At 32.1% G+C, this 139910-nt stretch overlaps 20 protein-coding genes and 1 pseudogene across 33 annotated transcripts in view; 9 read left to right on the plus strand and 12 right to left on the minus strand.

Annotated features, from left to right (window-relative positions):
* Window positions 1-6443: 6443 nt before the first annotated feature.
* On the minus strand, window positions 6444-7540 carry LOC114407416. Its single transcript, XM_028370499.1, has one exon. It carries the CDS (start codon window positions 7378-7380, stop codon window positions 6781-6783), a length of 600 nt encoding a protein of 199 aa, XP_028226300.1. The 5' UTR covers window positions 7381-7540; the 3' UTR covers window positions 6444-6780.
* Window positions 7541-9253: 1713 nt separating this feature from the next.
* Window positions 9254-10293, minus strand: LOC114407417. Its single transcript, XM_028370500.1, has one exon. It carries the CDS (start codon window positions 10010-10012, stop codon window positions 9497-9499), a length of 516 nt encoding a protein of 171 aa, XP_028226301.1. The 5' UTR covers window positions 10013-10293; the 3' UTR covers window positions 9254-9496.
* Window positions 10294-19637: 9344 nt separating this feature from the next.
* LOC114407420 lies at window positions 19638-21935 on the plus strand. The gene is made up of 6 exons (XM_028370503.1): window positions 19638-19890; window positions 20018-20089; window positions 20656-20726; window positions 20898-21027; window positions 21494-21574; window positions 21671-21935. Exons 1-6 carry the CDS (start codon window positions 19756-19758, stop codon window positions 21821-21823), a joined length of 642 nt encoding a protein of 213 aa, XP_028226304.1. The 5' UTR covers window positions 19638-19755; the 3' UTR covers window positions 21824-21935.
* A 160-nt stretch (window positions 21936-22095) lies between these two features.
* LOC114405319 lies at window positions 22096-29019 on the plus strand (annotated as a pseudogene).
* LOC114407418 (histidine kinase CKI1) lies at window positions 28293-36021 on the plus strand. Its single transcript, XM_028370501.1, has 7 exons — window positions 28293-29024; window positions 30817-31053; window positions 31310-31987; window positions 32111-32486; window positions 33072-33643; window positions 34072-35220; window positions 35614-36021. Exons 2-7 carry the CDS (start codon window positions 30868-30870, stop codon window positions 35821-35823), a joined length of 3171 nt encoding a protein of 1056 aa, XP_028226302.1. The 5' UTR covers window positions 28293-29024; window positions 30817-30867; the 3' UTR covers window positions 35824-36021.
* A 731-nt stretch (window positions 36022-36752) lies between these two features.
* Window positions 36753-42010, minus strand: LOC114407419 (DNA replication licensing factor MCM7). The gene is made up of 15 exons (XM_028370502.1): window positions 41871-42010; window positions 41651-41718; window positions 41511-41570; window positions 41207-41430; window positions 40841-41018; window positions 40404-40526; window positions 40186-40275; window positions 39923-40065; window positions 39577-39754; window positions 39115-39306; window positions 38684-38856; window positions 38382-38585; window positions 38027-38192; window positions 37519-37740; window positions 36753-37089 (listed from the first exon to the last, which is right to left on the minus strand). The coding sequence occupies exons 1-15, from the start codon at window positions 41905-41907 to the stop codon at window positions 36985-36987; spliced, it is 2163 nt and encodes a 720-aa protein (XP_028226303.1). The 5' UTR covers window positions 41908-42010; the 3' UTR covers window positions 36753-36984.
* Window positions 42011-46134: 4124 nt separating this feature from the next.
* Window positions 46135-47286, plus strand: LOC114407422 (bZIP transcription factor 53-like). Its single transcript, XM_028370504.1, has one exon. It carries the CDS (start codon window positions 46571-46573, stop codon window positions 47021-47023), a length of 453 nt encoding a protein of 150 aa, XP_028226305.1. The 5' UTR covers window positions 46135-46570; the 3' UTR covers window positions 47024-47286.
* Window positions 47287-52863: 5577 nt separating this feature from the next.
* LOC114407423 (calvin cycle protein CP12-2, chloroplastic-like) lies at window positions 52864-53810 on the minus strand. Its single transcript, XM_028370505.1, has one exon. The coding sequence runs from the start codon at window positions 53679-53681 to the stop codon at window positions 53283-53285; it is 399 nt and encodes a 132-aa protein (XP_028226306.1). The 5' UTR covers window positions 53682-53810; the 3' UTR covers window positions 52864-53282.
* Window positions 53811-57769: 3959 nt separating this feature from the next.
* LOC114407424 (probable glutamyl endopeptidase, chloroplastic) lies at window positions 57770-64013 on the plus strand. The gene is made up of 11 exons (XM_028370506.1): window positions 57770-58102; window positions 58716-59703; window positions 60534-60662; window positions 61002-61301; window positions 61397-61858; window positions 61993-62058; window positions 62303-62363; window positions 62457-62606; window positions 62777-62914; window positions 63055-63374; window positions 63676-64013. Coding segments are annotated over exons 1-11 (2865 nt in total). The 5' UTR covers window positions 57770-57852; the 3' UTR covers window positions 63677-64013.
* A 1013-nt stretch (window positions 64014-65026) lies between these two features.
* On the minus strand, window positions 65027-66589 carry LOC114407425 (cytochrome c oxidase subunit 5C-like). Of its 6 annotated transcripts, none has more exons than XM_028370510.1 (3): window positions 66316-66429; window positions 65576-65658; window positions 65027-65441 (listed from the first exon to the last, which is right to left on the minus strand). In XM_028370510.1, the coding sequence occupies exons 2-3, from the start codon at window positions 65577-65579 to the stop codon at window positions 65239-65241; spliced, it is 207 nt and encodes a 68-aa protein (XP_028226311.1). In that variant the 5' UTR covers window positions 65580-65658; window positions 66316-66429; the 3' UTR covers window positions 65027-65238. The 6 variants fall into 6 exon arrangements, with proteins under 6 accessions (XP_028226311.1, XP_028226312.1, XP_028226313.1 ...); XM_028370511.1 differs by having other exon boundaries at window positions 65027-65465; XM_028370512.1 differs by having other exon boundaries at window positions 65027-65482.
* A 1846-nt stretch (window positions 66590-68435) lies between these two features.
* Window positions 68436-71397, plus strand: LOC114407427 (protein trichome birefringence-like 6). The gene is made up of 5 exons (XM_028370514.1): window positions 68436-69343; window positions 69459-69651; window positions 69746-69936; window positions 70690-70848; window positions 70949-71397. Exons 1-5 carry the CDS (start codon window positions 68676-68678, stop codon window positions 71244-71246), a joined length of 1509 nt encoding a protein of 502 aa, XP_028226315.1. The 5' UTR covers window positions 68436-68675; the 3' UTR covers window positions 71247-71397.
* Window positions 71398-71994: 597 nt separating this feature from the next.
* LOC114407428 (histone-lysine N-methyltransferase EZA1-like) lies at window positions 71995-79662 on the minus strand. Of its 2 annotated transcripts, XM_028370515.1 has the most exons (17): window positions 79584-79662; window positions 79300-79404; window positions 78450-78718; window positions 78086-78247; window positions 77666-77750; window positions 77380-77541; window positions 77218-77265; window positions 77061-77132; window positions 76599-76852; window positions 75956-76103; window positions 75245-75462; window positions 74920-75051; window positions 74441-74528; window positions 74041-74088; window positions 72863-73964; window positions 72528-72748; window positions 71995-72247 (listed from the first exon to the last, which is right to left on the minus strand). In XM_028370515.1, exons 1-15 carry the CDS (start codon window positions 79620-79622, stop codon window positions 73803-73805), a joined length of 1992 nt encoding a protein of 663 aa, XP_028226316.1. In that variant the 5' UTR covers window positions 79623-79662; the 3' UTR covers window positions 71995-72247; window positions 72528-72748; window positions 72863-73802. The 2 variants fall into 2 exon arrangements, with proteins under 2 accessions (XP_028226316.1, XP_028226317.1); XM_028370516.1 differs by lacking the exon at window positions 71995-72247 and having other exon boundaries at window positions 72425-72748.
* Window positions 79663-85976: 6314 nt separating this feature from the next.
* Window positions 85977-90295, minus strand: LOC114407430 (DELLA protein RGL1-like). 2 transcript variants are annotated; one of them, XM_028370518.1, is made up of 3 exons: window positions 90187-90295; window positions 87774-88251; window positions 85977-87378 (listed from the first exon to the last, which is right to left on the minus strand). In XM_028370518.1, the coding sequence occupies exons 2-3, from the start codon at window positions 88169-88171 to the stop codon at window positions 86154-86156; spliced, it is 1623 nt and encodes a 540-aa protein (XP_028226319.1). In that variant the 5' UTR covers window positions 88172-88251; window positions 90187-90295; the 3' UTR covers window positions 85977-86153. The 2 variants fall into 2 exon arrangements, with proteins under 2 accessions (XP_028226319.1, XP_028226318.1); XM_028370517.1 differs by lacking the exon at window positions 90187-90295 and having other exon boundaries at window positions 87774-88395.
* LOC114407431 lies at window positions 90065-91218 on the minus strand. The gene has a single exon (XM_028370519.1). It carries the CDS (start codon window positions 91045-91047, stop codon window positions 90181-90183), a length of 867 nt encoding a protein of 288 aa, XP_028226320.1. The 5' UTR covers window positions 91048-91218; the 3' UTR covers window positions 90065-90180.
* A 3972-nt stretch (window positions 91219-95190) lies between these two features.
* LOC114407432 (probable WRKY transcription factor 35) lies at window positions 95191-97075 on the plus strand. Its single transcript, XM_028370521.1, has 3 exons — window positions 95191-95499; window positions 95610-95747; window positions 96275-97075. The coding sequence occupies exons 1-3, from the start codon at window positions 95405-95407 to the stop codon at window positions 96801-96803; spliced, it is 762 nt and encodes a 253-aa protein (XP_028226322.1). The 5' UTR covers window positions 95191-95404; the 3' UTR covers window positions 96804-97075.
* A 1710-nt stretch (window positions 97076-98785) lies between these two features.
* Window positions 98786-103628, minus strand: LOC114407434 (ATP-dependent Clp protease proteolytic subunit 5, chloroplastic-like). 5 transcript variants are annotated; one of them, XM_028370524.1, is made up of 9 exons: window positions 103499-103628; window positions 102671-103354; window positions 102520-102605; window positions 102279-102324; window positions 102080-102152; window positions 101080-101174; window positions 100858-100943; window positions 99792-99987; window positions 98786-99190 (listed from the first exon to the last, which is right to left on the minus strand). In XM_028370524.1, the coding sequence occupies exons 4-9, from the start codon at window positions 102313-102315 to the stop codon at window positions 99132-99134; spliced, it is 546 nt and encodes a 181-aa protein (XP_028226325.1). In that variant the 5' UTR covers window positions 102316-102324; window positions 102520-102605; window positions 102671-103354; window positions 103499-103628; the 3' UTR covers window positions 98786-99131. The 5 variants fall into 5 exon arrangements, with proteins under 5 accessions (XP_028226325.1, XP_028226327.1, XP_028226324.1 ...); XM_028370526.1 differs by having other exon boundaries at window positions 101140-101174; window positions 102520-103354; XM_028370523.1 differs by having other exon boundaries at window positions 102520-103354.
* Window positions 103629-105139: 1511 nt separating this feature from the next.
* Window positions 105140-109425, minus strand: LOC114407433 (calponin homology domain-containing protein DDB_G0272472-like). The gene is made up of 7 exons (XM_028370522.1): window positions 109058-109425; window positions 107896-108647; window positions 106622-107261; window positions 106446-106546; window positions 106261-106350; window positions 106062-106189; window positions 105140-105655 (listed from the first exon to the last, which is right to left on the minus strand). Exons 2-7 carry the CDS (start codon window positions 108553-108555, stop codon window positions 105511-105513), a joined length of 1764 nt encoding a protein of 587 aa, XP_028226323.1. The 5' UTR covers window positions 108556-108647; window positions 109058-109425; the 3' UTR covers window positions 105140-105510.
* Window positions 109426-111932: 2507 nt separating this feature from the next.
* LOC114407436 lies at window positions 111933-113218 on the minus strand. The gene has a single exon (XM_028370532.1). It carries the CDS (start codon window positions 112894-112896, stop codon window positions 112225-112227), a length of 672 nt encoding a protein of 223 aa, XP_028226333.1. The 5' UTR covers window positions 112897-113218; the 3' UTR covers window positions 111933-112224.
* Window positions 113219-113341: 123 nt separating this feature from the next.
* Window positions 113342-121087, minus strand: LOC114407435 (proline-rich receptor-like protein kinase PERK3). 3 transcript variants are annotated; one of them, XM_028370529.1, is made up of 9 exons: window positions 120763-121087; window positions 120397-120561; window positions 119221-119646; window positions 118564-118935; window positions 117594-117806; window positions 114878-115249; window positions 114483-114726; window positions 114250-114397; window positions 113342-114087 (listed from the first exon to the last, which is right to left on the minus strand). In XM_028370529.1, the coding sequence occupies exons 3-9, from the start codon at window positions 119579-119581 to the stop codon at window positions 113710-113712; spliced, it is 2088 nt and encodes a 695-aa protein (XP_028226330.1). In that variant the 5' UTR covers window positions 119582-119646; window positions 120397-120561; window positions 120763-121087; the 3' UTR covers window positions 113342-113709. The 3 variants fall into 3 exon arrangements, with proteins under 3 accessions (XP_028226330.1, XP_028226332.1, XP_028226329.1); XM_028370531.1 differs by having other exon boundaries at window positions 120323-120561; XM_028370528.1 differs by lacking the exon at window positions 120397-120561 and having other exon boundaries at window positions 120620-121087.
* Window positions 121088-123283: 2196 nt separating this feature from the next.
* On the plus strand, window positions 123284-128150 carry LOC114407437 (DEAD-box ATP-dependent RNA helicase 24-like). Its single transcript, XM_028370533.1, has 5 exons — window positions 123284-124158; window positions 124576-125804; window positions 127240-127279; window positions 127452-127857; window positions 127944-128150. Exons 1-5 carry the CDS (start codon window positions 123531-123533, stop codon window positions 127987-127989), a joined length of 2349 nt encoding a protein of 782 aa, XP_028226334.1. The 5' UTR covers window positions 123284-123530; the 3' UTR covers window positions 127990-128150.
* A 1598-nt stretch (window positions 128151-129748) lies between these two features.
* Window positions 129749-139910, plus strand: part of LOC114407438 (nodal modulator 1-like) — a 14083-nt gene continuing 3921 nt past the window's right edge. The window contains exons 1-19 of the mRNA XM_028370534.1: window positions 129749-130000; window positions 130340-130405; window positions 131605-131691; window positions 131827-131883; window positions 132012-132076; window positions 132329-132498; window positions 133303-133364; window positions 133504-133587; window positions 133946-134105; window positions 134614-134729; window positions 134939-135067; window positions 135444-135515; window positions 135695-135790; window positions 135871-135948; window positions 136631-136759; window positions 138348-138524; window positions 138709-138912; window positions 138998-139111; window positions 139217-139458. Of these exons, the coding sequence (XP_028226335.1) occupies window positions 129899-130000; window positions 130340-130405; window positions 131605-131691; window positions 131827-131883; window positions 132012-132076; window positions 132329-132498; window positions 133303-133364; window positions 133504-133587; window positions 133946-134105; window positions 134614-134729; window positions 134939-135067; window positions 135444-135515; window positions 135695-135790; window positions 135871-135948; window positions 136631-136759; window positions 138348-138524; window positions 138709-138912; window positions 138998-139111; window positions 139217-139458 (2210 nt within the window). The 5' untranslated portion in view covers window positions 129749-129898. The remainder of the gene's footprint in view (window positions 130001-130339; window positions 130406-131604; window positions 131692-131826; window positions 131884-132011; window positions 132077-132328; window positions 132499-133302; window positions 133365-133503; window positions 133588-133945; window positions 134106-134613; window positions 134730-134938; window positions 135068-135443; window positions 135516-135694; window positions 135791-135870; window positions 135949-136630; window positions 136760-138347; window positions 138525-138708; window positions 138913-138997; window positions 139112-139216; window positions 139459-139910) is intronic.

The following is a 139910-nucleotide window of genomic DNA, read 5'->3' on the forward strand; positions in this document are numbered from 1 at the left end:
TAAATGAACTAATTTTGTTTTCCTCGGTTAATATGCTTTATGACTAATGTTAGTACAAAGTCTAGTTGGTCTGGTACAAAAAAACAAAAAGAGGAAGCTGCATTGATCACTTTAATTACCAATGTTTATGGAAAGCGTTATCAACTTGTTCATTTTATTTTCTCTGCCAAATATCCCATATCCAGAAAGAATAATTGACACCCTTGGTGCAATCCATATTCAAATGAATCAAAAGAGTGTGAGTCACGTCATTGTTAAACTTTTTTTACCAAGATTCAGTGGCTTGGTAGTTATCACCCTTTAAGTTAAGCTGTTAACTTAGTGCAAGCATTCTGTAAAATGGGTTGAGGGTAGCACGCGAATGAAAAATTCAGGCACCGAAAAAGTGGAGCTAGTCATAGGTCAAGACTCGAGAGTCAAGGAAATTATAGATCAAGAAAGCATAGCGGTTGAATCACAATTAGAAGTTAATAATAGAGATCAAGAAGTTAACTGCCCCTATCCTCTGACAATGTTAGATATCTGCATAAGTGCTAGTTGGTTGAGAGTAGCTTCACTTAGAAGTTAGGCTTGGCATAGAGCTAGCTAGCTTTTCTGGCTCCTCAGAGATATTCAAACATAGAGTGAGCCATAGTGGATTATCTCATATTAGGACGGTGAAAACTTAACATAAAATTATATAATGGCATTAGTGAAAGATAGAAAAAGATAAACATTACTTCGTACGAAAACAAAAAGATAGGCGTTAGCTCTAAGGAACTCTATTTTATTCTTTAATTTATTGAACTGATAAGTTAGGAGCATAAGAACGTCGAAAAGGAAAGTGGACATATAACTAATATAGTAATATCACCTTTAGTAGTGATGAACAAGAATTTCCCTTGGATAGATGAAGGCTAATTTCTATGAAAATATAAGATGTCTACTAGTTGCTCCTAGCCTCCTAGGCCGAATTCATTACTACATATATTTGGTGAACACGGAAATTTTGCTTTGATAGTTCATAAATTGCTTATCAAGAGTGTTTAGGAAATTCAATCAAGTATCCTATTCGGTCGATATCGCATTCTTATATATAATTTACCAGACATATATAGGAGGAGGCATCTTTATTCATTGTTTTCTAATTGTCCAATTGGGTATCAAAGTTGAAGATATGTGTAACAGTATAATTGTCGGCACGTGTTGTGATCGCTTGGCAGAGAATGGGGAGATAGTATTAAGAAAAGGAAAATGGCCACTTGTGTGTGGATGATCAGTTGCTGGCAAAAGAACATTAATGAAAAGCTTTGTTAGGTTTTCTTGGGAAGGCTAGCTTCCATAATGTATTACAAAAGTTTTGTCTGCCTTCTTCCGTGACTGGACCCATTTACATCCTTCTAATCTTTGCTCCCAAATCCCAATTAATCTCTTTATTGTTAATGTAATGTTCAATACTACTACACATGTAATGTTCAATACTACTACCAAAATAAAATATGATCGAATCCTGTTTTGGTGTATTAAACCCAAGTTACCTAACACAACAACAGAAAGAAATAATTAATATCGAAGCCTTTTCCATTTTCTGAAGGAAAGATCTCTCAATGTATTTATAAGGAATATTTTGTTTCGATTCAAGTGGTCCACGACTACAGTACATTTTTATATTGGTTACATTAATTTGGGTTGTCTCTGCAACAGTTTACTGCATCTGTTTTAAGAGTGACACACCTATATTTATCTCAGTGGATTACAAAAGCTTTTGGCTAACCGATTGAATCACTCGAGCACTGCAGATACCTGGATCTCTTCAAAACACAAACAAACACCAATTAGAAAAATACAAAAAGAGAATCACGGGAAATTGACCACCACTGCACTATCATATTATCATAGTTCAGGGTAAGGGTTAATTCCTGGCCTGGTGGACCCACCCCTTGATATAGCAACCTAGACTCAATTGGCACACAGTTTTATTAACTTGATAAATGGTTTTGAATTGTGTTCTAAATATAGTTACATTAATTGTTCAGAAAAAGAATTTTATAGCTGATGATAGTTTTGCATCTTGGACTGAATTGCCTCTTCATGCACGAAGTCAAAATCTAGTAGCTAAATCTTTTTCTTTTTTATTTTATAATTTTAAAAAATTAAGAAATCAAATTGAGAGTTAAGATTTTAGCTTCTTTCTTTCTTTCTTTCTAGTGTTGGGTCTGTTTGTTGTCACTAGTGATTTGCAACTTGCAAGTATACCAGACAAATGATGATCCAAATGGAACATAAAAACTTACCAAGAGTTTCATCATGAAGGTATAACTAAAATGCAAATGATTTTAAACAAACTTCATAATGGTAAATGATTCGTAAATATACTTGAGAGCTACGTTAGACCGTATACTCGAACTGATGATGTATCCGTTGTGCTTGCACTTCCATTCCAGGACTGTTATTCTTGTTATTATATATCATGCATGTAATCTGGTAGCATGACGGGTGCCTTATGGTGCTAATTGGAGCTTTCATCTTTCTTCCTTTTTTTTTTTGGGCGATTCAAGACCTAACTTGTAGACGTAATCAATCAGCATTACTAAGAAACCCTAAGATAAAGAGCGCAGTGCACAATAATTGGCAGTATTTATGTAAGGAATTAATGCTGGAAAAAAAAAGTTTATGTAAACAATATTGGTAGAGACTCGATAAGTTAATTAATGTGAAAAAAAAAAGTTAATTCAAATTGTTATTGAAGATAAATTATGTTGAAAAAGACATCAATAATCCAAGATTAACATATACGATCTTTATTTGATAATAAATGAATCTCGTTAATTATTTACATAAATAGATAATATTCACATGGATGTGATCATTAACTTATCTTAATTAAAAAAATAATAATAGTTAATATTATTTTAATATGTTCAAAATATTTTTTTATAAATATAGTAATTTTCTTTAACATAAGATTATTGTAATAATTAATAAGCCATTTATTATATTTAAATCCAGATACCTAATATCTTAGACACTTGTTAACATTAAATATGTTAAGAATTAAAAATAATATATTAAAAAATAATCCATCAACTTTCAATAATAAGGATGAGCTGTATGGTAAAATTAAAATCATGGTAAGAATAGTTGAATAAATGAAAGAAAAAATTTCTTAAATCAGATTGATTGTAACATGTTAATTTATCAGAGTTTCTGTACTTTTGTCTTCTTTCTCTCCCCTGAAACCACCATGAATTCTAAGTTCTAACAATAGGCAGTTGACTTGGAGAACTAGCATCGAATTATATCATGATGGATGTGGACCTTCACTCTTTCGTAAAAATGAAGCAAACAAAGCTAATAGGACCCCTTCCCTATTATTTTTTAGATGAGAAGAATGATAATTTATAGGCATTTATATCTTGTATTTTTACTATTACATCATACACCTTTTATTTATTATATTCTAAAAGTTTATTCTGAAATATAAATTTATATTCTAAAATAAATTTTCCAGAATGAAAAGTAGAAGATGTAATAATGGAATTTAGGATACAATACCCCAATTTATACTTGCAGAGAAAAGCCCACAAAACATATTCATCTTTCGAAGTACCAGCAGTTTTATTGTTTTATTTTTTATGTTCCCGTTTCTTATAGTAAGATATAATACTTGTGCAAAGATCCAGTTCACCTCCCATGAGGCCCACTCTTTTTGGGTGTAATTATCTCGAAGCTCAACAGATTCCCGTGGATGATTCACTTTATAGGCCGTTAAGTTTGTTCTGTAAGTGGGTCATTCCTTGTTATGTGTAGCCATATCTATGTTTTTTATTTTATTTGTTTTACTTATCTGTTTTTATTTTCTAAGACTTATCAATGCATTTTCTATATCTCTATATAATATCGAACTTATTTTAGGTGAAAATGAAATTAATAGCCTTCATTAATAATTTTAAATTATTTATAACTTAATTCCTTAGAATGATGAAAGTTCTTGCTAGAATCTTAAAGTTTAATTCGTTGATAATTGGAAAATAACAAGAGCATTAGAAACAGGACCCAATCTAATCCAGTCGACAATTGTTCTTATCCCTAAGAAACATTTTTGAATAAATTCATTCTACACATCATATCATATAGCTTTTTTTTCTCGATATAATATCATATAGCTTCATTTTTCCAAACATGAGATATGAACAGTATATTCAACTCCGGCCATATATATAAATGAAAATAAGAAAGAAAACTCACTTAAAGTGAAAAACAATCATCCAATTCAAAATTCTGGCATTTCGTTCTAGTGATTCTACAATCTACCAACAACAAAAAACTAGGAAAACGTAATTAAAAAAAAAACAGCAGAGGAAGTTTATGACAATTTTTCTAAAACTAAAGCTTACCTCTCACAAAAATCAACTGAGTGTGACAGTGAGTGTGAATGATGGCTTGTTTATTTTACTCAATAACTACTTTTCTAGCAACCGAAATAACGTCCCCAAAGCAATGATGAAACGATGTTGTGTGTGTGTTTATAATTTTCAGAAATGAATCCAAATATTTTTATTTTATTTTAAATGAACTTAAAAAAAGAATAAAATAATAAAATTAAATTCAAGAGGGCTCTAAATATATTTTGTATTAAATATATATATTTAAAGCTTATTTTGGCAATGTTTTAGGAGGGTATATATAGAAATAGAAATACTTTCTACATAAACCATCACAACCCTCCTCAATTTACTTTTGGTTTAATTGTATTTTTTTACTCCTAACTTTATTTTCAAAAAAATAAATTGGTGTATTATATCCCCAATTTTTTTAAAAAATTGCAAAATTCATCTCTGGTTATTTATCCATTAACAACCACAAAATTTAGAGGTAAAATTTGTCAAAAATAAAAAGTTGAGTGCAAAATTTACTAAAAAAATTGAAAAAAATGCAATAATGTAATAAGTAAAAAGAAAGAAGACAAGTTTCTTAAAAATTATAATAAAATTCACAAAAAATTAAAAAGTAGAATTAAGTCTTTCCTTTTTACAAGTGAAATGCTGAAATGTTAGAGTTTTGCTTACTCTATATTTAGTTTGACTTGATATAAAATGACATCTCTAGGTGGATAGAGCTAAGGGTACATCCAAGCTAACGGTATAAATTAAAGGATGACATTAATTTGATTATTTCATCAAAATTTAGAGTCAACGTACACATTCACAATTTCAGATGCAAAACTCAACTGCAAAACCAAGCCTTAGAATTCTGCTTATTTTATGGCCATTATGGGGATATGTGTTGATTACACACACACAAAAAGTAATACAAGTGATTGCAAAAGATATGAATTATGAAATATCATATGACGTGATTGATGTCGTGCTGCTTTGCTAGAAATCGTGACCTGACCATGTCTCCTTTCGAGTACCTTGGTCTGCATCATGATCAAACAGGACAAACCTATTTTAGGAATTTACCTAATTCCTTATTCTCTTATTTAAGGACATTAGTTGTGCGATTTTACTTTAAAAATAATTTGAATTAAATAAAAAAAATTAAGTTTGATGTGTTTATTTTATATTATTTATAAAATTTTAATCAAATCAAATTAATGTTTTAGTTTGATTGGTTTAATTTTTCCCGTTTGAAAATTTGTTAGTGAATATTAAAAAATGTTTAAAATTTTTGTTATAATTAAATAAAACTTGAATAATAACTAGTTCAATAATTAACTATATAAATATTCAATTTAAACTTTTCACTTGAATAATAATCATTCAATTTAAATAATAAATCATTAAATTTAAAAGTAAAAATAATATGTAACCCTTATTTTTAAGTTTTAACGATTAAACTTACAAAAATAATTGTTGCTCGAGTTGTCATCGTAACATAAAGAAGACCCTGGAGAGAATAATTTTAAGCTTTTAATTTAGGATTTCACAAGAAAGGACATCATGACTCATGGGAGATTGAGTATTAGGTATTTTAATTTAAATTTAGACTGAGGCTAAATGTTTTCATTTCACATAAATTTAAATTTATATTGTCGTATACATATATAACTAATATGAATCTTATATTAAACTAATGAGTGTGATTTAGTTTAATTCTGATTTTGCGTGTCAAATCAAAAATCCAATCCAACTCAATGACACATTTAAAAAAAACAAATCAAATCAATCTTGATCGTTACAATTTTCAATTTTTGGGTTGATTTTCAATTTAATGCTTGATTTGGTTGAATTTTAAACACAACTACCCTTATATATACACTCATGAATAAGGGTGTTTTTGTTTCATATCAAAACCATTTTTTCCTAATTTGACACCTATTTTAATTAATCTAAAATTTATCTCCGAAATTAATTTATTCGAGTATACATTTTACTTACATTGTCCACAATTAATTTTAAAATAAACACTACTCCAATCTATTTTGATTAGTTAGTATGCATTCTAACTAACAACAATGATAAATTATATATGAAGTCTCATAATTTATATGAACAATGAACACATATTGTGTGCATAAAAAAGGTACAGGAGCTCACATTTTTCAAATATAATAGCATAGAACTACGTTCTAATCTCCCACATAAAGCATCATATCACTGTCACAAAATTTAGATGCAGTTTCTTAAATATTTTTAATATTATTTTCTAATCAGAAACAGAATTTAATCTGGAATAATCAGTATGATAACAATTTGCACTAAATATCTACCCAGATTATCGAGATTAAATTCCAATTCTAATCAGACAATAGCACAAAAACACTTAAACAACGTGCATATAAATTTTGTTCTATATTTAAATCTTTGCAGCAGAAAAACCTCTGAGGAACAATAACCAGGGAGACAGTTTTGTCTTAACTTTCTTCTCCTTAATAGTGTCCAAGCTAGGCTTCCACCCTTTCCCCGATAACTGTCTACTCATATACTCTGGCATCGACCCTTCTAACATTTCTGGCAAAAACTCAGAAAAACCATACCTCTCTTCCGTGTTCTCCTTCTCCACCTCTTCCTTCCTCTGCAACACTGCAACAACCTCTCCCTTAGCGTGGAACAACCGTGCAAGCCAAGGAAGAAACCCCGAAGAAGAAACGAAATGATTGGAATGCAGAGAGGAGTTAACGGTGAAGAGAATGCGGCGACTATCTTCGCTGCTCAACAACACAGGCTTCCCTCTCTTCACCGGAACCATCACATAGGTTTTCTTCATCTCTAGCTTTTCGTCTGCTGGCAGTGGCGTTGGCCTTTTCTCCTTCACAGCGGAATGGAAATCAAGCACTACTTGCTGCGGGTGCTCCAGCATGAGCTCTGCCACCGTTAGTGGCTCGTCGAATTCTTGAACCGAACCATTCCAGTAAACGATTTTCCCAGTTGCATCTCTTGCTATTTGGTTTCCCATCAGAGAGTTTATGTGTGGTTTCTGTTTTCTATTCAAGGTTAATTTTATATTGTATTTGGTTTTGCAATTGTAAAGTTTCCCACGACAGAGAATGTGAATTGACTTATATTGAGGGGCAGTGTACGATGTTTGTTAAACCGCTCCATCTTGTGAAGGTTATAATGGTGGACTTGGTAGTTTTGATATGGCTGAGTCGTTGGCTTTGTGATAGAGTTACAAGTACATTATTACTTCACAATTTTTGACTTGGAATTGGCCTGTCTCCAACCTTTGTTAAATTATCTCATTAAAATAAAAAAAACAATAAGATCGATGCTCTAAATTTTAATTGCCTAGTCTATTTACCTAACTGGGAAATGAATTCAAGGAACCGTTCAACTGCAATTTCGTTAAATTATTTAATTGGGTTATTGAAGGTTGTATTGTACGTGACGCAGTATAATTTTATTGGGCTCTCTAATTTACCTGTGTTTTTCCCTGTATATTCCCTTTCTCTACTGCTAATGACGGTCCAATTTAATTACAGCATATCTGGGTTGCTTGTCGGTGGTATAATATAAACCTCATGACCTTTTCTTTTGAATGTTACATAATATCACATAATATTGTACAACAATTCTAATAAGACATGGAAAGAGAAAAGAAAAAAAATATATAAATGTCCACCCCATGTTGGAGGGGATAGGGAGCAAAGGAAAGAGAAAGGAAATAATTGATATGATATGTGAAATAAATAAATCATATGATAAGAAATGTAAATAGAGGTAAAAAAAAATGAGATATAACTGAACTATAAAAAAAGAAAAATGTATGTTTATAATGACTTGAAAAATAAAATATGATGTTAATTAAGGAGAAAGATAAAAAGTGAAAAAAAAAAATAAAGTAAAGATATGTTATAAATAAAGTATTATAAAAAAAATTGGAGAAAAGAAATGGAGGGAGGACAAAACGTACGTACATGCATTCAAGCTAGTATACCCTAAGTTGCTGGTTATCATTATTAACTCGACGAAATAATATGAAAGATGTGAAATACGACGAATTAATTTGATCATATTGACTTCATGAAGGTAGCACGCGATTTGTGTGCAAAATTCATTTGAATTTTTCTGTTAAGATTTAGGAAGTAATAATGGACAATAGTAAGATGAAACAGGGCGTAATGATAGCTTCATATTCTGGTTTGATTGCTCAAAGAAAAACAAAAAGAACTTTTTTTGAAAAAAAATATTTTTTATCGCCAAAATTACTTGCTTTAATTTTCATACATTAAAAATTATTGTTAAAAGATACGATACATTAAGCTATTTTTCTTCTTTCTTTTAGGCATGTTTTTCTTTTGTTAAGTGGTTAAGTCCTAAGATGTGGCTTTTGTTTAGTGGTTAAGTTTTGCTTGTTGACTTTAATAGTTTTAATTTCTGCCTTATATGGTGGTTAATCATTGGACTTCTGGTTTCAGCTTTTGTATAGAGTGATTTATTGTTGATGGTTAAACTTTGATAACTTATACATTTATTAGGTGGTTAAGCTTTGAAGTTCTAGTCATTATTTACGTTTCAACTTTGTTCCATATATTTTTAGCCAATGTATTTTCGGCATTTTCTATTTTATTCTCTTTAGTCTCATATACACTTGTATGTTCATAAGTTGAAAATGTGGTGAACACCTTTCAACTTGTGGGAGACTATTTGAGAATTGAGATATAAAATTAGTTGTACTCATTGTAAACTCAACTTTTACCGTTTTAATCTACTTTTACTTTGAGTATCATATTTTTCTCCCTATTCCTTCACGAGGAACCATCTTTTCTAACAAATTGAGCATGACAAAAAAAAAAAAAGTAGTGTGCAAACTACAAGGTTCTGGGAAGTGAGAAGAAACAAACTATAGTTGCCAAGAACAAAATCGACATAAATGAATGAATCGGGAGTTTAACAAATATTGGTGGACATCTAACTTCTAAAAGAATTTGATCCATGTTAGTGTAAAGTTAAAATTAAAAATGAGCACACAATAGTGTCGGGTGTCAAGTGTGTGAGGAAGACAAATTAATTTAAATTTAAGATCAAAATTGTAGGCCAGATTCGTTCGGAGGTGAGGGGGATTGATTATATTATTCTACGATAGGATCCAAAACGGGATTCCATCGTACTTGGTTCCCAAACCTCGGACACACAGGGAAAACACTAACCGTAACTTGGTTTTCTTCGTCCCTTTCATTTGACCTCGAAATCAGTGACGGCGAAACCTTGGCCATATTATTTCCCCTCTTACTCTTTGTGTGGCCACTCTGTTTTTCCGCAATAGCCATCTCAAACTCTGAAGCCTTCGAATTGATCCTATTCACTGGCAATAGCAGGTAAACCTTACCGGCCACAAGCTCCTCGTCGGCCAATAAAGCCGAAACCCGTCCCGTTCTACGAATTTCGTCGACCGGAGTGACGACGTGGCCGAATTCTTCGATCATGAGCTCCCCTGATTTTATGGGTAGCTTGATCTCCCGAGTGTTTCCATCACTGTCCAACAGCATCGCTGTTTTCTTAGCTTTTCTTCTCTTCTTCAAAATATTCCCAATACTAATAACACCATTAGAGATACAAATACAAGAACAAGAAGTAGTGTTCCCCATAGACTAGCGTATTTACTATACTTATTATTAATAAAGAGGCGATGAATTATTGAAGATGCTTGGTTTTGTGTGGTGGAAGATGGGAGTGAAGAGTGATGTATTGAATGTGCTTATATATAGGTTTTTAGGGGAGTGGAAATCTATGAATGAGATTTGACTGTAAAGGTGGTGTGGTTGTGGAGTAATGTGGAGAACTAGTGTCAAGAACGCGGATCTTTCTTCTTCTTCTTCTTGCTGACTCCTTTTTTTCTTTTTCTTTTTGAAATCTTTCCAGTTCAATAACAGAGGTATAACTATCGTGCTTTTATAACTCTGAAAAAAGATACTAGTATTATATACTCTGGTCAAGTATAAACTTACTGAGAGATGGAACAAAAGAAATGAGATTAATGACAGATGTAATCAACTATATAATATGGCACAAGCAAGAAAAATAAATAAAATAAAAATATTATAAAAATGAATGAATATTATAATTAATTATTTATAAGTTATTGAGTTTGTCAGTTAGTGTGAGGTGCTAGCGTGGGACCTTTAGTGCTTTCAACTGCACAATGTGAGTCAGATTCCAATTTTCAACCAAAATACCGAATTCAGAATGACGCCAAATTCACCAAGCTTTTGATTTGGTCAGTGTGCATTACAGTAACACTGGATTGGCGTTTGCTGTATCTGCCTGCCAGTTGGACTTGGAGGAATCAATTTTTTATTTCTCATTTCTTTAAAATTTCATGAGAAAATAGAAAATTACACCCTATTTTGTGGTGCATGAACGAAAAAAATAACCATAAAAAATATAGTAAATGAGACTATATAAAAGAAATGGGCAATAAAATAATATAAGAAAAGTTAAGTATATGTTGTTTAACCCTCGACATAGAAGTGGTAAAATGGGTCTTCAAATTCAATCTCAAAAAAATTAAGCCTATTTGATCCAATTCGGTATATGCTAGGATTAAAGTTTATGAACTTAAAGTTTAAACTAAAAGGCGATTCAAAACTTACGTTTATTTAAAAAAATGGGTTTACACGACTTAGATATTTTTTTCTTCAAAAGTACGTTGGATTAAATGAAACTTGTTTGGAATATTGTACAATTTACAAGACATATATAATTTAAGTCAACGGGTTAGTTTGGTCTATCACCGATTAGCCTGATTCGAACTAATAAAACTCCAAGTTGGGCAAAGCTAAAATAAGTTCGGGTCTAAATTTTAAAGCTTAAATCAACTCATGCATTAGACTAATCGAGTTAGTCCATGAAACTTGACTCATTGTGACACTCTAGCGCTACACTAGCTAAAAATAAAATATGCAATATTTTTAAATAAGTGACAATATATTTATTTTATTGTAACTTTTTGTAGACGGCTTTTATGTCTAGCGAGGAGTAACAAACGTAATGCATGTTAAGTTGCAATGCTATTTTAGTGAGGAGTTCAATATATAGTTCAATTTCTTGAGTTTTTGTTAGCTTTGTTCCCCTGTAATGTGATGCTCACTTGAATAAAATTCTTCTTCTTTTGACTCGCGCGCCTGATTACATGAAGATATAAGGCTTCTTGACTTTATACGGAACTGGTTTTTAAGCGCTTAATTTGCTAATTTTATGATTAAGGAAAACTTCCTTTTCTTAACTTTCTCATATTTGTCGACAATGTCTTTACTTGATCATTTCAATCTTCTACATCCTCTTTGTCTTTCTAGCTAACGGACATTTTCCTTTGACCTTATCTTCTCCGTTAACAAATGAATGGTAATTTTTTTATTGAACATCTAATGTATTTTTCCATTATATATATATATAAAGGTTACGCTGGCGGTAAAGGTTATGTTTTCTATCATTCTGATCCTAGCGGTTTCCAAACTGTTTATGACTCTTTTTTTAGTTTTAGACACCCAAAATATATAGCAGTTTGAATCTTGTACACACATACATTAAGGGAAGCCTAATTTCGTGTGAAGCTGTACCCACGAGGCATTTGAGGACCCCATATAAAAAGTCGTATAAAACTGATAGCATTGTCTCTTTAGGCAGCCATAAAGCAATCTTATAATTAAACTACTGAAATATTTATTGTCTAATATGATAAAGCATGCTGAAAGATACATGGCATTTGATAGTGTATCTCTCTTCACGATATAGTGCTTGGCTAGCTACTTGCAAGTTGCGTGAGTGATGTGAAGTTATTATTAACGCAATAAATATACTGGTCATGTAGGCCTCTTCTCTTGGTGGCTTTCTCTCTCGTCTCTATACTAAGTTCATACGATTTTGCACTTGTCATTTTACTTATGTGATGTCTTACAAGCTAGCATTAAGCTGTGGATCTAGTATAGTGGTTTCTATTTTGCAGTGTAGTTTGTGATTGGTGTAAAGCAAAGATTTCCAATGGTCGTTAATTGAAGGGTTAATTTAAATCAGGAGGTTTGCAATTATTCTTTTAGGACATCATGAAATGGCCTATTTAATCTGGTGAACAAAGTCAATTATAGATGGATAGGAATTAGGAAATTAATGATTCTAACTGCATCGACAGCATTTGCAATTCTTGAAAGCATTTTGATGGTGCAGGAGAGATTGTGAAAACAGATTTAATGATTCAATTCTCTTTAACTATTGCTGCAAGTGATTTAGTCTACAAAGTTTGACTTAATTAAGTTATTCTTTTTATTTTTAAATTTAAGTAAATTTAGTTTTGTTGGTTATTTTCTTTTACTTATAATCTTTAAAATGTTATTTTCGGTTCCGTTCAACTCTCTTGCACATGTGATTTCCTCTTGAAACATCGATATGTCAACTTTTAAATGTAAATCGAATGCATATCGCATCCTTGGCATCTCCGCACCCAACTACTCTCTCCATTTTCATCTGCACAAACTCATTGTCAACTGGTATATATATAGGAAGCAAATATAAAAGAAACGTAGAGATTAGTTAGATCACATGATATTAAACTATGTAATAAAAGAATAAAAATTAAAAATACATTTGCGGTAGTTTTGAAGTCCTTGCAAATGGCTTCAGCTCTTTCCATTACTGAATTAGCCAAATCCTTACCGTGTTCTTCCATAGCTAAGATAGCATGACTGGAATACCCTGTAACACATGACATGGAATCACCAATTAATATTAATTACTGGAATTAGTGAAACACATGGAAAGAAAAGAAGCCTTAAATATATAGCAATAAATATAGACATGATTAACAAATATGGGGAGCGGGAAAAAAGAAAGCAAAACATGCATGCAACATTGAAGGACTAGTATAACGTTGGGGGTGTCGGCAATAAGGTTGGTGATACACCAAGAAAAGTCCAAACATGCTCTCCTCGCTCTCATCCACACCCACCATTATCTTTCGCTCTTTTCTCTCCATTCCCAAATTAAGGAACCTGCTATTGTCTGCTTACTAACTTCTATAGGAACAAAGGCTCGGGCTTCGGGCTTTAAAATATTCTAGAGAACGGGAGTACTTGAGATTTTGATTTAGCCGTGGATTTGTAGCGGTTTTTCAGACAAAGTTTTCTCACATTTTCCTAAAAAATAAAAAAATGAATAAAACACCATTCGGGTATTAGTTTTTCTCCTTTTTGGTATAATGACGTTAATATGCATATAACGTCGGCATCTATGATTCCACCTAGCTGAAGTGGCCGCTCAAATGATAGGAACTACTAACTACTTCAAATGCGAAACCATGAATAGACGCTCTTGTTCTTCTATTAAAACTTGAAATTTTTACACAAACACATAACAAAAAACTAATATATACACCCAAACTTTATACCTTATTATTATTTATATAAACATGCTTACACTCTGATTTTTAATTTTTTTTTGCAAAATCAAGTTGAGAACTCGGATTCCCCATCCCAAATTTTCAAATCTGTTTTTTTTTAAAAAAAATATTTTTTAAAAGATAATAAAATAATAGATAAAAAAAATTAAAGAATATAAATAAGAAAAAATTAATTCTAAGTAGTATTTTGACATGTGTATTTGCACATAATAATAAAAAAAATGTTTTTTTTTTCTTTTATGCCAGTTTTTTAAGATTTTTATTAAAATGTCTAATATAAAAAAATTATAAATTAATATTTATATTTGTTTAAGATATCATACAATTTTTTTATTGTCACAGTGGTACTTAAATAATTTGTAAAATTAACAGCAATTGAAATTTTATTTAAGGGGTTAAAATCAATTTTTTTTATTTTTCTACTACTATTATGAAGATGTTGTGAATTTTTTGAAGCTTCGATTTTTGCTTGGTTGGATTCCTTCACATAAAAATAATCAGATTAAATTATGATATAATTTTATAACTACCTTGTAGGTACTTAAATAAATTACAAACCTAAGGCATCTGAATATGTTGTAAATATTAGTTAAAATTAATTTGTCTTTATTTATATTCTCTAATTTTATTATTTTGAATTAATTTTTTTATTTATATTATTTTATTATCTTTAAAAAAATATTTTTTAAAAAAAGAAAAAATAATACAGCTCAGAATTTAGGTTGGGGGATCCGAATTCTCAACTTGAGGGATATGTATGTTTGTGTAAATATTAGTTTTTTGTAAAACTTTGTTTTATAAAATTATCTGAAAATTTTGTAACTAGTATTTTTTACTGAATAGTTGTAAAATTTGATAACAGCTTACTTATTAAAGCAAATTTTAATAAAGTTTCGTTTACTTAATATCTGTAAATAAATAAAATATTTCACATGATTCATGTGAGAAAAAATATTTTAAAATCATCAATCATTTGTGCTCTTTTTTTCTTCTGAAGTCCGTTTGTATAACTAAATATTTCTTTATAACACATTATTAGAATTAATCGCTTTCCATGAAATCATTACATTTTTACACACAAAATATATTAATAAAAGTTTGCTTATGGGTTTTTATATTCGTATTAAGGAGTTTTAAAATATATTTTTTTATTGATAAATATTAATTTGTTATAATATTAATTTTCTCAGCATTAAAGATCAAAGTAATCACGACTTTTTATTTTTCATTCTCTCTTGATCATTTAACTCACTTTGTATCTCCAAGATTTAAAATAATTTTATCAAAACCTTTTACATTATTATTCTCTCCCTAGCTCCTTGCGTTTTTTAAGTTTTATTTTTTAATACTACGAGCAATTACAACGATTTAGACTTATAATTTCATTAAAATGACTTTCTTCTTTTTTAAGGACTATTTGAAAATATGTGTATGTTTTGATTATCTTGCCATAAGAGTTAAACATTTTTTTAATAAGTTATTGAGAGAAATTTTTTTTATAAAAAAACGAAACTATAAAGAGAAATGTCTTTTTTTTTAGATTGTAGAAAATTGAAAGGTAAGAGAGCAAACCTACCTAGCAATAAATATTTGCACAAAGACGGGACCAAGAACACCAACTAAAACAAAGACGTGGCCAAGAATATGTGAACAAAAAAGGAAGGGGAGAGCAAAGCATAAGGTATGAAGGCAAAAGCCACATAAAGATAATAGCTTGCATTGCAAAGAGCAAATGAGATTATCATTAACTCATTACCGTCACTTCATGTTCATCATTATTATGATTGTTGTTGTCTTCATTATTGTGACCATAAATTATTATATTATTTTTCTTTAAGATTATTATTAAATTTATTTTTATCATTATTTTGATTATCGTTATCACCATTATCATAATTACATTCATCATCATCACTTACTATTGTCAAATTCATACAATTTAACTAATAGTTTACTAATTTGATCATTAATCTAGAGATTTAGTAGCATAATTGAGTGATGACATGTTGGAGTTTAACAACAATCATAACAATGGAATTTTCACTAGTTTTATAGTAAAATGCTATAAATTTATTCCAAATCAGACCTGTTCTCCAACTATAGGGCCTCTTTTTTTTTTGGTCTCCAATACAATAATTAAGATAAGAGCCAAACAGGCCCAAGAGGCACACAAGACTCCCGCACGAGTAGTTCAACAGTACACTAGAAGTCTAACATAAATCTCAATAAACAGAACAAAAAAGCAAAGCAAATTAAGACTGGCTACAACGAATCCAATAATTGGATCACAGGGGATGAGCCCACACGGGAACAAAGCAAGGAAAACACAGTACTTTAACGCTTGATGGTTGATGCAGGGTTGTTGTTTCTGCACTTCCCAAGTTGCTACCTGCACTCTTTCCAAAATGTTTTTATGATCTTTTGAATTGGTCATTCCGAAAGAAAGAAAAAATGCATTCTGGAAGGTAAAAAGAGAGTGCAGGAAATAATATCCTTTTGATGCGGCCCCACAAAATCTGCATAGTAAATAAGAAGATCAAAATCAAATTTTGAAATAAATAAGGAGACTAAATTTATAATTTTGTCTTCTTAGAACATGGTTTAGTTAGCTTATAGAAAAAAATGTGATAAGGTGAGTGGGCGAGACTGAAAAATTGATCAATGGTTGAGATGAAATAAGATTTGAGATTGAACATTGGGGTAGGAATTTGACTGCGGGGATATTACCTGATCACCAATTTTCAATTATTTAGCCCATAACATTGTTCACTATTGGGAGAGGATCAACTACCAAAGTGCCTATGAAAGTGGAATAGAGGAAATATCGTGAGGCTAATGCAATAGGCAATGAACCCAATGAAGGTCCTTTTTTTTTTCTGGTGATTGGCTGATGGGTGATACAAGGTGTACCCAACATTATTGCTGGTACACCCAGTATTTTAAGTGAATGGGTGAAAATACTTTTCACTCAAGTTGATCCGTATGACTTATATGAATTAAGTTAATTCGTATGTCTTATATGGATCATGTTGATCTGTATGAATCATACAGATTTCATACGGATCAAGTTGATCTGTATGTTTAAATTATACTTACGGATCAAGTTCATCCGTACAAACCATACGGATCAACTATAGGATAATTTTGGAATTAAAAAAAATGCTGAGTACAAGCAATAAAGCTGGTCCACCTAGCATCACCCATGGCTGATTAGGGAGAGAAAGTACCCAACAAAAGCCCAGATAACTGGGCCAACAAAACTTTGACATTGGCCCATACACTCCTTTCTTATGGGAAATAGATTATTAAGTTGTGACAAAATAAAAAAAGCTCTATATTATTTATAGCCAATCTTATCTAAAATGTTATATATTTCCCTTATTTATCGACCTCGGTGTGAATGATATTATCCATACAAATGCATGAACTTTGAAGCTAAGACATCGGCATTCAACAACTAAGGATACCTTTCTAGTTTGCACTCCTTATCAAAAGAGTTAAATTTAAAAACCTTGGGAGAGTGATTGCTTTGCTCCCCCTTTATTATGTTTATTAGAGGACATTTTTTAGTTACATTACAAAAGACTTAGCTTAAACCGAACTCAACAGTGACAGCATTAGCTTGATCTAACGGTACGGAACAAACTTCGTTTTCAAACCACCACCAAATATCTTCCAACTTCCATAGATTAATTGCAGTGATTTTTTAGGCAAGGTAAATTACATACAGTATTGGTTTTCTTAATTTTTATAAAGTATAATTATTAATTATAAAATCAACAATTAGCATGGAAGTTAATTAATTTCGCTGACCCCATTTATTTTTATTAATGGTATCGGGTTACTTATACGTGGAAGTTGCTATTTAGCTAGTGGCTGGCTAATAACATGATCGTTAGGTGCCAAATTATAATTTTAAGTTGGATAAGGTCCACTTATCTCAGTATAAGGTTATTGTCCCCACAGGCGCAACTTAGCGCCGACCACTTGCTTACAGAAAGGTTCCCATAAGAAAGTGCAAATTCAATCCCTATTACCTGTGATTTGTGTGTTGTGAATCTTCTAAATGATAAGGATTGCTCATAATTGTTGGATAAATCCAGAAATTTCTTTAGTAGGGAAACGATAAGAACCAACGAGAAAGGATAAGCACGTGCGTCAGCTTCATCACACATATGATACGAAATGAATTAAATAGCGTTGCTTTTTCTTTTCTTCACACGGCAGACAAGTTTCAAATCAATTTGAGTAAGGCAATTGCATGCATATGAAAAATAATAAGATGTCATTTGTCACATACGACGTATATAGCTCTTACTTACGTAGTTTGCATAGGTTTTCTTTTCTTTTGTACAAAATACAAAAATTGAATTATTGAAATAATTTGTTCGTCCATGTACTATTCATTACCTAATATATCTAAAGATTCTAAGAAAGTAAACAGCTTGTTGGCGTGTAAAGGAGGAGCACCGAACATGCTTAATGATGCATTAGGGGTGTTAGCGTTTCTGATTAATCTAACTAAAAAGTGGGACCTATATTTTCAAATTTCAGTTTGTTTTGAACGTTTGTTACCGTTGGTCAAGGATCATTGGTCCCAGATTTAAACCTGGAAAGAGCAATTTTCGAACTGTACGCGGAGGGTCACTAAGGAAAAAGTATCTCAGTGTCATAAATTTTCGTTTGATACATGCAATAATTTGCAATCGTGCCCCCTTCCCTCCCAACCAGAAATAAACAAATAAAAAGGTACACAGGATGTTTCATCCTCTTTGTTTCTGTTTTTCTTATTAATCCTTCATTCATTAAATTGAAACCAATCTCATATTTTTCTTTTCTTTTTCTTGTTTTTAGGCATAGATGGGGTGTGAATTCGTCAATATATTTGGTATATATTTAGCTCCCTATTGACATAGGACATGAAACCTAACGTAAAAAAATGTTTACATCTTTTCATGTAAAACGTGCAACCACTTTTCAACGGATATTCAAATCCGTTGATGGGTAAGAAATTTACACAATTACTCAATGTCATGAATCATTTTTAATATTTCAACCTTCTTCAAGATACTTTGCTTATTACCAATTCTTATAAAATCAAATTTGGCAATAGCAACCACTAAAATGTAGAACAGTTTCTCATTTAGAACTTTCTACTTTATTTTTTGCAACTGGGAAATAAGGGGGGGAAAGTTGATAAAAGGAAAATAACATTTTTGAACAGGCAATAGCTAGTTGGTGCACTTTGGGATTTAAGATTTATTGTCAACGGATGCATATCCGACCAAACAACTGGAAAATTGAAAAGAGCATCTAATAAATGAAACATACTCTAGAATGTCAAAGAACGTATAAATAATGGATAGGTTAAAAATTAAAATCTAAATAATTGCCATTGGTGAAAACAAAAAGGGGTATCTTGCGATATGATAGGCTCTATTTCACTACTAGGTATGCTTATGCTTTCCTTACAAAAGAGTAGAAAAAATATACATTTCTTTCCCCTTTCCTTTTTTTTTCTCTTTCCCAGTTTATCGTAGATTAAGACTTATTTATTTATTTATTTATTATAAGCAAGGAATCTGAATAAAATTAACTCGGTTGTTCAACAATCTTTACTTCTCCAAACCTAAAGGAAATTAGAGAATCTTTTTGTGTGTTGCAAGCAAGTCCCTTTTGCCATGTTTATAAAGTCAAAGCTAGCCTTCGTGGTTAGGTTCTTTTGAAATTAGATCATATTAATATTTATTTTTTTTTAAAGATAAAACAGGGGCAAAATTGGAAATTCAATTTGTTTTTTCTTTCATATATAAACTCCAGATTCCCGAGAAGACTGAGATAGATAGAGCATAGAAAGGAAACGAAAAAACAGAGTACCCGACAGAATTTGAAAACAAAGGCTGAAATTTGAAGAAACTGAGATCATTGGGTGTGAAATATATGGCAGAGGTTGTCTTGCTAGTCGATGATTTGAAACTACTTTCTGCGATTCCTCGCTGTAGAATTTGTCATGAAGAAGAGTTTGAAAGCGTAGAAACCTTGGAAGCACCTTGTGCTTGTTCTGGAACCGTTAAGGTAAGTAATCACATAATACATAATTTCTTAATCTTAAGCACTTGTTTTTCTGTTATTAACTTATTTTTCTTCCTGGAATTTTTTTTTCATTTTAATTCTCGTCAATAACTGCGTTTTTGTTTTGCAGTTTGCTCATAGAGATTGCATACAGAGATGGTGCAACGAAAAAGGAAATACAACCTGTGAAATATGTCTCCAGGTATGAACTTTGGTCATTCAATTTCATTTTTTTTTTTGGTTTTGCACTCTGTGCTAACGTTCAGTTCATTCTGTTTTATTAAGTTATAATCAAATTTGATTTCTTGATGCCAATCAATTTCTTTTTCTTTTTTTAAAAAAAGTTATCCGTGTGTACCTAATTTTTGGTGTCGTTGTTATGGTGATTGGGTGTGCTACTGCTTCCCTATCTGATATTGACATAGAAACGATAACAAGTTCCTTTCTTCCTTTCCCCTTTTGTTTATTTTCGAACTGCAGTTACTTTTGTATTTGTATTTTGCTTAACTTTGCTCAATATTGAAGTCTCTTCTGATTAGTTTACTATTTCAATATCAACACGTATTGGTTTCTCAGAAAGACGAACTTTCTCTAATTTGTATTTTAATTTGGTACTGTAGGAAAAAGGGGACTGGAATTTTTTATTATCATATATTCAATGAACCGCCCCCATTGCATATTTATCTATTTATCTTGGAAAGGCATAAGATACAAATTTATGTGTATTTGATGATCGTAAATTGATAAAAAAAAATAAAAAAATTGCAGCAATACGAACCCGGATATACAGCTCCTCCGCCAAAGAAGTCTAAGATAAATGATGAAGCAATGTCTATTAGGTACTTTTCTATAATATATATATATCCCGCGTTCAATTTAATCAAAGTGAACTTATAACTAATTATTTAATCAATCATTTCATAATGTGAATTCATGACTTTGCTAAGTTGAGAGGGAGCAACTAATAAAATATGTTCTTTAGTAAAGCTGAGATTATTAAATTTTTAAAGGGAGGAGGAAGAAGCGTCAAACGCAAGAATAGAGATTATGGTTGAAGGAGTGGCAATGGAAAGCGATTACTCCGAATGCAGCTCTGCCGCTGACAGAAGCGGGTCTTGCTGTCGATCACTTGCAATAGCTGTAAGCATTATGTTATTAGCTTTTTAATTTTCACGCGTCGTGATTTTTAATCAAATTGATATTTATATTCTTTTCAATACTACATTTGCTAAGGCTAACTGGCAGTGGCAATGCGCAACATAGTAGATACATACATGCCTTTTGTTGTGCAATAATTAATCAATTATTAATAAAACCAAGTTGCCGCCAGAAGTTGGGAAAAAGTAACGAGTCAAAGTCGACTCAGACTCCTTATTGCTATTGCCAACTGCAGCATTGCCAGTTGCGTTCAGCTGGCATGGCTCCAGGAGTTGAAATTCACATTTTCTCTTTCAAACAAACATGTTTTCTTGATGTGACTGTTTCTCATTAAGAGGGTACTTCTTGTTGACTCGCGGCAGACATTGAACTTGAACAAATTTTGAATTCCATTTACTTGTTAACGTGTAGACATACTGAAAAATAACTAGCCATATTATCTCTGCAGTTTACACTAGTCTTACTTGTAAGACATCTTTTCCCAGTGCTTACAAATGGAACGGAAGATTACCCATTTACACTACTTACTGTAAGTACTTGTTTCACCGTTTTTAATAAATACATCTACAATCTTTGCCCACGGACAGCTAAATTAATGAAACTTCTCATACTATTTTTATGCCAGGTAATTATACTAAAGGCTAGCGGAATTATTATACCAATGTACATAATTATTAAGATTCTCGGAGCTATTCAGAGTTGTATTCAGCACTATAAGGATGCTGACGAAGATGACGAAGATGAGATACATCATAATGTAAATCCAAGACATTTATAGATTATTTGCTTACTAGTGTATCAGAGCATTATGATGATGCTCGTCAAATAACATTTTGTGGCATAATTTATGATAATGGAATTCAGATCGAAATGCACCTTCCCTTGCCGTATGCAATATTCACTCTCTCGTCATCCACCCCGAACAAGACTAAGAATGAAGCACTAGGGACTTGGGACTTATGACCCCGTTAGTTATTATATCATCATAAAAAAAGTATTAACTACTAAGGAACAACCGAGTTGGCATCTGTATTAGATAACCTGCTAAACATGTACAATGGGTCAGCCTACAATATCACCATTTTACGTGCAACTATTTACAAGCACAAGCCCAACAAAACTGATATGTTGGACAACCAACATACAATCAAGATTCGGCCATATCTTATCAGTATTGATATCAAAGTAGAATATGGCCATAAATTCAAAAGAATGAATAACCACTATTAAGTGGATTCCTAATAATAATCTGTCTTGAAACAATTTAACATCGTTGCATTAATTCTCTCAGTGTTGGAGCCTACGAGTAATTCAGAGAGTAAGCGATGGAGTTAATAAATGGAGATTTCAAGCAGAGAAACTGTTTATGATCTTTCTGAGATTAATTTTGGCGTTCAGATATTGAACCTGATGTTTGTCAAATGAGTAAATGGCCAAAAACATTTGATGATGCTCCTTATTCTATTGGATGATGGCGCTAGCCAACTGAAGTGCTGAGGTCAATATATTTTGTTATTAATAATTTAAGCCGTCTTTATACTTTGCAGTTAAAGAGACATCTAACGGCACTGGCAATGTTGCAATTACTGAGATCTCTGAAAGATTTGCATTGCGTGAAGCTCAGAAATTTCCCTTCCTGAAGGGGCAAGTGCTGATTACAGTGCAGTGTTTTGAGTTTTTCCATGCCCAAATTACCTTTATGTCTCTTAAAAGAGATTTTGATGCCATACGGTATTATGTGGTTGCGGTTATCAATTATCAACTGTTAGTGTCACTTTTTCAGTGTAATAATATTTTGGTTTATATTATCATTTTTATGAAGCTATCTGTTTTATATGGTATTGATACAGAGATTGCAGGGATGCCAAGCGAAGGCGACCAGGGGATGAAAATTATGATTCAAGAACTCTCTACTTGCCTCCTGATTTCTTAAGGAGTTTGTCATATGCTCAGGTAATTACTGCTAAAGCAGTTGGGTGAAATTCTCAAATTTTCAATGGTGTAGCAATTAATATGGTCATTTGATGAAATGCAGAAACAATGGTGGGAGTTCAAGTCTAAACATATGGACAAAGTTTTGTTTTTCAAGGTTTGAGTTGGCTAAGTTTTGTTGGTGCCATTAGTCCATTTCCTTACAAGTTATGACCAAATGAAATATTTTTCCTCCCTATTGTTGGTGCAGATGGGTAAATTTTATGAGCTTTTTGAGATGGATGCACATGTAGGTGAGAAAGAGCTTGACTTGCAGTATATGAAGGTGTGCGTTAGTGTCTAGAGTTGTGGATTTTCTTTAGAATTTCAAGGTCCCCTATTTGCTTCTGTAAACAATGCATGCTTATTGGTTTACATGTGACTCTTTTAGGGAGACCAACCTCATTGTGGATTTCCAGAGAAAAATTTCTCAATGAACTTGGAGAAACTAGCTAGGAAGGATGACTCCCTCCACCCCCCCCCCCCCCGCTTTCATCTCTGATACAGAACTAATTAACTTGTCTAACAAGCCAACTTGCAACTAGAGAGGAACTTACTATGTTTCCTTGGCTGAGCAGGGTTATTGCATTCTTGTTGTAGAACAGACTGAAACACCTGAACAGAAGAAGGGCTCTAAAGATAAGGTCTGATTACATCTCACCACAACCAGAGAAGTCATTGTTTTTATTCTCTGTTTTTTTGTATTGTGCCTTATACTCTGAGCTGAATGAATCTTGTTTTATATCTTTATTTTGTAAGTTATTTTCCTTGCTAACCCTAGTGTTGATAGAGGAACATTGGCCTCAAACTTTTATTTTTCTTTTCCTTCTAGGTTGTAAGGCGTGAAATATGTTCAGTGGTTACAAAAGGTACATTAACAGATGGGGAGTTGCTGTCAGCAAACCCTGAAGCTGCATATTTGATGGCCCTGACAGAGCATCACGAAAATCACCCAACTGAAGTTTCAGAGCATATCTATGGTGTTTGTAGAGTTGATGTTGCCACAAGTAGAGTCATTTTTGGACAGGTATGACTCTGTACATTCATTCTAATTCTGAGGCTAAATTTTATTAATGCATAAACTTATTCCAAATTTTGGATGAGATCTACAAACGCCATCTAGCTGTGAAGTATCTAATTCTTCTTCTATTGGGAATGGAAAGAGATTGAGGTGGGATTGGGGGTTGATATGTCAAGGATTTGTGCTGGTAGCTGTATAATGTGTTTGCTCAAAATTTAATTATTCATTTGGATGCTTCGTTCCTTCCTCCATTTGCTTTAGAGATTAGTTGTAATTTTAAAATTTCATGAACTCATTTGGAAAGTGAGCATAATATGCACGCTACCAAACATAGACCCAATTGATTTGCTAATTGCTTATATTATTACTTATGTAAAAATAGAGTTGGCTTCTCTGTTTGGCAGTTTAAGGATGACTTGGAGTGCAGTGCCTTGTGCTGTATCTTATCTGAGATCAGGCCTGTTGAAATTGTGAAACCTGCAAAACTACTCAGTGCTGAAACGGAGAGAGTACTGCTGAAGCATACCAGAAACCCTTTATTGAATGAATTAGTTCCAATTGTGGAATTCTGGGATGCTGACAAAACTGTGGATAAATTAAAGAGAATTTATGGGAAAACTAATGATGTTAGTGTTAATGATAATGAGTTAGATTGCCTGCCGGATGTTTTACTGGAGCTGGTGAAAACAGGTGACGACAGTAGAAGTGCACTTTCAGCACTAGGTGGTGCTCTCTATTATCTGAGACAGGCTTTTCCAGATGAGAGATTGCTTAGATTTGCACAGTTTAAGTTACTTCCTTGTTCTGGTTTTGGTGATCTTGCTTCAAAACCCTACTTGGTTCTTGACGCGGCTGCCCTGGAGAATCTTGAGATTTTTGAGAATAGCAGGAATGGAGATTCTTCAGGGTATGTTTGTCATATGGTTATCTGCACCGTTTCAATTTTAGATAAGATGGGTAATTTATTTGTATATTTTACTGAAATAATGATGCTTCTTGTAGCACGCTCTATGCCCAACTAAACCAATGTGTTACTGCTTTTGGAAAGAGATTGCTAAAGACTTGGCTTGCAAGACCATTATGTCATGTGGAGTCAATTAAGGAACACCAGGATGCTGTTGCAGGTTTGAAGGTAGGTTCATTGATCATGTATTTTGCTTCTGATTCTGGCGATCCTTCAAGATAGAATGAACTTTACAGAGGCCCTGTTGCTATATGATACACTAGTTAAGTCCAGCAGGGCTCTAAAACTGTTTATTTTAGGTAGCTATACTTGTTTATTTTTGTTTGCATGTTTTTTAGCATTACCTTTCATTTTGGCTCACTTTTGAATGTTCAATCTTTTAACTTGTAGTATCTCTTTTTGGACTACTGCCAGTCTAGTGCTAGTCATGGGATATTGTGGTCATTTCAAATAAATCTGAAAACACATCTACTTATCATATAGTTTGTGTTCATGGCATAAGTAGTTACTAACCTCTCTTGTTCCATGTAGACCTCAGATCTAGCAGTTTACTTGATTTGCTGTGTTCAATTATATATATTATTGGTATATGTAATGTGTTCAATGATATATAATATGGGTATTTTTTTAAGCTTGTGTTGAAAATGTGCTTTTCTATTTATGTTGCTTCTGAACTGTTAAAGATAGAAGGTTGGCTGTTATGTACGGTGTTGACATATACTAGATGATATATCTGACTAGATTGAGCTGACGATAATCATCAGAGAGATAACCAATTTGTAATATTGAGTGTTTTTGAAATATGATTTGCTATTTAGGGAGTTAATCTACCTTCTGCACTAGAATTTCTAAAAGCATTATCCAAGTTACCTGACATGGAGCGGTTGCTTGCCTGCATCTTTTCCTCTAGGTAAAACTTATTGTGCAACAACTCTGTGATACCTATACGGACCATACTGATTGTCACCATCTTCTAAAGTATTTAACTTTATATGCTCCTTGATTTTCATGAATGCAGTGAAGCTAGTGGAAGGAATGCTAATAGAGTGGTTCTGTACGAGGATGCATCTAAGAAGCCACTGCAAGAGTTTATTTAGCTCTGCGAGGTTGTGAACAGATGGCTCAAGCATGCTCTTCACTTGGTGTCATTTTGAGTCATGTCAAATCTAGACAACTTCATCATCTGTTAACACCGGGTACGGTAGTCTCATTAAATTTCATAAAATTATTCTGGAGCTGCTGTTTGATGTATTGCATGCTGTCAATTGCAGGTAAAGTTCTTCCTGATGTTTGTATGGATCTTAATCATTTCAAGGATGCCTTTGATTGGGCGGAAGCCAATAACTCTGGGCGTATAATACCCCGTGAAGGAGTTGACACAGTATGACTCAGCCTGTAAGGCGGTTAAAGAGATTGAGTCCAGTTTATTGAAGCATCTTAAGGAACAAAAGAAACTACTTGGAGGCACATCAGTAAGATCCCTATTGAAACAATTGGAGTTTAATCTTTTTGTATGATAAAATCAAATTTTGAATGTTCTGATTTATCTATTGCAGATTACTTATGTCAATGTTGGAAAGGATACATAACTATTGGAAGTTCCAGAAAATTTGTCAAAGAATATTCCTCAAGATTATGAACTGCGCTCATCCAGAAAAGTAAGAAGACAAACAATGCTCTGAAAATTTTATCTCAATTAAATGCAAAACTGTAGCTGATAAAAAAAATGCAAAACTATATAGAATTATCTATTTGATTTCTGTAAATTGAGTCTACAATAATATTTCATTGTTTGTCGGTTTTACTTGCAAATAATTGTAGTCACCCCTAGCTTGCCTTAGTTGTGCCCTCTTTTGGGGGCTGCTTTAATTGCGGTTTCAAGGGTGGTCGTTAGTGCCACATTGACTAGAGATATGGCTTAAATAGAGCTTATAAAGCTTGGGCAATCCTCACCTCACAAGCTAGTTTTGTGGGATTGAATTAGGCCTTAAGTCCAAATTCTAAGATGATATTAGAGCCTATCCTAAATCTATTGTTGGGGCACCTACATTTGCCACACTCCGGACCAGTAGCCTTGGGCATGAGGGAGTGTTGGACAATCCTCTCCTCACAAAGTTGGTTTTGTAGGCATCACCTATGATTACAAAATTAAACCTATGAAATTGCCGGTTACTCCTTGCTTGATACATTATCGTCTGTAGATACAATTGTCAACATAAGTGAATTCTCTCATTTTCCCTATCTGGTTCATGCAGGGCTTCTTTAGATACTGGTCTCCAGATATTAAAGTTTTTTTAACAGAGCTCTCCCATGCTGAATCTGAAAAGGAGTCCTTGTTGAAAAGTACATTTCAGAGATTAATTGGGCGTTTTTGTGAACATCACACTAAGTGGAAGCAGTTGGTGTCTACAACTGCAGGTACATATTGTGGTCCTTCTGAATCATTTTGTCATGGATGTGCAATTACCCAGTTACTAGCTCACACCCACTATAAAGTTCACAAGCCGTATCTAAGATTGTTTATTTGTTGTACGGCAATCAGAAGTATAAATTAAATTTTAGTAGAGTTGAGTCATTTTATTATAATGACTTTCCAGCTGCCCATGGAGGGAATTTAGTTTATCTTAAACCATGTTTCTTCTGCTCAATAATAAGGTGACTACTAGATTAAAAGAAAAAATGCATGATTGGGGGAAGATGCATTTCTGTAGTACATGCTCCCTTGTTACCCTTTGTGTAATGTCTGTCGTTTACTAACTATATTTTTTTCAGCTAAAACCAATTTCTATTTTTTCAGCCTTTTTATTTGATTCAATACGTGCCCTACGTGCCTTGGGAGTTTTCAAAAAGATGGATTTTTCAAGCTGCATTTAAATAGAAAAGTAAACATTTTCTTTTACATGGTTTATACTGGATATTACATTACATGTTGCAGAACTGGATGTCTTGATCAGTTTAGCAATTGCCGGTGACTACTATGAAGGACCAACATGCAGACCTACTTTTGTAGGCACATTATGTACAAAAGAAGCTCCTTACCTGCATGCTAAAAGTTTGGGACACCCAGTCCGTAGGAGTGATACCTTAGGCAAGGGTGACTTTGTACCCAATGACATAACCATTGGTGGTTCAGATCATGCTAGCTTTATTCTTCTAACAGGTCCTAAGATGGGTGGGAAGTCAACTCTTCTTCGTCAAGTTTGCTTGACTGTGATTTTGGCCCAGGTGAAGCTTTTAAATGTTGTTACATATTTCATTATCTATTCTTTGCTTTTTTGTTGGGGGGGGGGGGGGGGATTGTGTAGAAAGATTGGCCTTGCACTTTTAGTCTTGTCTTAAATAAGCGAGTTTTTTTTTTATCTGTGGAGTTACGATTTCTTATGCAGGTAGGAGCTACTGCATCAATGCTGGTAAGATGCCCCTTTGAATATCAATTTGTATCACTTGTAATTTGGGTTCTCGTAAGTCACTAGATCACAACTGTAAAATAGTTACTAGTATTCCTTTTTGCTATGGTCTTTTTTTCTTTAGAGATTAATTAGTTGTGTGCATTTGGTGAAGCTTTATTGGCCCTCTTATTTGGCTTTTTGAGTTGTTATGCATTACAGATGCATGTGAATCTAATCTTGTTAAACCGTTGTTTCTTTCTAAATATATACTTTTGATGGTGAGTAGAGTCATCAGCTACTTGTAATTCATTGGTGTCTCTGGGTGAGCTTGGGCGAGGGACACTGCAACTTCTGATGGGCAAGCCATTGCGCAAGTGTCTATTGGGAGATTAGTTGGATATGTTTTTGTTCCTTATGGTTTCAGTATTCGTGATTAATTTTATAGCTTCTGGTGAGACCATCTCCTGATTTGTCTTTCGTATTTCAAATATTTGACAGGGATTCAGTATTAGAACATCTTGTGCGGATGGTGCAGTGTCGCGGATTGTTTTCTACCCACTATCATCGATTAGCTGTTGATTATCTCAAAGATCCAAAAGTATTACCAGTTTTTTATCCGGTGTAATCATCAGTGGTAAATTTTCAGTCTAAGTACCTTAAATATGACTTAGTAATTATATTATTCCAAGTATTAATTTTTTTAAATTATATGACAATTTAAATTAGATGCTAATTAGATAATTCGTAAATCAACGTAAAAAAGGGTAATTATTATTTTTGGTAGCTGATAGTTGTTAACAAGATTGAGTTTCCAAAATAAAAATATATATTGTCAAAAGTTTATCAAATCTACTTGAGAAATTTTCTGATGATTTAAGGGGTAGCAATTTCCAAATCTTAATTGTTGGATTTTATGTTTAAATCACAATATTGTGTTTACTTTTTTAGCTAACCATACAATTTATATAAATAAGTTTCCTTTTGATATATTGGTAGTATAAAAAATTGTATTATTAATTAATTAAAGGTTACCTTAAATATGACTTAGTAATTATATTATTCTAAGTACTAATTTTTTAAATTATATGACAATTTAAATTGGATACTAATTAGATAATTCGTAAATCAACGTAAAAAGGGTAATTATTATTTTTGGTAGCTGGTAGTTGTTAACAAGATTGAGTTTCCAAAATAAAAAATATATTGTCAAAAGTTTACCGAATCTACTTAATTTTCTGATGATTTAACGGGTAGCAATTTCCAAATCTTAATTGTTGGATTTTATGTTTAAATTACAATATTGTGTTTACTTTTTTAGCTAACCATACAATTTATATAAATAAGTTTCCTTTTGATATTTTACCAATGCAAAAGAATATCTAATTTGTGCATGCTGATAAAAAATGAGTTTCTACTCATCAATATTGGTCTTACGTCCCTCATTTTTTGTCATCCTACTGGTATGTATCAATTCGAGACCTTTTTATCCGCACTTCTTTTTTTTCTTATTAAACCATGGTGCTAACATCAACTAGGGGGAGAAATAAATTATGCAACACATAAATTGTTAGTTTATTTAATCATTTTTATGTTTTTTTTCTCTCACCAAGAATATGTTTTGACCAACCAATAATTAGAGACTAATTTTTTGTATTCACATTGTCAGGGATCAAACTCCTACTAATACGCTTAAAAAATTGCTATTTATCTACTGTGTTTTTTGAGAGGATTTATCAACTCTATTAAACCTTATTGGGTTGTGATTTTTATGCTAATGTAGTAAAAATAACCTCAGATTAAGAATATGTTTTAAAAGAATTCATTTTAATAATTAATTTATAAATTTGCACCAATACTCGGATTCTAATTTGTTCACATCCAATTTTTGTCATTTTTTCTGCATATGGTTGTCTCAATTTTTGGTGTTCTGCTTGTAATATGAAGAAGAACCAGATTTTTTAACATTTTGGTTATCCTTTTTCGGGAATAAGTTTCAATTCTAAGGTCTCTTTTTGAAAGCTATCTTAACTAAGGTTCTACTCGGTGTATATAGAGAACCAATTACTTACTAATTCATAAGAGCAACAAACACACTCTTTACCACTAGAGCTGGCAATTAGCAAAATTCACTTGGAATATGGATATTTCTAAGACGGTGAAGAATATTTTATATTGAATTTTCATTTTTTTTGGTACATGGAAATGAGAATATTTATTTTAATTTTTTTATTTATAGTATTCACAAATTTTAGCAAGATTTCTTACTTTTTTTTAAGAGAGTAAAATTTTTACTTATACAATAGAAAGATATACAAAAGAAAACCATTCAGTTAGACTTCTGAATCAAGTACAGGTAGCATCAGTTATTTATGTTTATTTTTCTTAACATACACTTATTATTTATCAGTCTTAAACATGTGTTACAGGCATATTCTGCGTTGTTAGTTCTTCTCTCATTGACATCATGCTGGTATGCCATGGTGATGCACATAGAGCACCACGTGATTTTGAATTCAGAATATGTTCTCTCTCAATTCCAATCCGAAATTGAGCATTCGGCCGGACTGATACACCCTATAAATTCGTCCTCAACCAATTTTGCAAAACTTTTGAGTTCAACTCTCCAAGATACTAACCTTTCATTCTCTGATATCAAGACCAAGGTTATTAAATACATTACTTGTTCTTCTCACGTAGAAGAATTATTAGATGGGTCAGAATTAGAATTATGTGGTTTCAGTCTATCTCTATGTGATACATAAATTATTTTATTTTAATTTATGAAAGAGTTAATAATTTATTACACGAGGATTGATTGAGACTAAATCATTCCAACCATGTAATAAATTTTTACATGAGAAATATTACATTTGAGTTTTGTATGTAACTTTTTATTTGTTCTTGTTTTGGACTTTGCAGGTGGCTCCGTTATTATTTAAAGCATTTGAGACGGTTCCTAACTTAGCCCAAATTTCATACATAGAAAAGAAAGGTTTATTTTTCTCATACTACACTGATTATGGTCAAGTTTTGGCAATGTACTCAAACTCATCATCACTTTCCACTTCTTTTGGGGGTGCCTCAAATTTAAGCATATATTATATCCAGCCCGTAAATCGTGACACTGGAGAGTTATATGGGAAAGCCATAATATCTGAAGTACCATCTAATATTATCAATACAAGTTGGTTTGTGAAAGCAGTTAATAGTTCACTTAGTTATGCCTCATTGGGAACCAAGTGGAACAATGATCATGATCTTCTATTCGTTAGTTCATCTAGAATAAAGGGGACACAAGTGATCTCTCTAGGCATTCCAGTAACAACTATCACTGATTTCTTCACTCCGGTTGGGGCGAATTTGTCTTTGGTTACCAAAGATGGAAAAATGCTTGTAGAAGGGATTCAAAATACTCGTTTGGGCTTCTCTAATGACATGGTTTATTTCCAATCAGTGAATGCAAATGGTGATCAAACAAGTTATGACGGCGTTGTTTCATGCAAAGATGGAGATGCAGAAGCTGCCTCTATTTTGAATATTCAGGGTGTTGAGTATTTAATTCGCTGCTCCACCATTGATATAATGGAAATAAAATCGGTAGGTGTATATATGATCATTGAATTTTTCAGTAAATCCCACTAGTCTATATTTACATATTAAATATTTCCTGATGTGGATATAAAAATGTTAGCTTTTAGCTCTAATATGATTCTGTTTCAGGTGTATGTTTTGGCTGTCCCACGAAAAGGATTGGACCACTTTGTTCTGGACATTAAGAAAAAAGGATTGGCACTATTGACAACAATGATTGTCATGATACTCATTGCCATGGTCAGTTTTCTATACATAAATGTTAGATCATTAAGGCGAGAAATGCATTTGTGTTGGTCACTCATCAAACAAAATGAAGCCACACAACAAGCTGAGCGAAAATGTATGAACAAGAGCCTTGCTTTTGCTAGTGCCAGCCATGATGTTCGCGCTTCGCTGGCGGGCCTTACTGGTTTGATAGAAATGTCCTTTCATGAAGTTTCTCCTGATTCTGAATTAGGAACCAACTTAAGACAAATGGATTCTTGTACCAAAGATTTACTAGGTAATAACATATATTTAATGATATTAGTTAAAATATGATTGTCATCTTTAATAAATATCTGAATTTTGTATTAATAAATTATTTTTTTTATTTTTTATTTTTGATAAAAATAAAATTTTTTATTTTGGTCCTTAATATTTTTATTAGTCCCTAAAAATTAATGATTTTGTGTTTAGTCTCTGATATTTTTTTCATTTGTTATTAGTTCCTTTAAATAAGACTAATAACAAATGAAAAAATTTATTTAAGAATAGATACAAAATTTATTAATTTATCAGAGACTAAAAAAATGTTAACGATTAAAATTAAAATTATTGTTTTATTAGGAACTCTAATGCAAAGAAATTTTTTATATAAAATAAACATAAAATTTGAGTATTTATTAAGGATTGAAAACATAATTTAGGCGTGATATTATTATTAAATGTTTCTCTGAATGCAATTTTCTATATGATGTAAATATTGATATGGTGTATATATCTTAGTATCTATCTATCTCTCAACTCTTGTCCATGCATGTGGTCACAGGTCATTACATTTTGAACATTTACTTCAAGTGGTGTTACTAATTTATTTTCTTTCTAGGACTATTGAATTCTATACTTGATGCAAGTAAAGTTGAAGCTGGCAAAATGCTGCTTGAGGAAGAGGAATTTGATGTATTTCAACTCCTTGAAGATGTGGTTGATTTATACCATTCTGTGGCTATGAAGAAAGGAGTAGATATTGTGTTGGACCCTTGCAATGGTTCTGTACTCAGATATTCGCGCACGAAAGGCGACAGAGGAAAACTCAAACAAGTTTTGTGCAATTTACTGAGCAATGCTGTTAAATTTACCGAGGAGGGGCACATAGCTGTTCGAGCATGGGCTCAGAAGCCAAGCTTGCAGAGCTCAATGATTGCTACTCACCAATACGGGTCCAGTAGACTTTTGTCGCGCTTGTGTTGCCGCCAAAATGAAGCACGTGATGACGTGGAAGACTTGAACATCCAACAAGATCCAAATTGTATGGATTTTACTATTGAAGTGGATGACACTGGCAAAGGAATTCCTAAAGAGAAGCACAAGTCTGTTTTTGAAAATTATGTCCAAGTCAAAGAAACTACTCTTGGCCAAGAAGGAACTGGCTTGGGACTTGGTATTGTTCAGTCACTGGTAAGTGTACTCAAATTATATATTTATATGTATATAATTAGAGTAAATAGTCTATATGTTGATAGTGTAAATAATTTTTATAGTGTAATTTAATTACAATTCGTATATATAATAAATATGTTGAGTTTTATATTAACTATCTAAAAAGTCATATAGAAATACTCTTTTATATAATAATCATACATACAAATTAAATTCAAATATATGAGAATCAGAAAATTAAATTTGGACCATATAACCATAAATGAAGAGTTAAGATTTAATGTTAAAAAATCACATGACATTAAATCTTTATCATTCATATTTAGTTATAGGATCCAGATTTAATTTCTCACTCTCATAAAATAGTTTTCTCTCATATTATATATATATATATACTTATTATGTGGATTAGAAAAGAAAGGTAAAACTCCAAATTTTATCTCTAGGTACGTTTGATGCATGGAGATATTGAAATCATGGACAAGGATATTGGTGAAAAGGGAACCTGCTTTAGGTTCAATGTTCTCCTCACTGCCCATGAGACACAGATGAATGATGACACAGGAGATGACCAAGCTGGATCAGGTAACAAAAATCAATCTCATGGACTAACCATGAGTCCCAAGTTATCTATTTGGACCCGTAGTCCTAGATCCGAGGCTTCTCGAGTTGTTTTATTGATTCAAAATGAGGAGCGTCGAGGGACTACGCAGAGGTTCATGGAGAGGTTAGGGATCAAAGTTAAGGTTGTGAAGGAGTGGAGACAACTTCATTACACTCTGAAGAAGATCATCAAACAAAAGGGTCTCCATCCAAATAGCTCAAGCTCGCCAGAGTCTTCAGATTCTCCCTCTGCATCAAGCTGCACAAACGGAGTCCCTTTGAGTGCACAAGATGGAACTAATTACATAAGTTCAATCTTCAAGAGAACAGATATTGAAGCTTCCTCGGGTTTTGTCCTGATTGTGATTGATGCTAATGCAGGACCTTTTTCAGAGCTTTGCAAAGTGGTAGCTGAGTTCAAAAGAGGCCTTTGTTATCCTTGTAGGGTGGTTTGGTTGGAGAATCCACTTATACCTTCTGTGGACAACAAAATCCTTAACAAGGATGTTTCTAATTCTAATGACATTGTCTTGTCTAAGCCACTTCATGGTCATCGTTTATTCCAAGTCATAAGGATTCTCCCCGAGTATGGAGGTGTTTGGCCATGCAGTTCTAGTGAAACAAAGAAAGAAAAGGGTCAAGTTTCCTTAACTGATGAAGGTGCAATTCGACGTGTTGAACTACAAGAGTGTGGCAGCTCAAGCGTTACACAGCAATCTTATGATAGATCTAGAGCAAGAAAATCTCATATCCACCAAGGAGAAATACAAGAATGTGAAGAGTTAAGCAATGAAAAACCCTTGTGGGGTATGAAATGTTTGGTTGTTGAGGACGTTGTTTTGTTACGTAGGATAACTAAGTCTACTCTTGATCGGCTTGGTGCTTCTGTCATGGAATGTGAGAATGGTGAACAAGCTGTTCAGACAGTTGAAGAGGGTCTAACTAGGAATTCTTCCAATCGTCCATGTGATTTCATCTTAATGGACTGCCAGGTAGTAATGGCTATATATTATGATTTCTACTTTTATTTGGTTATCTCATTTTGGTTTTGCTCATCAATCTTATTGCAAATAGCAAATGATATTTCTTAATTGTTACACTTAGTCCATTCTTTCTTTCGAATTTGTTAGTTGTCATTTTTTTCTTGTTGCTATCACCTTTTGCTATTGCTTATTTGGTTTGTTGTTTTCCACTAATAAGAATATATGAATTGAATTGGCATCGCTTTAAGCAACTATTCCTATTTTAAATATTGTGCAATTGATTATAAAACCATATGTTTTATTGGAAGTATAAGTCTGCATGCTTGAAGTATGTAACCTTTAAGATGACTAATCATTCGTGCTATGAACTTGACTAGTATTTTTGGTGATTGAATTGAGCAGATGCCGGTAATGGATGGATATGAGGCAACGAGACGGATAAGGGAGATTGAGAAGTCTCATGGTGTTCACATTCCTATCTTTGCATTAACAGCTAATACAGGGAAAGAGGCAATATTGTCCATTGAAGCTGGAATGGACGATCACTTAATCAAACCCATCAACAAAGAGGCTTTACTTAAAGCCATCAAAAGAATATATACTAAAGAGTGAACAGTAAATCTTATCTTTTTTAATTGCTTTATATGATTGTTATCAAGTTTTTAAATTAAACAATGACAGGAGATATCTTTTTACACCACTAACTAGCCTATATATAAAACAGAAATAGTAAATAAATAAAACATTCATGTGTCATTGTTTAATTTGACAATTTGATGGTAATGACATTAAAAAAAATATTTTTAAGTATTGCCCTTTTCTTTAATTGTTTATAGATTTTTTTTGTTTTTTTAATAGGGATTTTTTTTTTTTGAACAGTTGTTTATAGATATAATATGCACAAAAGCATAATCATGGACTATGTGCCTTTAAGTAGGATTCAAGAGAATTGCAAATATATAATGGAAATAACTCAAATTGCTAATTTTATTGTTGTACATGTGTTAACAGCGTATTTTGAAGAAATTGAAACTTATCTCTGAAATTTAGGAATGCCCTGTAAGTTTATACATGATCCTATAATTGAAGATGAACCTTTCAACTCTTCTACGACGGAAAAATACAGTTCCTAAAACAATTCTTTCATATAAACACTAACGGATTTTTTCTCTGATGAGAGAATTGCTTTAGGAACCGTATTTTCCCGTCTACGCCAAGAAAAGCTTAAAGCAGATTAGAAGTTCTTAAAACTTATTTGTAGAGTTGAAGACAATTTTTATCGTGCATTAAAAAATACCATGTTACTGTAAATTTTATTGATTTCCTCGACTATCCACTTTTATTTATAAAGTGGATTCCACCCTTGATAATACTCGAGCTTTATTTTATCCAACTGTAATTAATATTTATACAACTGCAATATTATGTTTTCGTTTTGCTTTTATACTAATCCTCTGCGCCTCTGCCGTCTTATGATGAAAACTCATTTTAGGCGAGTCAATGACATTTCTAACTACAGATGCATTTGACTAAACACGATGTATGCGAAGCTTGAACCTAATGCGTGCTTCATGTAGTACTAACTTTAAGTATACAAATTTAAATTAGCAATTATTGTACTCAATAAAAAATGCAAATCTAACTGTAACAATACAAACAACCTAAATCAAAACTAATAAAAACCAAAGTGCAAAATATGATTCCCTCCCTAAGTCCACCAAGCACTCTTGTCCTCGCCCCTTGAAACAATGTTAATGGGGGAAAAGAAGGGCATCAAGCGTCTATAAATCTAATGTCAAAGGTGTGAGGATGTATCTGCCATACATTAAGTGCTGCATACTCCTCCAAGCACTCTTTCAACTGGGCTTCGCTGTACCCCTGTTTGAAAGCCAAAAGTCCCAAGGTCAGAATATTATTGTCTAGGGGGAAACAAAACAGCTAACTTATTTGACAGTCAGGGCCATGCTCTGTCTTTCACACAACAAAAGCAAAATACTAAGTGCTAGCACATTTAGTTAACAGCCAAGTACGTCAGTAAATTAATTACAGAGAGGATCAAAAAATAATAAGTGCAATTTTGTAAAAACAAGGAATAGTGTTTACTCAAACTTGCCTTACCATCTCTTAGTTCATTTGATAATATATTCAGTTTATGGCTCTTTATTCAATGAAATAAAGTAATCCTTTAAATGTTCCATGATCTTTTGATTGTTGAGTTCCTCGTGTTCAACAGTCAAACTTGAATCTAAACTGTTCACAATACTGCACAATGGATCGTATTCAACTTTGGGCAGTATATGTACTTACCTTCCTAGATATCCAGTTCAGTGCATGGGCATAGCTGACGTCCATTCGGTTACCTCTAGCTGCTTCATCCCGCAGTATGGAATAGATATCAGATATGGCATCCAGACCAGATTTTTGACGATCTTCAGAATACAAAGAGAATTTTGACATCTGCATTAACCTCAGTGCCTCGTCCACGTCACTCTGAGCAACAGTCTCAGAAAAACGGAGTCTTGCTAGTGCCTGTTTAGAAATTAAAAATGGAATAGTATTTGCTTAGACAATATACAATTAAGAATAATCAGATGCTTATTATTACTTCACATCATGGACTTAAAAGGCATAGCCAACCTAAGTAATAACAGATATTTAAAGCCAAAAATTAACCAACACCTAAATCAGTTTTAATTTTAAAAACTGAACCTGCAATGACGTATGTACATAAATCATTAACCCAAAAAGAAAAGTAAATATAACCTAAATGTCTAATTTCACTGCTCTCTTTTGTGGGGAAAAGATGAAGACTTACAGCTGATATGCGGAGAATACTGAGCAATGTCCTTACAGTAGTGTAGGAATGCGGAGCATTGGACCTTGCTTCTTCTTGACGAATGCTGGAGTATGCAGTAGCAATATACTCTTCCAGTTCCCTGGGGACACTAGGAGACAATCTTCTTGCAGCTGATATGTATGCACTAGATTAAAGCAAAACATTTCAATTTGTATTAGTTTTCTTTTACTAGCAAACAGGGCATTGGCACAATCTCCCATGTGTAACTATATGAGCACTCAGAAATCAGAATAAATATACAATCAAATGGGCAACATATATGCACCATATACTCCAGTGTATAATCTTATTAAAAAGATTAAACCATACTTACCGTAGAACAGATGGTTCAAGAGGAGTGAATCCAAGAGCAGGAGACTCCTTATTTTGGTGAACATATAGGACATGCCTAGCCATTTCAAGATCATTATCCATATCAGCTCGATCAAGGATTAACCACAGAAGATCAAATCTTGATAGCAGGGCATGAGGAAGATTAATATTTTCAGCTGGAGTTCTTCTTAGATCATATCTTCCCCTTTCACAATAAAATATGGGTAAATTAGATTTTGAAAGCATGGGTTTGCATATCTCTTAGATCATGTCTGCAACTGATAAGGTGAAAAGAAATAATACCATGCTGGATTAGCAGCAGCAAGGACGGCAGTCCTTGCATTCAGCGATGTAGTGATCCCAGCCTTGGCAATGCTAACAGTCTGTTGTTCCATAACTTCATGTATAGCCGTACGATCGGATTCGTCCATCTTGTCAAATTCATCAATGGCACATATGCCCATATCTGCTAACACCTGAAATTTAGAATGTTCTTTTATAATATCCACCTATAACCGGAAACAACTAGTTAAAAGAACACAAACTGTATTAATATAGGGGCTAAAGAAGTAATGTGATGCATGACTTATTTCCCATCTTACTTTTGCAAGTATTGTCAACATTTCATGTGTATTTTACCAGATTTTTCTAGTTTTCTCAACCTAACATATATAAGCACAATAAGGATGGAAGGAATTGTTGTTGTTGTACTTAAGAAAGGAGGATTCCATTACCAATGCTCCACCTTCAAGAACCATCTCATTTGTCACTGGATCTTTCTGAACAGCAGCAGTTAGACCAACTCCACTACTTCCTCTGCCAGTAGTGTACACCCCTCTGGGTGCTACATTGATTATGTGTTTAAGGAGCTGACTCTTGGCAACACCAGGATCACCCATCAAACATATATGTAAATCTCCTCTAATCTACAATTAAATAAAGTTTATATTTAGTAGTTTAATCGTGCACATGTATATCATACACACAATAAATAAAACAAAATGCAAAAAGGGCTTAACCACAGAAAGTATGGCTAATAGCATTTGAGTGAGGGAGAGGAAAATTACTAATTCCATACTTGAATTTTAATCACTAATGTCATTGTAATTTTGCAAATGACACCATGCCTTAATCCATACTAATTCAATAAGTTGCAGTAAGCTCATGTGGCTTTATTTATATACATAGTTCATTACCTTCATTCCATCTTTCAACGTACGATGGGGAGCACCAACAAGGAGAAGAAGCAGTGCTTTTTTAATGTCGTCATGTCCAAATATTTCAGGAGCAAGTGATCGTGCCAATTTATTGTAGATGTCACCATCCTCTGCTAATCGTGCAATCTGCTCTTCCTCATCTCCTCTAAACTCATATCTATGACAGAATAAATCAGTTAAGCGGTTGTTGTTTCCCCCAAACTACTTTAATTAGTTTAACTAGTAGATATGTATTATGTTCAAGCAAGCAAAAATAATCAGTACTTAGTGTGGGTAAAGAAAATGGTGCTAATTATTATCAATCAAGGTCTGAAAACTAACTTACTCTTCATATTTTTTCTTGAAATGCATTACAGACATGGCCTCTAAGTAAGTGTCAGCAACTAAGCCCGCACGCATTGCTCGAAAACCAGTGTAAGGTATAGGAAGAAAAATCCCAGAAAATTCAACCACATCCCCGGGAGCCACCTGACAATTTACAACAAGCATGAGTTTATAAACTGAAGTTAATTAGCCATTAAATTTCAGCTACTTGATAACATATGCAGCAACTAGTAGTTTGATGCCAATTGGCAGGAGATAACCAACCTTTCTTGTGAGTTCTCCTCTTAGATGCACAGTCATTGTTCTTGGAATATGGCCTTTGGGGACATGTTCAGCTAATTCTTGAATTTTGGCCTGCATTTTAACCATATCACAAATATCTTACCATCTTACGCTAAAGTAAATAAGCAGTTGTATAGACTATATAGAACAACATGAAAAAGTGAATAAATATATTTTGATGACTGAACCGGAGAGCAAACCTCTTGAAATCTCAAAAATTTTGATGCTCTTAGTTGAAGGATAACATTCCCCTTTCTTCTGTTTGTATCACAGCGCTTTGATGGGCATTCAAACAAGGGCATGAAGACCCGAGCAGTTACTTCCTGTTCAGGAAAGGGAGAAAATAACAATGTCAAGGACCTACTGGCATGCAAATTCCACAATGGTCTAGCCATATCCCAGCAAAAATAAATTAATCCACAACAAGAACTAACAAGGTTTGATAGATAGTCATAATCCTTTAAATATTGTAGTTTAACATCCTGGCAATCAAATCATGTTGGCAGAGAGAAAATTCAAAAACTGTAATGGACCTTTTTTTTAAATCACACCAAGCAAATATCATGCAGTAGTTCTTTTATTGGCATAAAATCCAGTGTCAAAATTGTGCAGTTCACGCAGTCATTTCATCAATCACCTGGTAAATTTCAAATCCACAATCCTCGCATGTGTATACAGCCACTTTCATCAATGGTTTAACATCTGAACAACGTATCACAATACCAGAAATTCTTACAAGCTGACCAATGTTCGAAGCTTTAACCTCCCTAATTGTAGAGGGTCGTCCTTTTGAAGATGCTTTAATATAAAGTTCACTGCAATAGACTCACGAGGTCAGATTAGGACTGCCACATAAAAGCTAAGGCATAAACACCATACCGTGTCAGATATTTTTTACTATTGGATTTCCAATCAAAACATACTGAATGAAACAACTTTCTGCAATTACAGTTACACAATCCCTAAAAATTGAATGAAAAGGAAGGAGGTGGGCGAATCTCACTAGTAACGCTTGATTTCAGGAGGCATCTTCTGACGTGGATCGGAACCGTCGGTGCCTTCTACTCCTTCATCAGATCTCTGAGTCATCAATATGTCATGATCATCATCTGTGAAGTCCTCCGTGGGCTCCGGCATGAGTTCATCAATTGCATTGGAAAAAATCCCAATATACCTCCGAGTGTTATCAGTAACACGGCTCAGAAATTCCTCGTCCAGATCTTTGTACTGAAATCTCCAAAGAAAAAAATTTAACAGAGTCCACGATTTTGATTAGAATCGTGTAACACAGAAGTAGCAAATCTTACATTAAATAAATCCTCAAGGTCGATCTGGACTGCTCGAGTTTTGTGGTTTGCAACATCTTGCTGGAAACATTTGAGAGATTAAAGGAATCAGGTTAAAGGTCAACAAGAGAAGCATGAGAAAAAAAGAAGAAAAAACTCACCAGGATGTTCATGTATTTGGCTTCGCCATTGGCATCTGCAAAGTTGGAAAGGAAATCCTTCGCCAGAGCTGAAGAAAGAGCATTAGGCTTAATTTAACAAAATCAAAACCCTAATTGTGAAGAAATTTGACCGAGGAGAAGGAAGAAGAAAGGTAAAGTTTACCGTAATAACCCTAATCGGAAGAAGAAGAAAATAGATCGGGGAAAAACCGTTGTTTACCTGTGTCTGCGTCGAAATTGAGGTTCTTGGCGCTCATGGTGACGAAAACGGCTACAGAACGAGAGAGAGACAGAGAGAAAGAGAAGCGGGAAAACGTGCTAAGGTATGACTGAAAGAAATGGGCGCGAAACTATATAAACAAGTAGGCAACTTGGCGGGAAAAAAGAACAGTTTCTAGGTCTACGATACGCTGCGATCGGGTACACGGTAAGAACACTAGAACCGTCTATCTGGTGGTGGAGTATAAGTGTAATAATGTTCAACTAGATAAAGTATTCGTGGCTGGCGAGACTCGAATCCGGACTCAAAAACATAACATGAATTTCAAACCTCGAAATTCTCAATAGAATGCTAATTTTTTTTAAGACTTAAATGAATTTTCCAACATTCCTCTATTTTAAAACAGAGGCATTAATCTTCACACTTTTTAAGGTCTCCAATTTTAATTTTGTATTTTAAAATAAAAATATTAAATCTTTTAATTTTGAAAATTTTATAATTTTAATTCCTCTATGAACTTTGAATACTAGTTATTAAGAGATTATTAATTAATGTTGACTTTGACTAAGATTACATAAATGATCTCGTGTCAGACACTAAATACGAATTACATTAAGTTAATTTTTTATCGATCAATGTTTTGAAAAAACCAAAATTATAAATTTTATAAAAATGAAGCACTAAAAATTTTTATTTTGAAATATAAGGATTAAAATTATATATTTTAAAAAATATGAGGACTAAATATCTATATTTTAAAATAGAGAGATTAAAATTATAAATTTTAGAAAATAGAGAGGTCAAAATTATATTTAAGCCTTATTTTTAGTACTATTGTTTTAAATTAATATATAATATTATATATATATATATATATCACATTTATTAATTGTATATTTAAATACATTGTTTTATAAACTTTGGAGAAACATAATTAATACAAATAATGTGTTGTTGTAAAAGAAAATCAAGTGAGTAGCATAATATTTTTTATTTATTAGATTTAAGAACATAATTAATGGGACTTTTTCCTAAAAGATTATGGTTGATGTAGAAACCAAATTTTATTTTAATTCATTTTTTTATCTGTGAATGGATGATTGACATATTTGTAATCATGTTTTTTCAATATCTAATTTGTTTTATGTGTAAATATATTTTTATATTCATTTTTTATAGATTATTAATATCATTGATGTTTTAAATATATAATTATGAATGTGTTAAAATTTGAGTTTAATTTATAGGCATTTTAAGTATAAAAACATTTTACATTATTGATCAATTGAAAATATAAAAACATTTTACATTATTGATCAATTGAAAATAATAGTTGACATTCTTTTTAACATGACTATTATAAATGTTCACAAACTTATTATATTATGCTGAAATGATAATTTAATTTTTTTTTACACAATCAACATATACATTGTTTTCTCATAAAATTAAATGTGTACATATTTGTTGAATGAATTTAATTTAATTTATTGTCTATAATAGTGATGTTGCCTTATATTTAGGGCCAACTACAGGGTTACATATTAAGAGAATGTATAGGGATTAGTTTACTGTATAAAACATAAGATCCTATATCTTTTCTTTGTGAAAAATAGAAAAATCTCTCAAACACATGTTGTAGGTCATATCGATCAAATCAGGTAAATTATGTATTTCCTCTTTCTCTATTTTTTTACGTCATAACAAAATTTCTTGTAATTTCAAACTTACTTGTAGGTACATAGCAGTTAAATGGAATATCCATAACCCATATAGGGATATGTAACAAGAGATTTGTTTGTGAAAGCTACTAGAGTCATCAATTGTTAAAAAGATGCTACAAGCAAATGCATCCAAACACATTCTTTTTCATAATCCTTTTCTTATATTTTACTGCTATATTACGAAGTAGAATACTCAACTCACACTCCATTTTCTCAATTAAACATTCTCACTATTTTCTCTCTTCTATCCTTTAAAGATGCATTGGTTTAATTACATTTTTTGTCCATCTATTTATTTACATAATTCAATTTAGTCTCTTTATTTTTAAAATATTTAATTTGATCCTTTATTTTTTTTTAAAAAAAATGTTCAATGTTTACCAAATTCATCAATATAAAAGCATAGGGACTTTAATTACATTTGACCAAATATATAAAGACTAAATTAAAACACATTTTTTCTAATAATCTAATATGGCCATTTAAGTTATCCATAAATTCAAAATATAATTTATACATTCATATATATTTATCTACGAATTTGAATTATATAAAATAATTAAACAGATTTTTTGTAAAATACTAAAGCTAAAACACTAATTTTAAATATTAAATTTATTAAAAAAGATACTAGGAAGCGGAAGCACCAGGAGGCTTCGACCAGTGAAGGCAAGATGTTGCAAAGAGCAAAGAAGAAGTTGGAAGAGGGAATCAAGGCTAATTAAGAAGCATGCGCCGTAACCGAATTTGAAAACAATATCTTGAGAGCTCGAGCTGAGGAATTGGCTGATCGATTGTGTTGTGGTGTTTTTTGAACTATATCAACAACGATGTTAGTGAAGAAGACGCCCAAGGTTTTTTCTTATAAGTAAATAGCCTTCACAAACAAGTTAATATTAATGCACTGATCCTTCTCCTCTCTTGCCCTTGCTGAATAATAATAATTTAAGTAAATGGTATAACATTAAGACAGTGGTTTTTTAGTGATAAGTTTTTATTATACATATTTAGGACTGTGTATACTGTAAGGTCAGTTAGGACACAGCCTTAGCCCCTCCAATAGTTATTATGTAATGTTATCTATATAACTTAGGAATTGGGATTGTAGATTACTCAAGCAAAAAAAAAAAAAAAAAAAAGAAGTGCAATTGACTATTATATACTATTAATTTTAAATAGTACATTAATATCAATAATAATGAGTGTTGGTTGCTTTATTTCAGATTTTGAATGTCATCAGATACATGCACTATTATCTAAATTAAGAAAATCAAAAGACAAATTTACTTAATTTAATTGCCTATAAAATAGCTACGAAAATAATAAAATTAATTGAAATTGCATTTGTTAAAAAATTATATATATAGAATTACTAATTTAATTTTTTAGTTGGATCCTTTATTTTATCTCTTTTTCTCCCCATCTTTGCATTTTTTAAGAACTTTAAGGGTTTCTCGGACTTATTAACATAATAGGACACAAATAAATCCGAGATGATAAAATAAGTAAAAAAACTAAATATTAAAAATATGATGATAAAATATACAAAATAAATGTAGTGATAAAATTCAAAAAAATATGATAGATGACTAATAAAATGTAGAATAAATGTAAGTTTTGATTATTATATTTTAGTATTTTTTTAATTTGGATACCTTAAGTTTTAAAAAAATTATTTTAATCTTTTTTCAAAATTTTTACTTTAATACATAAATCTTAAAAAAAAAAATTTCTTTATATTTTTTAGAAAAGTTTAATTTTATTTTTTATTTTGTTTTTAACAAAAACATTAGTTTTTTTATAAAGTAATGTTTTTTTTAGAACATTAATTTCTAATTTTTATATTTATTAGATTTAAAAAAAAATTCTATATAAGATGAAATTTTATTATTTTTATCTTTTATAAGTGTATTTGAAAAAATATTCTAGTTAATTTTTAATTTTTTTTCTATCTGAAAAAATTGTTAAATATTAAATATTTGCTAAACGATTTTTTTATAATAGTTTTTATCCTGACACGTTACAAATTTTTAAAATATTAATTTTTATATTTTTATATTTACTCTCTAATTATCTTTGAATATTTATTAAAAAAATTTACCATTTTTTTATTTAAGATAAAATTTAATCATTTTTAATTTTTTATATAAATTTATATTTTTCAACTATTTTAACAAATAATCAAACATTTATAATTCAATAAAATAGTTTACAACTGCAAATCAACTTTTAAAATTTTAATTAATTTTTCAGTTATTTTTATTAAATAGAGTCTTTTTTCTATTTTTCATCATTCCGTATGTAAATCATAGTACTTGCTTTGAATCTTTTACTAACAAAGAAGTAAAAAGTGCACATGTTGTGGTGGAACAAAGCTGTCGTCATTGCATACGCCAGCCAGCAGTGACGCGGTCGTTTCAGTCCTTCCAAATTGGCTTTGATTGAAATTTTCCCTTTTAATAATTAATACTAATAAATAAATAATCAATTCCCTGCCAACCCTTCTTCATTCTTTTTCTATATAAGCTAACCTTAGCCTCAGTTATCTCCTTCTTCTTCTTTACCATAGAGCCCTTTCTTCTCTTCCCCCATTTTTTCCTCTTTCTTCCTCGCCTAGCTAGCTCCAGAAAATTAGGATCTGCTTCAGATCTAGTGTTTCCCTGTCCCAAATCACGAGTCCATTGAGTTTGATTTTGTGGATGAAAAGCATAGATAGGGCTTTTGCAAAACTCTCCAATGTTTCTTGAAATTATATGACCATGCGTCGAATTCGTATGCTGCACTCCTTCTCCGTCGTGTTCCTCTACTGGTTCTACGTTTTCTCATGAACTCCCTCTTAAATCCGTGATTAATTAGATCTATCTCCTTAGTTAATCCTTGTCTTTTCCAATAATTAATTAGATCTGCGTCTCCTTTTTGGATTAGTTTCTTTTTTGGTTCTGTTATCAAATCAAATAAAAAATCTCCTTCTCGGAAATGGCATCACCGATCCAACAACAACAACGCTCGACTACTACAAGTTCTGGATCTGAAGGAGGAGATCCGCAAATCATCGATGAGAGGAAGCGGAAGAGGATGCTGTCGAACCGCGAGTCGGCGCGGCGATCGCGGATGAGGAAGCAGAAACAGCTGGAGGATCTGACCGATGAAGTTAGCAGATTGCAAAGCGCGAACAAGAAGCTTGCGGAGAACATAGAGGCCAAGGAAGAAGCGTGCGTCGAGACCGAAGCGGCGAACAGCATTCTGAGAGCACAGACAATGGAACTGGCCGATCGATTGCGCTTCTTGAACTCCATCCTTGAGATCGCTGAAGAGGTCGAAGGGTTATCCGTTGAGATTCCCGAGATTCCAGATCCTCTCCTCAAGCCCTGGCAGATTCCTCATCCGATACAACCGATTATGGCCACCGCAAACATGTTTCTGCGTTGATCATTCTTGAGGATTTTAGTTTAATTAGGGTTATTCAGTGCGGTAGTAACTTTCTCTGTTATGTGTATTATATTACTATTACTGTTATCTGTCTGCATCAAAAGTATCGTGTGGTCATCAATGCATTGGGTTCCTGAGAGAGATGAATGTGAGGTACAGAGTGTTGATGGCTGGTAGTGGCAGTGTGTGTCCCTTTGCGCGACTTGTAATCATTTTTTATGGTGGCTGTTTTATTTTAATTAAAAGTAATCTCATCTTCTATGTTTGTTGTTTTATTTTTATAATTAAATCTAATCATCGTTATCCTAAGCATTACTGTTGCATGTTTTTGTTACTAATTTTTTGAAGTTATTATTTTTTTTGAAAAAATAATAGTAGTAAAAAAAAGATAATAATGTTTATTGAAATTAAAATAAATATTGATTTTTTGCAAAATGAAATTACGAGGGAGATAAATATAAGAACTTAATTTAAATAGGTTGACTGTATTTATCTTGTATTATCATCTAATAAAAATATTATTTTTCGATACAAAAAAAATTATCTGCGATAAGATTGTTCTCTTAAAAAAAATATTTAACTTTTGTAATAATTATTTTGAAAATTGTAAGATAATTTTATATTCACAAAGTGTGATGTATTTTCATCTATTAGTTTGATGACCATGAGATAAATTATTATAATAGTTTATATGAATTTATAATTATATATGAATTATATAATATAAATAAATTTTTTAAAAAATAAATATAAAAGAAAATTGTCAATCTGGAAAATGTTATTATAATTTTGTTGTGCTAAATATCATCAAAATGAAAACAAACATAAATATAAACATAATAAACATTTCAAAATTATTGTTCCACATTATATATTTTAATATAAATGAATTGGGCAACATATTATTCATATATAGAAGAGAGTACAATTTTCTATACTAATTTATAGGCTTTAAATTTTTTTATCGTTAAATTTTACGAGAATAAACATTATCCAATGAACTTATTGATGAATTAATTGATTTGTTCCCACATTTTTGTGGAGATTAATGCAGCCATTTTGAATAAACGTGTGGCTCAGTTTCGTGATATTGTTAGTTATGACTAACGATAGATCTAGGTAGGGTATACAACTAGTTATAAATTTGTTGGGAGGGGTAGAGGGTCCAATTTGACCTTTTTGATCTAACTAGTATTTAGGACGATATACTTTGAGATTATATGAACAAATCAATTTATGCGCAACTTGATAACTTAGTTCTTTAATTACCCCCATGTCAACTTGTTCTTTTTATTATTAGATTTGCAATTATTTTGTGGAAGAAGTTGAAGGCAAGGCAAGCAATTGTAAAAAAGACTTAAAGTATTTATATTTTTTTTTTCTTGTGTGTGGGTTTTCTAATTTTGTCTTTTTCAATACCAATACACAAAACAATAACTTTTTAATATGGGATATTAATTTTTTTGACAAATGCTAACTTGAACTCTAACGTGTGTTTGGATATGATAATTATTTCATATAAAGTGAAATTTTAAATATATCACCATAAAATATATCTTTTGGATACATCTTTTAGGGGACGATTAAAATTTTAGCAATGAGAGTATGAGACATTTTAACTCATTGAATTAGGATAATTTGACATTATCAGGAAAAATAGAGAAATTGAACATTTGGCTATGAAGTAGTTTTAGCTATTGGAAAACATTCATTAGATTCTTTTATATTTTTATATGATAAATAGTTTATCTATTTTTTCTTTTAATTAATATTAGTTTTTTTTATCACGCCATCTCTCCTTATCCCTTCTTCTTCCACTTGTAGACCAACCTTATATATTTTTATAACAAGTAGTATTAGTAAATGTTTGTAGATAGTTAAAGAAAGTAATAAATACTTCTTGAATTTTTAATGCATGAAATTTAATGCTCGTAAATGAATTTTAAGAAATTAAGATGTGTTAGGGGATGTTACCCTGCTCCCAAATCCTCCTTCCATTTAAGCATCCATTGATTATGTTTATAACACTGTTTTACTTGGAATATAATAAATCCTTAAAACCCAGCTATAATTATCATATGGCTTAGATGTAACTCATAACCGTTTAAGTATTTCCTACCCTTCCCTGTTGCATATCTGATATCCCTATGGAGAAATATTTATATTTTAAGTTTTAAAAATAAAAAATAGTTGTTTTGTTTATGTTGTAAAAAAAATATTTTTAAAAAATTAATTAAAATAAGCAATATTTTTATTTAAAATATGTTAAGTGTGAAATGAATATAAAATTATAAATAAATTTTATAAAGTTTAACATCATTCTACTTATGGAAATGACAAGTGGTATAAAAATTCGTTATGAATTGATATATCAATGATAACAGCGGATGAATTAGTTCATTTTCTGCACATCCAAATGAATCTGGATTGAAAGATGGTTTTAATCAGTAATTTTCAAATTCATGATAATTTGTGTTAAGGAATTCGTATTAGATTGAGCTGCTTACTTATTTTTATACAATTTGTGTGTATTTTTATTACAAACAATTACATAAGAGCATTTATTATATGACGAAGCTTATAGCATAACACTCCATGTTACTAAATTTAGGGAAAATTTATCCATGTTACTAAATAGCTATTGTTAAATTACTCACTACAAATTATTAAAGACATATGTATACCTGTTTTTCAATCATAAATAATTTTCTTTTAATTATATTTTTTCCTTTTTAACTAAAAAATAAGCTACTTACAATTTAGTGAAGGTTAATTAATGCTGCTCATTTGGATAAATGTACGCCACAATTTTATGTCATCGCAACTTCCTACATTATGAATTATTAATCAACTTATCCAAAACTCGATGGGATTACGATTACGATGGATCATATTTGACTTGGGGTTAATCTTATAATTAGTGTACTTACTAAACTTATGGGCTTTGGATTTTTATGTACCCATTATTTCTTTTATGAAGTTGAGGGGAAAACAACTAAAAAAGATTTTCGATATTTTTTTTAATTTTGAAATTTATAACTCCTTGTTCCCCAACAAAGGAATTATAATTTTTATGCAAATAATTTTTTTTATCAATATTTATCTTTTTGAACAATAATAACAATAGCTTCATTTATAAGTATTGTAAAAAAAATATGCGAAGAGTATTTAATATATTCTATTAAATGGTTTTAACAACTGAAAAATAAGTATTAGATATTTTTTATATTTTTATTATGGTAAATATTTCATTAATATAGTATAGCCTTGCCTCTTTAATCAGTACAAATAAACTTTTCATGTTTGTAATTGTTTAATATTTACAATGTTGTACCTTTAATTAAATATTTAATGTTTATATTCTTTTTTTTTACTGGAATTTTATGTCTATATTCAATAACAGTATATATGTTTATATGGAGTTATCTTAATTTAATTAATGATCTCGAATTAGAATTTGAATATGTTAATTGCGTTATATTTTAGAGGAAGACCGTCAGAAAATACAAATGCTTTATTTTATCATCTTTTAGTTGTTATTATATTTTTTTACTAACTTAAATACAAGAGCATTTCCAATATTTACACTAGTTATTACATTTAATGATTTATATTTTCTTCTCACTTCTTCAAAATGATATAAAGTTTATTTTTCATGTATTATTGGTATAAAAAATTCTTTTATTATTTAATTAGAAGTTATCATATAAATATGATTTATAAATAATTGTTGTAAAACTTAATAATTTTATCGGACGTCATAATTCATGGTTAAACAATAGAATTGAAGCATATTTAAATTAAATTCTAATAACGTATCATATTAATTATTCATATTTGTTGTGAAGATAGTCTAGTTTAATTAGTTAAGCATAATGCATATAATATTGTAAATCTATCGATATTTGTTTGTTTCATAAATCGTCTCTTATTAATATTGTGGTTCTTATTGTTATCACCATGACATATATATATATATATAAATACATTATAAGAAGTAACCTTATAATTTAACAATTTTAGTAATTCCTTCCAAGGTTCCAGCATAATCATTAAGGGACTAGTTCGAAGATGCCGTGGAGGGAAGGTGTTACTTGTACGAAGTGTTGCTTATACCTTCGAATTCCTTGATGATGAGTTACACGACCAAGCTTAATTTCTTCGTAAAATATTATAGTGTCAATGGCAATCATTTTCAAAATTATTTCCAGGTTGGTTGGCGGGTATAGATAAGCATCAGCGGCAATGCATATCACGAGCCAATTGTTTTTTTTTGCTGGAAATTAAGAGATAATAAACCAATTATATATATAGCAGGCTTATTGTATAACTTTAAAATGTTTGTCTGATAATCAGGATCAGGATAAGATCAATATAATAAAAATCAAAATCAAATATAGAATGTAATATAACAAAATGGTTTGGTCTTTGTAAAAGGAAAACATAATCTTTAAAAAAAGTTAGATGAAAAAAAAAAGCAAAAAAACTCTACTCTTGGACCTTGGTCCTCATTCTCATTTCTCCCCCTCTATTTTGTTAGAGACATATGAAAAATTAAATTATTTCAATATTCGATGTATAATTAATTATTGTTAATTTGTTATAAGTTATAAATCAATAAAGTAGGCCTAGTAGTGGAAAGTGAGGTAAATACAAAAGTACTTGAGTTTGATTTTTATTGCTATAATTTTATATCAAAAAATTATTGTTAAAAATAATTATAATTAGAATCAATTTTTGTTTGAGTAAATTTGTTAAAAATATTTATAATGTAATTAATTTTATTTGTATACAACAACAAAATTTTGTTTTTACATAGTAAATTACGAAAAAATATATGTATGGAGCTAAAAGGGCGGAAAAAAGGCTGAAGGAATAATTAGGAGTTAATTGGAATAACCCTTTTAGGAGAAAATAAGTTGCTCGAAAAACATCATAAGCTTCTCCAGTATAGATGCATGAAAATATTTTTATTAATTTCAAACATTATTTTTTTTATTTGACTTCATATTTATTTCACATAGATGAAAGATATTACGAGAATTATCAACTATCTCGGCCAAGTTTTATTTTTATTTTTATTGACAAAAGCAAAATTAAGTTATTTCATTGATGATCAAGTGGTAAATACAAGTTGGTATTTGTTAAAAAAAATTGAGCTTGCATAACCTGTTGCCCCTAGCTAAAGAATGAACATCAGCATTTGCATGTCTCCTAACAGACTCAACTCTAAAGTTTGGATTTTGGTTTGTTAGTCCCATTTACTAAAATTTTGATTCAAAATTCTACGGATGATGATTGACACAATTTACTTAAAAATGTGATATTGTTTTATGATAAACATGAAATTGATATTCTTGATGATTTTAATTGATTTTAATATTACCTGTCTTGACATGCAAAAGATCATATCACAATATAACATCACTTCGAAATCAACATATTATTAATTACCATGAATAAGCATAAGCGGTTGCAACAATTAAACACAGATTTAGTGAACAAACAATAAAACTTTTAATTTTAACTTCTGTTTTAATTCTTGAGGATATTTACAGAGTTTTTAACATTGAAGGTGTATGCATTCTTGTGAACAAATTATACCATGCATGCTAGCAAGAATCAAATGTCCATTAACATGCCGGGAAAAAAACAATTATTACGAATTAGTCACATATTAGATTTAAATTTAAATCGAACAATTAAATATTAAATAAAAATAAGAAAACTACATGAATAGGGTTGAATAATTTTCCTAATTAAAAATTGAAAATAAAAAGAAGATCCGTTCTCAATTAAAACTGTTGCCATGAAGTCCAAAGTTATGATTTATTTCTCGATTAAAATTCTTACCATGAAGATCCAATAATTATTACTTGCAACTTGCAAGTAACAGCTGCGATGTTTACGCAACAAAGAAACCAACATATTAGCAAATACTACTAGTTTTTCATTACAAAACAATTGAATAATAAAGAACAGATGCCGCAAAAGTGCAGTAATCGCGGTGCACGGTGCACCTGTAAAGATCTACACTTTCAAGCAATCGATATTTGTTTCCTTAATTTGATTTAGCATTCACAAAAAAAAAAAAACTAGGGCATAATTTTGGTTTGATTAAACATAAGGGGCTATGGATTATGCTTTAAAGAAACATTAACACATAGCATGTTCACAATTTGATATATCATGAAACGCAATAGTGTTTTAGTTGACAGACAGACATGTGGAGATCATCATGCACGTAAGAAGCGCTTTCTCAGTCTTCGAAAGTTTTGCACTCAATGGTCTCCGGATTGTCCTTGCAGTAGGTCTCGAGCGGGTCGGAGTCCTTTTCCTTTTGCTTGTATTTGGCGTGGCTCGCCGCCGCGCTCAGCTCCTCCACCTCGTCCCACGCCGCCACGCACTCGCCGCTCGTCGGGTCGCCGGCGCACGCCTCCTGCGCGTTCTTTATGCTCTCCTCCACCTTCTCCGAAATGCGCTCTGGAGCTGCGCGAACGGGTCGGATCCTCATCACCCGACCCAACCTGACACTACCAAGTCGCATCCCTTGGCTGAGTGGAACTGCGAACTTTACGGCGTACGTGTTTTGCGGTGAGGCTGATGCGTTGAAGAAAACCCTGGGGCTTGAAAGGCTCACACCAGTCATAGTTGCCATTCTTTGATTCTTGTTCTCTGGAGGGGGTTTATGATGATGAGGTCTAAGGAGTAGATTGGATTGGAACCGGGAAGATTATAGCTGTGCCTGGGATGGATTTCTGTACACATATTTCTTATCGCCTTGCAACCAATTGTTGTCTACCACGTAGAATCCACAATATAAGATATATTCTTGCCCCAAATTATCTTTTCAATAATCAATAATATTAATATAAAAAAAGACAGAAAAATTGTTCGTGTGTTGTTGGAGGAGTCAAGCTTATTTTGGACCTCTTTTACTTCGATAAGTAATTTTTTTTTAAAATTGAAAACAATATCAATAAATTAATAAATTTATAATATCTCATGTACTTTATTCTTTTAAATAAGTTATACTCCCTTTGACAAGTGAAGTGATAATATTATGTTGTGAGAAATACCAAATATAAAACTTACATTAATAATACTAATAAATATTATATATATATATATATATATATATAGGTTATAATACTTACAATGCACGATTATTAAATTCTATATATTTATTTTATTGTTAGGAAATGGATAAATATTAAAAAGTTTACAATGACATCATATTTAATTAAAGTTATATTTAACAAAATATTTTAGATAATTTATAATTAAAAAATTCATTCGGTAAATGAATCTTTTTAATAATTTTTAACATTTTTTAAAATAATGAAGTAATAATTTATTAGCTACACATAAGCAGATATAGTGTGTTTGATAGAGAGATGAAAGTATGAGGGGTGAAAAGGAATGAAAGAGAGTAAAGTTAGAGTGTTAAGTTAAATTACTTGATTGAGATGAAAGAGAGTTTAAATGATATGAAAGTTTTAAATTAAAGTAATATGAAAATAATAAAAGGAAAGAGAGAAAAAAATTGAAGCAAATGTCCATTTTATCACCTATAAAAAAAGCACGTTTTCCTGATTAGGTGAGACAAAAAAAAATCCAAAGTTCTTGACACATAATAGACTATACCTTACACATAATTGATTATTTTTTTAGAGTTGCAACCTATTGCCCTTTCTTTGATCAGCTAATTGATTATGATATATGCATAATTGATTATCATGTGTAAAGATTGGAAAAAATAAGAAGTCTCACCTGATACAATGAGGGGCCACAAGGCCACTTGAGTGAGAGGGATAATTTTGACAACAGAGCAAACAATGTAATGTGTTGTCTTAAACTACTCACTTCCACTTTTTTTTTTTCACAATTTGAGATGAAACATTTTTTTTCTTCTTCAAATCTTGTCTCTGCATTTCTTATGTAACAAATATCCAATCCATCTACTTTCATCCCAATTCAGCACATTTTACTTTCATTGTTCTTTCAACCGTTTGAACCAAACATTACCTTAATCTAAAGCCATTAACCCAATGAACAAAAATGAAGAAAAAAAAATCAGTTTTAAATTTAAGAAATAAAAAACTAGCTTTGACAAAATTTGTGGAACTTGAAAACATAACTCGACCCATAATTTAATCGGGGAATGATGTATTTTTTTCTTTCTTTTTTGTTTATCATCAATATAAGCAACAAATATTGTACCAATCAATTTTTTCATCAAATATTCATTGTTGATAACAATGTAGAAAATAAATTATTTACTGTAGAATCTCAATTATAACTTTATTATATATATATATATATATATATATATATATATATAACATCATAATACATTAGCGCTTTATTATTTTATTACTTAATTGCTAACAATAAATAATCATTGATATATTTTATTTTTATAAATAATTAATATTATAAATTATTATTTTGAATGAGAAACAGGTTAAATAAGGAGGTATTTTGGATTAAGATTTTAAAAGATTATTTTAGGATAAACAATTTTTTAAATTTTAAAGATTGGATAAGAATATTATGACTTGTTTGATTTTTTCCAAGACTTTATGATAATTTAAATTTTAATGAATTTATATCATACCAATTTAAATAAACTGAAACAACTTTATAAATTTATAAGATTGAAAAGAACTCTATGAATTTTTAAAAACAGATTCAAAATTATAAAGATAGTAAAAAAAAAGAAATAATGAGATTTGGATAAAAAAAAAGTAAAACCAATATAATTTTTTTAAACTTTTAATAGGTAAATTGTTTATAACTTTTGGTCTTCCTATATTAACCTTTCTTACAATAACATCTTATCATTTTTGCTTTTGAATTTGAACAATAAATTTAAAATTATACATTAATTTTTTGAATTTGTTTTTTCAATTGTTATAATTATTTCATGATAAATCTAATGACATATTTAAATGAGGTGTAATAATAAACTTATACTATAAAGGAGTGATGGGATAGAAAAATTACTAGGTTATAGGGAAAGACAAAATTAAGGGTGACAGAAACAAAAATATTATGTTGAACAAGTGATGAAAATAATCCATATAACAAAAACATGTTTAACACTGTCACAAGACAAATATTAATTTAATTTAAAAAATAATCATAAAAGTGCAAGGAAGAAAAATATATTTGACATTTTTTTTGTTCTAAAAGAATAAAAAAAATATATACGAGACACACAATTGGAAGAATGTTATTTTTTGACTGTTATATTTGGTATCTCTCTCAATTGAGTATATACCATTTTTGTGATGGATATTGAAGAGAAAAAATGTATGTATGATGAGAAAAAAAAAAGTCTAATAATCAATATAAAAAAAAGAGTTTAGCAAAATTTCAAGGATTTAGATGAAATTATTTGAGAAATGTTTTATGCTAAAAAGTCATATGAATTCTATCTTAAAAAATAATCAATCAAAATTTATATATTTTTGAATACCAAAATATTTTTTTAAAGATAAAAAATCTTAATTGAATATAACCCATTTTTTATATTTTTTAAAAAACTTAATTAAATATCACAAGATTTATTTATATCATTAAAAATTCTGATTGATCGAATACCACAATTATATATATATATATATATATAAAGGCTCTTAAAATCATTTGAAATGCTAGTCGAATTCACCGAAAAAATAATGCAGCTGCAGTAAATAAATTTGATAGGTCTAGCCTGCCAAAAAAATATAAATTATTTTTTCTCGAGCTCGTTATACTGATATAACTAATTTTTCAGTATTTTATATAATTTTAAATCTATTTTTAAATAGTTTAAATTATATAAAAATTACGATTTACACTCATAATCCCTTTCAGTTTTTTTTTTCAAATCTTTTATTAATTAAGTTGAAAGTATAAAATATGATCCAATAACATGTAGTGTAAATCATTAACTTATAGTTGATTTAAAAGGAGAATTATTTATTGCGAAAATTACAGGATAACACAAAAAAAAAATTATACAATCCAGTTTTATACATTTTCAATAAATATTTTCGTTTTTTCCTTCGTCCCAAGTGGCTTAATCAATAATAGGTTACACTATAAAATTGATTATTATTTGTCTATTGTTCCTTTTTTTTTTTATTGAGCTGTCTGGGCAAAATATACCAAATAAAATTAGATATTACTCAAATTTGAGTTTAGTATATAGCATTCATGTAAACGACTGGGCTGCAAATGAGACACATTACTACAAAAATAGAGGAGAAATTTTCATTCATTTATAATTTTTTTAATTAGTTGTTTATATAATTTTCAAATTTATCTCTTCTATTTCTTATATTAATAAGTGAAATTTTTAGTTTTTAAAATTTTTATTAAATAAAATTTACATTTAAATTCTCAAAAGGTTTTGATTATTAAATTTTTAAACTCCATTAATTAAAAAACTTTAACAACAGAAACCTTCTGAAAATTAAAATGTAAATTTAAGAATTAAAAATCCATTTATTGATTAATGATGAAACCTAATTTTTTTAATAGAAATGATTTAGATTTCTTATGTGTAAATGGAAAACATGATTAGGAAAAAAAGTCTACTATAAATCACCAATCAAGTTATTAATAAAAGTCAATTATCCACAAAATTGATGATACGAACAAAAATAACAAACTAAATCTAAAATTTTGATGATTTATTAGCAAATTTTTTGGTACATATTGGTATTGGCAATGGAAATGGCAGCTTACTTACTAGTACCTAGCAACAGTAGCAGCGGATATACCGAGACGGAGATAGAAAAAATATAACGCAGGAATCGAATTCTTAATTTTATCAGATGATGCGACTTCACAAACTGTATCATCGCTTCACTCTTGTCCCCCTTTCGCTCCCTTCTAATCCCTCTCTTCTTCCTCTCGCTCCTCCGTTGCGCCTCACGCTCCGTCACCGAACCTCTGTGAACTTCGCTTCCATGGCTTCCTCGCGGTTGCGCAATTTAGCACCTCTCGCTGCTGCGCCCACTGAAGACGCCGCCGCTGCCTCCATTTCTTCCTCTCCCAACGCCGCTGCTTCCGTTGACTACGATGGTTAGCTCAACACGCATTTCTTCACTACTCTTTTTACGGTTATCCAGCAAAACTATGTGCTGTTTTTTTTTTCATCACACAGCGTTTCAATTCCGGAATCGTCGTGTTTGGTCGCATATTCACGCGATCGATCGATTGCATAGAGTAAAATTTCAGCTCCATGGTTTTTGTACTAGTTCACTCAAACTATCTTTCTGATACTATGAAAATACGAAAGTATAATCACTGCCGACTTAATTGAATAACCGATTATTAAGACACTAATAACTGTATTAGTGAACTTATTTTGCAAATCTTTTGCAGCTAGTGAAATATTGTATTTAATTCGATGATTTGTCACCTTTTTCACTGATACTATAGAGTTTTACATGAACAATGTAAATGTTAAAGTTTTAGCTACTGATTAGTTTGGCATATGAAGCGAAGAGATTCATTTCATTTTCGGTCATATAATCCTTGGTGCTTATGTATTCGAGCCTCACATAGTATTTTGGGCTTCTGATTGAACTAGAATATGGATATAGTTGTAAAATGCATATTCACATCTATATTATTGTTTAGATTGCTTTACTGTTTCTAGTTGCTGACCTTTATTTTGATTGACCAATGCTAGATGAGTCAACTGTAGGAGTAAGGTATCGCGTTCCTCCATCTGTGATCAGTGATATTGTTGATGCTCCACCTGTACCTGCGTTGTCATTTTCACCACTTAGGGACAGAATTATTTTTCTCAAGCGAAGAGCTTTACCTCCACTGGCAGAAATAGCAAGGCCGGAGGAAAAGTTGGCTGGTATACGTATTGATGGAAAGTGCAATACTAGGAGTCGCATGTCATTCTACACTGGTATAGGGATCCATCAAATTCTTCCTGACGGTACATTAGGGTCAGAGACTGAGGTGTCCGGTTTCCCTGTTGGTGCTAAAATAAATTTTGTTTCTTGGTCTCCTGATGGTTGTCATTTGTCCTTTAGCATTCGTGTGAATGAGGAGGACAATGATAGCAGTAAACTCACAGTATGGATTGCAGATGTGAAAACAGGGATAGCTAGAAAGTTGTTTCAGTCACCTAATGTACATTTGAATGCAGTTTTTGACAATTATGTTTGGGTAAATAATTCTTCATTGTTAGTTTGCACCATTCCATCATCCCGTGGAGCTCCTCCAAAGAAACCTTTGGTTCCAAGTTGCCCAAAAATTCAATCCAACGAGGAGAGAAGCATTATTCAAGTAAGAACATTCCAGGATTTGCTGAAGGATGAGTACGATGAAGATTTGTTTGACTACTATGCCACCTCACAGCTTGTTTTGGCTTCTTTGGATGGTACTACAAAAGAAATTGGCCCACCAGCTGTATATACCTCCATGGATCCTTCCCCAGATCACAAGTACATTTTGATTAATTCACTTCACAGGCCATACTCCTTCATTGTACCTTGTGGAAGATTTCCAAAGAAGGTAGAGTTATGGAGTGCTGATGGAAAATTAATCAGGGAGCTCTGTGACTTGCCCCTTGCTGAGGACATTCCAATTGCATTCAATAGTGTGCGAAAAGGGATGCGTTCCATTAATTGGAGAGCTGATAAGCCGTCTACTCTTTACTGGTACTGAGATTAATTTTAAATTTATATTTTCTGCTGGGGCATGTGCATTGGGGACTATACAAATTACTATAATTTAACTAAACTTATAAGGCATTTATTTATTTATCATAATTTAGACATTTTAAATATGCAGTTGTGTTTGTTTTCATTATTTTCTCTGCAAATTTTGAAGTGCTTAAAAACTTAAACTTCCCAAGAGTGTCTTCAATGTTGAAGTTCACTGACATGCAAATAGTACTAAGCATGCACTTTATAAGAGGCAAGAGCAATCTTTCTGGTATATAGCTGAGCATGCCTATACATGTATTATCTACTTGAAGGGCATGAGAACAAACTGGATGCATGAATTATATACAAGTATGGATTTATTTATTGTTATTGATTGACAGTTTAATTATGACATATCATGGATATTTTATACACACTCAGAGAGATTAAAGTACATTTACACTCCCCTGCTAAAATAACATTGATGTTGATTTTGCATCATATATATTTGAGGATGTGTGCTCATGGAATATTATGTTCAGGTATTTCAAATATAGCTCTATGTTATTTTCTTTTACTGAAGAACTTGTGTTGTAGGTCAATGTTGGATTACATATGGTTGTTTTCTTCAACTGACTTCCAGTGTTCTCATCACATGCACTTCTCTTAATCAGATGTTTCATCCTTCATTCACAATCAAACTTAGGACTTCTTTTATTCAATATAAAATTCTGAATGCTTTTCCCTTCATTTACATTGTTAGTTTTATAGTCCCATTTGTTGTATGTGGATTTGTTTTTTATTTCTGTATCTGTTTAAATTGATTCATTTGAGGTTTCTAGGGTAGAAACTCAAGATGGAGGTGATGCAAAGGTGGAAATTTCTCCTCGTGATATAATTTATACACAGCCTGCTGAACCACTAGAAGGTGAACACCCAACAATATTACACAAGCTTGATTTCCGCTATGGGTATGGATACAATTTATTGATTTGCATTGGTTTCTTCTCTTTATATTTATCTACATGTCAGTGTAATCACGATGACATATATGGACATTATTGGATCCTTTTCAAAATCAGTCGTTGCTTCTTAGTATTGCAAATATGCTTCTGACTGTTGAAACTGATTCAAATGCCAAGTCTTGTGCATTTTCATGTAGTCTATCCTAATGCTGTACTTGCTATATCTCGATCATCATGACCAACATTTGGTTTGGTTTGCATGCCACTTACATAGTCTGGACACAATTACATTGTGCTTATCTTCTAAAATGTCTGGGACTATGTTTCTGCTTTCCATATCTACAGAGGGGTTTCTTGGTGTGATGATTCACTGGCTTTGGTATATGAATCTTGGTACAAAACACGGAAAATAAGAACATGGGTAGTCTCTCCTGGATCTGAAGATGTAGCTCCGCGCATCCTATTTGATAGATCTTCAGAAGATGTGTACTCTGATCCCGGTTCTCCTATGATGCGGAGAACTCAAGCTGGGACATACATTATTGCCAGGATAAAGAAGGAAAGTGATGAAGGAAGATATATTATACTGAATGGAAATGGTGCTACACCAGAAGGAAACATTCCATTCCTTGATCTGTTTGACATGTAAGTGTCTTAAATTTCTTGTTTTACTTCCCATATGTTCTCAGTTCTCACAGATTCTCATTTATGATATAATGGTTTGAACCGAAATGTTACAGAAATACAGGTAAAAAAATGGAACGAATCTGGGAGAGCGATAAGGAGAAGTATTATGAGACTGTTGTTGCTCTAATGTCTGATCAAGAAGAAGGGGATTTGTATTTAGATAAACTGAAGATACTGACTTCTAAAGAGTCAAAAACTGAAAACACCCAATACTACTTTGTTAACTGGCCAGATAAAAACATAGTTCAGGTTACAAATTTCCCTCATCCATACCCTCAGCTTGCATCATTGCAGAAAGAGATGATCAGATATGAAAGAAAAGACGGGGTTCAACTTACTGCTACATTATACCTACCACCAGGTTACAATCCATCAACAGATGGCCCTTTGCCATGCCTGGTTTGGTCTTACCCAGGAGAATTTAAGAGCAAAGATGCTGCTGGACAAGTTCGTGGTTCTCCAAATGAATTTGCTGGAATAGGCTCCACATCAGCCCTTCTTTGGCTGGCTAGAAGGTATTAATTGTCTTTGCCAATTATGGGTGTTGTTTGTCTATTTCTGATTTAACATTATTTTACTTGGTTTGTGTGTCCCTCACTCAATATATATTTTGTGATAAATAAGCTGGACTGTTCTTTGAATACTGCAGGTTTGCAATTCTATCTGGGCCTACCATTCCTATTATTGGCGAGGGTGATGAAGAGGCAAATGATAGGTAACTTGATAATGATATTGTTATAGCTGTGGGATCTTTACCATATACTTATCACTAAATAATTGTTCTCGAGCACCATGATTTTTATTCTCATTTTCTCTTCAAATCGGTGATTAAAATTTTTGGACTTGTGAGGCTTTGGCTTCTTTTGTTCTTCAGCGTGTTCAAATTTTGCTGTGAAGTAATCATTTCTCATAACTGCTTTAGTGTTTATCTGATATAAAACCAAATATCTATGTTCCAGGTATGTAGAACAATTAGTTGCAAGTGCAGAGGCTGCTGTGGAGGAAGTTATCCAGCGTGGGGTAAGCTTTATTTTTACTGTATGGAGAATATGAAGTTTTTAGTCAGAAATATGATGACTCGTGATATTTTGGGTTGTCACTTGTCACATCTAGGTGGCTGATCCGAAGAAAATAGCTGTTGGTGGACATTCCTATGGTGCGTTCATGACTGCTAACCTGCTGGCACACGCACCTCATCTTTTTTGTTGTGGAATTGCTCGTTCTGGTGCTTACAACAGAACACTTACTCCCTTTGGTTTTCAGGTATTGACTATAATGACTTTTTTTTTTCTCTTCCAGTTCCCATAATTGTATTTTCTTTTCTCCTACAGTTCTTTATAATCTGCTTTCACACCCTATTCTTGAACTGAATGTTACCTTGTGAGTGTATTTTAGAATGAGGGTCTTACGGCTTTCTCCACTTCTTTCTGTAGAATGAAGACAGAACTCTTTGGGAGGCCACTAATACTTATGTAGAGATGAGTCCTTTTATGTCGGCTAATAAAATTAAGAAGCCCATCTTGCTTATTCACGGGGAAGAGGACAATAATCCAGGAACATTAACCATGCAGGTAAGAGAGGAATTCCTGCCTGAGCTATTCTCATAAGCTGTCATAATTAATTGGCCATTGCTGTATTTTTATATTTTGGAAGAACCCTGAGTCTTTCTTTAGCCAATTGCGTGCTGCTTACCCTTTGTCCTGCTATGCAGTCAGACAGGTTTTTCAACGCTCTAAAGGGTCATGGTGCTCTTTGTCGGCTGGTGATTTTGCCTCACGAGAGTCATGGTTACACTGCTAAAGAAAGCATCATGCATGTCCTTTGGGAAACAGATAGATGGCTCCATAAATATTGTGTGTCAAACAGCTCTGAGGCAGGAGAAGACCATGCTACTGATACAGTCAAAGAACATGTTAGCAAAGGCACCACAAATGCTGAAAGCAAAGTGGTTGCACCCAGCGGAGGCGGCAGCAGAGAGGTGTCTGATCTTGAGTACGAAGAATTTCATTCTCTGCCGAGGTCATCCTTGTGGTAATCACATCTTCAGCCTTAAATTTTAATTCCAAAAAAGCACCTTTGACTGAGTTAATTATTTCTTGATAATGGTAAATTTGCAAACAGTAAATCCCCGTATTGCTTGGACATATTCTTGCTACCTCGTGAGGAGTAGTACGTGAGCATGACTGCTTATTGCTATTTTATTTAAATGTAACTTAGGCATTTCACAAGCAACCAAAGAATTTAGACAACAATAGTGAAACACATTATTGATTCTTACTGCTTATTTTCTCCACATATGCATACTTTTTACCTTGAGCTTTTAATGATGTAGAAGAAAGATCTGATTTCGGACTGCCAAAGACTAGAATAGAAGCATCCAAATGATGCATGTGGAAGACCCAGCAGCAAGATGCCCTTCACTGTGAGAACGGAACACATTCAAATTGGCAGGTATCACTTGCATTGCAAGTTACGGGGCACTCCATGATATCATGTATTCCTTTAAAAACTACTATAGCAATAATAGCATTGCTGGTGCAGTGACAAGTTGCCAAAATATATTCATGATTTAACAGGATGATTCATAATCTGTTTCTCGTGTTTTCAGAAGGCTCCTTAGCAGCCTAGCTGAATAATTTCACAAAGCAATCTAATATACTTGAGGAATAACCACACTACTTATTCTTCCTATGCCATTTGAGCTTGCTTCTGATCTTGCCTTCCTAATTGTGGAGTTGTGATTCTTTTTAGTGCATATACAATTGTACTCTAACGGCAAATCTAGAAGCTTGGTATGATTTTTGTTTACATAAAAACCCGACATGTTTTTGCGGGGCAAGTCCGAGACGTTTAACATTTTCCCGGATAATTGACAAGTGATTCTTGAAAATATAACTTTATGACGCACCTACTACAGCTCGATTAAGAGTATTGTTTTGGATTCCGTTGGTCGTTGAATAATGTTTCTTTTTGGTTTCATTTATAAAAAATGTGTAATGCGTGTTTTTTATTTTAAAAAACAAGAAAACGATTTTTTCTTGTGAATTATAATACTATTTTTGAGACATTTATAAAGACTAATTATATTTAATTTTTAAATATTTATGGTCAAATTTGCTTAAGAAAACGTTCTGTATTTGTCTTAGTCTTTTGTTTTAAAGAATTTATACAGAAAATAACGAAAATCGAAAAATAATTCTTTAATAAACCAAGCCCATAAATTTTGTAAATTGTTAAACAATCCAATATTTTGCCGCTGAACTTTGGAATTTATATGTGACTGAGTTTCTATAAGAGCATGAATTAATCAGTGTTTAAATGCCACACTGAGGAATATTGAGGATGACTAGAATTACATCGTGACGCACCCTGTGTAATTCACTTTGTTTGTAATGAGTCATCTCTAGTAGGCAATAACAGTATGATTCCAAAAAACACCACCACTAATTTGAAGGGGTGAATTTAAGTGAATTACTTTGTCTTACAAACAGCTTCATATTCCATAATTTCCACAGTGCTGTTTTCTATATTTTATGCCCCTAAATACTGAATTTTGCACTTGGAAGTTGTAAAGTTTTAAAGAAAGATCCGTCTTAGATGAAACACTTTATTTAGTCTTAAAAACTAGTTAATAATTAGTAAAGAGCAAATAATATTAAAAAATATCTCCACTCGGGCACCTGGATAAAAATAACTTTGCAATAAAAAGCAACAAAACAGGCTTTATAGAATTTCTACCGGGTAACAATGTCCAAGATTTGGTGCAAAAAACTTATTGCCTTGGAATCTTAGAGTAAGTCAGCTCAACTACAAATTAAGAGCCAATAGAATATACAGAGAGAAAAATGTATAAAAATGGAGAGATCTGGGCCTTTGGCACAAAACGTGGCCACTTTTATTCTTCATCCGCAACAACACTAATCTCATCCTTTTCCAGCAAATCATAAAATGCCCGGGTTTTTCTCTGTTCGTTCCAGTGATGCATCTTCCAGACACTGCCGGCAGCTAAACCAAGCACCATTCCGATACATATCTCCTTCACAACACTTGGTCCTTTCAAAGTAGCATGAGCAATCCTAGGACCAGCCATTTGCTTCACTGTCTTTAAAAGCTTGTCAATTTCTACAAATTACAAAACCCTGACATTTTAAATAGTTCAAATATAAAACTAGAATGCAGATGCAGTTCAAACTTTCCTAACGATCAGGCAGGCTGAGGGCAAGTGTACATACACATGGTGATTGGTGAGTAAAGGGAAGGGCAGGACAGGCGGGGAAAAGGAAAGATACTTGAATTATTGTTTGGCAGTTTTCCTCTGAAATCATAAAAGGAAGAAGTTTATCATTCCCCATTGATCACCCCAATAATGAGGCATTAGGGGGTTGGGGTGAAGAAGTGAATCATATAAAAGTAAAATTGCTCAGTGAAAATAACATTTAGATTTCGTTTCGAGATCCAAATCAAATTGGAGAAACTAGGACCTATGTCTTGCTTTTGCTAATTATAACAAAAATGCTTTGCCTAATTGTCTTTGATTCATCAAAGGAATTCACGTAAGATTAGGCCATTAATCAAGAGCAAGCTGGGTGGAAAGAAAATTATATATCCTTTAGCTGGGATAAATCACACAAACTGAAAGCAGTATTGAATCATACAAACTAAGTAACGAAATGGAAGTTATAGCTATGCATCCTTAAAAGCAAGTTATATCCTAGTTTTATTTTATGACTTCTGCCTGCCTCACTCTATTTGATTTATTTGCATCACATGAAAAGAACCTAAAATTCTAATATGGTTGCCAATTTATCATCATCAGTTTTCACAAAACATATATATTGTAAATCAAAGAAATAAACGGAACGAACAATCCAAACAGCGAGTGAGGAAATTAAGAAATTGATTGAAAATCTGCCACTACAACAAGAATCGAAGATATAATACTACTATCATTTAGCGAAATTAGAGGATTCACCAGAGGTTGAGGCTGAGGATCTCTTCTTCGCAACAATTGGTCGATATTCAATGGTATTGGGCGTTAAGAGCAAGCAACAAATCATCAGTGTCAGCTTCAAGATCCCATGGCAATATGATTATGAATAGGTCCACACATATTTCCAGCTTATTCGATGTTGCAGCTAATAATTCACCTTTATCATTTCTAAAGATTGCACCAAAACCAATACTAGCTTCCTTCACATGTCTAATTTTAGACGCCAGCCTATATTTAGGAGATATTTATTTCAAGGTATCATACTCATTAGAAATGTTAAGAATAATTATTTTTTACTTTAATATTTTTAAAACTACCAATGACTTAATAAAACTAATAAACGAAAAAGTACATTGAATTGCTTCTGTATGTGAATTTATAACCCTTTCTAAATACTAGAATTTCGGATTATGTTGTGCAGGTGACGTAAAATCCCATTAAGTTGTATTCAGCAAAATATAATCCTTTCCATGGGGATACCTTGTCGAATGTCGACGATGCAAGCTAATCTAACCAGACAACAGCTGCACATTAAGATTTCTCGATATATTCTGTCAAAAAAATATATTTCTCAACATAGACCATGATGCCTAGAGTATTTAATCTAAATATATATTTAAACTTAAATTAGAAAATTCTTATATCAGTTATTCACACGCTAGATGATTCTTTAGAAATATTTAATATTTAAACTGCAATCATGAAAAATAAACTCTAAAACATAGAAAAATAATTATTTTGATAGTACGGCCTGAACATGTTTTTGTTCCGAGTGCATCGCCGAAGAGTAATGATATTGGCTGCATGTGAATTACGAGTCTACTCTGGGTGACTAAAGAGGTTAATCGCTTGGACTTTATTCCCATCTTAAAAAATAAAATAAAAAGGTGGTGGATGAGTCATGAGGGTTTAGTTAAAGAATAAAGTAAAATAATTTGAGAAAATGATGGATGTGGGTTAGTTAAAGAATAAATAACATATTCCCTGAAACTACAATTCAATTAGACACTATCATCAGCATGTGCGGGTTGATTAATAATGATTAGCTGAAGCTCCTGCTTTTGGATAGAGTAATTTAAATTTTTTGTATTTCAATTCTTTAAACAAAGTAATTTAATTCCTATTAAATGTAAGTTTTATTTTAAGTATTATTTAAAATTCCTTCCTTTTAAGTATTAAATGAACTTTTTATTGAGAATATTTAATATTTTTTATAGATTAATATTGACTCAAAACCACAATTTTGAGGGCTACATTTATTTAATAAACTTCTCCTTTATATAATTTTATTGTTTCTTATAAATTTTAATAGATAAAAAAATAATTGAATAAATGATACTGTGTTCAAATATGTGTTTTTAATGTTATAAAAAAGTGTTCTTAATACTTTTTTTCATTTTACCTTTTTTGTAATTTTTTAATCATGTTTTAGTTTGATATATCTAAATAAATTATTTTCATATATGATATTATAAATGCACCTAAAAATTAGTTTTCTCTCTCAATATTCTCCATTCAAACATACCATAAAAATCATATTAAATATGAATTTTATTTGATTAATAATGTTAAAAAATTTATATTCATAATCCATGTCTATTAAATTCTTAAGTTAAATCCTTAAAAACTATGAATGCTTAAAAGAACATTACATTGTTTATTAAACTCTTTGTTTATATTCCTCTAAAAAAAAACTCCTAGTTTATATCACGAGTATTTTTCATTTTTAGTCTTTTTTAATAATACATGCCTTTAAATTTACTAAAAGAATAAATTTAATTTCACAATTTTTTGTAACTATTTTTTTAAAAATAAAATGTATATATACTTTTAAAATTTATTATTTTGTTTTAAACTAAATTATACTTAAAAGTTAAAATACTTATATGATATATCTCAAGAATGGAAAATCACTTCTAGAGTCTAGACAAATTATACACTAGATAAGGACGTAGGTACGTAGCTACTCAGTCCCTACAAATATATATATATATATATATATATATATATATATATATATATATATATTTATTTATTTATTATTATTATTTTTTCTTTTTAGTTATGACATAAACTAAGGAATATTTTTTGCCCCATCATCACCATTCACCAGTTGAGCACCGTCAACTGATGGACAGTACTTACCAGGAAATATGAGAATTATTTTCAATCCACTCTATTCCGCGTCGTCTCACATTGCTTTTGGCTTTAACTTCTTTATTTCTACATTAATTAATTATTCTCTTGCAAATTCCATTAATCAAATGATGCATGAACTATGATACTACCCATCTTCTTCTAACTGCCCACCATTGACTTGTTTTGAAGCACATTTCTCATCAATGGAGAGACAGAGAAGTTTCTCCTTCAAACCCACTAGGCTTTTGGTCTTCTCTTTCACTATTTTTTCCTCCATCCTCTTCCTCTCTACCTTCACCACCTGGCTCACCAATTACACACCTTCAATTCACCAACAGATTCATCTTTACTTCAACACTTCTACTTCTTCTTCTTCTGTCGGTGACGGTGAAAGTGACAGTGTGGCTCTTCCACCTTTAACTGTTCATTCCTTGACCAAAAACTTAACTGTAAATGTCGTGAAAGTTCCAACTTTGATCGATAACCGTCTTGCTAGGACCCAGAAAAGCCTCTCTGGATCCAAATCTGAACCTGTACGACACCATGTCGGTGCCTCAAATGTTAATTTCACGTCAATGGAAGAGTATGGAACTTCACCTGAGAGGGTACCCAGCAAGGAAGAGAAGAAGGTAGTAGCAGGTGATTTAGTTGGGAAAACTCAAGTTCCTATTTTGAAGAAGATTGAGCAGAAGAAGAGAGTTGAAGGGTGTGATTTAACAAAAGGGTATTGGGTTTTTGATGAAAGCTATCCCCTTTATTCCAAAGTTTCTTGTCCTTTCATCGATGAAGGTTTTGATTGTGAGGGAAATGGAAGATTGAATAGAAGCTACACTAAGTGGAGATGGCAGCCCAAAGGGTGTGACCTTCCAAGGTACTCTCAATTTCAATCTTTTTGAACTTTTTTTTTCCGGCTTTATTTTTCTACTGATGCAGTATTTAGGAAGAAAATGATTTTTTTTGGGTTCTGTGTATTTTTTTTGGCAAAGGTTCAATGCAACAAAAATGCTGGAGTTGATAAGGGGGAAAAGACTTGTTTTTGTGGGTGATTCGATTAATAGAAACCAATGGGAATCAATGTTGTGCATGTTATTGGGTGCTATTAAAGATCCAACGAGAGTGTATGAGTCCCGTGGAAGGAAAATCACGAAAGAGAAGGGAAATTATAGTTTCAGGTTTCTGGTAATTCTGCAGAACCTTACTTGGATTTTGTAAGTGTATATATGGCTGGTCCTGGGGTATTAGATTTTTCATATTTGCATTTTGAATCTTTCAGGATTATCAATGTACTGTTGAATACTATGTTAGTCATTTCTTAGTTCATGAAAGCAAGGCAAGAATAGGGCAGAAACGAAGATCGACATTGCGAATTGATGCCATTGATCACGGTTCATCGAGATGGAGGGGAGCTGATATTGTGGTTTTCAACACTGCACATTGGTGGTCACATTCCAAAACACAAGCCGGGTTAGCACTTCTCTTTATATTTTTGACTTTTTAGTAGGCCTTGATACCTTTTGATGATGTGTGCATCGTTACATGCTTGCATTTTATACTTTCAGTCTTTTCATCTCTAAAGCAGGGCATTCCAGTGTGTGTAATTATGTTAAAGAAAGGATCGAACCCCACACGATTCCTAATCACTAAAATCGAAAGTCTTGAACTTTAACATAGCCTAAAATGTCTCATTGAAAAAGAATGGTGGTGTTCCATTCAGGTAATGGATGGACCAGAATTCTCCGCATTCATAATCCAATAGTCAAAATTTTTTGCCCTTATAAATACACTTTTAATGTATGAAAAAATAATTAATGATAGAGATTCTTGTTACATTCTCTGTTTGACTGAGAGTGCAGAGAATCCAATTCCAGTAATGAATTTTTTGCGCAAATTTATGCATTTACACAGTCACCAAATCAAAACCCATGCATGAAGATCAAATAGCTCAGATTCTAATACATGCATTAAGTCCGATTTGCTGAAATGAATTCTGAGGCATCTGATATTTATCTAGTGGTTCTAATTTGTTGACTGCATAAATGCTTAAAAAAATTGGCTGCAGGGAGGGTGTGCGCTATTCAATGGGCTGAAAATTTTGGCTTTTGCTGTAACATCCTAATTTAAAAAATGACCCATCATAGCTTAATCATTAAATCTGTCACTCATATTTCTAGTTTTCTTTTCAGTACTGTATTCGACAAACCTTTGATTGTATAACAGGATTTATTACTACCAAGAAAGAGGTCTAGTTCATCCCCAGCTAAATGTTTCTACAGCTTTCAGAAAAGCTTTGAAGACTTGGGCTTCATGGGTGGACAAACACATTAATCATAGAAAAACCCACGTTTTCTTTCGAAGTTCAGCACCATCACATTTCAGGTTTGCTTCTGATATCCACTCATTCTACAATAGTTCTTGTATTTTCCCAAATCTAAGATGATCAGAGTAGCTGATTAGTGAACTTGATCCTTTGCATCAGGGGTGGCGATTGGAATTCCGGAGGGCATTGTACAGAAGCCACCCTTCCTCTTAATAAAACCTTAAGCACTACTTATCCAGAGAAGAATATAATCGCAGAGGAGGTAATAAAGCAAATGAGAACTCCTGTGACATTGTTGAATATAACTAGTTTGTCAGCATATAGGATCGATGGTCACCCGTCAATTTATGGGAGAAAAACACGGTCGTCTAGGATTCAAGATTGTAGCCATTGGTGCCTTCCGGGGGTTCCAGATACATGGAATGAATTGTTATATTTTCATTTACAGAGTAGATGAGAGCGACCTGTTCAATCTCTCTTGTTCCCTTCATTTTTTCTGTAATCTGTATATACTAAGCAAAGTCAGCATTTCAACTATTTTGTCATAACATTTTGAAAATCTTTCAAGATTTCCTACCAACAATTTCAAAACTTAGTTTTCCTTATAACTTAGAAATCTCTGGATTCTAAATGCTCCACTTTTGGGGAGATTTGAAACTTACCCCTTGATCTCTACACGTTGAAATCCTTTATGGAATTGTGATAATGATTGGATTATTATATCGATTGCATAGGTCATGCTTGTTGGAGGAGATAAACGAGTTGGCATATTCCTTCATTAGTAATCAAATGAAATAAGGAATTTGAAATCATGTGTTTCGTTCGATGAAGGAATAACTCCTTATTTCATTCGATGTCCAATGACGCCAATGTACGCAAGACTGAAACAACAAGACTTGACCTTTAGCCTCCGTTTCGATTACCTTTATCAGTTGAAAATGTATCATCCAGCACATATTATTCGAAGGGTCATTTTTATTCACTTCAAATTCTTGTTGGACTATTGATAAAAACTACTTTTTACATTAGAATACCCTTTAAGATCAAAATTGAAAACTTTTAAAGTGCGTTTGGATATAGAATTTGAATTTTTAAAATTTAGAATTTATTGTTTGGATGTTTTTTATAAAGAATTTAAAATTTTAAAACAAAATTTTAAACAAATAAAAATCTGGAATTTCAATTTCCTTTTAAGAGGTGAGAAATTGAAATTAATCTGGTGTGAGCATAAACACGTATAACTAGCATATCAATCATATCAACACCATTTTTTCCACCTTGGGTCTTTGATACAAAATCTTGATTGAGAACTTAGTTGGCATGCTTGATTGGATGGGCTATATCAAGCCTTAGATCTCTCGTCATTGATGCATGGGGTATTAGTAGAGTAACGAAGACCTTACTGTTGACATATTGGCTTGGAGTTAGTCAAACTTTCAACCTTGGAATTAGCGAAGCCTGTAGAATTGAACGAGGGTTGTTGTGTTGAGCTTAAGCATTACTCTTCATATCATATAACCTATTCTTTAATGGTTCACATTAGGAAATTGAAATTACGCATTCCTTTTTATATTTTGATTAATGATATTAATAAAAATTTCTAAAATTAGCATTAAGTAAATATAAAGTTATATATGCCTAAGACAACGACATTTGATATTAGTAGCCTAATGACAATTTCTCCTAACTATTTCCGATAGAATGTCAAATATCCATTTCTAGAGAAAAGATACTAGACCTTGGTTCCTTTGCTAGATTTCATTAATCAGACAGATGTTTCTTTGCCATGCCTTGAGAAACATTTAATTCATGTGCCTTAGAAGCCTTTTCTTTTGGTGGAAGAGCCCATGGTGGTGTGCATTTTTCATGATAGTAATAATGATAGAAAAGTTCATCGCCGGCTTTAATGTTTTCCTTGGCAAATATGCCAACCCGATGATCTCCTCCAACCAACATCACCTACACAACCAATACAATAAAACAATTGTTATGATAATCTCATAATGGAGTTCAATGTGTGGAAACCAAAGGTTAAGTTTCATATCTCTAAAAAATTGGAGTATCTTGACTGACCTTTGCATAACAGTTGGGTTCTAATGAGTGGTTTGTAAATTTTAACTTATTCCCAAAGCGACGCGCATCAATAACCCACTATGAAAAGTCATATAGTAAGTTGAGGGCAGATAGGCATGAAAAACCTTAAAATCGTTGTTTTCATATCACGATATATTATACTTTCCAAGAAAAAGATGACAGGAAGTAAATTCAAGAAAGTTAACAAAAATAATAATAAAAAAATTAGTAGTTTTGCAAATTTGTCCAACGAGGAATATGTAAACTCTATCATCAACAATGCATTTCCTCAATTTCTCAATATCATATGGACATTCCATGTCATTTGGCTTATGATTCAGTCAGTTTATTAGCAACTTGATGTAAATCGGATCAATCCAGTTCTCACCAATGTTAAGAAAATTAAATTTTTAAGCTTTTAGGGACTTGAATTCTAGTCCTTTGCAATGTTAAAAACATTGGAGCCATCAAACCAACCCATACATTTGGTTATATTAATGAAAATTTTAATTTATATATAAAAATTGAACTATAAAATTCAAAATGTTTAATAAATATTGATTCATGTGGTTCATTCAGTGTCCTAGTTCTCAGACTAGTCAATAACTTGCTTGATTTTGAAAACACTAGTTAAGATTAAGCTAAACTATAATGAATGGGAGACCAAAGACGTCAACTCAAGGCTCCTCAAGTCATATATTTCAAATGATAATTATATGTTTCAAAGTCAACTATACAACCAATAAGACAATTCATATCTTTATTCTAATTCATTAATTTCTAACAAAATAAGGAAACATATATAAATCAAGGGAAAATATTATCTATATGCTGGAGACATTAACTAATAGCTACTAGGTTTTACATCTTATATAATTTGAACGTGTAAATTGTCAGAATGCTCTCAAGTGCTTGAGAAAAGTGCAAGAACATGTACAAGTTAAGAGAATATGAAGTTGATAGATACACTTGCCTGATCATTGATGTTAAAAAGATATGAATTGTTTATATGATCATATAGTTTTCCACGTTTCTCTGCTTCTTTGTGGGTAATTAGTTCACCCGTATACTCTCCCAAACAAATATTTTTTATAATTGGGTTCTGAAATCCATCATCAAATAGTGAGGAAAAAAAACACACCATCGCATAATTTTAAAATAAGTACAAACATCTCAACCTTTGCGAAAGCTCCCCATCCTGCAACATTTGACTTTGACAAAAGAATCTAACATGTATAAACAAAATAATGTGAGATACTCATGTATTCATGATTTTATATCAATGAATGAAATACAAAATAATTTAAAGAGCAAAAGAATTAGGGTGCTTATGATGAAACAATGGGTGGAGGGTGATGCAAGAACATGTGGAATTGGGTGAGAGATTGAATAAGATGGTGAAAACATCTCCAAATGTTTTATATTTTTTTGGTTTTTAAAACATCTATTTTGGAAACAAATTTAAAAACTTCATAGATTTTGGATAAGAAATTGATTGTTAAATAATGTGAAATTGTTATAAAACATTTTTCAAAATAAATAAAAAATGAAAAAAGAATCAAATAAGTAGTTACTAACCCTCTCTTTTTTTCCTAGAAGAAGATTCATATTTTCACATTGACCATCTTCATGTCGAGGTGGCTCCCCTGATGAACCATCATTGCAACTGTATAAAAAATATCACATTTAAAATTGTGAAAGATGCAACCTAGTTCCATTCACTTAAAGCTGTCATGGTTAATACACCTATAATGCTTTTAGTTGATATTATTTAAACAAGTCAACATTCTCTAAAACCAAGATACAACTTACATAAATCGACAACAAACCAATATTTTTTGAAGAATTGTATATTTTCTTCTAAAAAGTAGGCAAGATATACAAATATTGCATCGTGTCCTTGCATTAACATATGCAACTCAATTATTAGGACCATAAACTTTGCCTTAGTTATGACTTTCTTAGTGATGTGAAGTAAAATATAAGAAATATATATATATAAAGAAAGAAACATAAAATCAAGTTCAACAAAGGCATATAAAAAATGATGGCATTACCTAACCCAACAATTTTGACAAACATCTGGGTCACATTCACGGTTTGATGCAAAGCATAGGCATAGTTCGCTTCTACATTGACCCTTAACACAATAGCATCCTTTGAACCGACTATCACATAGCTTTGAACACCTAAAGGTAAAATAAGAAAAAACTAATTTATCACTTGAATCTTTAAGTTGAATACCAGAAAAAGATTATTAGCAGAGTGATTTGAATAGCCCAATACATGGACTTGAGAAATATGAAATATCCTGCAACTTTTGTGTCTACTTCATCACTGGAAAAGCTTTAGAGGCACATTATTAAATGAAAATTCACATACCCACAATATTTTTCACAGTAAGTTCCCTTACGAAGACAAGAACATTCTTGTGTGCATATTCCCTGACACCCACAAGGAGTATATTGCTTATTGCAATTGTCTTTTCCATAACCAACTCTTTTCCATCTAGGTGAGAGGGCAATAGATTTTTGAGAAAAACTAAACTTCCTAGTTTTTAACTTTTTTCGTGGCGATGATCTTGATGGAATTTCTTGGTCCTGTCAAAATAACCCATATCCAAAATTAGTTTGATGCTTTATTTAAATGACATATCATTTTATATTTTAAAATTATATTCAAGTGCTAGAAGTTTAACATTTAGAATTATGTTTTTCCTTTAATTGATTTTAAAAAAACTCATTAAAACAAGTACAATACAACAATCTTAGCCACCAAGATCTAAGAGTACCTAGGTTATACATACAGTATAAAATCTAAAAAGCCCTGAATCAATGATAATGATGATTTAAATATTATCAAAAGTTGAAGTTGATATTAAATATGCTAATGGAGCAAGACATTTCATAATGTATTAATGTTCCATACTTAAACTTGTTTCTTCAACAAAATTTCACCATAACTTATGTTATGTGTACAATACTTAATTTTCCATCATCATCAAACCACTCCTCCCACCCCATCTAAAAAATCCATCAATACAATAAAATAAAACACAAAGAAGATAAGGAAATGGATGCTAGAAATTCTCACTATGCAATCTTCATTAATCTTATCATTTCTGTTAGTGATTGAACTTGGTATGGATTCATGAGGCATTGATTCTCCACTAGCAAGCATGTACCTAGCTACTTCTAAGCAAGTCTTAAACCCAGGAAGCAAGTTGTGGGCTATAAGGCAACTGCAAAGCATGAGTAGAATTATATAAGCAAAAACTTGAAAAATGTCACAACTTAGAAAATTAACTAAAAATGGTTTTCAAACAACATTTTAAAAGTTCCTCTATTATAACAACAAAAGGGAGTAAATAGCTCAAGAATGCATTCAAACCTTAATAAAAAAATATTTACTACTTCTTAAAGAAAAAAATACATTAGTATAGCTTAATTCTTGCACAATAAAAGAAAAACATTGAGTTTACAAGCTCCTTCAAATTTACTGTGTCATTCCATTTTCATAACTACTCTCTAGTTCTAGCAAAGATTAACTGCAATTAAAGCTAAAAAAATAGAAGAAAGATTTAGAGGAATTATGGACAAGTTCCCTAAGGTCATGTAAGTTGAAGCTATATTTAATGCCACCATTTCTGAGCATAACACAAAATTTTCAAAGAAAAATAGTAACAAAATAAATACATAATGTGGTCCAAGAGTTTTTTAGTGTAAGAAACTTATACCTATTTTTTCCAAACAATTTTACTCCCTTCAAATATAAATCTTTCTCTAGATGTTTCCAATCTGAGTTATTTGTCATCTCATTGGCTTGCACTTTCGTTGAATTGGACAGTTGGATATCTTTTTGTCCTTCCACAACTCCCTTGTCCCGCTCACCGTGGCCGAAGCTACCAGAAACTATTAATTTCTTTGAAGTATGTTCAACAAGACTTTTTAGAGATTCATGGCATCCTTCTATTGGATTGATTCTTTTATCCTAAAAACACCCATGATACTAGGAATTGTTAATTTTTTTATTGCATATGAAACTCGTAGACAATAAAAATGTTTCAAATAAAATACCTGCATGGAAAAAGATATTTTTTTGAAATTGAAAACAAGTAAAAACTCTATATTCTTCCTTGACACCAACATGAAAAATATAAAAATCACTTAAAATATCAAATAAAGAAAAAGAAGAATACCAAGAGGTAGCATTGGTCACTACATGGTTGCCTATCACCTTCATGTTCTGACCACACTTGCTGCTTTTCACTCTATGAAGTAAATCATCAAATTGACTTATTGGCAAAGTTATGAAAACATATTAAGTTGAAAAGAATATACAGAACTATTCCTTACATGATACATTACAGGTTGAGAAGTGGCATGCATAGGACAATCAAAGATCTGCTTGAGAAAATTATAAAAGCACAAATAGACCCAAAATACTTAATATCATAATATACATTTTGGGCTTGTGGCAATGATAAAAATGTTAAAAGGATAGTTTTTAGCATGTACCAGACACTGACGACAAAAAAGGTTATCAAAAGATTCTAAAGTAGCACTCAAGCTTTTCTCCAAACATATTTCAAGGTGACACTTGCATCCTTTACAATGACAATCTTCAGAATGATTGTCTAGACTCCCCATATGCTTTTCCTTGAGTTTTTCATACCTTTCCTACATATTTTGATGAAGAAAACACTTGCTCAAAATATCCTTGGTGCTACTTATTTTTATCATAATTAATTAGGATTAATAACCATCAAGAATATATTCATGTTCATAAGTTATCCTAGATTACCTGAATTTGTGAATCAGTAGTTTTAACAAACTCTTTAACGATAATCAATACCTCTTCAGTAGACTCATATTCCTCAAGTGTCATCCTAATATATTCAAGAGTTAGGATAGTAATTTTAGAATTGGAAAGCTTTAAACATTTTAATAAAGAAGAAAATTGAGGCCTAATGAGTTTAAAATAGGTATTAAATTTAAACATCTTGTGTGATGATGACAAAGGTTTTATAGCTTAAGCAAGGAAAACCATTGGAAGTCCAACAAGACTTCTATCTCAACAAACAAATATGTGAGTTAAGGGTTTATATATGACTAACATCAAAATTGCTATCAAGATCTCTAACTCTAGTTGTAACATCATTTTTCTTCACAAACAAATAAAACTTCTATAAACATAATGTACAACATATCAATTTCAATTTACCGCAAAATTAGGTCTTCAGCCTCAGTAAAGTCATGTTTGTCATTTTTAAGATTTACCATCTCTTCCTCACTATCACTGCATATCATTATTTCACCACCAATTTTGTCGTAGTAAATCTGTCTTTTTCCTATGACAGATTGATCTTTAGCCATTCTTATATTTCTGTTTGACACAAAAGATTTGAAAATTCAGAAAATACATAAACATAATCTCTATATGGATTTATCAATGATATTTTACATAGGAAGTTTCTATTTGAAAAGAAAATACAAGAAGTGTGTATTTTTCACTTTGGTGATAATTGCATTACACATGCAAGACATTTGGATGAAAAAAGTATTTTGAAATTGAACGTTAAACACACCTGGTTAGATACACCCAAGTTGTATATGGTGGTAATTTTTCAAGGTATGGAATCCTAATTTCATTTGCAAGTGCAATATCCAATTTGTTGATGCAATCTTTCCCTACCAAACCTTTAGGGAAACCACTATGCTTGCAAATTGGCTTGTTAATTCTTGAGGAAAGCATATTGACCTTTTCCTTATTTTGCAAAGTCCCCCTCCTTGAAATTATCGAGTTGACCTTTGAAAACAAAGGCTTAAGATTTTCCGAATGCCTTTGAACTTTCTCCTGTGGAAACAGAACTAATATTAAGTGCAAACTACAAACCATTCTCAACCTTGCATTTTGCAATTGAAGGAAACAAATTCAAATAAGCCATGATAAAATTAGCCACCAAAACACTAATAGAGTAAAAGAAAAATTTGCAAGCAAGAATACATTAAGAGTTCATTATGGAATCCTAATTATTGATTTGTAACATTTTTTTTAACTTTTGGTATTTTTAGCTCCCCATGGAAAAATCAAGAATAACTAGCACAATAAATCCACAAAATCAATTTTACATTGCAGATGATAAGAGGAACAATGAGGCTTTCCAAGAATCAAGTGACCCAATTGTGAACTTAGGATGTATTTATTATCTTTTTTGCTTTCTTGTTTTAGAACTCCTTTCTAAAACAAATTCACACAACTAAAAAAAATTATTAACTTTCTAATTTGTAAGGAGACTGCATTCAAGTGCTCTATTCAAATATCTAGGAAACAAACTTTTAGAATATAAATTCTCAAGAGAAAAACAATTTCAATTATGCCAGCAAACAAATTTTAGAGATTAGTTTTTTTTTTTACAAAAATAAACATGGTCTTACTTTAATTGATTTCTCTCGCCTCGCATGGACTTGATTTGTCAACTGTTTAATCTTGGTCTTCAAGGTTCTTCTAGCAGCATCTTTTGTCGCCTCTCCATGTTGTTTCTATCAATATCATCATACAATTAGGCTATGCATATTTATTCTAAAATAAAATAAATAAAAAACTATTGGATACATTTCAAAGAAACGGAATGAGAGAAAAAATAGAGAACAAAACAAAACATCTACATGGAAAGAGATGAAGAAAGCAAGTGAGCAAGAGCGAGAAAAGAGAAACAAACTTGATGTTTGGATGCAGAGTTGGTGGTTTTGTTCACCATGGTTGCACACACAATTCGATCCAAGGAGAATGAGATGTGTTGAGTGACGGAAGAAAGATGAAACGTATGAATTGAACTTATCAAATATATAAGAATAACGCTCTTTATTGAACTAACTTTCCAGGTAATTTATGTGTTGTTTAATGCGGGCGTTACTAATCCCTCGTTTTTATGTATTATGTGTTATGTGGGGATCACCACTCTTATCCCAAACATTTCTTAACTCTTAAGATTACCTTTTATGTACATTGGGTCTAAGAATTTCATACGGTGAGAAAATTAGAAACACATTTTTATTAGTTAAAAATTCTTTAAAAATATAAAATTATGAGTAGAGATTATTAAATAAGGAGTGATGTTTAGATAATTTTGTGATGTTCAAAATATTTTTACTAAGAATAAAAGTATTAGCAAATGTATTAGGAAGAGTCTTGCTAGTATTTTTTAAATACTTTTAAGACTTAAAATGTGTCCTTTTCAAACTTGCTTATCCCTAATATTTTTTCTCGATACTTTATTAGGAATTTTAAGTAAATAAATCTCACTAAGTTTTAGTATATTAATTTATTATCTTCATCATCAAATTTTTATCTGAAATAAATTTTCTCAAAATTAAATAATTATCAAAATAAAAAAATAAATTTATTTCATTTCTAACATTTCCTTTGATTTGCCTCAAAAGAAAAGCAAGACAAGAAAATTACACTATCAATAAAATAATAATTTATATATAGAAATATATATTTAAGCATTGAATTTATATATTTATATATATATATATATATATATATATATCAAAGTCATACATTTATTATTTTTTATAAGTATTTTTATAGTCAATAAACTTTTAAATAAGAGATTAAGTTACTTTTACTCTTTAAAAGAGTTACTTTTGAGTCTAACTTTTCATTTTCTTTTTAATTGAACAATGAAAGGTGAGATACTTGCTTAAAGAGCACAAATCCTGCCACTTATGTCAACCAACTTTGGTGGATGATAACTCTCTTAAAATATTAAATGTCATTTTTGGTCCATTATGTTTTAGTGCTTTTTCATTTTGATAAATTAAGTTTTAAAGTTTCGTTTTGGTCCTTTATACTTTGAAAATTTTCTTTTTGCTCATTTTTGTTGTGGAAAGTTTTACTTCAATACATTAGGTTGTAATATTTCATTTTGATCCTTTATGTTTTTGAAAGTTTAACTTTAGTCTTTTCTTATGATTTTGGTTAGTGTGCCATGAACATTAACTTTTAAAATAATTAGTTTAAAATAGTAACAACTAAAAATCATTACTATCTTTTTAAAATACATTCAACTACCTACTTCTATAACCTCCCTTGTCTTCTCATGCAAACCCCATATCCACCACAAAATAAACACTACAACCACCCTCCACTCAAATTTGCAACCTCTCTGGCACTACAACCATTATCAACAAACAACTATGAACTGCAATCTCCATCCACCAAAAACACCATGGCGCCACCTTATAGTCACACTGCGACTCAGCACCAACATAGATTAAAAATATCGTGTCCTGACAATTATGAGAAGTTTTGTTTCAGTTTTTACTTTTTAGCCACCATTATTTAAAAATTAGCGGAACAATTTTTGTCCCCTAAGAAAATTAACAGAATACTAAAGCTTGTTAACAGTAATAAGAAAAAATGACCTAGATGAAACTTGTGAACTCATAAAGGATCAAAATAAAATTTAAAAAAACATAAAGAATCGAAATGAAAATTTTAAAACTTAATATATCCGAATGAAACTTTCAAAAATACAAAAAATTAAAATAATTTTTTTAAAATTTAATATAGTAAAATAAAACAATACTAAAACATAATGAAACACAAGTGACATTTAACCTTTTTAAAATTGCTCTTCAAATAATTTGATATTTCTCATCTTTTGGTATATATATTATATTACTAACTTCGTCCCAAAATAAGTGTTACATTTGGAAAAAAGTTGTCCCAAAATAAGTGGTGCATTTAACTTTTTAATGTATCATTAATAGCTTTTTTCCATCAATACTTTTAATAAATGTTATTTTAATTTTTTAATCTAATATTAATATTATTTTCTCATTTATTTAACAAGATTAATTTTGTAAAACTATAATTATCTTTCATATATTTATTAAATTTTATTAGTATGTGTAAAATAACCCAAAACAACATTTATTTCAAAATAGACAAAATATATCATATTGTATTAGATTATACTATGAACGCACAAAGGTATTGAATAACGCAATAATTACTTTTGACTTTTTCTTGACAGAAAATACTTTTGACTCAATAATATAATACATGCATTAGATGTATTAAAGTTAAGAAATAATATAAATTAGATGTATTAAAAAATATTTAATGTTATTATTAATTTTTTATGATATTTAATGCTATTATTAAATTTGGTTATATTATTTAATGATGTTATTAAATTATATTAGGTGCATTAAATAAATAGATTATAATAATATATAAAGTAAAAAAATATTTTATATATTTATATAAATATTATATTAATAGAATTCTTTACTATATAATATTTGTATTCAAGACTATATATATATATCACTTACTTTTGGATTAACTCTTTTAGTGTTATTTTTTATTTTCAATATTCATTTTCTTGAAATTAATGATTATAATAAATAATTAATTTTAATCATTACATTTCAAAAAAATCAATAATTAAAATAAAAAGTAACTCTTTTAAGATTACTTTGAAAGTAACTTGATCCAGAAGTGTTAATATTAACTCTAATTTGTGTGCATGAGCATTTAACATAAAAAAATTGAACTAAAAAATGATTGAATCTTTTGTTTTTCAAAATTTAATTTAAAAATATTATCGTACCTTATTATTTAAATTTAAAAAATAAAATTTTTATTTTCCTCTCTTATCTTTAATTTATAAGAATTGTCAATATATTCCTACCTCTTTTTTAGTTTAAATATTTTAACAACCTATGTTTTGACCAAAAATCCAATTGCTCTCTTTGTATTAATATCTTCATATAAGGGACATAACAAGAAATTGACATTTACTTCTATATAAAATTATATAAAGAAAAAGTTATCGAAAAGTCTAAAATGAATCTCTTATATTATTGACACACATAAATAAGGGTAAAATGAACATTTTGACATCCTCTTATGTTATTGACGGTTGGGTTTTGCGATCTAGAGTGTTCCTTCTCTCTCTCCCGCTCACAAGGACAACCAGCCCCAACAATAACAGTTAGATTAGATTAAAATTATTTGACGGTTAGATTAGATTAGAAATAATTTTAAAAAAACTTTATAACTATATAAGATTTATTTTACCAACTGTTAATACTTAACAAGTAATTTTGACTTTAAATCTTAGATATTTATTTTATGTGTGAAAAATAATTACGAACATGATAAATATTTAACTTTATTTAATATTTGGTACACACCAAATAACAAATTAGATTATAATAGGATATAATATTAATTTTATTTAAATGAAAAAGTATCTATATTTATATAGTCTATATAAAATTATATAAAGGAATAGTCTAATAAAATTAGATTCTTATCCTCACTTGATCGATTGACACAATGACACGTATTATTTTTTTGTCTTTTTTTCAGTATTTTTACTATAATAATATTTATAGACATTTATCGGTGACTCATATGTTTTACTGTACCACTGACTTATGCTTTTTTAGGGTGCATAAGTATCATGTTATTTTATTATTAATTTTTTTTTCAGTAAAGGAGCACAGCTGTCCTCTGATATTGATTGGCAAAATGGGAATTTTAAAAAATTTGTATCATCTTTCCTTTATTGACCCTTGTTTCTCTCTGTCTCAACGGGAGCCAAGTACGGACTAGTTTTAATAAATTGATTCTCTTGTGTCTCTCACGTTTCTCTCTCCTTCTCGCCATTCTCCATCAGCGCCACGACACGACACCGCCCTCTCCCCTTCACTGTTGCCCGCAGCCTCCATGGTTGTCGCAGCTTCCATGGTTATTCCAATGAAAAATATAACAAGGAGATATGTAAATCCGCGAAGGTGGAAGAGAAATTTAACTCGGTTAATAAATTATGATTACAAATACTGAAAGATGGAATTTCGCATTCGAGTTTGAATCTAATGGGTATGAAATTTTGTCCTGATTCTGAACTGCTCCACCACTTAAAATTTTTGTATAATTTAATCAAAAACATAAATTTTTTATTGTTAATTTATTTTATTTTAAAATTTTTACATAATTTAATATTATTTTTTGACTATTTTTATAGACACACACTATTATAAATTTGTTAATATATAAGTAGTTAAAAATAAATGTTTAATAATCAATTTATTTTTTTTAAAATTAAATTTTTAATATTTTTTTATAATTTTTTTTTAATTTGAACCGTGTACGTGGGATGTCCGATGCCCCAGGGGTACCGGGATAAAATAATAAACTTAAATCCATTCGTGTATGAGTATAAGATATGCTATAGAGTCAAATAAAAGATTTAGAAGACAATACAGGTAATCGCGTGACCGTGACCCAAACCCATTGGCATGTCTAGATTTGACAAACTAAAACATGATAGGGACTAGTGACAAGATAAAAATTGAAATGGTGAAAAATTTATTGTTATGTCCCTTAAATGAAGTAAAGAAAATAATTCAGTTTTAATCCACATTAAAGTATTTTATAATATTAAATTAATTTTTTAAACAGCATAAAATAATACAAATTTAACTTGAAAAAAATGTATATTTACTTCTTATATATATATTTTTTCAAACATCATTAAAGTATGTTTATACTTTCGTTTCCATGAATTTAGATCATAAATATTTAAAAATATGTTAACTTAGTCTTTTTTTTATAAAGAATTTATCATAATTTTGCAAGTTAGAAAATACTAAATTCACGTATTTTTTAAGTTTGAAAACCAAATCAATTAATATGAAACTATAAGGATCCTTAAACACATTAGAGTGAAACATATTTAAGGAAAATATAGGAATAAAAAATATTTCTTTCTTTTAATTTATTTGTAGAAATATATGTTTAGGTATTGCATTCTTTAATGTTTAATTTTTATTTAATATGTGTGTGTCAAAATCCATACATTTATTAAATTAATTAAATATTTTATAGTCAATATATAATATTTAAACATGTATATAATACTACATTTATAGTACTAAATGTTACATTTAATATTTGTTCTCAAGTCTAGTTTACTAAAGGATATAGAAATTAATTATATAAAAATGTGTCACATAATTAATATTTAATTTAGCTTATTATTTATTCCTCTCAAATGAAAAATGAATTTAATAATGTTGCATTTATTATATGTTCACTAGCTATTACATGTAAAAACTGTGTAACAAAATTTTCAATACTAAGAACCTCATTTTTTTTAGACAACCTAAGAACCTCATTACACCCTGCGTTAGCCTCCTTATTGATGAATTTCATAAATTCTTCTTCTTAGTATCATCTTTACTTGGTCTAGTTTTAGTTTTTTTTTTTTTTTGTTTTTTTTACGATGTCTAGTTTTAGTTACCACTCAAATCCTTCATCTTTTGGCCTAGTGTTAGGATTTGGAATAATATATATGAAGTCCTAAGTTCAAAATCTCAACAATTATATATAAAAAAAATCTTCATCTTTTTTGTACTATTGGATATAATTTCATAAAAACAGTAATTTTGACTGTTCATTATAAATTTGACTTCCTCACTATTTTATATAAATATTTTTTTAAAAAAAAGAGTAAAAATATAATTTGTTCATTTGATACACATCAAAATCAAACCTAGCTATTTCATACGAATAAAAGTGACGCTTACCAATAATGTTTGACTTTGTTTTTAGAAGAATCATTAATGTTTGACAAAATCATGTTTTTTGGTCTCAAACCATTATCTGAATAAAAGTTTGTTTTTTTTATCTAAAAAAAAAAATTTAAATAAAGAAAAGTTTTTATTAGGCTAAATCATGGTTTACAAACTATAATCCAAAAGATGCATTAAAAATAGTTTAAATACATTTTTTCCATACAATTTAGTTTTTTTTCATTTTAATTTTTACAAAATATTTTAAGGACGAAAAATAAAATAAAAATGGTAAGAATTTAAATAAATAAAAATTACAGAAATAAAAATAAAAAAATATTAAATTTCAGGAACGATAAATGTATTTAAGAAAAAGAAAAAGAAAACTATAACCCAAACGAGTTAATTCTGTTAAAAAGACTTCCTAGTGGTACGGTTTGGATAATTTGCACAAGATCCTAAGAAAAAAAAAAACACATGTAAGCGATTAAAGGAAATAAGAAGGGAACTTAGCATTGTATTAATGAATATCTCTACCCAGTATCTCTAAATAACTTTATGCTTGTTTGAACACTTCCCAGTTTCCAGCCAGTGAAAGTACTTTCATTGTCCATTTGAAAGAAGCAACACACTTTTATCTTTTAATCTAAAAATCTAAAAGTACATTTCAAAGGGTAAGTAACACAAATTTGTCAAAGAAACCTCCAAGCTGAGATTGAATGCATTGGGGTCCCCTTCCATCCAACTACAAGACCCTTACCATTTTTTTCTATAGTGCAGAATTTCCCAAAAGCAAACTCTTTGGCAACCAAGTGAGCATGGTACAGAGATGACTCACTAAACCCGGTTTCCACCATTCTATACCTTGCAAAGAACCTTCTCCAAACATCTATCTTCACATTTCTGACAGTCCTTTCCCTTCCTTCCATAGCAACAATGTCTCTTATCCCTTCAGATAATACTGCTTCTATTGTCATTTTGCACTCAATCTCATGTTTTATGCATGTTTCAAGGCAATCAAAATATGCTGAGTAGAAGAACAATGCTTCAATGAAACGGTTCACCAAGGAGGGTGAGTTATGGTTTGCTTCTACTTCAAGGACTATCATTATAACTGGTTTGATATTTCTTATAATCCTCATCAAGTTCTCCATGCAATCAGGCCTTGATACCATGCTCCTTAGAAAATATGGAGAGTAAACAGCCACAGCTTCATCCTCTCCAATTTCGAAATGATCTTTCCTTATTTCGGCAATGTCGGCCACAAAAACTGCATTATATGAAAAGGGTAAGTTCAAGGATTCAGCAAAACTAGTTAAACTTTTGCCAGTCTCTTCTATCATGATTTTCAATGAGTTAAGTCCAATGGCAGTTATCTTCAAAAGTTGCACTACGCAATCCCGGCGTTCAGACAGTGCTTGCATCAAAGCTGTGCATTGCACACCAATTCTTATTTCAAGATCTATAAGATGGATTTTGGTCTCAGATGCTACATGTTCCACTATAGCTTGTACCCCAGCGAATTGCATTACTTGATTGAAAGGAATTTTTAGATGGCATTTAATGGAAATGTTAGTGTCCATCTTCTGAATTAACTCCCTTTCTTCATTTTTCCCTGATCCCTTAACTGTCATCCTTCCTGTTTCTTTGTATATTCTCTCTCGAAGTGCTCGAGCGAAATGAAAGATAACTCTTTGAACAGGGCTTGCACTGCCAGATGAACTCCATTCACAATGGAGAAGTAACCCGTTTGCACGTTCAAATTGTTGGCAACCTACCCTCTCGGCTGCAGCAAGGAGAAATTGAGCAAGTTCTATGTCTCTGTTTTCCTCCTCAGAGAAACCAACTAGATCTAACCCGTATGGATGCATAGGGATGTAAAAACTATCATTCCAATGTGCAGAATATTGGAGATACCTGTTGAGAAGCATCGCAAAGCCCTAAGATCATAAGAGAGGTATTGAGAAATATCATATTGGACAAGATATATAGTTCCTTAAAGTGTTATTTATGTTGTTTGTAAATAAGAATTGAAACTTCACCCTTGTAACATATGCTGATATTTAATACAAACTTTTATTATATAGATTATTGGGGTGAAACTCTAATTCTGATGAGAGAAAAATATCAAAAACACCTCAAGAATTGCATCTAAATTTTATCCTATTAAAAATGTGCTATTGATTGAAAATGAGAATATGATACAATTAGGCTATATGTGCCTAATACACTAATGGAGAATAACAACTGTAAACTATCCAAATATAACTCTAAATATTCCTAATCAATTCAACTAGTATATGTAACAATACCTTGCTCCAGCCACTCTTATTATTTCTTCAGTTGACATCTTCTGGCGATCAAAGGAAGTTTCAATATTGCTTAAGGTGCTTATGTTTTGCTCGCTTAGCCTCTTGAACCTGCTTCCGTAATTTCTCAGGAGCTCTAAGGATGCTAATGATGGTGTTGGTGGCACCTGCTTATTGTATTCAACTAGTTCTGAATTTACCCTAACATGTTTCATTAGTCCTGTGGTTTCCTGAAATAGTTGTGTTGGTTGCATTTGCATATCAGGGTTAAAGTTAACCTCTTCTAACATGAAGTTATCAATTTTGGGTTCTTGTAGCTGTTTCTGATCTTGATCATTGAACAATTTGGCTCCTTTTCCATCCTCAGTAGGAAGAGGATCAATCTCTCCCAGAAATTCCATTCCAGAGAATCTCTCTTTCCCTTGGAACACATCCTCTTGTGTAGAACCATAACCCACCTGGACTCCTTTGAAATTTAAATCTGTGGAAGAAAATTGGTCAATTTCCATTTCAGATTACAACAGAAATCAAGAAAGGTTTCAGCAGTTTATACTAAAGACAGCGTGCTTATCTAGATAAACATCGAGGTGAGTGTATTCATAATCATTTTTCAAGGTGGGAAATGAATATTTTAATTTTTAACGTATAAATGATTGAAGAAAAAACTTAACATCACGAAATTTATGAAAGTGATTGGAACGTGAACTTTGATGGTGATGTCCTCGATGTTTTTCATTGCAGTCGTCAGCCAGCAATTATAAAAGACCTGATATATTTTGATCAAATAAAAACGTTGCCATAACAATTACAGATTAGTATTTAATTATCAATAATAATTTTTCTCGTCGTGGAAACAATGGTATAGATCCGACGAAACCACGAAGTAACATCTGGAGTGTTATATCTGAAAGTTTTCATAGGAAGTTCAGCCAAGGTTGATTAGACGGTCCAAGAAAATGAAGGAGGGATTTAAATAAAATGAGAAATATGCTTTTTCCATGAAAACAAAGGAGTCCAACAACAGTGTAACACCAAAGTGATTTTATCACTAAATTATATCTTAATCCTTCAATAAATTTTATCAATATAATATATTTATAATTTTAAATTGGAGTATAAAAGAATAAATGGTGAGATTGTCATACCCCACATGATCACTTTTTTTTTTTCACTTAAAAAGATATATTCACCTAATTAGTTCAGGTTGAAATAGGATTGAGATCAAAATCTCCTAAAACAACTAAACACTAAACACTACACTTAATCAAGTTAAGTTTTTCATCCTGATATTATTTTTATGAGAATCCGGGGGACTCTCCTTCGCACTTTGTTCGTGAAACTACGGCATAAAAACTGTAATTAACTGCAGACCAACAAGGAATGTTAGAAAACAAGCCATTCTCAACCTTGCATTGGGATTTTTGTTTTTTTTTTTATAAAAAAGAAGACCCATGGATTTCAGCCAACAAACCAATTGCGGTGGACTGCTGCTTGGGACCTCGTTATCGTTTCAAGTTTCAACCTTTTCGCAAACATTGGGCTACGGATCAGCTACTAGGGTTTTTTTTTTCCTTCTTTTTATTCAAACAATGGGCCACATTCGCCCTAGATTTAAATGAACAAGGGCCGGTTTGTTTTTCTTAAAGTATTTTTATTAATTTTTTAAAGAAAAATTATAACATTATACTATATCACTAAATCGCCTTTTTTTTTTTTAAACTTAAAACAAAGTGAAATCATTCGAGTATCATTTTAAGTTGAAGTAGTTACTTGATTTTTGGGGAGAGCGGAGTCATAAGAAAATAGAAATTGCTTCGACAGTAGTGCTGCTTTATAGAAGTTTTTGCGATTAGAGAAGCCTTCGGGAAAATATGGCGTGTCAACCACAATGCTATTGCTGACATAAATTAGTGTGTGTTGGGATTGGTGGTGAAAAAATTGATTTCAAATGCTTTTATGAGAAATATTAGAACTTTGTTCCTTTAAATGCATTTTTTTATTATTTAAAGTTTATTTAAAAATTAAAAAAATAGGTTATGCTTTTTATTTAATAAATTTTACTCATAATTTAAAATAAATTTTAACTAATACTATTAGAGTGTATGTTAAAATGGAAATTATTTCATCATTTAGAATGAGATGATTCCGACAGATTCTTATATAGTTATACATGAAGATACAATCATTTATCTTATTGAAAAATGTTTCTTGAACAATTTTAAATTGTCTACAAATTAAAAGAAAAATAAAGAAAAAAATGATTGATGATATAATATGATAAAAAGAGAGAAAAAGAAAAAAAAATATTGATTAAATATTTAAGATTTTGAATTGTCAAAATATAATCACTTTGTTATACGATGTGATGTACTGCTAACAATAGTTGGAGATCGCTAAACAAGTAATAGAATTAGACCTTATCATCAATCTCTGAATGTTCCAGCAAAGAGGTAACCCCTGTTGCCCTTGGTCTTCTATAGAGACAAATCGTAACCATCCACACAAGACCCCTTACAACCCTTACCATCCCAATTGTGACAGTAAGATAATAGAGCCACCACCCAACAAAATCACTCACTCTCACATCTATCAATTGCTCTTTCTTGGCCTCAACCATAACCACCAAACTCTCCACATCCTCCCTCAACCTCCACCACCACAATGCACCTAAGCTCGCCGCCTCCACCACCCTCTCCACCCATTTCTCTTCTCTCCCGACCACGCCGAACACCGTGTCGTCCACCACGGGCCTCACCACCACCCTTGCCCAAACATGCATCGTCTCATGCAACCCCAAGAGGAAAACCACTCTGCTTAACAAGCTTCTTCTCTCAACGCCAAAACCCATCGACTCATCATTAGAGTCATAGAGCCCCGCCTCAATACTCCCCTCTATGCCCAACCCAACGCAAACTTGGAACGTGCAAAGAACAATCCACGCTGTGAATATACGAGGTTGAAGAAAAGTGCTTGATGATGATAATGAGTCGCTCAAAATGATGATTTTCCCCGTTAAGCCGTGGACTAGGGAAGCCATGCTGATAATGGACAAGAGGACGTAGAGGATGAGAGGGTTGATGTGAAGGGCGAGAGTTAAAACGTAGGGAAAGTGTTGTGGTGAATGGTACCAAGTGAGGGTTTGGAGATAGTATTGTGCATCGGAGAATTTGGCTAGGAGAAGAAACGAGAGGGGTAAGAGAAGGGTGAGGAGAGTGAAGGTGAAGAGGTGGAAGATCTCTTTGGCTTTTTGCTGCAAATTATTACCCATGGCAACCATGAGTCAGTGGAATTAAACACAAACACCCTCTTTATTTCACAAGCTACGTAGGGGAATTAAGTTCAATATTATTGAGGTGTGTCTATCTATCTCTAGTCTCTATATACGTGACTTAGCAACTAGTTTCTAGATCTGGAAAAGGAATTGAAGGTGGTTGCCACGTCCGTTGTTTGTTCAGTTGACATCTATATAAATATGAAAATTCATCATTCTCCATATATAAATAGATAGATAGAAACGAATCTATAAACTTCATTCTTCTTTTTATTATATCTAAATGTTCTTGCAACTTGTATCCACTATAAATATGTTTCAAATTAGAAATATGCATGTCATCTATATATATTTTCAGGATTATAAACTACAGGAAAATATATTTTTGACAACGTGACCTTACGATACTTACCTAGTTTGAGGGACAAAAAGAATCAGCCAATTGGAAATCTAGAGGACGCCAATTTGGAACTTCAGTTCCGTGGTTCCCACCTTTCAATTATATAAGATTATTGATCCAAAATCCACATCCATAGTTCATCTTTTGTGTGTTTTAAATATTAGAATTTTTTCAATATAAAATAACGGAAGATGGATCGTTATTTCACGTTTATTTTTTATACGCATTTTGTAGTTAGTGAGAGAAAGATAAGTGACAAAGTGAAGCCTCCATTATCATAACCATAAGGAGAAAATAATGTCATGCATTTAGCATTTCCGAAGAAAGTAGTGGAGTGTTTATTAAGAAGGAAAAAAAATAAGTTTTTAATCTTTACACTTTCATATAAAATCTTGTTTTTAGTCCTTATAATTTCATATCATCTAATTGAATTTATATACTTTACAAAAAAAATTATTTTTAGTTTCTTATCACACATGATGTTGATGTCATTTTTTACATGCTAATATATTACATTGTCTATTTACCATAATGACAATGAAAATGAAAACGAAAACAAAAATATATTGTTTAGAATTTACAATTTAATGTGTTTGGAGAAGATATATTAATTTTTTTCTATAAAAAATAAAACATTTTTTCACATCATTTTAGTCAATTTTTTTTTTAAAAAAATGCAGTCTATTTGGAATGTCAGACATAACTTAATGCCCTTTGTGATTATTTTATGTGAGAAGAGACTAAAATATATTGTAAAGTACATAAACTAAATTAAATGATGTGAAACTTTGAGACTAAAAATAAAATTTCACAATAGAAATTAAAAACATTTTTTCTATATTAATAATAGGTAATTAGGAAGGGGAGGTCCAAAGAAAGAAAGAAATAAAAAAAAAAACAGTAATGCCACTTTACATAGATATATATCATATTAGTAAAACATTTCTATTGGAAATATTGATGACTTTTCCTATCCTATTCATTTGTAAGCTAATTGATGAGTTTAAATTTTAGAAATTAGACTAGTGTATTTTGAAATGAACTCAATAGAATTTTAGTTGTTCTGATCCGTCTTAGTTTCTCTAAAAAAAATATGTCTTGGTATTATTTGTAAAATTTAAGCAATTTTATAATAATATGTATTAATACCGTAAAATGTACTTAGTATTAGTATCATTTACTTCATTTTATAATTCAGATATACGAAACATTAAAATTAATATATAATGTCTATAAATCCGATCAACTTGCATCTCATTTCATATATTATATATGAGTTGTTATTGAATTGAATCCAAATTCAAATAAAATGACTGTATCAAAATGTTAGATTAAATGGACAGTAAAATAAACTCATCTCTTGACGATGGAGAGTGGCTGTGAGCAGCAGGTGAATGGTGAAGTTTTAACTACCAATGGATTATAAAAAGGTGGGCAGTTGGTATAGAACAAAGGTGGAGAATCCTTGGTGTGGTGGTTAGTGAATTCTTTCATTTTCTTACTGTAATCTTGTTTGGGACAAGCGGGTCAATAGCTTATGGATTGGTTAATCATTTTTTGAAGCCCGACAATGTAAATTGGATACTCTCTTCCAAGTTGTGTTGTTAGGCCCTTTTCTGCTTTCTCATCCACAAAAGTAAGCAGGCCCACCTAATGATAATATATCCGATGAAATTCAATTGTCATATGGATCTTTGGAAATTGAGACAAAGATGAATGAGGTTTGTAGAGTTTAATTTTAATATATTATCAATGTAAAAAAATGTATATTACTAAATAATTAAAAAATATTATTGATATGATTTTTAAGATAATTATTATAAAATTAATAAATTTATTATGTGTATTGATTTATGATGGGATGACATTATAAAAACTAAACTATTGTCATTGCACATTTAATTTATCGTTGTTAATGTTGTAAATTGGTCATTCATGTATCATATTATTGATATGTAAAATTTTAAAATTCAAATATAATAGTAATAAAAAAATTTAGATCAAATAATGAAAAAGATATAAATATAAATTAAGAAAAACTTTGATAAAGTAAAATAATAAAAATATTAAAATGTGATAATAAATCAAAATTATAATATATTTGAAAAAATTATTTTAGAACAATATTACTTAGATATTAATTTACTTTTATATAAAAAATTAGACTTAAATATGTTTTTGTCTCTCAAATTTAGATTATTTTTTGTCTCTCAAATTTAAATTTGCTTGCTTTTAATACCTTAATTTTGAGAAATATTATTTTTAGTCACTACTAACTGATTTTTTATGATTTGAATGCACAATTTGTGATTGATTTCAGTTTAAAGTCCACTGAGGATGATCATGATGTACTAATTAGTACTTAATTTAACCCATAGTTAAGTTATTGAGTAGATAGAACATGAGTTTAGGGTATAATTTTCTATATAAATAATCTTTGTACGATATGTTGAAAGGAACTTCAATCAAATTCAACTTTCAAAATCTATCTTACCGTATTTGTTTTTATCACATTTTAATTTTGTTTTATTGTCTTTAATTTTCTGTATCGTTTTATTTTGTCTTAATTCATCTTCACTGACATCAAGTTCTTCCTAAAATAGGTTAGGATTCATAGTCGAGCAATAGATATTCTTTTTCGGCGACAATCCCTTGACTTTATTGTGGAATCACGTTGAAACAATAGAAAAAATCCTTTCGATTAATTTTCAGGTGACAACAAAATTATATAAAACTGTTTTTAGTCATTCATGAAAAATATTACTCCATTAGAATTATTTATTTTATTAGAATAATCCTTAAGGTTTTTTTTTTTTTGTGTGTGTGAGTCTTCTTTCAATATAAAAAGTGTTTAAGTGTTTTCTATTGAAAGGGATATTCAACAAAAGTTTATAATAATTATGTAGGCTTTTTTATAAAAGAAATTAAAACTTATAAAAACTTTTTTAACTCAAAAGTTAAAAACATTAACTTAAAAAATATAAAAACTTATCTCACTATTTTTTTTTAAGTTTAAACAAATGAGTTAAAATTTATGATGTGTTGATTTAACTGTAAAAGAATCATTACTAAATCAAAAATAATTAATATCTTAACATTATATAACATATCAAATAATAAATTAATGTAATACATTTAAACATACAATAAACATAAAAGTTGTCCAATTTCGTAAAAGCAAAAGGAAGGTCAAATTATTTTTTGTCATACTGTATACGTGCTTTATATACAAGTATTTCGTAAACTGATATTATATCTTTATTTGTTTTTTTTTTTTTAAATCTCTTTAAGATGCTAATATGAATAAACTGATAAGTTACCAAAACAGCATTTTTATTCCATTTTGGTCAAGCCAACGCAAGACTGGTGTACCCATTGTTGATCAACATTCAATTTTTTCGATGCACATTTAAGTTAACTTATGTTAAAGAAGTAATTAATAATTTTGTAAGAAAAAGTAATTACTTACTAAAAAAAAAGAATTGTGAGAAAACTAAAAAGAATATTTCTTAAACTAAATGTGTCTGTTTGACTGAATGAAAGCTCACAATCGCATATTTCCTCACAAATGGGATTTCATTTTTTGGTTTCACGTAGGATACGTATTCCACGTGGCAGTTGTGGATTCTCTGGAGTAACGAGCATGGCCAACCTTGGTGCAGCCAATTCTGAAAAATATCTCTTAAATTAATTTATTTAAGGCTGCTTATTAATATATTGCTAAGGTGGGGTTGCCGGGGTGGTGGTGTTAGTGATATGTGCATACTTGCTCATAACTTTATATTAAATGAGTGAAAAGAAAGCGAGAAAGCAACTTGCAGGCTTTGCCATTATCTCTTCCCTTGTCCTTCTTCCTACTATACTATATTTTCTCTCTCTAATCAATCATAGTTCTGATTTTCATACACTTACCCTGAAACCTCCATTCTCAGATCAAGCTTGCACCAAAATACATACATAGCTATGGACAATAATACTAGTGCCTGTGCCTACCCCCAACTTGAGTCAGAAGAAGCATCTTCAGAGCACAAATCAGAAACTCAAACATCAAAGAAAAGGTGGGTTAAATGCTTGGTTAACAAAATGAAAATATACAACCACTTTTTTTCTTTCTAGTTTTGGTAATTTGGTGCTTGGAAGTTTTATATATATGTTGTGCATGTGACAGGAAAATGGTTGAGAAAACAGTTGTGGCAGTGAGGGTAGGAGAGAAGGTTGGCAAGCTAAAGAATGAAGGGCTACCCTCAGATTTTTGGTCTTGGAGGAAATATGGACAAAAACCAATCAAAGGGTCTCCATATCCAAGGTGCACATTCTTTTCTACTACAAAATTATGGTTTGTTCTTGATCCATATGGACCCATAGTCCCATATTCACAGTCTTTGCTTGTCCCCTCGTGATTCCAAACCCACATATAAATTACAATTCAGCAAAAAGAAAAATAAAAACGATCAATTTAGTGCCTGTGCCCTCTTATTTGGCACCCTTCATTACATTGTAGTTAAATTAAATCACTTAGTATATTCACCTAACTAGATTCACACTGTACATACCATGAAACCCAAGAGGCAGGAAAATCTAATTATTTTCTTTTTACTTTCACACTATTTATTTCAAACACAGGATCAACTAGCCAGTGTTCCAGCTTAAACATGGCCCTTGAATTCGAGTTTTAGATATGCAACTACATTAAAATTGGAAGAAAAAGTTATCACTTCTAATATTACTACCTGGTTAAACATGATTGCCAGCAAATGCTAATTAAAATGCTAACTTCGTTTATATACTAAATTTGCCAAGATCTAAAAGTTTGGTTTTGCTACAATTATTCAGGGGCTATTACAAGTGCAGCACATCCAAAGGTTGTTCAGCCAAAAAGCAAGTAGAGAGATGCAGAACGGATGCTTCAATGCTCATAATCACATATACCTCTACACATAACCATCCATGTCCCACTCCCATCACTACAAAATCTACCACCACAAAGGAGGAAGACCAAGAACATATAGAACTAGAAGAAGAAGAAGAGCAAAGGGATAATAATAATAATAAGCCCAGTGATGAAGTTACAAATGAAGAAAATTTTCATTACTTGCAATCTCCAATACGTTGCTCCAGCCAAGATATCATTATAGAACAAGAAGATCCTTTCAAACTAAACACGGAGAAAAGCCATGACCGAATGGATCTCCTCTTAGAGGAAGAGCCTCTTTGTTTTGCACAGCTCAAGAACTTGTCTGCTTCCAAAAACGAAGAACTTGACTTTTTCGATGAGCTTGAGGAGTTACCCATGTCTTCATCTTTGTTGCACTTTACGAGGAACATTTTTTCCGATGAAAGGATTCCCGTTGGCCCTTCTTGATTCTAGTGTTGTTTTCTCGGTGCTTGCTATGCTAGTGACAGTGTATGTATTGTTTTCATCCATGTTATATATCCATTAATTTCAGCTAGTTTTTCAATTCGGAACTTTTCTTTTTCTTTTGTACCCTTTATTTATATGATTATATCCTATACTTTTAATTAATTATTGGTTCACAACTAAGCATAGTTCATCACTTTGGCGTGAGCAGGGTTAGTGTGTAGACAAAATCATCAGCTCTTGCAATTAAAATTAAAGAATGATGGTTTGGCTCACAATCAATGGTATATTGTTCATTCTGTATTCAAATTTTCTATATTATACATTAACTGCACGCACTAACTAGTTAGAATGTATAACAAGATTTGATGTGATAAATAATATTTATGATTTTGGTACTGGGATTATCTATTGGGTGCTTTTTCGTTTTTTTAAACATCTATTGTTCACAAAATATAAGAAATTAAAAATAAAATTTATTAAAAATATTTTTTGGTATTGTCAATGTTAAAATCATACACTAGTGATATTTTTTTTTACACTACGTGTCTAGAGCATGTAATAAAAAATTACTTTAGCTATAATAATTGTTTTAGTAAAAAAATATTTTCAACAGACTAACTCATGTACCAGTTGCATGTAATGGTAACAATACTGAACACATATATACATCAACTAGTACGGAGTTATTATAATTTAACCAATAATTTTGTGTTTGTAAGTATGCATGTCTCTAAAAAAATGTTTATTCTATTAAAAGATAATTTAGACGGTGAAGATGTTGTGCAAAGGATCATAATGCACGCACGTGGTGATGAAGTAGGAACTTGGGAGGGAAACTGAAGAAGATTGAGGAGCAGGGGGGTTATTGTATTAAAAGAAGGTACGACCGCACGAGGTTCTCGAGTTAGTGCTCTTGTCTAAGGAAAGGAGCACTGAGCAGAACGAGGTCTTTGTTTTTCTTTCCTGGCTGCCCCATTTGATAGTGTTACTTTCTTTCGGCTGTTGTGACATGCTTTACTTTATTTATATATTTTGCTATCATGAATCTTGAGTGGTTCGTTTCGTGGAACATTTGCCAGTGCCACCCCATTTTCATTTTGGCAGTACTAACATTGATGGAGAAATATGCTTCCAAAAGGTCTGCAGTACTCAAGTTTAGATCCTCTAAAAGTTAAAAGTTCCATTACACAAGATGCCAAACCCACATGGTTTTAGTAGGCTCGTTCTGGTTCTGCTACTATGCTTTCATAGTCTAGGGATGATATTCATTGATAACCTATCGCTTACAACTGAAATAAATGTCGATAGGACCATGCATAGTTTGATGAAACAAATTTAAAGGGCGTTGTGAAAATCTTTTTTGTTTTTAATTATAAAAACGTTTTTACGTTCCTTTTGTTTTTAAATATTTATATAAAAAAGATTAAATTAATATTCATTCTTGAGATATATATATTGACATTCAATGACTTTGCTAATGATTAATATCAGTTAGAAAATTTGGTTGTTGACATCCTTTGATGGAATTCTTCTATTTCAATCACATTTTTTTATCTACAAATTTTTAATATGAATTCTTGCTTATAAGACTCTAATCCAATATTTTTTATGTAAGTATCAAATATGATTCTTTGTCAACAAATGAGGATTGAATCTAATACAAAGGATTAATATCTCACATTTTCGAAAACTACAATTCAAACTTCAAATCCACACAAAAAGAGGTGTCTATATTACTTCAAACATGATTAGTCTGAGTTTTCATATAATTGGTGATTGTGTTAATCATCCATGCACCCAATACTATATTTTATTTTCAGAAAATCATTTGAATTTATTTTTAATACATTGTTAATATAAAGATTTTTACACTTTGAACTAATTAAAAATAATCTTAAATATGACATTCAAAATAATTATTATAAAAATTAATAATCTTATCGGAAACATTTACACCGAGCATAGTCTAATTAAATTCATAATTAATAGTGGTAATCTTGTTTTTTATTGATCAAGGAGTAGTTCTTTTTATCACACCCTATAAGCAAATCGTTTCATGATTTTACCTGTATCATTAATTGTTTTGTACCGGAAAGTACGACTACATTAATGATTTATTTTTTATTGTTAACTCTACATCAAATATGATGCATATCCATTCTAGTTTTAAAGTGAGTATACGTAACTAATCTAACCTAATCGTTTTGTCAGATTTTATTATTATATCCAGTAACTTTAATGTCCGATTGCATGAACCCGCACAGAAAAGGTCACGGTTGCCTCGTATCGTTTCCATTATTATTTTGGGGGAATCCAATTGCAGAAACCTTATCCAATAGCCGTGCGAATCCAAATCCCAAAAGCACACGTGCACGGCTCCATTCTACCTGTGGATACACATACGGAAAGACTTGAGGATGTAGATTTCTTACTTAAAAACACGAAATTAGTTGTTAATGTTATCCTCAAACTTCTAGGAGCCACCAAAAAAGTAAAGAGGGAAAACAGAACACTCTCTACCACGTTCTTCTCAACACATTCTTTCCCTATTTCTTAAAATTTATTTAAAACTATAAAATTATAAATAAAATTCATTAAATAAAAAATAAGACCCACACAATTTTATAATTTCTAACGCATTTCAAATTAATAATAAAAAATATGTTAAAAAGTTTGATGCTGACATTTCTCTTGTGAAGAATACATCAACTATGGCTTTGGAAGTTATGCATCAATGCCCGTTTACAAACAGCATGTTACTAAGTGGAGAGTTACCTGATTCCATTACCCACTAGTTGGCTTAAAACAGAATTAAAATAAATATTAGAAGAGTTGAGGGGGGCTTCCTTTCTACCTCAACAAATGGGTGCATGGTTACACAGAAATCAACATGTGTAACAAAATGAAGTTAGACTGGACAACCCAAAAGATCATTGTTATTTAACACTAAGCAGTAGTCTCAAGTTCAAATGCTATCCCGATCTTTACCTTCCACTGCAGCCGGCAATGGCTGGAGAGCTTTGAGAGGGTTCATGATGACACCGTCTATGAATCCATATTCTTTGGCTTCTTTCGCATTCATGAAAAAATCACAGTCTGTATCCTGGTTGATCTTTTCTAAACTTTGACCAGTGTGATAGGAAAGATACCCCTGGTTTGCCTTGTGATGCAGCATTTCATTTGCCTGAGAATCATGACTGATAATTAGTTATATCTAGTAAGAATTACTTGACTTTAAAAGCAATAAAACTAGCAAATCCATCAGGCCCTCCTTTGGTAAGCTCATGGGTGGCATATCAATGCTTAATTGTAAGATGCTCAAAAACAAATTGGAACTCAATGTAACCAAAATCCTACTGAAACCAAAACTTTATAAATTTGTGATGGTAAGGAACAGAAAAGAAAAAGTATATTAGGGTTTTTAGGGTTTCTTTTACTGATATAAAATTTCCATATACAAAAAACTAATTTGGTATTGGATTGCATAAATTATACTTTTCATGAGCTGATTATTGATTTGGTTGGGGAAAATGCAAAAATGGCATCAAACTATACTATTGAACAGGCCCAAGTTTTTCATTTTTCAATTCCAAGAGATTTTCTCAAAATAAGATAATCAAGAGCAAGATGTAACCAGCAACTTAATCCAATACTCAGCATTTTAGCGAATCATACAAGAACCACGGGAACAAACCTCAAAGAGTTGTTACTTGTAATTTAAAGTGAGCTGTCACATGGAGAATAACTCTGGCAGTGTCAAGTCGTTTCTGATTGAAACATCAGAAGTTAACTTAAAATACCCAACAAGAATTTTCTCTCTATGCTGAGGACCAATTTGGTCCATTTGCTACAAAAACAAAATGTACTTCTATTCTTGGGATTTCATCAATCATAATTGAAAAAGAAATTGGGTATTTCTACCAGAACACTTACTCAACTTCAAATACCTAGATATGCTTTAATTTCCAGTGATAGAAGTATATACACTATTAGAAACAAACAAGATGTTTATGCATAAAAAGTAAGGTGGAAAAATGAAAATGGAGCCTATTACCTGAATATCTATGTCAGTTTGTCCTCCTTGGCCACTAAGCGGTTGGTGAATCATTATCCTTGAATTTGGCAAGCTATATCTCTTTCCTTCAGAAGTAAGGAAGGGATATCATGTTAGAAGAAGCATTTTTCTTTTATTGAGAAAACAGGGAAATGAGAAACACCAAAAAACAAAAATAAGGAACAAATACATATAATGACTGCAAGTTAAAAGAATCATTACCTTTAGTCCCTGCACTGAGCAGAAAAGCACCCTTACTGCTCATGGTAAAAGAATCATTACCTTTAGTCCCTGCACTGAGCAGAAAAGCACCCTTACTGCTCATGAAATGGTCATTAGATATAAGTATGGATAGGTGAAAGATTTATTACCACTATCAATCAAATTCAGTATCATATTATCAATGCTAAAGAAATAGAGGATAATATAAACCATAGGATTCAAGAGAGGAGTGGATGAAATAAAGGATGGCCTTTAGATTTATATGTGACTGTGAGACTAACAACAAAAAAGTACTGCTTAAGCTTAAGGGAAAACTTCAACACACAAGCATAAGGATCTATGACTATGATGGTGTATGGAACTAAGTGATGGGTGGTAAAAGGCCAACAACAGAGTAAAAACAATGTAGCAGAGATAAGACAAGATTAGGAATGAATGCATTAAAGGGAAAGTTGGAGTAGCACTTACTGTGGAAAAGTGGTAATATCTCACCTTAGATGATTTGGGAGTATGTGGAAAAATCGTAAAGAAACCCTGGTAAGAGAATAGATCAGATAGAGGATATCCCTATCAGTCTATCACTGGAGGGAGAGGGAGACTACAATATACTACTATAGGCAAAACTACTAAAGGAATTAGAGGTCAATGATTCGTAGTAAAATATTATGGCATCATTTGATCTATGTGCCCTACCCCACCTAGTAAGCAAAGGCTTGGTTGCTGTATTATCAATGCAAATATAATGAGGAATTTGAAATCCTGGAACCCTTCCACATGAATATTATGATCCCAGGGAATGAAATAAGTGACTCTACAGTCTACACTAAGTCGAACAAGAGTTGGCTTCCTTTCTAACATCATGGCACAAAGATAGTGAGGAAGGGAGTTAAGGTTATAAGTTATTCTGCCACACATTAAGATCAAGGGATTACAAAGCTTTTACTGGGGGTAACTAAGGGAAATTAAGCTGATATTGCCAAGAAAAAGAACCAAACATTACCTAGCTGCCAGTCCAATGCAAACAGTGGACACATCAGGTCGAATATGCCTCATTGTATCAAATATTGCCATGCCTAACAGAAAGGAAAAGTGAAGCACATTAGTTTTTAAAATAAAATAACGCATTGCATTTTTAAGTCTAGGCATAGATTGAATACAGTAAACTAATGCAGGGCAGATTCACATAAAATAATTATTACCAGCTGTAACTGATCCTCCCGGAGAACTTACGTACATGACAATATCCTGAACAAAATAATTAGTAGTTGATTAAGTCCTTGCACTACCAACATTGAGTTCAAAGCATACACAGGGTAATAATCAAATTAAAAATGAGGAAAAACCAAAATATAAGTATTGAATTCGAATGCCATCCTCAAAGGGACTACTTTATAAGAAGATAAACCGCGAGTTTTTAACAACTAAAAACGAAGAACAAACCTTGTTAGGACATCAAGGTAAAGAAGCTGGGCGACTAAGATGTTAGACATATCATCATCTACGGCTCCCCCACAACGTATTATTCTCTAAATACCAAAACATATTGTTAGTAGTTGAAAGACAAAGACTAAATAGAAGGTGAACACTCAACCTTAGAGGAAGAAAAAAAAGGCCTAGATATTGAAAAAGCTATCTAATAACACTCTGGAACCGCTCCTGCACCATTGGTGGTGGTTCATGTCCTTGTGCATATGCAGGAAAATAAGGGGAAGATGGGACTCGCAAATCATCCCTTCGAAGACATAATCAGCATATATATGAGAGAAAGATAAAAAGCTTAAAACCTTAAGCCCTTTTTGGATAAATTTATCCATAAATACTTATAGAAAAAGAAAATAACTTTCTAAAAACTAAATTTAGCTTATCTATGAGTTAAAAAAAGTTTGCTTAAATTTATTTATTAAAAAAATACTCATTTTAATAAAATAAGTAATTTCTGTTTTTAGTGTGCTTATTTTCTGTTTAAAAAAATAATTTTATGTTTATCTTGATAAGCAAATTTTATCAACTTATTAAACAAGTACATTTTTTAAAATACTTATTTTAAATTTAAACAAACTGGCCTAACTTATTTCATTTTGCCTCCTTATTTTTTTTTCCGGTAAGTGCAAAAAGTTTATCCTAACAGAAAATAAAACAAATCAGAGAAAATAAAAGCTCTGATAGACCAAATTCCCTGACTTGACTCGTCTCTGGCGCCCAAAATTCATTAGCGTACACGGCCTTCACCTTCCCGAGAGATTTCTTAGTACTATATTTATTCCCTATCAATTTCCTGCAAGTCATTGCAGCAGCCAGAGAAATGTTGTCGAAATTTATGCGCAAATAAAGAATAGAAAAATGATGAATGTTTTTTATTACATAAACCCTAAACCTGAGTTGGCTTAAAATGTAGATTGTGTGGCGTACAATAGCTTACCAGGAGGGAAGATAAGTGTGTGAAGCAAGTGAAAGGCTCTGAGAAGAAGAAGTGGGTGTTAGGGAGGGAAGAACAAGGGAGCTGCAACGAAGGCAGGGTGCGTTCGCCATTTTACTATTTGTTTTGCTTTGCTTGCTTCAATTATGAAGAAGCTATTAATATAATTATTTTTTTAGGATTATTTCAAATTTACAATTTAGGGGAGGAATACCCTGCAAATATTTTTTAATTAGAGTTACTTTGTTTAATAACATTTGTATATATATTAAATTTTAATAAATTTTTAAAAAAAGTTTCTATATGTTCATATAAATTTAATTTAATGTATAATATAGTTATACTTTTCTCATTGATAAAAAGAATTACTGTTATTAACCTTTTCATAAAAGATCACTTTAAACAAATTATATTCGTATAAACTTTTAAAACATAAATGTAAAAAAAAAATTCTAATTATTTTGAAAAAAAATACTTTGATTAATTTCTAAAATATTTATAATTATCACCGTCTTATTGATAGAAGTACATCTTATGTTATAATGAAAAATCCACTTTTCATAAAATTTCTAAAAATTAAATTATTTTTCTAAACATTCTTAAAATATTTTTTGAAAATAAATCAAATACTCTCATTTATTATTTTTACAAATATTTTCTTCAAAATGTATTCAAACTAAATCAAATTAGGTACTTTTTTCGTATAACATTTTTGGAAAAAATTATTTATACCTTATTGAGACTTATATATTTTCTAAAAAAAATAACAAAGAAAAAGTATGAAGTTGTTTATAATAGCTAGTTTGATATTTAAATTAATAAAATATCAGGGGTAAAATGGAGAAACAAATGTTAATTGAAAGATGATATATTAATCATAATCTAAAAAAATTGTTTGTAGAAAAAAAAAAAACTTGTGATATGTTAATAATTTTTTTTAACTTGTTTTTAATAAATTCTTATATCTTGTGAAAAGTGTATATAATTTATATAAAAGTAATTTAACTTTACTTCTTATTTATTATATAAATAATGTATATACTTGATAAATATTTATTCAATAAACATTTTTGGAACCTCTTAAAATACAAGAGGAATGAACAAGTTTAAAACTCACATTTCAGTCTATCCTCTCTCCCATCTCTTTTCTCCTCCATTCCCCATCATATGGGGTCACGTGTATCCTATATTCAAACGGAGAGTAAGAAAATAAATTTTTGAAGCTTGAAAATTTCTGTTACTTTGTTAAAGAAAATAATAATAATTGTAAGAAATAAAAATATCAAAATATTCTCTCTATTTCAATTTTTTTCCTTCATCCCCTCCAAAGATAATGGCAAGCTTTCCTTTGAGCCGAACTCAGTCTCAGTAATGCTGTTAAGTTATCCTTTGAATTAAGAAAAGCTAAAAAAGAGCAATAAGACATAAGAAAACAGGTGCGACTGTCAGTCCACCCTCTCCATCTCTATTACCTGGATCATATAAACTCTTGCACCGGCATTTAAGATTAAGCAAATTAACAATCCACAATGAGAAATGCTCAAGATAGTAGTATATAACATAAATGGCATAAGCCAGTGATACTGTCATACCGACAGGATCACTGGCAACATCAAAGTAACATAACAAATTAACAATATATTATTAACTATTTTAAAAGGAGTAACCATGCATTCATCACAAATCATATAAGTTCCTTTAATTTTCCCTTTTGCAAGTTTCTGGCAAAATGAATCATCTAGTATTGCTATTATAAAAGCCAGGGTAATAAACAGAAAGGTTTGTCTCTGCTGTATATGTATCCATTCCTAATTAACTGGATACCACCGTTATCACAAAACCTCTTATACCAGCATTAAAAAAAAAGTATAATAAAGCAAATACACAATCCGCAATATGAGCTCTCTACCAACCGCTCAACGCACAGTTGCTTAACTAAAGCCTCTGTGAAAGATAAAAACATTGATGGTTCCATATAACTGGAAGAAGCCAGTGATAGAGGATCATTGACAACATCAACAGGTAGTTTCAGCCACCACCTTCTCCTGGACAGCCTTGTAGCATTGGAGACTGCAAAGAGGAAGCTTTGATTTTGAATCCCGATACTTATAAGGATTTGTACAAGATGGACCAGCACACTTCTCACGAGGTGGGGGATAACTGAAACAATACCAAGTGATATCATTAGCAGATAAGTAAAGTTTTGATGTGTTGCCAAACAAACAACAATAGTTTCAAACTTCTGACCAGCATTTGTGGTTGTAAAAATCAGGGAACAGCTAAAGCCAAATGCACTTTGCTAAGATTTCTTTATTGATAAAACAGCACAAATTTTTAATATCAATTTTCCCTCCTTATTTTACTGGTCAAGCATTCTAAAGATAATTCTAAGGAAGCCAGTCTGACAAAGCCCCATACATCAAATTCACAAAAGGTTCGATAGATGCATAAATGTCTAATTTTTGTCCAATTATGGTAGTCACATCATAGAAAAAGGTAAAGCCAAACACTCAGTTTTCTTTTTGATATAACAGGTCCAATACATCAAATTAGCATAGCCTAATACCTGACAGGTTTGGAGTTCAATATGCTAGGAAGCCCCATTTCCTCAGAAAAAGTCACAAACGTTCCAGTCGGACCCATTGTGTATCTGATGGTATTTGATGCAAGCATTAGTGCATTGGCTGCCCTTTCCTGCAAAGAATAATTTAATATAAGATGCAAGCAATACAAAACAATTGGAAGACTGTAGGAAATTGCAATACCTGTGCCAGTTCTTCCTGGCGCTTCTTTATTTTCTCTTCTCGCTTTTTCCTACTGGAGTCTTGACCAAGTATTTTCCTGATAGCTTCAGCCTACAAAATGAATTCAAATAGACATGCCTTGTTAGTGTAAAATCAAACATAGTGAGAGGAAAAAAAAACTGTAATTTGGAGAGAAAAAAACAAACCTCAGATTCCCTGGCAGCCTTCTCAACTTGCATTCTACGCCTCTGCGCAGCCTCAGCTTTCTTCAGTTGCTGGTCGACCTCTGAAAGCTTCTCCTTTTGTTCTGTAATTAAGCAACATGGTTAATGATTGAGTATGACATTGATAAAAAAAAAGTACAGTACAGATAAATGCTCACTTCTAGGCGGGGCAGGTGGTAATCCGTTGGGAAACTCAATTACACTAGCACTAGATGCAGAGGCATCTTTACTTGATTGAAGGGCCCGTTGACGAGTCGTAAGAGTCATTTCCCTCTTACTGTCCATCAATACATCAACAGATTCCTTCCTCTGTTTTTTCTTTTTCTTATCCTCAAGCTCACCATCAGACCCTGACTCGTCTTCATCCTCATAATCTGTGTCCTCATACACTCTATCAGATCTAGACCTTTTCTTACCGTCTTTGCCTGACCTTGGGGCAGCATTTTCCAAATTAGAGACACTAGATAGCTTTCGATGTTTCTTGTTTAATTCTTCTTCATCTCTATAGACTGCAGAAACTTTTGACGTTTTCAGCTTTTCCAAGTACCGAATCTCATCATCCTCGTCATCGTCATCACCAAATTCCCCATCAAGTACACGTCTCTTTGGTACTCGCTTGCTCTTACGAACTGGTTCAGACTTGTCTCCCAGCTTACTAGTTGTGTTCTTTCCAGAAATCTTCCCCATCAATGATTCCTCCTTCCCAAGACCAAAACCACCCCTCGAGAAATCCTTCCACGGAACACCTTGTAGACGACTCCTCTTATCCGAAGGAGAGTTATTATCGTCTGAATTACTCTGTAATAAAACAGATTGATGAGAGCAATCAAATCAGATTATATAAGTAAAAAAGAAATGAGAAAATATCTATATTTATATATAAGAAATAAAGACCACAGATACACTTCCATAAGAGTGAGATCTAAGAAGCCAGTACCAACTTCCCACTCCCAGACAGATCAGATAAGATATGCCTCAATAATCTCATGAAATAACATTTTATAGAGACTTCTCACCTATTAATGATAATTATAAAAATGGCAAATATCTTCTAACCAAAACCCATATTAGGTATCTCAGAGAAACTAAGCTTTTGGGTGGAAGCACTTAAATGATTCTAAATCTAATGCTCTCCTTCACGAAAGAGCTCTTTGGGCCTGACACATTAACAAGGCATGTGCCCACATTATCTTTGATTGAAATTTTATGTAATTAAGAAGAATTAGGACAAAGGGATCAAATTCATAACTACTTGGCCACAGAGGCTCATATAACAAGTCAAGGACCAATTCTCCTAAAAGTTTAAGCTTGTATATGGAAGCATTCAAATGGTTTTATATCTGTAACATATTATATAACTATAAATGTTGAGTAAGATGACACCATAAGTTCTGATATGATATCAGCTACGATTGAGTCCAAAATGAAATACCTGTTGCTTTTGGCGTGGTCTGGAGGCATCTGATGAACGAGACTTCATTGTTGTTCCACTTCCCGAAGCACCATTGGTTGCCGAATTGGCTTGAATAGTACGTGTCACTCCGCCAACCTTGAGTTTAACCTTTTTAACTCGGTTCTCATTCCCCAATCCATCCTGAGAGCCACCAAACTGTGCCAGACTCATGCTCTCAGGATTCCTTCCACCATACAAATCTGCATTTCTCAACTCTGAATCCAAGCTATCCTTTGTTTTGCTAGAACCTTTCCAATTTGCTGGAGCAAGAACCCCTTCACTACAGCGTTTATTATTTGAACCGCTCCGTACAGGCTCATTACTATAAAATGTATGGAACCCTCCATCTTTTTTACTCTTTTTATGGGATTTTTCTTCTTCAGCTCCAGTACCAGAGGAGGTTTGAGAGACACAATGGTTAAGATTGAATTCCTTTCTCTTGGAATTCGCATCGTAACCAACATTCTCATCACTAGAGGCCTTGCCAGCATCCTCCGAAGGCGTCGACGACAAGGGAGACAGTTCCTGACCTTCAGAAGCATGCTGTGAATCAGGCCGAGGCCTGCGCGAAGTCTGACTCCTCTTCCTCCTCACAGCATTGCTGAGGCCGTCGAACTGGGTACCTCCCAAATCTTCCATTAAATCTTCTTATTACACAACAGCACAGGTCCCTACTGTTGCACTTCCAATCACTCCCGAGGGAAAACCCTCAAAAACCACTATTTATTCCGCTGCAATTGAGTTACACGAAACCATCAGCAACCACATTGATCATTCTCTAAACCAAACCACATTATTTCCAATTTAACCTAACTATAACTTCTCTCTTCCACTCTTCACAAAAAAAAAAAAAAAAAAAAGACTTGAACACAGTGAAATAAACTCAAACTCAAACTCATAGTTGAATTTCAATTAAGATTATTTTCTTAGACAAGGTTTCAAATTGACTACAAAATTCGAATCAGTAGGAGTGACGCGGCACTTGTGCACAACATTGCGGTTCAATTCACAGTAGAAATCGAAATACACAAATACTCATTTCAAAAAACAGCAAATTGGAAACCTAAGCACCCAATTGAAGCAAAAAGAGAGGGAGATTTAGTAAAATTGAGAAGAAGCAAGGGCCGAATTTGGTAAAGACCTCAATGTTGGCGCGAATTTTATTTTCCTTCTCTGTTGTTAGCGCTAACCCTTTTGGGCATAGGAGTGTGGGATCAAAGGGAAAGAAGGTGTAGACGGAGGAAGGGGTTCCGTTCCGTTATTATTGTGTGGTGTGTTGAAGTTGGGAAGTATGTATCAGAGGTAGGGTATTTGGCCTTTGCGGCGAGGGTTTGGGGAAGATGAAGAAAACGGAGATGATTAGCTTTTGTAATTGTAATAGAAGCAAATGCTGGCTCATCCGCTGCCATTTTCTTCTCGAGGAGCCATGTTGGGAAGACCGATAACACTCCAAAAACCGCATGCGTCAAAATAAAACTTCATTTTCCCCATGCTTTTTTTTCTTCTCTTTGTTAGTGTAAATTTCATATTAGCAAAATAATTTAACTTACCTATATACTTAATTTTTCTAATCACGTGTTTTTTTAATCTATTTTTAATAGTTTTTTTAAAAAAAATAACCTTTATCATAAGTTAAATTATTTATTGTGAAATTAAAATAATTTATATATTCAATATGAACATTTTAATTAGTTTTTGGATTAATTAAGTTTTAGTCTCTAAAGTTATGCAACCTCCATGTTTTAATCTCTAGATAAATTTTCGTCCTTAATATTTCCACCATCAATAATTCACATCCTTGGTGTTAAGGGTGACATGGACCCAAATTCTCCAGTTATGGTTTGTCATGTAGGAAAGCAGATTTCCATGAATACATGTGTTATGAGTTGGATTTTATATTTTTCTCAAGAAACATCAACTTTAAATTGGAAACATTGTTCACTTAAATATGTGTTGTGTCTTAGTCTTTCCTCCTTCCGTGATCTCTATTCCCTAGAATGTTGCTCTATGGTCAAACGAATGGTTTCCTAAAGTGAGCATTTGGCATTATCAGCAGCTACGAAGAAGAGGAAAGTTGCATTCAACTTGTATTCTTCATCAATTAAAAGGAGGTGTTGTGCATGTGGTGAGAGAGCAATATTCTCAACGCAAGAAGCACAGCTAACTTTGAAAGGATGTTTTGGAAATGTCCTACTTTTTTTTTTTTTTGACTGATGGAGATGTCCTAATTAACAAGTGTGTTTGGTTTTCTGACTTAATTTGGGATTATATTCCTTTTTTTAGTTTTAATGTTTTAGAGATGAAGCATTATTTGTGTACCCTGTGATTGTTGTTTGTGATGTATAGTTACTTTACTTAGGAACTAAACGGAAAGGTGTGAATGTTATTGGTACCAATCAAGCAGAACCTATGGATGAGTTATTTGAGAAAATGAATAGAAAGATGGCTAAGTTGAAAAGGTTGAGTGAATAAAGAATGAAGGGGGAAGTGCTGGATTAGATTGGTGTTGTGTGGTTTAGACAATAGAAATGTTTGATGGATTTAAGAAGTAATGTGTTTTGATTTCATGTCGTTAAGTTTTTTTTGTTGTAATGTGATCAATGTTGTGGAAGTAATAAATTTATGTTGTTCTGCTACTATGTTCAATGTTAGATTGAATTTGTGCAAGAGAAAAATGGTATTTTTGGCATTGGTGTTTTAGGAAACATTTTGGTGTGTTTTTGGATTGATGGTACACAATAGAAATGAAGTCTAAATGGGTTCCATTATGACTTTTATTTATAACAAAAATAAAATTGATAAAGAAAATTTAGAAGGAGAGTGACGGTTTAAACCTATAACCTGTCGATCAATCCTTTTTAAATGTTACACAAATAATTGATCAATAAAAGTTATGCAAATAATTTTTCACAAATGGGGGCTTTGATCGATAAATTCTGTGCAAATAATTTTTCTCAAATTTTATCATCAATTACATTTTAAAGTTACATTGCATATTCAAAATAGGAGACTCGTTCACCTCCAAGCTCCAAATCCTTGTGTTCAAAAGATCCCATGAGACGGAACACAACAATGAATGCCATCACACGCACAACAAATTAATATTCCAATAAGCATACAATGAAATCAATAACAAAAATCCAATAAAATAAATGTCATTATTATTTAACATTTAAAATAGATTAAAAAAACTAAAACACTGGACAAAATAAAAGTGTAAAAACTAAGACCAGTAGTCAAAAAATTTAAGAACAAAAATTATAGCTACTTTACCAAAAAAAACTCATACAAGATAGAATATAATTTTAGCTACTTCTATTTTAGGAAAAATTGCGTCCTTCTCTCCTTATATGTATCTTCTTACATGACCGATTTTAGTGAAGAGTATCATGTTATTTATGGGCATAAACTAATATAAAGGGGTCGAGTTTTATTATTAGGCTTAATTTTAAAAAAAAAATATAAAATTTATCTCCAACAAACTAATTTGATGCATTTTGTCTCTAATTTTTTTTAAAAAACTTGTAAATTTTATATTTTATTGTTGAGTTAACGTCATAGGTTAAAATCATTGTATTTTTTACCCTCAAATTTTTATTTTTTTTTTGACAAATTTTACCTCTTGACATTTATGTTGCCATATTAGCTCAATTAGCAAAGGTAAAATTTATAATTTTTATAAAAAATTGAGATAAAATAAATCAAATTAAATTTATTAAAGAGAAAATTTATCAAAAAAAAAAGAAACTAAAAAATGTAATTAAACCTTATTCTTACAGTCTTCATATACTGACGCTGACGAGTGTGGCGCGTAGTGGTACGGTTTTTTTCTGTAAGCTTCTTGTGATGTGGAAAGGAAAGCTTTGCTTTGCTTTGCTGAGATGCCCATTTCCCCGAACGAACACAAATAATTAAGAACCTGACATTCGACATGCATCCACAACAAATATGCATATGAACATCAAACAAAATTTAAAGAAGATGTGTAGTGTATAGCACAGAATCAACACCATGCATATATAAAAGACGTGTCCTCTGCCATTAATGAAAAAAAAAACTGCAGAAGTACTGCAGCTCCTGATCCAACCATACACCTACATACATGTATTTAACTCTATACGCTCAGCATCATTTTTCCTCCCACAACAAAAATTCAAAACCCTTGAGCCCTCTTATAGTGTCCCACCCACGTCACAACACGTGACCAAAAAAAACCTTAACGATGATATAAATAAATATATGAATATCACCGCATGCGGATGCACCTTCTCCTGCCACGTACGTACTCAATAATAAATAAACAATTAATCAAGCGAAGAAAAACTGGTTATGACTATTAACTATCTCATCCATGATGGCCAAGCAATTGCCAGCAAGCTGATACACAGTGAGAGAGTCATCAGGGAAAGGAAATTGAGCTCCGGGTGATTCCACAAACGCGTCTTCGCAAGTTGTCTGGTCCGAAATAACGGAGCTGAACTTGTAATAAGCATCAACTACGTTCTGTTGGTTCAGCAACTCCACGGCCTCTTTGATGGTACTAACAATGCTTTTGTATCGTGACCTGCATATGTCGAGTGGCTCACGTGCGTTTCTGTTGGTGTTGGGGTCGTTGAGTGTGTTTGCAATGACGTCGGCGACCTTCAAGGTTTGGTTATGCGTGGCTTCAACTTCGTTCAGGAGGGCCTTGATGGGGTCGAAGAAGGAGCCTTGGAAGAATGGGGCAATGGTATCGCCGCAGAGGGTTGGGTTCTCTGTGGATTTGCAGAAGTCTAGGACCTTGGGGTTGGGTGATTTTAACATGTTTTGGGTTTTTGAGAGGGCTTTCTTGAAGATGGAGTCTATGGTTTTGGTTTTGGTGTTGGTGTGGGTTGGGAATGGGGAGGGAGAAGGAGCAATAATGCTGCTGATGGCATGGGTGGATAGGAGGAGAAATGAGAGGGACACGGTGAAAAGAAGGTAACTTTTGTTGAAACCCATTGTCTCTGAACTTCTTCTATTCGGAGAAGGGTTGTGGAAGCAGAGACAAAGGGGAACGTACCTTGCGTCGGAAATGAGGGAGCAGGGTGGTGGGTTTTTATTTCTGAGCGTGGATGCTGAAAATTGGATGGTGGGTTTTTAGCCCTAGTTTATTTGTGTGCTAATCCCAGGGAAGGTTACATAATTAGAAAAACAAGATGTTGACTTGGTAAGACTAATGAAAACTAGGACCCAAAATGGAATGTGTTACGTGGTCTATGTTTCCACAAACGAGTTATCACAACTTCAAAAATAGAAAAGGGAAAAAAAAGTCAAGTTTAGACTGACTTTAAAAAAAATAGATTTATGAAGATTTAAAAAAAAAAAAAGATTTGACTTTGGAGGGGAAATTTTGAAACTTAACTGTCTCCTGGGGTAAAACAGGATGCTAGATTAGCAGGAAAGATGACAAAAGCAGCTCAAAGAAATCAATTAACACAATCGAAGAATACAAGTGATGTCTTCCTTTGTTCAAGTCAAAGGATAAATAAAACTAGTGAGCCGTTTGGCAAATTTTGTTCTATTTATACAAGCAATTACCCAACTCATCTTTTTAAATAACTAATCTGCTAACGAATTTTGTTCTATTTATACAAGCAATTATTACAATCATATTACCCTTCCACTCACCAACAAAATGCTTAAATCTATTTGGAAAAATTATGTGCCTTATGCTTCATGAGGTTAAAAAAACATTTTGGTTGAAAGCTTGCAAAGTGCTCACAAAAATGGGAAAGAAAGAAAACATTATGAATGGCTAAGTTTTCTCAGTTTTCATCGTCCTTCACAAAGATCTTCAGAGAAAACCACAGTCCTAGAAATGTTGTCATTGTCAAAGGCACTTAGACCAGAGTAAGGACCTGAAGAGAACATTGAAGATGTTCCATCAAATTCAAAAGTGCTAGAGGACTGTCGTAGGTTGGGTCGTGCATTGGATGAGGCTAACACAGAATCTTGGTATTCTGTGACGCGCTGCACCATTTTAAGTGACTGTACCACTTCACCCATTGTGGGTCGTTGGTTTGCTTCTAGAGCAACACAGGCTGCAGCAATAGTGCAAACACGTACAAAATCTTCCTTTGGATACTTTCCACCAAGTCTTGGATCAGCAATCTCTTCCAACCGGTCCTTATCTCTAAGGATTGGCCTAGCCTGAAAGGAAAAATGAACTTACTAACTACCTACTCAATGTAAAAGTTTCAAAGGATGGATTTAAATTAAATCTTTCATATTTCCTAGTATAAATATAGAAAACATGGGAAGTTGCTCTGAACTTGACATAAATAACATTGTCTCACAAGGTATGGAACTAACCCAAGTAACAAGATTCTCTTGTCCAGTTGGCTGTGACATATCCACAGGCTTCCTGCCAGTAAGCAGTTCCAGCAAGACAACACCATAGCTATAAACGTCACTTTTAACAAGTAGGTGTCCAGTCATGGCATATTCAGGAGCAACGTACCTACATAGAAGTTTCATTTAACCTTAAAAAATTAAATTATATGGAAATAACAAGTCAAAGAATGAAAGAATATATCAAGACTAACCCAAATGTCCCCATGACACGAGTAGACAAATAATTAGATCTGCCTTCAGGTGCTTGCTTAGCAAGACCAAAATCTGCAACCTTAGCATGAAAATTGTTCTCAAGCAATATGTTGGATGCCTTGAAGTCTCTATGTATTACACAGGGCTGTGAGTCTTCATGCAGGTATGAAAGTCCCCTTGCAGCATCAAGCGCAATCTTCATTCTGGTGTCCCAATCCAAAGGACAATTGATTCCCAAGGGACCTGCCAGGCAAAATCAAGGCCGATTTCAGTTTAAGGCATAAAACACACATTGAGAAAACTATACTAAGTACAATAAGTCAATAATAGAACAAAGAAAGCATGTACCATACAATGCTAAAAGCTGAACCCATGATTCGAAAAATTACATTACCATGAAGCCAAGCCTCCAAACTTCCATTAGGGACAAGCTCATAGCAAAGTACATTTTGTGATGAGTCACGATTACTAAAGTATCCCACTAGTTTTACAAGGTTACGATGATGCAACCGGCTAAGCATCTCAACCTCAACCAAAAACTCTTTGTCACCCTGTTGCCCTCCATTTGTAAGCCTCTTAATTGCTACATGAGTACCATCATTTAAGACACCTTTAAAAACTCTACCAAATCCTCCTTCTCCAAGAACACTCGCTGGTTCAAAATTGTTTGTTGCTTCTTTAAGCTCTTCATAAGCAATAAATCGTGTACTAGTTGGGTGGGGAAGAGAACCCACAGTTGAAATTGCACTCCCTGTCCTTGGCTTTTCTGCAAGAGAGAAAACATTAGTAGCAGGGACAATAATGCAAAATAGAAGCCACACAAGATAATGAAAACAAATTTAAAAAAACATCTACAACTGTTACTACCACTACTAATACCAAATTACCAATCCTATACAGACGCGAGCATCATAAATTTCTATTTAATTCATCAATAGTGTGTCATTTCTTCATAAATAACACATTTAGAGTCGCTCAACATATGATCTTACATTCTACCCAATGTTACTAATGGTGGATGGCCGAAATTCTGCCATATAAGCATGCCATTGCACCTTATGGCACTGCCATGGCAGGCTTCCCTTCACAAATTGCCTATGGTGGTTGGCAAGAAATCCGCCATGCTATTCCACCATGGCGGCTGGCTATCGAACAACACTGATTCTATCTTATTGTTCAAAAAGTACACATGCAGGATGAAACCTATGAAGCATAAACATCTCTCTAGTTGTAGTGTCAAACACCAACACTCTGTGACACTTGTTTGGCATGTGTCAAAAACTTTTGATTAGGTGTCTAATTAAAAAAAATGTTGTCTTGGACACTTAAGTCGATACCTCTACACAACAAGGACACTTGAGCCAACACCTTCACATGGATGGACATACACTAATATTATTAAAAAAATATTCATTTTTAACTTTTAGATAAATCAGGTTAAAATATAATATAAAATATTAAAAAATAATGTCTCTTGCCATTTTTGAGGCTTGCTATCATAGAAAATACATAGAAGGTTGGTTTAAAAAGGTGAATATTCATCAATTTAGATCTCTTGGTTTTGTGTGTGTGTGTTATGCAGTGCTCCAGTGTCTTATACTTTAAACATTAGCTGTGTCAAAATGTCCATGTACATGTCATGTCTAGTGTCCATGTCAGAGTCCATGCTTCATAGGAAGAAATCCTAAAGAGAATTCTCAACTAAGGAAGATCAATGGATGTCCAATAGAAGTCTATACTGTTTTGCTCCAAACACACTTCAAACTGTGAGAGTGGTGACCACTGGCATTCTTCATTGTATAAAAATTCTAGGATGAAATCCTAAAGAAGAATCAAGTTTCTCAACAAAGTTAAAAAAAAAATTACAATTTTGATCCAAACTAATAACCGCCGCCCAGAGAATTGTCACAATTGGCAACCTTCAGTGAGTCTAGTAGGCATAACATTTTTTAACGAGTGGGAGTCAATAATTTCATTTTTTCATTCCCAATTCAGGAGGAGATTCTCAATAATTTCAATTTTCTATTCCTGATTCAACAATAAAAATTGTATACTCCAAGTGTCATGATCTGAAGTCACAATACATTCAAAAACACATTCATATTCCAGTCCAAACAGAGGTTCTCAAGATTAATTTATTATTTATAAATGCTTTTCGACCACTTGTGCCAAACAATTACAGCTCTGGTTTTCCACAAGTAGTAGTCAATAATTTCAATTTTCTATTATCAATTAAGAAGGATAAAATTGCATTCTAAACAAATTTAAAGATCCCAATTTCAATTCATAATACCCTCATAAAACACCCATATTCAAGTCCAAGTATGATTAATTTATGAACTCTTTCAAAAATTTGAATTTTTTATTCCCAATTCAGCAGGATAAAATTGACTTCTAAACAATTCTTGCCATATTCAACTCAAAAAAAATCTGTAGATTAATTTATGAACCCTTTCTTTATCACTTGTGCCAAACAATTATAGCTTTGCAGTGGAATATGCTCCTTCCCATACAACACTCTTTGTGTGCATGCGTGCACACACACATGTGCAAGTGCATACAAGTTCCTTTTCTTTATGGAAGTTTTCCTTTAAATATTTCTCTCTTCCCTTTTCTTTGATCCACATTGTAGTTTTTATCTTTTAAACACTCTCTCTCCCTGTTTTCCTTTTCTGTGACACGTAGTATTACCTTTAAATTGATTAATTTGCCTCTATTTAATGCTTATATTATGTAATTACTGACGCTATGATATCCAAATTATACAAAGGTAGCAAAACATAATCCACAGTTATCCATCATCACTGGGTTGTTAAAGGAATCTAAAATATGTCATATAAAAACAGAACTACAATTATAGATACTTACCAGCTTTTTCCCTTTAAATACTCTCTCTTGCTCTCCCTGTTTTCCTTTTCTATGACACGTAGTTTTACCTTTGGATTAATTTGCCTCTATTTAATGTTTATATTCAGTAATTATTGATGCTACGATATCCAAATTATACAAAGGTAACCAAACATAATCCACAGTGATCCATCATTACTAGGTAGTTAAAGGAATCCAAACTATGTCATATAAAAACAGAAAAAGAAATTATAGATATTTACCAGTTTCTATCGGAGGTGTCTTTGCTTTTGACAGAAACGTACATAAACAGAATATAAGTACAGATATGATAGCAATGAAGATTATGCCAATAGCAATTCCAAGAATAAGAAACAAATTTGAATGCCTTCCTCTTTTCGGAGAACTCGATGATGATGTAGAAGTAGGTGAATGATGCAAAGGTGTATTCACAGGTGATGCAGCTAATGTAGGAGCTGAAACATAGAAAAATATGTTAATCTACACAAGGGACTTGTTTCTTTATTCTCTTAGTTCAAAAACAGTAGAAAAAACCATCTAGCATTAAACTAGATAAAGACAAAGGCTTTGAAGTGTATGCAATATTAAATATTAAATTCAAACTACATATGTAAATCCACAATATAGACAGATAAAATTCAAAAATAGTACACCTTTAATAACATACATAACACTACTCAAATTTACATTTCACAATCAACAAACCAGCAAAAAAAAACTTTCATAAGTGTCATCATTGTCTGTTGCTCACTGCTAAAATACAAAATCTATGAAGAACTATGTAGATAGCAGTCATCAGATGTCGAGAGTAAAAAAACAGACCCTTTGCATAATTTTCTCTTCTCTTTACATTTCACAATCAACAAAGCAGCAAAATACTTTCATAGGCATCAACACTGTTTACTGTTCACTAGTAAAATATAAACTCTACGAGGAATTGTTTAAAAAGTTATCAGATGTCATTAGTAAAGAAATAGACCCCTTTAGCATAAACATAACTTTCTCTTCTCCTTATCATTTTGGCAGAAATAATGAAATAAAAACAAATGGAGATGAATAAAGGCAAAGCTGTAAAAATAAGATTTATATAAATCTCCCATTTGTTATCTATACTAAATACAAATATAGACTATCTATGTTATCTATACAATAATAATCTCTCTGTTAGTTCCAGTGATTAGTAATGACATTTAAATACAGAGGGTCAATTACCTTGAGAAGGCGGAGGTGGTTCAAACCACGTTAAATTGAGAAGTTTGTATCCACCCACTAATCCAGGGTCTAATTGAACCTTATGCATTGAAAGCGAAGAGTTTATTCTAGAAACTTCATTGGCAGAAAAACTGATGCCTTTATGTGGAGTAATATTCATTGATATATTTAATGTTGATAAGCTGAGTACATAAAAGTTTATCAGTTCAATCTGGGTATTTCGCAACCCAAGCTGGGTAGCTAATTCTTCAAGAAAATCATTCCAATTAGGATTTTGAGAGACATTCGAAAGAAAAAGGTCTAGCTTTATGGGATATGCACAGTGGCAATCCTTACTACCCCTTTTCAGCACCATGTCTTGTTTACAACAATCTGCCAGAATAAAAATAAGCAACCGTGTCAGTATCAGTTTCAGGTTCCAAAGCTCACAAAAATCATGAAATATAATGTAATGTTTATAACAACAGCAAAAATAGCAAAAACAACAAAGCCTTATCCCACTAAATATATTTTAATTTTTATATTCAAGATTAATTTGCTATTTAAGGATATGCCAAATTTTCAAAGGTCGGCTCGCTTTGAAAAAAATGAAACAAAAACATTACAAATTAAATCTATCTATAAGGAAGGGGGGGGGGGGGGGGAGTGATGACTTACTAGAAGCATAAGGAGACAATGGTGGCTGGGCCAAAGCGGAAGGGCCTGCAGCTGCAGTAGAATGCACAGGAGCAATATTTTTAAAGACAGAAATTGGAGGTTTCACTTCACTCTTCTTCTTGAACGGTATGGATAAATGTGAACTTGCAGGGGAGTGGCCATTGCTTGTGAAAGGACCATATAAAGGAGGATTGACTGTTGACAGTGCTGCAATTGGTGCACCATGAGAAAGCACATGCTTCAACACATGGTGATTTGCTGTTAGAGGTAGATCATGAACAACAACAAAGGCCAAAGGTGATCTAGAATCATATAAAGAAGGGGGCTCCATTGTTTTATCATTTTCACCAGCCTCAATCATATATACCAGGCAAGATAATATAAGAATCCATTTCAGCACCAAGCCTTGAACCTTTTTCAATATACCTGCATCATTAGCAAAAGGCCAAAACCAACTATCAAGAACACTTTACTGACTGTAAAATGCAAAAAAATAAAAAATAAAAATCACTTTTGAAAAGCAGGCTGAAATGAATTGTAATTGCTTCTCAAGTAAAATCGGTGACAAAAGGCAAAGCTGTATAATGAGTATCTTCATTTAATATCAGGATAATGTTCCAAAGTTTGAACTACTAGCATTTTGTTCCTTCTGGTGACCTTTGAATTTGGATTGGTTAAATTTTCAATTTGAATTAATATTTTACGATTCAAATACTTTTCAAAATGAGATATTGCCATGTAATCTTTCTAGTCATTCTTTGCTCATCTTTATAAAAACTAAAAAAGAAAATATATGTATATATATATATATATAACTCTCTTAATTGAAAATTGAAATTATTTAACCTCCCTTCCACATACCTCTCGATCCAAATATAATATTAATCAAAAGATGGTTAGCACAAACTGATTATAGAATGAACAAAACCTCAACTAGATCCTATCCAAAAGGTAAAAAAAATCCTCATTCCGGTTATCCGAGTTTCAATAATCGGTTTTCTTCCCATTCTTCAATCACAGGATCATGCCTATAGTGGCAACTGACAAGGTCAATTATACTGCACCATATTAACAGATTTTACAAGATTAACTACAGAACAACCTCTTGTCCATTCAGCACATATGCAAAAACTTATACACTCTTCCTGCGTCGATTTCAAGTTGAAAGCACAGCACCTATTGATGGTTGAGCAGCATTTCTCAAGAGGAAATGACAGCGCACGCGAGACTTCAAATTGTAACTCTCTTAGGTTTCTTAGTTACTTAAACAAATCTAACTCAAAACAAAGCTCCGATTCCATTATCTCCTGACTTCCAATGCATACTCGTTCGTGTAAATAACTACAAGAAAGCATAAATCAGTCAAACGAAGGAAGAAGAGCAGAAAACGTATCATTACCAATTGACATGACCGACGCCGTTGATTGTCCCCGAACGGATCAGATCTACTGGATTTGGAGGAAATCAACGGCGAGAGATGGCTGAAGCAACACTAGGAGCAAGGACCGCAAGTAATAGCAGAAAAGAAAGGTGGATCCAAACCCGGAATTTTCTTCATGGATGATATAGTTCCGAGTTGAGACAGTGATCTCCGAGTCAAGCTCGCCATAGCAGAGTGGAATCGGAGAACCGTGATTTCGAGCGGCGATGTCGTTATTCCAGCGGGTAGTCCAGAGAGTGGGTTTTTCTCTTTCAAATATAAATAAATTGGGTTCAAATGGTTTTCGCCGTTTTTTTTTGTTTTTGTTTTTGTTTTGGATTTTCTTATTTTTTGGTTTCCGTTGCGTTGGGGAGCAGAGGCAGAGGCGGAGGGTTTTAAAATGCGGAGCCGAACGTGCGCCGTTAACGGAAAAGAACAAACTAACGGTAAGCGCCTAAAAAGGGAGGCCACTATACGAGAGAGACAGCGGCCCGCTTTATTTGTTTTTATTCTGGTTGCAGTGGATTTGACTTTTGACTAGGCTGCGTTTAATTTTTTTATCAAATAAAAAAATTAATAATTAACAATTAATATTTGTTTAAAAAAATAATATTGTAATTGGCCTAATGTTTTTTTTTCGGATTTTTTATTTTGATCAAACTAATATTTCTAGATTCAAATTTTTTTTACTAGAAGTAGGCATGAATTGACTTTGATGAGTTTTTACTATGCCTTTAAACTTGATCCAATACCGGAATGAGTAAGGTTGAATTGCAAAATTTGCTTTGAAAAAATGATGCTAGGCTACATGCCTAACATGGAAAAATCACTTGTTAAAATAAGAAAAATTAAATATTCATCATGTGTGACAAGCTTTAAATGGAATAACCCTTACTTCAAGTCTCGATTGAGAGTTTCAAACATAATTACACTTAAAAATTCTACATGTATTGTTTGATCACGTCTTAATTTCAAAAACAATTAATGCATTCTACATTGGATAATTTTAAAGACTAAATCCAATCCAAAAGTCTCTTATGACAATGGAACATGCAAAAAGACTTTTTGATTGAAGTGTGTATGTGTATGCTTTGATTAAAGTATACAAATTTTAAGAATCAACTATTATAAGTAATTCATCATATATTACATTCTACAACTTTTAGATTAATCTCTAGTGCACAATCTTACTCTAGATTATCCCTACAAAAAAAAAAAACTCTCTCCGCTCCTTTGTATCATTATCCAATGAATAATTTTTAATCCTCATACAATCTCTCTGTTACCTTTCATGGTAAGTTTTAAATATGTTTTATATATACTTCCAAAATAATAAATACTTTTACTTTTTATTTAACACTTACCATAAAAAGGTAGTAAGATGATTTGTATGAGGATTTAGTATTAGTCTTATCCAATCGACATTATTTGGGCAACGACAATCCTTTTATTTTCCTTCTTTCTCCTTCATTTTCTCCATTTTTTACATTACAAATCTTATGTCACACAAGTTAACAAAGGCTGGATTTTTCATCACCACCCCTTTTGTTCCTCATTCCTAAATCCCAATCAATAATCAAACAAAAAAAAAACTTTAGGGAAAAAATAAAATGGAAATTAATCAAAGAGGTTAAAGATGTGCAGCAACAACAATAGAGAAGCCATGTCATTGAAAAGTAGTTATAGCTGAACTTGCCACAAAATTGTTTGATGACCAAAACAAACTCGAATCATGCTTAAGTGACGTTGTTTGCAACTCCAAGAAAATACCTTACAATATCAAAGGCAATGTCGTTGATAAAAATATTATAAATAATTGACTTACTTTCACTCATTCTAACATCAATATCACCTTGTCATTTCGACCATGAGATTTTTTCCTCTTCCATGAACACATTATCTCAATTGAAGTGAGCTTTGTTGTCGATTAGATGCTCACAAGCTTTGGGAAACACAATGTAGATGAACACCAACTTCCAATCCTCCACCTCTCCCCCTTTGTGCATCTTTCTCTCTCATTTCTCCATCTCTTCTTTCTTTGTCTTATTTCCAAAGTCATTTTAGGTTATCTCAATTTTTATTTTTTTTGCCTCTTGTTAATATTACAAAACTATTTTTTCACAATGTAGTTATGCATAATATAAAATACAACAAATTACATTAACATTCATGGAATTTCATGTAATTACACAAATATCCCTTACTTTCATTTTTTTAGTAAGGGATGTTAGTATAAATTTCCAGGGATGTCACTGTAATGTTTTTTTTTTCAAACATTACTATTAATGTTTTCAAAAAGGGAGTTAGTTTAGGAAAATTAAAAAGTGTGACACTATGTGTAGTTTAATAAAAGTTTAAGGAGTGTTATTGTAATTTGCTATATAAATTAATATCTATATTAGAATATTTTTATAATGAAAAAGTGACATCATAGGAAAGATTCCATAATGTAATTAGCAACGAAGAGTCAGATTTTTGCAAAGATACATTTCGAAAATTAATTTTAAAAAACATTCTTATATAAAAAATGGGTGGGCCGTGCAAAGAGAATTTTTTTTTTTTTTTGCAAACTGGAAGGCTCAAAATACAATACAGCATTGAGACAGCCAAATGGGCTCACTCGGTTCGGGCACCCATTTACCCATTTCCTTAGACCCGTCGTCATCACCATCTTCCTTTAACCAGAAAATCGACCACGGTGGTGCGTTAAAAAATCACTGGTTGCAACGTTCTACTCGCGGAAGCGCCAAATCCCAACGATACCCCAAACCCCACTCACCCTTCTTCTCCCATATCCTAATCCCCAAATTCCCTCATTCAACTTTCCCCTCACCACCTTCTTCCACTTCCTGCAAGCTCAGCTAGGGTTTCCTCTTCTCTTAACCGCTCCATGTCGAAGAGGAAGTTCGGATTCGAAGGTTTCGGCATAAACCGCCAATCCACCTACAGCTTCGAGCGACCCCAGGCCCCTCAGCGACTCTACATCCCTCCCTCCGCGCGTCACGGCCACGACCACTACGAAGACACCGACATCGACAACATCGACTACGACGACAACAACAGCAACAACAACAACAACAAGGACGACGACGACGATTACGGGAGCAATAATAACAACGGTGGCGGCAACGACGAAGACGAAATCGACCCCTTGGACGCCTTCATGGAGGGGATTCACGAGGAGATGCGGGCGGCCCCGCCGCCGAAGCCGAAGGAGAAGGCGGAGGACCGGTACCGCGACGACGAGGACGACGATCCCATGGAGAGCTTTCTGATGGCGAAGAAGGATTTAGGGTTAACTCTCGCGTCGGACGCGCTGCACGCTGGGTATGATTCCGATGAGGAGGTTTATGCTGCCGCGAAAGCTGTAGACGCTGGTATGATTGAGTATGATTCCGATGATAACCCTATTGTTATTGACAAGAAGAAGATTGAACCCATTCCTGCTCTTGATCACTCTTCCATTGATTACGAGCCCTTCACTAAGGATTTTTATGAGGAGACACCTTCAATATCAGGTACTTTCCTATATAACCCTGAAATTCTTTTTGTGCGTGTTTGGATTCACGTTTCATCCAAGATTACATTTTATGTCGGGGACTTGATTATAGGTCTAGAATTGATTTTGAGGTGAAACAACTTTATGTAGCTTTTGCGATAAAAAAATATATTAAATTTAAATATTAGCTCGCCTTTCAAATTTCAAATAAAAACACCCAAACATAAATTACATCACTTCAAAATCAATTTTGCAAATGCTCACTCAAACACACACTGAATCGCACTGTTATAATTATGACTCTTTTGTTATGATGTTTAGTGGTTTAGAACATGTTCTGTAATCCTGTTTGTGGAACTGTGAGCTTGGAAGAGAATTTAATTGAGTTAACTGAGATTGAACATCTGGCGTTTCTTTTTTCTGTATTTGATTCCAGGTATGAGTGAGCAGGATGTAAGTGAATACAGGAAGAGTTTGGCTATTCGTGTATCAGGTTTTGATGTTCCCAAGCCAATAAAGGCATTTGAGGACTGTGGGTTTTCTTCACAGATTATGAATGCTATTAAAAAACAAGGATATGAGAAGCCGACAACTATACAATGTCAGGCTTTGCCAGTTGTGCTTTCTGGCAGGGATATCATTGGTATAGCAAAAACTGGTTCTGGTAAAACTGCTTCTTTTGTACTTCCTATGATCGTGCATATCATGGATCAGCCTGAGCTTCAGAAGGAGGAGGGGCCCATAGGGGTGATATGTGCACCTACCCGAGAATTGGCACATCAGATTTTTCTGGAGGCCAAGAAATTTGCAAAAGCGTATGGGGTACGTGTCTCTGCTGTCTATGGTGGAATGTCAAAACTTGAACAGTTCAAAGAGCTTAAGGCGGGATGTGAGATAGTTGTTGCTACCCCTGGCAGATTGATAGACATGCTGAAGATGAAGGCATTGACGATGATGAGAGCAACTTACCTGGTGCTTGATGAGGCTGATCGGATGTTTGATCTTGGGTTTGAGCCGCAAGTAAGGTCCATTGTTGGGCAGATTAGGCCGGACCGCCAAACCTTACTCTTTTCTGCAACTATGCCTTGTAAAGTTGAAAAGTTGGCCAGGGAAATCCTTTCTGATCCTATTAGAGTTACTGTTGGAGAGGTGGGGATGGCAAATGAAGATATTACTCAAGTTGTTCACGTAACTCCTTCCGATTCTGAGAAATTGCCCTGGCTTTTGGAAAAGCTGCCTGAAATGATTGATCAAGGTGATACCCTAGTTTTTGCTTCGAAAAAGGCTACTGTGGATGAAATTGAATCACAATTGGCTCAAAGAGGCTTTAAAGTTGCTGCATTGCATGGTGATAAAGATCAAGCTTCTCGTATGGATATTTTACAGAAGTTTAAATCTGGCCTCTACCATGTGCTAATTGCAACTGATGTTGCTGCCCGTGGTCTTGACATCAAGTCAATTAAGTCAGTGGTAAACTTTGATATTGCAAAAGATATGGACATGCATGTCCATCGCATTGGAAGAACAGGCCGTGCTGGTGACAAGGACGGGGTTGCATACACTCTTATAACTCTGAAAGAAGCACGATTTGCTGGTGAATTGGTCAATAGCTTAGTTGCTGCTGGTCAGAATGTGTCTGTGGAGTTGATGGATCTTGCTATGAAGGTAACAATGCCTTCCATGATATTCTTTGATGCTCATGCAATTTATATACCATTTGTAGACTATCCTATCTATGTAATTGTTTCTGCTTCATGCAACTGTAGGTTTTTAGAATCTTCTATTCATCCTTGAGTGATACTTTTGTAGATTTTGTTGATTTGTTGTCACTTGTGAGTGTCAGTATAATAATGCTATTTACATGCCAAGAATTTAATTATTAATAAGTTTTACTTTGACAAAGTTATGAGTTGAATTAATGCTGGTTGAGGTAGTTTAAGAGGACAAGTTCATCAGAAACTAAGGGACTGTTTGTTTACTATTTTTGAAAACTGTTTCTATTTTTAAAAGCAAGAAAACCAAAAAAAACCCTTGTTTGAACTTTGATAAGATTAGTTTTTAAATTTGTTTTCAAAACTAATACTCCTTTTGTTCCTAATTATGAGACCCTTCCAACTAAATTAAGTCCCTTAAGAAAAATAGTTATCGCATTAAATTTGTCAATTATTTGTACTACCATTCCAAAATTACCCTTTTATTCTCTCTCTATCCACTTGTTTCTCATTAATGTTTGGAGAGAGAATAATTCAGTTAGGGCATGTAGGGAAAAAATAATTAATGCATCTAGAAATTAGAAAAGAGTCTTGTAAAAAGGGACAGGCAAAATTTTGAAAAGGGTCTTATAATTAGAGATGGAGGGAGTATCTCTTTTGGTTTTTAAAATAAAAAAATCATAACCTCTTTAAGTTGTTCTGGTTTTCTACTTTTTCAGTTTTCTATTACTCAAGTCCTTCCTTGCATTTTCATATCTTCTCCCCCACTTCTAATCTCTTAAAATTAAATATATTAATTTTCTTGGGTTTGCCTGTTTGAAATGAGCTTGTCTTTTTTATTGGTTTAGAAATCATTGAATTACTCCTTTTAAATATGAAAAGTGGCTTGTGGAAAAATAATTGGGTAAGCTTGTTGTTGAGGAATTGAATATTAAACAAAGGCCATGGAAGTATACAGCTATGAAAATCTATTTGTTATGAACAGTTTGGTAGTAAGAGTATGGAAGTGCAAAATTGTTCCAGGGGTGCTTGATATGAACCCCCCACCCTGATGCACTAGAGTTGTTGACTTTGTCATCTTGCCTTCTTTGCTCTAATCTTTAATCCTCAAACACCTTGTGACCTAATCTTTAGCATGTGCAGAATAATAGATTAGTATTTATAACCATTTATCTTATTATACTGTAGGGTTAGTGCACTGAAAAAAGAGTTTATCATGGAGGTGCCTTTCTATTTTAATATTAATAGTATTTATTTTGCTTATATTGTTGTTATATTTATATGTTTCCAAATCTTGTCTTTTGATATTTTAAGATGGTCTAAAAGGTTCACAGCCCTATTATGTGTCTTGAAATTTTTTAATGACATTTTGTCTTGTAATTCAATAGGATGGGAGATTCAGGTCAAAACGTGATGCAAGAAAAGGAGGTATGAGATGTGACTTGCATTATTATGACTGTTGAATAATAATTTTGCTGAGCAAAAACTCGATGTAGAAAAGATATGATGTTGCTGCACACACCAGTTTATGAACCTTGTCATGATATTTGCAAGTGCTTGTTTGGAGAATCTATCTCTTAACATGGTTTGTATTATGCAGGTGGGAAAAAAGGCAAAGGTAGAGGAGGAGGTGGTGGGGGTGGCCGAGGTGTGCGAGGAGTGGATTTTGGCCTGGGCATTGGATATAATCCTGAGTCAAATAATGCACCATCTACCACAGCTCCCAGTCGATCTGCCGCTGTAAATTCTCTGCGAACAGGAATGATGTCACAATTCAAGAGTAACTTTGTTGCTGCTTCATCAAACTCTCAGAATCAAGGCTTTGGTAACAATACAAGCATGACTGCTAATAAGAGAACAGCACTCCCTGGTTTTGTATCCGGTGGATCAATTGGTGGTGACATAAATACTTATCAGAGTACTGCTTCACCCAATCCTGCTACATCAGCGGTAATTTCCACCAGTCAAGGTTATGGAGTAAATCCTGGTCAGAAGAGCACGAACAGGTCAGTTTTCTAAGTTGAACTTGCTGCATGCTTATCTTCATACATAATTTGGTTGCTGATGTTCTTCTTGTTTTCTTTGGCTGCAGTTCTAAACCTAAAGAAAGGCGGAGACCATCAGGTTGGGATAGATAGTTGTCACATTGAATGACACCCACTGCCAAATGTATCAATGTTCCTATATTTAGGTCAAGTCAAGAGTTGATTATGTCTGTATAAATAATGCACCAGTTTTCAATCACCTATATGATTTTAACTTCCAAGAAGTAGAAAGGTTTGAGGTTTGTTCGATTCTATTTTTTGTTTTTGAAAGCAGTAATGCCTCTTATCTTACGAAACACGTTCCGATTAAATGGATAGTTAATCATTAGTATGGGTAAGGTAATTAAATGTTTTTTTCTTTTTGCGTGTGAGTGTGAGAACTAATTTATAAATATTAATTGTGTGCTTTTATTAGTAAAAAAGCTTTTATTTTTTGACAAACAACATTCTCATGGGTGTAATTTTTTATTTTTATTTTTTTAGAAAAATATACTTATTTCATATTATTCGTGATAGATTCAAAGATACAATTGGTTAAATGTCCAAATACATGGTCGTTAGCCTAAAAGCTAGAAGCTCTAGCTAGATTATGGGTCACTTGGTTGGCTTTTTTCTTGCTAAACTCATCCTAAACTTTGGATAACAACTCTAGACCATGGGTGTAAATTATGTTGGAATTAAAATATCTTGTATTTAATATATGATTTTGTAGTTGTTCATTATGCATGAAAATGGTATAATTAATCATTTTTTGTATTTTTTCAAATTATTATTTTAATTTTTGAAATCTCGTTTTTTTAAATAATATTTTACTAATACACATGATGATTTTTTTCTTCATATTATCGATATTGATAAAGTACTAAGTAAACATGAGATCAAATTTCTCGAACAAGCTCTAGTGAGTAAAAAAAGTAATTGAAAGGGGAAGCGTTATTAGATATTGCCAATAAAGTTATTTATGAAAATTAATTATTGATAAAAAATGGTACTAATATCATTATATTGTCATATAAATTTTTTCATTTTTCTTCAGTGAAAGGATGTTCTCTTGTATATTTATGAATAATTTTGAAAGTTTGTCAATAAAGTACCAATATATTGTTGCTTTGGGTTCAAATTTTTTAAACAAATTTTAGAAACAAGTTCAGGAGATGAAAAAAATGTAATATGAGAAATTATATTAATGATGATTAATCAGGTTTTTAGTAGGGATTGATCTTTGATAAAAGTTGGTAAATATTTGTATCAATAACAAGATGGTCCAAAATTACTACCGATAAAATTAAAAAAAAATCATGTGAAAATTTCTTTCAGTATTCTGTTTCTTAGCTCCTTAGATATTTAAAATTAAAATATTTTATATATTAAAAAAATATTACGTAGCACATATTCATTTTTAAGAAAATAAGAGTGTATATTTTAAAATAAAGAAGTAAAAAGTGTTATTCAAATATCAAAAAATGTGTTTCACTCTTTTATTTTAATCAATATGCAAATAATTATAAGACATGGTAAATTATTATTTACTAAACAGTGACGGCTTGTATTTGTTTTGATGTTTATTTTTTGTTATTTGTTTGCATTTTGAATACTTTTTAAAATTAAAATGCATATTTTAAAAAACTCATAATATTTATATGTTTTTTATTTAAAAAAGACAATATTTCAATATCTTTTCAAAAGTAAAAAATAATACTCCATCTTCTAAAAATTTATAAAAAATAAGTGCACGACATCATAAGTTTAAGCATAATAACTAATTCTTAAAATATTTGTTTTTTTTTTTAAAAAATGCCATAAAAATCATACCATCTCGCTCCAACTTGCTTTATTGTAATTAAGGTCTTTTTGTTTCGTTCTAAAATCCCATAAACCCTCCCAGACCTGACCTGGGAGTGAAGTGGCTCCATTAAATTAAAGAAAATATAAATATTCGTATGATTCTCCAGATCTGTTAATCCACCTTAGGTTGAATTCATCGCCGAGCATCAGATCCGAAATGTCGATCGGAGATGCTTTTCTGTGCTTACTGTTCATCGCTACTTGTTGGATTTCCGCTGCTTCTGCTGATTCCATCTATGGCTGCGGTGGATTTGTCGAGGTAAACTAATTTATTTACGTTTTAACCAGCTTCTGTAGTGAAACACGCAACTGAAAGAATTGAAACACGATTAGTATTACACTTTCTCCTCAGCAACTGCGAGATTGGTTTTCAGGCATTCGGATTGGGATAACAAATGCACGGATCTGAAATTTGTGCTCTAAGTCACTATTCGTTTGTCGTTTTGTGATTTCTGTTTTTCTATTCACATTTATCTATGATGAATTCGGTTGTATATTTTTAGTTTGATATTTGTTTTTTAATTTTTCATTTTTCGCGTTTTTTTTTTGTAATATTCGGTCGATGCTAATCTTTGCTTACAAATTTGAGTTGCCGCAGGCGAGCTCATCGTTGGTGAAGTCGAGGAAACAAACTGATGCCAAATTGGACTATTCCGATGTCACGGTAAGTGCATGTAAAATTCTTTTTTAGTTATTTAATTTATAATTTGTAAATATTTTCATCAACTTACTTGCATTGAATAGTTATTTAGCTAGCCAAAAATATGAGAAAAATCAGTGAATGTCAGTTGTGAACTTAGGATGAGTTTATGTTGACAACTAACGTAAGGGCTTCATTATGTTCTTGGGTCAGTTTCTTTAAACTTATTTGTTGCAATAAGTGTTTATTTTAATAAAATTAGTAGCTTTCTGTTTTTTGGTATGTTTGTTTAAATTGTTTGTGCTTATTTTAAGAAGCAAATCCTATTTGCTTCTTAGAAAAACACTTATATAAAAAACACTTATTTTAAAGTTGCTTTTTTTTAGGTTTAAACAAACTCACCCCTTATCACATGACAGCTTTTGCCATAAATTTGATTGTGAATTATTGGAATAAGCTAAAAGGAGCTTATTTTGATGAGTTGCACCAATAAATTTAGGGTGTGTTTGGGTAAATAACTTAAGACCTTAGATAAACTTCTACATAAACACTAATTAGGAGAAAAAGACAAGAAGATAAAATATATTGAGCTTCTCCCATAAGCTGAAATAAACTTATGTACTTCAGTTTTTGGAAAAGTTAGATGAGAGAGCTTCCATAAAAGTTAAGTGCATAAATTTATTTTAGCTTATGAGAGAAGCTCAATTCATTTTACCTTTTTTATTTTCTTCTCCTGTAAGTGTTTATGAAGTAGTTTATCTAAACAAGGCCTAAGTACTTATTCAGTTAGCTCTTATCACATGAGGGCTTATGCTATAGATTTTACTGCAAAACTTATTAGAATAAGCTTAAAAGAGATGAAAAAGCCGATGAGAGTCGTGCCATTTTCATAAACTCAAATAAGCTCCCCAGAAGTTCTTTCAAATGCCCCTTACTCTACCTTTGACTCCCATTTGATTTTGAACTCTAATTATTTTGCACAATAGTTGTAATGATATTACTGGCTTGGCTTGAAGTTTTCTGTTGAAAAGGGATACTACAGAAAAGCAAGACATGCATAAGACAGCCCCTTCATGTCCTTTTTGGCTTTTTGCTATATACTATTTTGTGGTATTTTACTTGGAGGAGGATGCTGTGTTACACATCCAAGGGAATTCCTGTTTGTTTATTAGGTATGATGCACTTGTTTCAACTTTTCAATGACAATTGATCATTTGTTGTAGGTTGAGCTTCAAACTGTGGATGGACTGGTAAAGGATAGAACACAATGTGCTCCCAATGGATACTATTTTATTCCAGTATATGACAAGGTAAAACTTACTTGAATTTGTGCACATTTAAGTATATTTGGGCAACTTCTGTCTACATAAATACAGAATGACATATATATGCCTTAGATGTGAGTTATTATTCAGTTTTTCTCAATGCAATTATTTTCATTACAGGGTTCCTTTGTAATTAAAATTAATGGACCTCCAGGATGGACATGGGATCCAGAAAAGGTTAGTTATTTCTCAGTTATAATCTGTATGCACAATCTCTCTCTCTGTCTCTCTCATTTTGACATAATCTGAAAGTATTCTTATGAATTCTGACATTTTCTTTGTATTTCCCCCTCTTGTACCTACAGGTTCCTGTGGTTGTTGACAATAATGGTTGCAATGGTAATGAAGATATAAACTTTCGTTTCACAGGGTAGGCTATTTTTTTTTTTTGTTTAACTTTGTGGTTTTTGATTTTGGAGGAACTTATTAAAAGGAATCTTATGGCAAATGATAGTATTCTTGAGAATTTAGTTTTTAACTGGGCCCAATGGCGTCATGTAATCTATGTAACTAACTTCTGGCTGAATAAGGCTATTGTTGTTGTTGCTGTATGACCTGCTGCATCCTTTGCTTGCTTATACTCTAAATTTTGAAATTAACTGCAAAGTTTTGTATATTGTAGATTCACTATATCTGGTAGAGTTGTAGGAGCTGTAGGGGGAGAAAGTTGTTCAGTTAAAAATGGAGGTCCTTCAAATGTAAAAGTTGAACTATTGTCTCTTTCGGGGGATCTTGTCTCTTCAGTCTTGACTTCATCGTCAGGGAGTTACTTGTTTACAAATATAATTCCAGGTAGGGGAGTTTATGTTTACTTTTGGAAAGTTCTTGGGTTTTAACTTTTTTTATTATGTAGGGAGCCTCTTACACTATTGTGGAAATTATAACCACATATAAGTAGTTGTCGTAGATTTATGTATATAGGATCTATATTTATGTGACATGAAGATATGAAGCGTATTGAAAATGCATATGGTTTACAGATAGGTGAAATTGATTTCAAGTTTCCGCCTAAAAAAGATATGATTTAACTAGAAACAAACATGATTAATTGGTTGAGAAGTAGTTGAGGATGAACAAGATTTACTGGAGATGAACAAGATTGTCTAAATAATATTTTGTGCTTTTCAGAATTGTTCTTAAATCCAAAAAAAAAAAAATGGAATGAAAGTTAGTTGGGTAATTATGGATAAAAAGTTTCTCATTCTGCACTTTGCTATGAGTAATGTTGGAAATAGGAGCATTTAATGATGATTACTTTTCCAAGTAGCTTAGTTATTGTGTTTAGTTGAGTTCAATGTATTTTAGTAGTGATATTTTAATTGTTCTCTTGAAAATAGTAGTATTAATTATCTTTGTTATCATTATTATTATAAATAAATAGATCACTTTGCTGAGTGATACATGCTTTAGCAAATTTAGGAAATAAAATCTTTGTTTCCCTCCTCTTACAAGTAATAATACTGTCTAGAATTATGAATTTTGTTGATGTTCTCCATGGGTTTGGTTTAAAATCATTTGTTGCCAATTTTTTCATTATTTGCTATTATCCTACTCAAAATTGTTCAAACAAATGGACACTCCTGATGTAATGTGCAGGAAAATACGAACTACGTGCTTCAAATCCTGATATGAAAGTTGAAGTTAAAGGTTCAACACAGGTTGAAATAATGTGTTTGCTTTCAGCATTTTGCTTTGAGTTCATTCATACCCATTTCTTTTGTCACTCTTTAGTCTCGTAATACATTTAATGAGGTTGCATATTGTGCTTACTATTTTTTAACGTTGTATTTCTCGCAGGTTGAATTGGGCTTTGGAAATGGGGTAGTTGATGATATTTTCTTTGTCCCTGGGTATAGTATCGGTGGATTTGTTGTTGCTCAGGTAATGCTTGTTGAAGTGACAAATTTTAAAATTTCACTTTTCTTTTGTCATTGCTACATCATTTTCTATGTAAAATTGATAGTGTAGTGAAAAGATCCATATACATCTGACATACAACAACCACAACAAAACTTTATCCTACTAGGTGACAATGTCTGTGACCGAAGAAAAAGTAAATTCTTGTTTGCAGCAACTGCTTCATCTATTCACAATTTTATGAGATTGTTAAATGATGCTTCTGTTCTCAATCAGCTTTAACTTCCAAAATAGATTGATGTGGTTTATTTTTTAACTTGACATTTTAATTGAAACCTTTCTCATGTAGTTATGCCTTTCATTTTGGTTCTTCCTTTTCCAGGGAAATCCAATATTAGGAGTTCATATTTTCTTGTATTCAGATGATGTTTCTGAAGTAGAATGTTTGCAAGGTTCTGCTAATGGTCCACGACAAGAAGTTGCTCTCTGTCATGCTGTATCAGATGCTGATGGGAAGTTCACATTCAATTCAATACCTTGTGGTAATTACTTTTGAGTGCTTATTCTGTCATCTACCCCCTTTCGATGTGTCAAAGTGTGTGTGTGTTTCAGCTGAAGTGGAGCTCTTTGAGGAGCTTCTGAAACATGTTATTAACGTCCCATAGGGAGTGTTGAATTTATGGTGTCTATACATTGACAAAAAGGAATATTCTATCCCAGAGCCTTTTGCCATCTTGTTTGTAGTTTGTGCATTTTAACTTTTAAACAAACACTGCCGACTTGCAATTATTTGTATGGAACTTACTTTTAAAAATTCTAGGAACTTCGCCCTTTACATACGTACTGCAATTAGTCTCTCCTTGCTATTGATCATATTAAATTTCACTTCAAATTGGTTTGTGTATTTATGCTTACTTTACAGTTGCTATTCATTTTTTGTAAGGATTGAATATTTATCATTCTGCTTTGATTGAAAATTGCTGCTTCTGGTTACATGCTGCTAGAACCTATTTTGCTTATTTTAGTGCTCGCATTTTTATCAATGTACAGGAAGTTATGAACTTGTGCCCTACTATAAGGGTGAAAATACAGTATTTGATGTTTCACCGCCCAGCGTCTCAGTTAATGTTAAGCATCAGCATGCAACAGTGCCTCAAAAGTTTCAGGTAGATTATATGGATAAAAATGTTTCACATGCTGACCATATTCACTATTTGTTTCCTGTTTAAAAAATTATAAATATTTGGTATGTTTAAACCAGTTTGGCTCAGTAATAATTATTGTATTTGTAATATTACTGATATTTGTCTATTATTTTGGTTACGTGTATGTTATTTTTCTCTCAATTATCTGCTATCAATGTCAATTCTTACAGGTAACTGGATTTTCTGTTGGAGGCTGCGTAGTTGATGGAAATGGCATGGGAGTGGAGGGGGTCAAAATCATAGTTGATGGTCATGAAAGGTCTATTACTGACAATCAAGGATATTACAAGCTTGATCAGGTATTAATATGGGTAAATGTGCTTCAGTTAGCGCATTTATTGGCAATACATTCTATTTTCTTTTTTCAGTCTATGGACTTCAGTTTCTGAATCTTTTGGTCTTGAATTTTCGTTTACTTTTGTCTCAATAATGTTTCTCTCCCTAGTCCCTACTTTTCTTCATTTGGATAATTTGGCTTTTTCTGTCAATCTGAGTATGCTAGAGTTTTTTCAATCTTCCTGGACCTGGATACTAATGAGGGCATAGCTAGGCCAGTGTATTGTTTTTAAACCTCATTTTAGATTGTGCTGATGCTGAGATCATTCAATTGATTGTAGTTTCTTTTACATTTACATTTTATTTTTTTCTCTCTGATTTCTATGTTAAATTTATTAGGTTACATCCACGCACTATACCATAGAGGCCCAAAAGGAGCATTACAAATTCAAGAAACTGGAGAATTATATGGTAAATATATCATAAAAGTTTTAGCAGATTTTTTAGTTCATTATATTTCTCTTTTAGTATGCTGGTGTAAATTTGTTAGATGGTTGAAAGAAGCTTGGAATTTAGACTTGCTACCTATTTTGTAATAATGATAAATGCTGCTGCTTAGCTCTTGTTTCAAACTTTGTTTGCTCACTCAGGTATTGCCAAATATGGCTTCGATAGAAGATATCAATGCCATTTCATACAATCTTTGTGGTTTGGTTAGGATGGCTAGTGGTGATCTGAAAGTGAAGGTATGCATTTCCTCTTCATGTAATTATTTTAGTAACAATTTCATGTTAAAATTAAAGTTGGTCTTTTGATAATATACCAGGTGGCTTTGACTCATGGACCTGATAACGTGAAACCACAAAAGAAGCAAACAGATGAAAATGGAAACTTCTGCTTTGAGGTATGTTAGCTTAGTGGAATAAATCAATCATTTTTTTCCTTTTTGCAATGTTGACAGTGTCTCCTAATATCATGTGGATACTAAATAACAGATTCTACCATATGCTCTGAGAGTGTTAGCTGATTTGATAAGCAGCATGTTACCATCGAATCTATCTAATTTATTGTACTTTTCTATCTTTTGGTCACAAGCTTTGAGAGGAAAGTTCTGAACCTGGGAACTAAAAAAATTTGTGATATACTTTTATGCTTGTCAACAATAGATTTTTTTATCAACTGAATTTGAGATCCCAAAATGCATTAACCATATATTAGCAAAAATCGGAAACTTATAGTTGCAGCTTTAAGCCTATGACATAATTTTTCTAATACTGTCTTTTGTTTGAAAAGTTTGAGTTGAATCTGTTATTAAGGGATTTGGGCTAGATACACGGTATTTTATATCAAATATGTTAGTTGAAATGTAAGGGAAAAAAGGCCAATATTTAGCATCTGCAGTTCATTGAAGAATTTGTGTTTGAAGATGGTTCATAGCTATCCAAATCATGTCTCGAGTTCTCATTTTTTTCAAGTGTTAAAATAATTTTATGGCTTATTTCTTTAATGATGTTTCTAGAGTATCTGCTAAAGTTTGATTGCTCATTTCTTATCACTGATGTGTAAATCGTTTGTTTAATGTCTAGGTTCTTCCTGGTGAATATCACTTGTCAGCCATTGCTGCTACTCCTGAGAATGCTGCTGGACTCATGTTTGCTCCATCGTATATTGATGTCGTGGTCAAAAGTCCCATGTTGAATATTGAATTTTCACAAGTAATTTTTCACCCATATTAGCTATAGGTTATCTTGTATGCTTCTTGGTTCTTTTTTCCTTTTCCCTTCAGTTTTTTATGTATCATGCATGCTGAATTCTTTGGGGGATCAAAATTAGAGTCCTTTATCGACATAGTTGAGCATGAGATGATTAGTCTTATATGGTTGCATGATTTGTTTGGAAATATTAGTATGCAGATGATGTTATATAGCAGTGTGTTTGGATAAAAGAGTTTAAAGAGGGAATGTACTTTTAAGAGGATTTTAATAATAAAATACTATATTTTGGATGTTTAATAAAAGAATATTAAAAATACATTTCCATCAGATAATTTTCCTGGCAGAATGAAGACTTTTGGTTTTGAATGACATCTCATATGGTAGAAATTTAAGATTCCCCAGCTTCAGTGTGTCACTGTAATTGTCAAAGGAGAAAATGATGAGGTATCTCCCAATGCTGTTGAAATGATCGTAGAAGGAGCTACCAATATGGGTGACTCTGTATGCCTTCATTCAGGAGATGATGGGGTTTGAGTTCCTAAAATAAAGAAAGATCAAGTTGCTCTCCTTGCTCCACCATTGTCAATGAGATAAACAACTGGCCTTCGAGTGTTCCCTTTTCCTGTATAGTGTATAGTGTCATCAAGCACAGGTCAAACAAAATGACTGTAAAAATGGTGTTTTCTGTGAGAAATAAACTTCATATCATTCTCAATGATGTTTTCTGTGGCTAGATGTGGGTCATCCATCTATGGTGTTTCTGTCAGTGTGTGGCTAGGTACAGTGAGTGAATGCGATATTATGGTTGTGGCAGATTTCCAAAATTGAATTTCATGTATAATTATCCAAACACTAGGTTTTACAGATGATGGACATTGAACTACTGTGATTTAATTTCATGGTTTTTCAAATTCTTTGAAATTTTAGAACTCTATCCAAACACAACTTAAGATTCTTTTGATAACTTGAGTTTGGACTGGCTTAACTCAGTCCCAAAAGCCAGTTCATGACATGAGGATTGCCCAAGCTTTAATAAGTTTTACCTTGGCCATATCTATAGTTGATGCGAGATTTCGTCACCCCATTTATGCTCTTGACTAGACATTTGGAGTATGAAGATTATAGATTTTTTTTTTATACTGAGAAAGCCACGTGGCCAGGGAGATTGCACTGGATAATCCACGTGGCCTGGTTGATTGCCCTGGGAAATCTGTGGGGCCAAGTTCATTTTTGGACCGCTGACGGTGACCCAATATAAAATCTATAATAGGCCTTGATAACATCTTGAATGTGGGTTGGGCCTAACTCAACTCAAAAAATCAGTTCATGAAGTGAGGATTGCCCAAGTCTTTATTATATTTTGGCCATATTTGTCGATATGGGATCTTAACATATTAGAATAGAATTTCTATCCTGGATTTTATTTATTTATAGATTTCCTACATGGTTGAATTTTTTTTATTTCCTCTAAGCATCTTTTGCTTTTCCATTTTCTTTGGGAATCTTTATGACCTTATCCTCACAAAGACCAGGATATAGGCTCTGATTTTATATTGTTCTATTCTGATTGTGTGCTTTGTGATTGTAGGCTTTGGTCAATATTCATGGTGATGTATCCTGCAAGGAGAAATGTGGTCCGTTTGTATCTGTTACTCTGGTGAGACAGGCTGATAAACATAATGAAGAGAGAAAGACAATTAGCTTGACCACCAAGAGTAGTGAATTTCTGTTTTCAAATGTTATTCCTGGAAAATACAGGCTTGAGGTTGGCCTTTTTTGTTTTTGTATTCCCATTTTATCTAGTTTTTTAAGTAGAATTTCTTTAGTTTTGAGTTTTATTGCCTGCAAATTTCTTTTAAATTTTCCACTACTTCTGGTTCAGTATCAGTTTTTTTCTGGAAAGTTCTGATTCACTTGTTTTTTCCCCACTGTAATAATATTTGTTTTAGGTCAAACATAGTTCCCCTGAATCAGTGACCTTGGAAGATAATTGGTGCTGGGAACAGAGCTTCATAGATGTAAATGTTGGTGCTGAGGACTTAGAAGGAATCCTTTTTGTTCAAAAAGGCTACTGGGTCAATGTTATCTCCACTCACAATGTTGATGGTTACCTGACTCAACCTGATGGGTCAAATGTGAATTTGAAAATTCGGGTACAACAATTATAGTCCATCCTAATATGTCAGTACAATTGCAGCTTCACAAAATTCATTTCTGTTCTTTTGGTCTTATCTGCAGAAAGGTTTCCAGCATATATGTGTAGAACAACCTGGTGTACATGAATTTAGTTTTGTTGACTCATGTATCTTCTTTGGGAGTTCATCAGTGAAAATTAATACATCTGATCAATTGGTATGGAGAATACTGACATCCATGATTATATTTTTCAGTTTCTTCATGTATTATCATATTTGGTTCTTTTGAGGATCTTCTTCCGTAATTTTTTCTTTTTTGTAGCCCATCCATCTAATAGGAGAGAAGTATCTTCTTAATGGACAAATAAATGTGCAGTCTGGCTCACTTGATGCATTGCCTGATAATATAGTTGTTGATATTAAACATGATGGAGCTGGTGTTATTGATTATGCTACAGCCACATTTAAGTCCCATTCAAAAGATCAAATGGAGGCTGCTATATTTGAGTATTCCGTTTGGACCAATCTAGGAGAAAAGCTTACCTTCATTCCTCGCGACTCAAGGTACATCTATCTATTCTAGCTGGCTGTTCAAACAATTTCAGTTATAAGGCTTTTGTAGAAGCAGATTGGATCAAGGGAGGAAAATTGATTGTGTGAATACACAATAGCTACTATCTCAGTACAACTTTGCACATTTTTCCTAGAAAGATTGACTGTGTACAGCTTGTAAAATAATACAATACAGTATAGTGAATTTATACCATTTTATGCTAACTGTGTTCCATGCAAACTATTTCAAAAACTTTATTTTGTACCAATTTGATTTTATGGAGTTACACCCAATTTCTAGAAAAAAGTAGTTATAAATCTTAACATTGTATTATATGCTTCCAGTTTTCCTGTAAGGTTAAACATTTTAGTTAGCTTACCATTTTTTTATGGTTCCACGTTGCTTATTAGTGTTTTGTGCATATAATACACACAATTCTTTGATTCTAGGAAGTTGGGTTTGG

Source organism: Glycine soja, chromosome 3 (genome assembly GCF_004193775.1).
Source record: "Glycine soja cultivar W05 chromosome 3, ASM419377v2, whole genome shotgun sequence".
Classification (NCBI taxonomy): Eukaryota; Viridiplantae; Streptophyta; class Magnoliopsida; order Fabales; family Fabaceae; genus Glycine; species Glycine soja.

What these genes read in the sequence shown, in the direction of transcription:
- LOC114407416 (XM_028370499.1), bottom strand. Translation starts at nt 7,380, where the DNA reads ATGGGAAACCAAATAGCAAGAGATGCAACTGGGAAAATCGTTTACTGG.
- LOC114407417 (XM_028370500.1), bottom strand. Translation starts at nt 10,012, where the DNA reads ATGGGGAACACTACTTCTTGTTCTTGTATTTGTATCTCTAATGGTGTT.
- LOC114407420 (XM_028370503.1), top strand. Translation starts at nt 19,756, where the DNA reads ATGGCAGAGGTTGTCTTGCTAGTCGATGATTTGAAACTACTTTCTGCG. An exon ending in CCTGTGAAATATGTCTCCAG is followed by an intron (nt 20,090 to 20,655) that starts GTATGAACTTTG and finishes AAAAAATTGCAG; the next exon opens with CAATACGAACCCGGATATAC. An exon ending in GTCGATCACTTGCAATAGCT is followed by an intron (nt 21,028 to 21,493) that starts GTAAGCATTATG and finishes TTATCTCTGCAG; the next exon opens with TTTACACTAGTCTTACTTGT.
- LOC114407418 (XM_028370501.1), top strand. Translation starts at nt 30,868, where the DNA reads ATGGTGATGCACATAGAGCACCACGTGATTTTGAATTCAGAATATGTT. An exon ending in ATATAATGGAAATAAAATCG is followed by an intron (nt 31,988 to 32,110) that starts GTAGGTGTATAT and finishes ATTCTGTTTCAG; the next exon opens with GTGTATGTTTTGGCTGTCCC. An exon ending in TCATCTTAATGGACTGCCAG is followed by an intron (nt 35,221 to 35,613) that starts GTAGTAATGGCT and finishes TGAATTGAGCAG; the next exon opens with ATGCCGGTAATGGATGGATA.
- LOC114407419 (XM_028370502.1), bottom strand. Translation starts at nt 41,907, where the DNA reads ATGAGCGCCAAGAACCTCAATTTCGACGCAGACACAG. An exon ending in ACCTTGAGGATTTATTTAAT is followed by an intron (nt 41,431 to 41,510) that starts GTAAGATTTGCT and finishes TGGAGATTTCAG; the next exon opens with TACAAAGATCTGGACGAGGA. An exon ending in TGAACTGGATATCTAGGAAG is followed by an intron (nt 37,090 to 37,518) that starts GTAAGTACATAT and finishes GCTTTCAAACAG; the next exon opens with GGGTACAGCGAAGCCCAGTT.
- LOC114407422 (XM_028370504.1), top strand. Translation starts at nt 46,571, where the DNA reads ATGGCATCACCGATCCAACAACAACAACGCTCGACTACTACAAGTTCT.
- LOC114407423 (XM_028370505.1), bottom strand. Translation starts at nt 53,681, where the DNA reads ATGGCAACTATGACTGGTGTGAGCCTTTCAAGCCCCAGGGTTTTCTTC.
- LOC114407424 (XM_028370506.1), top strand. Translation starts at nt 57,853, where the DNA reads ATGATGCGACTTCACAAACTGTATCATCGCTTCACTCTTGTCCCCCTT. An exon ending in AAGCTTGATTTCCGCTATGG is followed by an intron (nt 60,663 to 61,001) that starts GTATGGATACAA and finishes CCATATCTACAG; the next exon opens with AGGGGTTTCTTGGTGTGATG. An exon ending in TTACTCCCTTTGGTTTTCAG is followed by an intron (nt 62,607 to 62,776) that starts GTATTGACTATA and finishes TTCTTTCTGTAG; the next exon opens with AATGAAGACAGAACTCTTTG.
- LOC114407425 (XM_028370508.1), bottom strand. Translation starts at nt 66,400, where the DNA reads ATGATTTGTTGCTTGCTCTTAACGCCCAATACCATTGAATATCGACCA. An exon ending in ATCCTCAGCCTCAACCTCTG is followed by an intron (nt 65,466 to 66,315) that starts GTGAATCCTCTA and finishes TGTAATTTGTAG; the next exon opens with AAATTGACAAGCTTTTAAAG.
- LOC114407427 (XM_028370514.1), top strand. Translation starts at nt 68,676, where the DNA reads ATGGAGAGACAGAGAAGTTTCTCCTTCAAACCCACTAGGCTTTTGGTC. An exon ending in AAAGGGTGTGACCTTCCAAG is followed by an intron (nt 69,344 to 69,458) that starts GTACTCTCAATT and finishes TTTTTGGCAAAG; the next exon opens with GTTCAATGCAACAAAAATGC. An exon ending in TCAGCACCATCACATTTCAG is followed by an intron (nt 70,849 to 70,948) that starts GTTTGCTTCTGA and finishes CCTTTGCATCAG; the next exon opens with GGGTGGCGATTGGAATTCCG.
- LOC114407428 (XM_028370515.1), bottom strand. Translation starts at nt 79,622, where the DNA reads ATGGTGAACAAAACCACCAACTCTGCATCCAAACATCAA. An exon ending in CTCAACCTGTAATGTATCAT is followed by an intron (nt 77,133 to 77,217) that starts GTAAGGAATAGT and finishes TTTACTTCATAG; the next exon opens with AGTGAAAAGCAGCAAGTGTG. An exon ending in GATGGGGAGCTTTCGCAAAG is followed by an intron (nt 73,965 to 74,040) that starts GTTGAGATGTTT and finishes GATGGATTTCAG; the next exon opens with AACCCAATTATAAAAAATAT.
- LOC114407430 (XM_028370517.1), bottom strand. Translation starts at nt 88,279, where the DNA reads ATGGAAATTGACCAATTTTCTTCCACAGATTTAAATTTCAAAGGAGTC. An exon ending in ATAAGAGTGGCTGGAGCAAG is followed by an intron (nt 87,379 to 87,773) that starts GTATTGTTACAT and finishes GCTTCTCAACAG; the next exon opens with GTATCTCCAATATTCTGCAC.
- LOC114407431 (XM_028370519.1), bottom strand. Translation starts at nt 91,047, where the DNA reads ATGGTTGCCATGGGTAATAATTTGCAGCAAAAAGCCAAAGAGATCTTC.
- LOC114407432 (XM_028370521.1), top strand. Translation starts at nt 95,405, where the DNA reads ATGGACAATAATACTAGTGCCTGTGCCTACCCCCAACTTGAGTCAGAA. An exon ending in ACTCAAACATCAAAGAAAAG is followed by an intron (nt 95,500 to 95,609) that starts GTGGGTTAAATG and finishes TGCATGTGACAG; the next exon opens with GAAAATGGTTGAGAAAACAG. An exon ending in AAAGGGTCTCCATATCCAAG is followed by an intron (nt 95,748 to 96,274) that starts GTGCACATTCTT and finishes ACAATTATTCAG; the next exon opens with GGGCTATTACAAGTGCAGCA.
- LOC114407434 (XM_028370524.1), bottom strand. Translation starts at nt 102,315, where the DNA reads ATGTACGTAAGTTCTCCGGGAGGATCAGTTACAGCTG. An exon ending in GGGAGGATCAGTTACAGCTG is followed by an intron (nt 102,153 to 102,278) that starts GTAATAATTATT and finishes CCTTTCTGTTAG; the next exon opens with GCATGGCAATATTTGATACA. An exon ending in GCTCAGTGCAGGGACTAAAG is followed by an intron (nt 100,944 to 101,079) that starts GTAATGATTCTT and finishes TTACTTCTGAAG; the next exon opens with GAAAGAGATATAGCTTGCCA.
- LOC114407433 (XM_028370522.1), bottom strand. Translation starts at nt 108,555, where the DNA reads ATGGAAGATTTGGGAGGTACCCAGTTCGACGGCCTCAGCAATGCTGTG. An exon ending in GACCACGCCAAAAGCAACAG is followed by an intron (nt 107,262 to 107,895) that starts GTATTTCATTTT and finishes GTTTTATTACAG; the next exon opens with AGTAATTCAGACGATAATAA. An exon ending in ACCACCTGCCCCGCCTAGAA is followed by an intron (nt 106,547 to 106,621) that starts GTGAGCATTTAT and finishes GCTTAATTACAG; the next exon opens with AACAAAAGGAGAAGCTTTCA.
- LOC114407436 (XM_028370532.1), bottom strand. Translation starts at nt 112,896, where the DNA reads ATGGGTTTCAACAAAAGTTACCTTCTTTTCACCGTGTCCCTCTCATTT.
- LOC114407435 (XM_028370528.1), bottom strand. An exon ending in ATTGTCTCCTTATGCTTCTA is followed by an intron (nt 118,936 to 119,220) that starts GTAAGTCATCAC and finishes TTATTCTGGCAG; the next exon opens with ATTGTTGTAAACAAGACATG. An exon ending in TTTGGAGGCTTGGCTTCATG is followed by an intron (nt 114,727 to 114,877) that starts GTAATGTAATTT and finishes TTTGCCTGGCAG; the next exon opens with GTCCCTTGGGAATCAATTGT.
- LOC114407437 (XM_028370533.1), top strand. Translation starts at nt 123,531, where the DNA reads ATGTCGAAGAGGAAGTTCGGATTCGAAGGTTTCGGCATAAACCGCCAA. An exon ending in GGAGACACCTTCAATATCAG is followed by an intron (nt 124,159 to 124,575) that starts GTACTTTCCTAT and finishes ATTTGATTCCAG; the next exon opens with GTATGAGTGAGCAGGATGTA. An exon ending in ACGTGATGCAAGAAAAGGAG is followed by an intron (nt 127,280 to 127,451) that starts GTATGAGATGTG and finishes TGTATTATGCAG; the next exon opens with GTGGGAAAAAAGGCAAAGGT.